Source organism: Astatotilapia calliptera, chromosome 10 (assembly GCF_964374335.1).
Source record: "Astatotilapia calliptera chromosome 10, fAstCal68.1, whole genome shotgun sequence".
NCBI lineage: Eukaryota > Metazoa > Chordata > Actinopteri > Cichliformes > Cichlidae > Astatotilapia > Astatotilapia calliptera.
In genome coordinates, this window is record NC_137431.1 from 17,233,951 (window position 1) to 17,378,129 (window position 144,179).

Below are 144,179 nucleotides of genomic sequence, written 5' to 3' on the forward strand. Positions count from 1 at the left end.
GTTGTTTTTCATCCTAACTGTACCATTAATTACAATGCTTATGTCGAGACTCCCATAAGTGTGTCCTCTGCCATGATGGGACCAGTACATACTGTGCAATTTATTATCCAGACAATAAGAGCTAGCGCTGCCTTTAAATTAGAAACGAGGAGAAGCTCTCACATCACATTTTCTGCTGTTTATTGAAAGTGTAGAAGCAAAGAAGCAATCTGGGCGATTAATATTTTCCATTTTCTGCCTAATCTGCAACTTTAGAAAGATCAAACTACTTCCCTTTTTTTGTATTTTGCTCTGAAATGAAACATCTGTTTGTTTGAACAAAAGGACACTGCCATCAATTATAACTTTCCCCCCATCCAATACAATTCCTGTGCCCCCTGGTGCAAGTACCCATCTCAGTGCTTTTAAGGTCTGCTTGACATGCTCTTCACCAGCTCCACAGTGAATCGACTCTTCATGGACCACCTGCTATCACTGGCTGGAGGCATTTTTCTTTCCTTCACAATCACATCCTTCTTTGACATGAATGAATGTATTACCATTTTTATACTTACTTTGAATATTTCTTCAACACTGTTTGAATGTCTAATAGGAGTGTTGCCGTGTCTGTGTATGCTACCATCTCTGGCTATCATAAAGGTTGGTGTCCAGGCAAATGTCAGCTTTGTTCTGTTGATATTGATCCTCGTTAGTATATAAAACAATGAATGTGTGTTTGACTGTTGAGTTTCATATTTCACAAACACAAATAGATTGTAATTGAAATAATAAATCAGATTGATTTCTGTAATTAATCCATTTATATCAATTGGTGTTAACATTGTGATTTTTGTAATCCATCTTACTCCACAAGGAGACATTTTCGTTGGTGCCAAATTCATAATGCAGATGACAGCTACCCCATATGGGTTAGAGAGCTATCTTGGGTGACAAGAAAAACAAGAAGTCGAGCAGCAGATGTTATGACCCCCCCAGAGCTCTGTTCTTAACATCAAGTTAGTTTAGGATTACCTGAAAAGACAGTCTACATCCATGGGGGCAACGAAAGGTTGGAAAACTAAGTGAAACAGCTAAAAAGAAACAGCTGGAGAAACACTTTGCAAGTAATTGGTTTAATTGGCAACAGGTCAGAAATCACTGACATCTCAAACATAGTACTACTACTGTGTGTCATGGCTGGACGAGCCAGTGTGTTTGAGGTGTGGACCAAAAATGCAGGCACGGGAGAAAAACGGAGTATAACAAAAAGCGAGCTGTTTATTTGGGCCGAAAAACATGAATACAAAATAAGGCAAAAATGAACAATTGTTATAACTAAAACCTAAACTGGGAAAAATTAGACTGTGATGACTTTGAAAAAGATATGAACATGATTCAGAGCAGGAGCATGCAGGAACCGTGCCATGAAGGGAGGAAAACAGACCACCTGACAAAGACTGAATGAAAACACACAGACTAAATACACACAGGAGGTGATCGGGGAAGTGGAAACACATGGGGAAACAGCTGACACAAATGAACATAAAGGCGTAACAGGGCAAGAGTAAAACTAAACACACTGAACAAAGAAACACAAGACTTTCAAAATAAAACAGGAAACACTGAGAGATGTAGACATGACACACAAGCTTGAAAACATGAAACACGCAGGCGGGAAACACAGGACACAGAAAACAAGAACAGAATCACACAAGGGGACATAGATGAAAACCTAAACTAGAGTAAAATTCAACTAAATCCTAACTAATAATACCAACACCAGTAGAACTTGACATTTAATATAAGAAATCAAAAACTACAAAATAAACTGAAAATGCTGGGTCACAGAACCAGCCCCTGACAACTGTGCATCTCCACATCTCCACCAGACTCAGGAGGAGAGAGATCTCTGGCTTGTTATCAGCATTCAGTTCAGTCACCCTCATCTCTTATGGTTTGGGGGTGCATCAGTGACTATGGAATTGGCAGCTTGCACATTGGAAAAGTACCATCATTGTTGAAAGGCATATATACAGGTTGTAGAGCAACACACGCGCAGCATTTGCAACATCCAGACAATGTCTTTTTTGGGCAAAGCTTAACATATTTTAACAAGAAAATGATAAACTGCAGGATGCTGAAATGGCCTGCCTGGAGTCCAGATCTTCCACTAACTCAAAGAATATGGTGCAAGACTCTGACAAGACTCAGAACTATCAAGCAGGTCCTGTATCAGACATGACTGGGACAATATTGCTCTCCCAACATTTACATACAGTATATATAGAATAGGGGATGTTACACATTACCCTGCCTGAAATGTTTTGAGACGTGTCATCAAATTCAAAACCAGCGTATTATGTATAATGGTACATTTTCTCAGCTGTTTTCTATTTTCCACTGTGAATCAAATATGCATTTATATGATTTGCAAATCATTATATTTAGTTTACATTTTACAGTCACAACTTTTTCAGACTTAGGATTGTAGCAGAGTTTTTGGACAATGTCATTTTCTCTAAATTTGCCACTTTACACCTCCATGATTGATTCAAAACAAGTGCAGACTTTCGGCTTTAATTCAAAGACTAAAAGTATTGTTATAACTGTTTTGAAATTACAGCCATTTTTAAACCTATTTTCCAATTTTCAGAGGCTCAAAACAAATTAGAGAAATTAAGCTGATTTTAAATAGAAGACTTTCAGGGAGTTTTATTTTAAATGAAAATTACAGTTAATGACTGCCTGAAGTCTGGAACCCATGAAAATCTCCAAATGCTCTTTCCAAATGCTGTTTTAAACGAACTAACTAATTACTGAGATGTGTGCTTTGCCTTATGAAACCCTTGGGTTGCTTTTACAATAGGCTTTGGGTCATTATCCATTTTCACTGTGAAGCGCTGTCCAGTCAGTTTTGTGCATTTGGCTGAATTAAGGCTGACAGTATGGCCACTTCATCCTGCTAGTCCTATCAGCAGTCACATCATCAATAAACTCTAGTGACCCTGGTTCCTCTGGCTGCCATAACATTGCCTCCACCATGTCTGATAGATGATACGATATGCTATCATGATCATGAGCAGTTCCTTTCCTTGCAACTAAATATATTGTATATCAACAAAATTACGTTGCTACACTACTCGAGGTGAAATATATTTAAATAGATAATTAATCAGATGCCTTGATAGGTAACTATAGCCAAATAGCCAATGGCATGCTTCTGGCAAGTTTTTATGCATGTATAATGTGACAAGATGTTGACATGAACTGGAGACACACACATGCAATCTATTTTGCAGGGGATACAGATGAAACAGATTCCTTTATGATCTTACCAAAGAAACAGGTGGTTCAAATGTTTTTTCTTTTCCCTTCATTTACAGAATACAAAATACAAAATCTGTGTGCCCCAGATCACACCTGATCTTCTTTATATAACAAAACACCTTTTTCCCCATCAAACTGAAAATTTTGTTCATTTTGAAATGTTATTTTATCAGTGGTTCTTCACTTGTATCTGTGTATTTATTATTTCTCATTCTCATTCAGCCATTTCCAATCCAATTTTATTTATTTGCTATCTGTTTATCTGATGGACAAAACAGATAAACAATATTGTTTCAAGAGTTACATCTGATATAAATTAAACTTGAATCACAAAACCCACTTGGCTTACAGCTTTCATAGTTCTGACTTGTACTCAGCCAAAAAGCCAAAGAAGGGTAAGGATCCAATCTGGGTTTTACTGTTTAATAATATCCTCATATATATGAAACTTTGCAGTTTTCATCCATTCTCCAAATCCCGTCTGAGTTCTGTCTGACATTTAAAAATATCCAACCTGTCCTTCATCTCAACGTGACCTTGAGTTTTTGACCGTTCTTTGTCCAAACTACACCCACAGCTCTATACCAGATGATTTCAGTACCCATCATACACTGTCACGTTGAACACGATGCATTATGTGGTCAAAACCCTTTTATGTCCACTCTTTGTTTAGCCACTGTGTTTACTGGTCATGCATTCCTTTTTCCCAGTGAGTGCACTTGCAAATACATGAAACAAGCAGTAACATATGCTGAAGTTTTTGTGCTCAACATTCTGTGCACGAAATGTTCCTTTCATAATGTTTATACCCAACATTCTCTGCACAGAATGTTCGTGCGCAATATTCTGTGCACAGAATATTCGGGCACATCAATTTCTTATTGGAAGAATAAATATCGTAATAATCCTGTTCTAAATATTAGTAGTAATAAGTTAGTAATAAGTAATATTTTTATTTAGATAAAAAATAAACTTGCAAAAATAAAGAGAATCGTTGATAATAAATGAACATCTATATTTACATGCCATTTATTTGATTTTGTATCACTTTCAGTGAGACGTTTTTGTCTTTATGGAGGATCAACTATATACACACTGTTTGTACGGTAAACATGGTCACATAAAGGAAAGCCAACAGAGCAATCTAAGGCTGATAGACACTTATAAATGCAATTATCTTAAGAGGCAGTGTCAGTGTATTGAAATGTGCCCTGCTTACAAAGGACTTCTAAGGGATGGAAATAAAAAATGGGGGAGGTTAGCTCTAATTTTTTTGCAGTTCTCAAATTGGATTGCTCATTGGATTGCAGAGAGTATTCTTGCTGGCCTGAATGTCCTCTGTTGTTTTGGTTGTTGGAAAGTATCCTCTTATGATTTAGTGCAGCTAGGTCCAGAGCCAATCAGATGAATAATAGAGCCCTCCTCCCTCTCTGAGCCAGTCAAACAAACTCAAAGCCCCGAGTCTTTTCTGGCACAAAAGCTACGATTAGCCAGAGCTAATCTGCAGTAAGTCACTGTGGTTACTGAGGCTACTGTCTTCTTAGAGAAACGTGTGTCTTCCTACAGAGCAAAGCAAAAACAGGCTCATATTCTTTTTAGAAACAAAAAAAAATCCCAACCTCATTCTCAATTCTAATTACATTTTCTGCATTATCAACAAAAATCTTTGACTGTAATTTATTATTCTGAAATGTCTTTTCTGTCAGAACACACCCAAACTCAGCCTTCATTTTTATGTTAACCAAACACTTGTAAAGCAACGCTGACTGATCTTGAAGAGTTTAAATTAAAATGCCTGTCTCTTTACTTCAGGTAGAATATCTGACAGATTTTGGCAGGCAGATTTTTGTCAACTAAATAGTGGGCCAAGCTCCAGGATGAGTGTCTTGTTGGAATTGACTGGTGTCATGGTTGGTGTGATATCTCGGCAGGTGACCAAGGAGCAAGCATCTGTTTTCACTCATTCATCGGGTTCAAGGAGTACAAGGCTGGCAAAGAGCATGCAGTGAGAGCCAGTGGACCATTTGGCAGGGTTTGGGCTGTGTGTGCTGCGTACGCCTCTTTGCCGGCAGCACAGTGATGGACTTGTGTACCAGATCTGTTTGGGTTTGTTTTTTTTTTACATTTGTGAGTTAGTTGTCTTTGGAGGAAGCCATGTTTTCCTACTGTTACTCCTAAACATAACATGCAATTCTTATTGTGCTTAAGCCATTTTAGTACCTCTACAGTTTTCAAAGGCTCTCTCCTTCTGTTCAATTTGCATAACTCTCATACATATTTCCATTTTATCAGACAAGCTTTAATGAACAGATCTCAGATTACTGTTTTATGTCGCCTTTAATCCATCCAGTCAGGTAACACCTTCTGGATTGCCTCTGCTGAGCAGATTTGGATCAGGAGACCCTGGACTGCCTGCCAATCAGCACAGCGAGCGTTCAGCATGTGAACATTGACTGAAATGCACTCAGGAAATAACCAATTAACCAAACACATTTATCTGTAAAGCAGCACGAGATGCAGTTTTGTTACTATGAAGCTGATTGCCATTTGCAATCAGTTTCATAAAATGTGAACGCTGTGACTTTGATCATATTTTCAATTGACATAATCTCACAATTCCTATACTGTATATCACCAACCGAATGAAGACATTGTTCAACACACAAGTATTTTCAGTGCTGGCTATTCAGGTGTTAAGGTTGTTCCGCACATCTGCACACATACTGAAGGTATCACATGTCTGCAGGTAGTTAATGTGTACTGAATAATTAGCACAGCATAGAGCTGGGCGATAGAACGATAACGATATGTATCGCGATATAACTTTTACTCGATAGAGAAATTAAGCTATCGCGATAGACCTCGCCGCTCTTGTCCTCTTAAAAAAAAAAAAAAAAAAAAAAAGGTCAGCCGATCCAAATTCAGTAGCGCAGAGCCGAACCAATCACAGCCGCAGCATCACGTCGCGTGACTTGGTACGTACAGCACAAGTGCCAAGCCACACGTGTGTTTGTTTGGGAAGCAGCCAGCGGGTAATGGAGCCAGCGCGTAATGGAGGAAATGAGTGTGCCGACTAGAAAAATCAACCGAGCGTGACCGAAGAGAAAACAGATGATGGTTCCAATGCCGGAGAGATTGTCGAACGGAAGAGCCATAGAAGTTCCGTAGTGTGAAGGTATTTCGGCTATTTCAAGTCTGACAAAAAAACAGAGTAGCGTGCACTGTAAATTGTGCCGAAAGCAAGTCTGGAAATACAGTAAACTGGTGCATGCGTCACACTGTGCACCACGTTATTGTTTCGGTGAAATGAATTTCTACAATACTGTTAATTCTACTCTCTGCAGTGTTTAAATGCTTACATATACACACAGTTACTGTCCCTCCACACATACGACTCGGTTCTGCTTCTATGCCCCAGCTTTGTTTACTTTTTCCCACCGAGGCTTCTAGACTTCTGATTGGCCAACATTTCTGCACGGTTAGGAATTTAGCGCCACCTGCTGCTTTGGCATGTTCATAGCAGCGTTTTCCTTCATTTCTGCCTTTATGTGTGGACGGGATTATTTTTTAAAACGAAAGCGGAAAATCTCCGTTTTCAAAAATACCCGTGTACGTGTGGACGTAGCCTCAGTCTCTGACTGGAAGCGCTAATTCGTCATTCGGCTTTTGTCAGACTAAAGTAACTGTTAAAACTGTTTGAAAAGCTCAGCTATACAACAAGGAGAGATTGAGAATTTCCTTTTAGTTCTCAGTTTATTTGATACTGACAAAAGTTAGTCAGTTTTGTCTGTTCTTCTGTAAAACAAACTAAGATTTATTTTTAGAATTAATACTTTGTTTCTAAGTGGAATTGACAATTTAGTCTGTTTCGTTTGTTCTATTTTGAAACTTAAACGCTTTAGTGGCTGCCTTTTGTGTAGTTTGCAATATTTGCCTTTATTTATCTGAAAAAGTCTCATGTTCCTTAAGTACATCTACCCTGTTGAACTTATTATGGGAAATAAATATTTAAATAAAAACAAGCTGCTGATTATTTCACATTTTACTTGTGAGCAACGGCACATTTAAATCTTACAAATATAGTTATTTGGCTTATATCGTGATAGATATTGTTATCGCCTGAAATGAAAAAAACATATCGTGATATGAAAAAAATCTCATATCGCCCAGCTCTAGCACAGCATAAGCAATCGTTTGAGAGTGTACTGTAACCATTTAAAAAAGATTTAAAAAATAATCATTTATATATCCCCAAAAGTTGTATCTGTTCATCTGGGCGTAGCGTTTCCAGATGAACAGAATCAACTTTTGGGGATTTACTTACTTGGATGATTGAGCATGCATTAAAATATCATTTATGTAAATTTGTTCTTTCGAAATAAGTGTTAAAAAAGTATAAAGGAAACACACCTTTAATAAAGTTATGTAACTGTTACATTATTTATTGTGAAATATGAATCAGCAACGATTAATGCATAAACTAGCCATCAAAGCATTTACAAAGCTTTTTACTGAAATTAATTTTCTGACTACATGAAGCTACATGGATGTATCTTCAAGTTGTTATCAAAGTCAGACATGATTTTATGGTGGAAATCATTACATGGGCAAAAAACAATTTGTTACTGCATCCCTAAAAGCAAACCTCTATAATGCAAAGAAAAAAAAAACAAAATCCAAAGACAGCTGCACCTGCCTTCTCTGCACCTGAGCTCATTTAAAATGCACACAGGCAAAGTGTTCTGATCAATAACAATTTAAAATTCCTTTTGGAAGTAATGGATGCTATGAGGAGAGAAGCCAGGCAAATTTAAATATCCATGAAGCACTACAAGGTTTTGGAGTTTGTTGCTTGCAGCGTACATGCTAAGTGTCCGTCTTTGAAAAACACGTCTGTCATAATCTCGTCAGCTGTGATTTCTCCCAGGTGTGTTCCCCTCCTGTCTCTCATCCCTTGATTACTGCCATCTGTGTATTTAAGCCCTGTGTTTCTCTGTGTCAGTGTTGCGTCGTACCCTCAACTTGCTGTGTGTTTGTAATGTCCTGGCCTCCAGCACCTCGGTTTAGAGTTTTGTTTTTTGTAAGTTTTATTTCGTGAATCATTCCTCCAGCAATAAAGCTGCGTTTTCAGTTTATTCCCATCTCCAAGAGTCCTGCAATTTTGGGTCCACCACTTCTGCTTGCCTGCCACACAGCCAACCATGACAGAACGCCGCGACCAGTACATGGACCCAGCGGACTCATCCCGGGAGCGCGATCTCGCCCGCGTCATGGCCCTAATGAAGCGGATTTCCCACACAAAGGATACGAAGGCGATGGCGATCGGATTAAACGCTATCGGAACAATCCTCGAGGGGAATCCACATCTCTGCCAACTCAAGGGATTCATGAGCTTAATTGACGAGATGCACGAAGCCCAGGAGGTTCTTCAGGCTCGGGAGCTAGCAGCCTTTGCTCGTTCGCAGTACTCCACTCTGAGGCCTTCGCAGCAACAGCAGCAGCGGACGGAGCGCGCCGCGAAGCAGCGTAAGCTCCCTGCAACACAGCAGCAGCCGAACACGGAGCCTTCTGCGACACCACAGCGATCGGCGCGGCAGGATATCAACCCCTTGCCACTGCCACCGAGTGAACTACCGACTCCGGTCTGCTCCGACTGTCGCTCGCCAGCCTCTTTCCTTGCGGCCATGTGGGCGCAGGATGAGGAGTCGGCCTCTCCGCCATCGCCATTCTCCTCTGCAGTTTCCACTCCCACTTCCAGGAGGAAACGGCACCGGCGCCATCACCATTCCTCGCTACAGCCGCACTCCAGCCCCTTCCCAGAGCAATCAGCAGCTGTGAGTAACCACGACAGTTTTTCCCGCACTCCTTCTGGGAATGTCAATAAAAAGGACTATGTTTCTTCTGCTCCATCTGACCCTGTTAACCCCGTATCAGCTAAAGCTGCGGCTTCGACCCCGGAGACAATTAACCTCAGCTCTGAGAACATTGAGACTGTTTTATTCTCTGAACTGCCACCTCAAGAGACTGTTCAGTGTGTGCCCGAATGTTTTGTTTCTTGGGCTACTGACACTCATTTAAAGACTTCACGTAGTAATGTTGTAGATATTGACACAATCTCCAGGGCCTCCCCAGAGTCTGCGTTTCCTCCCTCAGCAGACTCTGGACCGCTAGAGGCTGAAGAGCCAGAATTTCCCGAGTCTTTTAAAAACTCCACTGAGGTAGTGCAGTCAGCTGCCCAGCAGTCATCACACTTCGCAGTCCAGCAGCCCTCAGTTTGCTTAGCTGCCCAGCCAGAAGCTCACTTAGCTGCCCAGCGGTCCCCAGTTCAGTCCTCTGCAGCTCAGTCTCCTCCTGTTCTCCAGTCACTCGCAGCTCAGTCGACCTCAGTGCACTCTCTTGTATTTCCAGCGCCTCAGCCTTTAGCACGGCCTGCACCTCAGCCGCCAACTCCACCGTCTATTCAGCCACCATCTCCACCCACTCGTTTTCAGGAGGAGGATGCCCCCACACAGACTTTCGTTGCTCCTCAAGACCTGGCTAAATTTGAGACTTTTACTCTCTCCGGGCCTCCCCAGAGGTTAAATATCAGCATTCAGTTAACTCTGGACCCCTGGACATAAAGAAGCCAGCGCAACCTGTTTCGTCCCTGCCAGAGGCCCGCGTGCCTGCTGGTTCTGTTTTGCTCCTGCCAGAGGCCCATGGGCCTGCTGGTTCCGATCTGTCCCTGCCAGAGGTCCCCGCGCCTGCTGGTTTTGTCCTGTGTGTTCCAGGGGCCCCTGTGCCCACTGGTCCTGAGACTGTTTTCGCTGGAGGGCCCGAGGAGCCCGTCCAGCCTCCTGCTTCGCCAGCTGGAGGGCCCAAGGAGCCCGTCCAGCCTCCTGCTTCGCCAGCTGGGGGGCCCGAGGAGCCCGTCCAGCCACCTTCCTCGTCAGCTGGGGGGCCCGAGGAGCCCGTCCAGCCACCTTCCTCGTCAGCTGGGGGGCCTGAGAAGCCCGTCCAGCCACCAGCTGCTCCACCAGCAGCCTCATCCACTCCTGCAGCAGCAGCCACATCCACAGTTTCGTCCACGCCGCCGCCTGCTGCAGCGCCTCCGTCTCCGGCTGACACGCCGCCACCAGCTGCAGCCTCTGTGTCTTCATCCTCGCCAGCTGCAGCCTCTGTGTCTTCATCCTCGCCAGCTGCAGCCTCTGTGTCTTCATCCTCGCCAGCTGCAGCCTCTGTGTCTTCATCCTCGCCCTCGCCTGGTCCAGCTCCAGCTTCATCCTCGCCTGGTCCAGCTCCAGCTTCATCCTCGCCTGGTCCAGCTCCAGCTTCATCCTCGCCTGGTCCAGCTCCGGCTTCATCCTCGCCTGGTCCAGCCTCGCTTTCATCCTCGCCTGGTCCAGCTCCGGCTTCAGCCTCGCCTGGTCCAGCCTCGCCTTCAGCCGCCTTAGCCTCGTCTGGTCCAGCCGCAGTGGCTTCTTCCACGCCAGGTCCTGCCTCGTCTGGTCCTGCCTCGTCTAGTCCTGCGGTTGCCACACCATCATCAGTTCCAGCTCATCCTGTTCCATCTCGTCTCTGCCGGCCGCTTTCCTGGCCTCTAGTTGGGAGTCGTCGCCGCTGTGGACGACCTCCTGAACGCCGCCACTGCCTTCCACATGGCCGGCCCCCGGACTTGCTCTGTTGCCACCGCTGCCATGCGCACGGTCGGCCCCCAGAACTGTTTGCCCGTCACCGCCGTTGCCGTCCGCACAGCCGACCTCTGAACCTGCCCCGCTGCCGCTGCCTTTCACACGGTCGGCCTCCCGAAATGAACTGTGCTGGCCTTCTGACCTACGTTTTGGACTCTGCTCCCCTGTGTGGTTTTTGGACTTTTTTTTTGGTTTTCTGGGGGGGCTCTTCTTTTGTTCTGTTCTGGGCCCTCGGTCCTGTGCCTCCCGCCACCCACCCTGGCTTGGTGGTCTGTTTGTCTTTTAGGGCTGTCGGGGGCCAGCCCTTGAGGGGGGGGTACGGTCATGGTCCTGGGTCGGTGACCCAGCGCTTTAAGTTTATTATTATTATCATTTTCCAATTTATTATCATGATTATTATTATTGTTTGAGTTCTACGTGTTATAATCATTCCTCCAGCAATAAAGCTGCGTTTTCAGTTTATTCCCATCTCCAAGAGTCCTGCAATTTTGGGTCCACCACTTCTGCTTGCCTGCCACACAGCCAACCATGACAGGATATGCTGCAGTCAGTTAATTTATTGACCATTACACTAGCCAATGCTGCGGTAGTAATGTTATCACATTCCAGTTAAATTGCACCAAGCTGCTGGTCAAAACACACATAAATTTCTCTCCTCAAATCCTCTTTAAAAATACTGTTACAAACAGCAAAAGCCAGAAAAGCAAAGAGAGAAAATAAATGAAGGAAAAACAGATTCAGAACCACTTTTTCATCCTTGGTAAAAGTAATTTAAATTCAATGAAGAAGAGACTGCTAAAAGGCACTAATGATAATTTACTGACATTTTGACATGATACTAAATTAAAAAATTCTTAACACATAATTATGTACTTTACTCTGAACAAACAAGCTAAGTCATACTAAATGTCCTTCATGCATGCAGCTTCAAAAGCTTCACCTTTGTGTTCATTCTGAAAAGAGTGCAGAGGGCAAAAAGCCAGGGTCTAAATGAAAGTCTGCTTAGCCAGTCATGTGCTTCTATTAAAGATAAAGGACATAACCTAGGCTTAAAAAACACAAACTTCCTTAATTAATTCAACACATAAAACATCTTAAAGGTAAGTCACATATTAGCAAACGTATAATAACTTGTATGGCATACTGTATTGTATTCAAATATTATTCTGCATAAATAATTACAATAAACAATTGCTTAAAGAGCATTAAATTCACAGAAGAATAGTTTCTGTGTTTGCATTTTTCAAGTGCTCCATATCTATGTCTCACATAAGGTCAGTCTTTGCTTTTCACTTAAACAACTAATTTAATTCACAGCCAAATACAATGTGTTTGCAAAAGAGACACAATGTTGGATGACAGTGTGTACTGTAAAGTATTCCTGTGACCTTTTAAAGAATTCTCCAATACTAAAAAAAATTGTAATCAAAACTATAGGAGTGCATGCTAGAATTAGAAGAGGATAATATAGGGCTTGAGAAGAGATATTTAGAAAGTACGATGGTGTGTGAAGTGATTTTTAGAAAGACGAGGCAAAGTGAAGTGAGTCCCTTAGCTGAATTTGCATTTGTTTTTACTGGGCACCAATTGAATATTTTTAACATTTAAACAACAATAACATATTTGCATTGTGTGAGAGATTCAAGCGGATTAATAGCGGAGTGTTGGCTAGTAGCTTGTCCTTTTTGTTTTCATATGGAACAACCCATTTATTCTTTTCCTGTTCAGGGACACATTTGGGCAAGAGTGTATCCCACCTCTCAACCATTTTGACCATGGTTTACGCTCTATCTCAAACAAACACATTCATGCTCATAATAACACGTGTCATTCAGAGCTCCCATTTCACCTGACCTGCATGTCACTGGGCTGAGGGATTGAAATGGTGCACCTAGTAGAAACCCATTCATAGTGAACATACAAACAGAAACAGTGCAGGCTACTCTGCCACAATTTATACCATAATCACTGTCTGTTGCTCAAATTTATTTAAATCTTGTTACACTACTTCTGTGTTAATTGTGGCTGCATATTAGAACAAATCCTTGTCCCTTTCTTTAAATCAATAATACCACAAAGCCGAGAGCAAACCCAGTCCAAAGAGGACTGCGCAGAAAAAATATAGTGACAGCATTTCTGCTGTAGAAAAGGGCAGTATTCCAACAATGAACAAGCCTGTTCATCACAGCTTTTAGTACTTGTTGAAAAATGAAACATTGGCTGCATGGTTGGGTAGAATATATTCTGCTTTAACATAAGTAGATAGTCATTTCCACAGTTTGTATTTTACTCTCTAGACTTTTTGTCAATAAATTTAAAGTGATATATATGTCACTAGTATATCACAGAGGACACAGAGGAGTATTTTCTATATTTGTCGTTTGACAAATGTTGCACACAACAGGAGAAAATACTCTTCATTACTGAAACTACTCTGCTTTAGGCAAGAGTGAGACTTGATTAAACTGTCAGGAGGCAGTACACACGACATGTACTTTCTTGCTGTCAGTCCACTGGGCAATTACTATACTGACCCAATTCACACATGAGTGCAAAAAAAGCCTGAAAAAGTTCAGGTTTTCAGTGCATGTGCTGAAACTAGGGTTTGAGAAGAACAACATGATGAGTTAATGAAGTCTGGAAATTGTATTTAAAAGTGAACATCAGCACTGGAAGGCAAAAACAGCTGTCAACCAAATGTAAGATGCACTGCCTTCTTAGAATGGATCCTATTTGCATGAGTCATTATCAGTGAAGTAGTGTATAGATTGGCAATGAGCTAATCAAACCAAATAAAATAAAAACTAGATGCAATCATTAGATGCAATCAAAGTCCCCCTTTACACATTAAATGTTAATCATAAAATAAATATTTAAAAAAAAAAATACAAAAGAACCCACCAACAAGTACAGTTAAAGAGTAAACTGAAAATTATATTTCAGTGAGGCAAATATGGCTTTCCAAGCAGAAAACTCTCCAGTTGACTTCAAAGAGATCCAAGTGTGTCCAGGAGAAGCCTAAACTGACAGCATTTGATGGCAGCTGACCATTCACTGACTTTGAATATCATTCAGTGATAAAACAGACTGAAAAGAAAATGAAAAGTGGAATACCTAATCTCAACTGCTGAAGTCTGCCCAGTCAGATTCAGAAGAGCATGACAGTTTGGCTGCTTTACAGTTTTGGTTTGTTTAGGGCTGTTTATTTTATTACAGAGAAAGGTTGGTGTCTGCAGTGTCTGTTGCCATGACAACCATCGGGCACTGCTTAAGGTCTCAGCAGTTATCAACTGTCTTCAGGCTCCCGTGGTCCTCAGCAAAGACCAGGGAACCAACTCCTGCAGCACCAATTCAGTGGACTTCTAGCAGTTACAAAGTACAGTAGTTAAAAGTGTATTGAAATGGAACAGTAATGTGACCATAATTGTTGTTCTTCAGCAGTACAAGAGGAGCATGCTTTGGCAATAGGACACATGCTGTAATCTGGCTAGAGCAATTCAGACTCAGTAGCTTTTGAGGCATTTTTCTGTTGGCCATGCTTTTGAATGAAATCTTGCTCCAAGAAAATATTTAAACAATAGCTGTTAAGACTTGCAAAGTCAGCAGGCAAGGATTATCAGAGTAAGTCATTTCTGCATAGGACAGTTTCACAGCAATTAACATCATTGGATGCTGTTGTAGATAAAAATCACATCTCTTTATTATTACAGGTCTCTGGAGCAAATGTTTCTGCTTAATGTTCATATTCACAAAAAAGCTCTATGTATATATGTTTTATTCATTATGAAACACTATGCCCTTTTCCATTAATATATGAATGTGGATTGTCATATGCCTCATATATGAATTTGTCATTGAATGTAATCATATCATGCTTGATTGGATGAGATTCTGGGTGGGTGTATTGGAGTCTGCTTTGGAGGGGTTCTTTTTGTATATTTCAAAATCATCTTTTTCTGTAGCTGCTTCTGGTCCTCTTCCATTTCTTTTGTCAGCGGTGTACCGCAGGGTTCTGTGTACCGCAGGGTTCATTATTGTTTTTCCGTGTTTTTGCTTCTTCCTCAGTTTTGTATCACCACTATGCAGATGGAATAAAACTCTAGGTCCTCTTGCCACGTCAGTGTCACAATCTGGTAGAAGGAACTCAAGTGCAGAGCGGTAGGCATCTCCAAAAAACAGGGGCCTGGAAGGAGGGCACAACGGGCTGGAGAGCACTGGCTTGACCTGAGACACATGAAAGACATTGTGAATGCGCATGTTGCGCGGCAGTTTGAGGCGGACAGACACAGGGTTCACAATGGTGTCGATGGGGAAGGGGCCAATAAACGGAGGAGACAGCTTTTTAGACTCAGTCCGTAGTGGCACAAAGCCGGAACAGGTGAGAGGTGAGGAGCCGGGCCGTCTCCAAGGCAGAGGGGAGCTTCGGGAGGGCGACAAAGTGTGCAGCTTTAGAGAAACGATCAATAATGGTAAGTATAGTGGTGTTACCTGCAGAGGGCGGCAGACCCGTGATGAAGTCCAAAGAAAGTGGGACCATGGTTGGGTTGGTGTAGGGAGAGGCTGCAGAAGACCCGGTGGAGGGTGGTTCGAAGACTTGTTCCGGGCGGAGGTCGAACGGGCTGACACATACTCCTTGGCATCCTTAGCCATAGCGGGCCACCAGAAGTAGCGTCGGAGGAAGGATAAGGTGCGAAGGACCCCAGGATGGCATGAAAAACGGGCGGTGTGAGCCCACTGGAGAACCTGAGAGCGGACGGCTGAAGGAACGAAGAGGCTTCCAGGATCCGGTTCGGTCTCCTGTGGTCGCCTGTAGGTGATAGTGAAGTCAAAACGAGCAAAAAACAGCGCCCACTTGGCACCCGGGATTTGAGACGTCTAGCCGAGCGCAGGTACTCCAGATTCTTGTAATCCATCCAGACGATGAATGATTGTGCTGCTCCCTCCAACCAATGTCTCCACTCCTCCAGGGCCAGCTTGACGGCCAGAAGCTCCCGGTCCCCGATGTCATAGTTACATTCTGCTGGAGAGAGACAGTGGTGAATCTCTCCTTGAGCAGGGCGAAGGCTCGCTGAGCAGCAGGATCCCACTGGAAGGGGACTTTGGGAGAGGTGAGTTTAGTAAGAGGGAGAGCGATCCTGCTGAAATCGCGAATGAACCGTCTGTAAAAGTTAGCGAATCCCAAAAAAACGTTGCAATTGGCAGCGATCAGGAGGAGTAGGCCATTCCACCACTGCCCGCACCTTCTACGGATCAGTCCCCCTTCTCGATGTTGCGGCACAAAAAACTACTGAAGTCACGTGAAAGTCACACTTCTCCCCCTTCACAAAGAGCCGGTTTTCCAGGAGGCGTAGCAGGACCTGCCGTACGTGGACTTGGTGCTCCTCGAGAACCTTAGAAAAGATCAGGATGTCATCTAAGTACACAAACACACAACGGTTAACAAAATCACGAAGGACATCATTAACCATCGCCTGAAACACTGCGGGGGCGTTGGTCAGCCCAAACGGCATCACAAGATACTCAAAGTGTCCCTGATGCGTATTGAACGCGGTCTTCCACTCATCCCCCTCTCTGATGAGGTCCGGGGTGTCGGACGATGAGGCCGTGGGCGGAACGGGTGAAGCCGCAGCCCGGAGGCAGTTCATGTGGCAGTTCACGCTCCAACCCAGTATGTCACCTTTCTCCCAGTCAATATGTGGGTTGTGGAGAACAAGCCAGGGGTGACCCAGAACCAGCGGAGTGAGAGGAGCTTTAAATGAAAAAACAACAACAAATCCTTTCTGTGTGACTGCCTGAGAGGGATAATGAAAGGAATTCAGAAACATGAGTGATGTCGTGCAGGCGCTGACCTGATGAACGCAGAGAGGGCGTGACAGAGGCTCCAAGGCGATGTTTAGTTTGCCGGCGAGCGAGGTGTCAATAAAGTTCTGCTCAGCCCCAGAGTCAATGAGCACAGAGAGAGAGTGAAAAACAGTCTGATAGCGTAGTTTAGCCAGTAAGAGAAGTCTGGGGAGAGGGCTTTCACTCGACAGATCGCCCACCAGCACCCTCTCGATCACTGGTGCCAGTGCCGGGCAGGAAGAGACAGAGTGGCCTTTACGGCTGCAATAAACGCACTCACCGGCAGCAAGGCGGTGCTGGTGCTCTGCGGGCGACAGCTGTGAGCGCCCAAGCTGCATGGGTTCTTCCTCATTCCGGGTGTCGGCGTCATGCGGCCCATGGGCTGCAGTAGAGGTCCCACAAAAATTCAGCGGTTCATGCCCTGAACGTGTGCGTGCACTCCCGTGTGCGCGCACTTGGTCGTCCATCCAAATACACAGAGCCAAAAGCGCATCTAGGGAGGAAGGTAGTTCACGAAGCATCAGTTCATTCTGTATTTCCTCATTAACGTTAGTAAGTAACGCACTCTTAAGGGCCTCTTCTCCCCATTCCGTCTGTTTGGCCAAAGTAGAAAAATCAATAGAAAAATCAGCCATGCTTCGTTTACCTTGTTTGAGCGCAAGCAAGCGCTGGCCGGCGGTGGCAGTTATGGCCTTTCTGTCAAACACACCTTTAAACTTAACAAGAAAGTCAGTAAAAGTGATGACCGGATCTGCTTGAAGCACAGCTTGTGCCCAGGTCAGAGCACGATCTTGGAGTAACTGGACAATATAAGCAATTTCGCACCATCAATAGAAAAGGCTTGTGGTTGCTGGCGAAACTGAAGGGCACATTGAGTAAGGTAACCAGCGCATTTATCAATTTCTCCAGTGAAAGCTTTTGGTGTAGGAAGAAATCTGTCATAGTGAACAGGTGAGGGAGCAGGTGGTGTGGCACTTACTGCTGGAGCTAGCGCCTCCTGCGGAGGAGCGGCGACAGGTGGAGCTGTCGGTAGCGGTGTTAACCGGGCCACGGCCTGAGTGAGGTTTGCAAGCTCTGCTCGAAGGTGAACAAACATTTGCTCATGACGCTCCAGCAGCGCGGCCAAAGTGGCGAGGGTGGGGTTTGAGATCGTCAAATCTGCTGAGTCCATTTCCGTGGCTGGATGATTCTGTCACAATCTGGTAGTAGGAACTCAAGCGCAGAGCGGTAGGCGTCTCCAAAAACAGTTTATTTACAGCACCAGTGCACAATATATATACAGTGAAGGGGAATCCAAACTCCAGGGAATCACAGGGAAGCTCTCTCACACTCACTCACGTCTTCTTGCCCAAACTCACACACGTTCACACGACTGGGGGGGGGGGGGGGGGGGGTCACAGGTACGGGGAGGAAAGTCTGTCGCAGAAGAGAGGGAAGTCACACACAAATCACAAATCACAGGCTCACAAGAGCTGGGCGAAACACTAACGTCTCTAGTACAATCATCCAGCGACGAGAGGATCTGTGTTCCAGCCTCAAATAGTGCTCCTGGGTGATGACCGCTGATTGTTGACAGGTGTGTGGGCCAAGGGCGGGAGCCCACAGTGAGCTCCGCCCAGGCAGAGAGGGAGAGGGAGAGGGAGAGAGAGAGGGAGAGAGAAAACCAAAAAAACACATGTAGCCTTGTGAGGCCGGCCGGGCAGGCACGGAGACCATGACAGTCAGTCTTATTAGGAACCTTGAGGTGATTTTGACCCAGCCTTTACTTTGCATGCTCATGTTAAATCTCACACTTTGTTTATTAAATATTGCCAAGATAAATTCCATTGTGTCACACTCTGTTTTGGAAATTGTTATTCGTGCCTTTTCATTCATTCTTCACTTGTGTTAACAGAGCTTCCTTGGAATGACTGCAGGTTGTTCATAATGGCTCTGTCTGGCTTGTGGCTAATTCTTCAAAGTAATTAGCTGTCACACCATTGTTAATTCAGTTGCACTGACGCTGTTATCTGTTTTGAAAAGGAAACTTTGTTTTTAGCATTTTGTTATGAAGCACGTTGTAATATGGCAGCTATGTGAATACAGTCCCAATGCAGTGGTGTAATATGAAACATGAAGGCTTAGCTTAGAATATTTGATTTTGAGTAATCCTCATATGACCTGACTAAAAAGCTTAAACAAGCTGGGAAAAAAATATCATACTTTCACCTTAAAATGATTAAAAAAAAGAAGACTAATCTGAAGTGATGTGCAGCAGGTTCTTTTAAGGTCAAGGTTTCCCTTAAGGTGCTAACACATCACAGAAAATCAAGAATTATGAAATAATACTGTTTTCAAGACATTAAAGTCCGTTTCATCAGTGTATATAAATGTATTATTACAGATCATGAAAAACCACGAGTGCTTTGAAGTTTCCTTTTTTAAAACCTGCTGAGTTCTTCTCAACAGGAGAGTATCTGGCATGCTGTTTCTGTCTTAAATGTGAAAGGGTCCTTGTGTTAAAAGGGCACACAGGTTTAGAGCACATGTTTTCTAAATCTCAGAATTGTGGCATTTTGCTCCCTTTTTACTCTACATATATGTGTTGCCAGTACAAAAGATTTCCCAAGAAACCCTCTTCAATTAAAAGTAAATCAAGCGATCTACATAAAGCTCCGGCCACACAGTATTTACCTCATATTTGCATACCTAATCTGTGATGATGATATGTAATTTCAGAAAACAGTGCTCTCTAATTTCATTTCATTTTAAACCTTAGGAGTTTTAAAATGAAATGAAATTGCATATTGTTGTTTCTGACTAAAATGAATACATGGATTAATCTAATGCATGGATTATCTTTGTTAATCCATGCATTAGATGCAATCAAAGTCCCCCTTTACACATTAAATGTTAATCAGAATTACTGAAGGCAATTGCATTCAGTGAGTTGAGCTTTGGTCTACAGCAGGCAGAGACGTCAGCTTTAAATATGACTTTAAAGTCTTTGCTGATCTTTTAAACTTTTGATATTCACTGTAGCCACTTAACAACAAATACTGAGGAGGATATATCTTTTCTGAGCTGAGCAGGGTGGTAATAATTACAGTAAAGGGGAACACAATAATTACACTTGTCATATTAATCACATTGATATAAAACCAGCCTACCTAATCAGTAGGTTGCTGTTATAAAGGGCCAAGTTTCTGTCTGTAGAGTATTATATACACTTAAGTTTCACCTAGTTAAGTTTTGAAATCTCATCACATCATATCCCCAGAAATTGCCATGTTGAATTTACAAAGTATTTCATGTGGAGAGAGTGTTTTATGAGGTGATATTACATGCTGTGTAGCTTCTATTGGAGCAGCTGATTTGTCTTTTTCCACTAATATCCCATTATAGTAGTGATGTGTGCACTGCGTTTGATAATGAGAGTGAGTAGACTACCATCTGGATATCAGCGCCTGCAATTATTCATCATGAGCAAGGAGAAGTTTCTCTAAACCACACCCTCATTTCTTAATCGTAATCTTTGCCTCCGGTGCTGAATCACCTCCAGCTACTCATCCCACGGTCTGTTGCAATCTAATCTGCTTTGACTTGACTAACAGCCACCCTTTTAGACAGTTCTTTCCACTTATATTTACTCTGCACAGCTATGTAAAAAAATATGTGTTTATTCTATTAAAGTGATTTAATTGAGAGCTCAAGAATCTAAATATAGGTTTGATAAATGGACTTAACTCTTAATTGCCCCTTGGAGATAAATAAAGTCTTTCTGATTCTGATTAAGTATACATTTTTTAATGTTTTTATCTCTCTGTGGCAATGTGAAGCAACTTTGCAGTCCCCCAAATTTAGATCTTCACCTTTCCCAGTCTAACATTCAGTGCGAGTGCAAAGCGGCATAGTCTAATGGCAGGGAGTTCAGGGAGTTCAAAAGTATGCACCACAAGCTGGCAAAAGCTTTCCAGCCCCAGGTCAGTCATAATTCTAAACCTTAGGAGAGTAAGAGGGTGTCTCATAAAAAGAAAAATGACCCTTAAAAAGTTCATAATCACACATCTACACAGAGATGAGTCATTTTTTAGTCAATTCAGGCTTTTAAGAAACCTTTTTAGCTGCATGCTGAAATATTATATGGAACAAGAGGCAACTTTTGTTGTGATTTGGTGCTATATAAATAAAATAAAATTGAATTGAATTGAACAAAGTGCTGGGAAGCACTTTTCTAAAATATGCCGATTTAAAAAAAATAAATAACAACACATCAATGACTAAATCCAACAAAGCATGATATATGAATTTTATTTTCCATAACATTGTGTTTTAGGAGAATTGTACATATAATTCATGGGTTGTTTTTTTTTTTCTTTTTACACACAGTTCATTTTAAGCAGACTCAGTATCACAACATTGTCTTTTTTTTTTTTTCCTTTTTCTTTTTTTTTTTGTGATGAAATTTTAAATTTCGTTACATTCCACAGATTTCCCTTTGGTTACTCAGACTCAGACCTCTGGGCATCCTGCCCCCATTTGTGAATTCATGCCAATTAGTGTCAGTCATAAATAACATCAGACAAGCATGCACATTCACACAGCCTCTGGAACAGAAAACATTTATCATGACACAAGTAGTCAAGTGGCTACACACCTGAAATGTAACATAACAACTGTCCTGCTTAATCTGGTGGCGTTTCACACCAAAAAAAAGTAATAAAGCATTTTAAAAAAATTTCACAAAAGCCATTTAGGACATTAAGATACACAGTCAGTTGCCACATTTAAATAGTTACAAACTGTTTATAAATTCTCCATCTTTTGCAGCACCTGGTCAGCATGAGCACAACTTCTTTTGTAAGACTGAAAAGATTTAGATGATTGAGTTCATCACTGCAGGCAGCAGACAAACGAAAAGTGTCTAATGAGCTGCAGACGATTAAGTGGCCACTGAGCGTAAAAGTTAATCAGTTGAAAAGCACTTGTGCTTTGCAAATATTTAATTATTGTTGTCGTAGTCACAGTTGTAAATGACACATATAGGGTTTCTTATATGTAAACAGTACAAAAGGTGCATACACAAGGTTTTTTCTCTCTCCCTTTCTGTGGTTTGATTTTTTTATGTCCTTTACAGGATACTGTAAGTGCATTCAGTTATGTTCCCAAGGCCTATCATTTTATTTTCCTCTTCGAGAAAGTGCTTTGCTTGTAATTTGAGCAGTCTTTCATCCTTTTCGGCTGGTGTTGTCATGCTCTTAAATAATCTATTAGTGACACACAGACACGCACTCACACACATGCAAAACCGAATGCTGTGAAATTTGTGCAGATCAAAATAAAAGACAGGAACAGTGACATCTCAGGGTTAACGTGTTCATCATGTGCCAATATCCCTCAATCAATAAAAACTTTATATGAGGCATAATGTGTCATGTAGGCTTGTAGCTCAGATTTCGTGGATACCTTTTTTAATATTTGCTTGCCAGCCTGCTGCACAGCAGTCATTAAAAGGCTATGAAGGCTTAACGAGTAACGGCTTTAATAAGTGTATTCACCATATGAGTGTTTCTCTCTGATTCATTTAATTTTATGAAATTTTGACTTCATCAAGTTATAATTTGGGAATATCTTGTGATCTGTGTAGTAGCCTGTAATTTGGAAACCCATCTGTTGAAAGATGTAAAGCGAATGAATGATGAATGTGTTTACACTGCCAAATGGGTATTCGCTTTTTCAAATGCAAACTGGCACCTGGGCTCATGCTACAGATCACAATGTGGAAATGATCATTTAAAATGATTAGGACATTCCTCTTTTACTAGAAAGTCAATAGTGCGTTAATATTGCGTACAGTATTTGGGGAAGGTGTGAGAGAGACTCCAACACCATACTGACAGACAGACAGTGTGTGTCATCTCATTTAGCACTGCACTCAAAGTGATTAGTTGCACACAGAAACCTTGGCTTTAATCTTCCAATGAAAAACAGAGTGACGATCTTCACTGTTTACTTTGCGTCTTCACTTTTTGAGGTAAAATTGTATGTAAATCATTCATAAGTAAGCCGAAAATAGCTTTTTCAATTCCAAAGTTGTGTGACTCAGAATTTAAAATGTTGTTTTGATTCATCTACAATTACACGTAGCACAATCGCACTGATAACTTCTGCTGGAACGCACCAATTTATCCCTTTGCTGCAGCATCTCACCTGGTGCAAACACAGTCCAGCATGGTGATCAAAAAGTAGGATGCCTTTAATATAAGGACCTCTAGGAATAGCTGTGCATTCAAGATAGTTATCTGTTACCATGCCAATGTAAAAACTCATCTTACAATTTACATGATTTAAGAGGATTGATGAATCACCTTGCTGCCATGTGGTAAAGCCCGATGAGAAACTGCAGTATGGTGGCTGGTTTTAAAAGTAAAGCTGGTGAGGGTGTGCTGTAGGTGATGGAAAACAGCATTTTAATTACAGCAAACCATTAATTTATCAAGGAATGTGTAATATTTGGTGGCATGGAGAAATAGGCCCACACTGCGAGCGCAGGGAACATAAATGAACAAAGCTACATAATTTTGCCCTAGTGTATACAAGACAAAGACACAAAGGAAAAAAAAAAAAGATAACACTTGTTCTTGTGTTTCAGCAATTTAGTCTCCTGCCTGAGGTCTGCATATGAACTTATGTGCAATGCTGCAGAGAAAACGTTCTAAAGACAGCTGTCCTGAATACATAAAAAGAAGCAGTATGGAGGCAAACCAGGTTTGCTGAATGGGTTCATTATTAATAGACACTATGGCACTTGCCGTATAATATTTAAAAGTTTGACACGATTGTATTAACTATAAGGCAGTAGTTTTAAATTGAAGAAAAAACAAAAAGAAAAACTTTAGGGACTGAAGGTATTCTAAAAATGTCCCCCAGCAACATCATGATAAAGTGTATGTGCACATAACCCCCTTCACCTACATCCATTTCTTTGGTTTGAACTGAAGTCTTTAGCTCCCTCCAAGTGCATCTAAAACACTCTCCAGATTAGTTTTCTCTGTCAATACCAGCATCGCCTTTCTAGTTGTTGTTTTTACAACTTTCTCTTCCCTCCAGTGACCTGGGCACCACTTCTGCTTCCCTGATGGGGAAGTGACCTTCCCAATTCCTCTGTTCCCAAAGAAGCCGCACAGTCCCTCCATATGTTTTCCTTTCAAACACAAAATAATAAACCACTACTATTCTTCCCCGCCTTCCCTTTTCTGCACCACATATTTCAGTGTTTGCTTTGAAATATTCCCTCTCTGTCTGTTAGGTTTACACTTCTGTCTTTGTGGTATAACTTTGAGCTCGGCATCTGTGAGCGTCTGGCTTTGCACACGTCAGCCTGTATAGGAACACATGAATGTGCACCAACAGTGCATTTAAATGTCAGAGAAAAGCAGAAAAACAAATCTGTTACATTTTAATGCACATCTTATTTCACCATTCTTAGAATTTTTTAGTGATGCAATGTTCGTGTCAGTTACCTTAGAGGTTGTTTTAGATGCACTATAATGGGGTTAATGGGAAGAGATGATAAAAGTAATCCAATAATATAGTTATTATATGGGGTTGTTGAGTTTCAAATATACATAAAAAACACATTTTAATACATCTCTGATAACATCATAGCACAGGTAAAAACAACACTAACACTAATTTACAAAATATCCCTTTGAAATGTCTTCGGACTCCCTCGTAAGGTAGCTAATGAACTGCAAATGTTTTGGACAACAAAACATATCACAAGAAAAATGTTCAGTAGGCACCCTGAGATGGGAAAACGGATATGAACAGAACTTACTCGGACATCTACGATGTATAAAACACTGTTTACTGATAAGAGGCAATGAGTGTCATCCTCCTGTCAAATTTAATACAAGCAAGTGACCCGCTCCTTACATTTCACTAATGTACTCTCATTGCTTCTCTTTGTTTTACTTTCCACAATGAAAGCATCGACGTGTATCCATGGTGAATTCAGCTTTTTTTTTTTAAATAAAAAATTATCACGAACAGCATTAATAAACAAAGATACTAAATTACCTATTAAATGAAAAGCTAAAGCTTTGCATAAGTATTTCAGCATAAATAAACATATCACCACTACATCGTACTGCACAGCATATGATGTAGGAGGCAGAGGAACCTGAGCCCAGTCTAAACTGCTTGCTGCATTCGCAGGGCTTTAGCAGTGAAAGGAGAACAGCTTCATGAACTTGTTGTGTGTCTCAGTCTTTTTGTTATTATGCGGTCTAGAGAGCAGCAGTGCGGCAAATCAGAAATATACCATGACATCTTCTTGAAATATGGACGTGCTAAGGTTAGGAACTAGCTGAGTTAACTTAATACTGTTTTCAGATGCAACTTATGTTGGAGAACTTGGATTGGAGCGCACAGTGTGTTTTGAATTGCATAGGAAAGTGTCCACAGGGAACTGTCCATTTGCTGCACTTGGATATTTGATGAAACTGAATAAGTTATTGCATTGCACTTTTATTTCTGTAGATTCAGATGGATTTAATGCTGTGTGTACCGAGTTTCTACCTTAGCAAAAGTACAAAAGGTTCACTATAACATAATACCTGTAGTATCAAAACTGATTATGATGCAAAATGACCATTTCTGGTCACCTTATGTAATTTTTTTAAATAAGTTTTATTTCACATTTATAGAACTTATAGAAATTTCTCTAATTTACAAGTATATGTTTGGGTCTTTTCTTCGGTATTACAAGAAGCCTAGATAGCCATATCACACCAACTATAGCAGATATGAAGCATAGCTTATTTGTTGAGTGACTGATTGGTTGAGCAGCATCAGCAGACACACAGGTATCCTCCACAAGCTACATCATGTGCACTAAAATAAAACAGATATGTCAATTAGCACATATTACATGGTTTGATGCTAGTTTTTCTCTCAACTTGTTTTGTGCCATCCATCACCTGAATTAATTTGTCATGTTTATTACTAAGATTTTGTTTCCTGTTGTTCGCAGTGCAAGAAGGTCAAACCAGGCAGTATTAAGTATTATGCTACTGCAGCATTTAGGCTTAGCACTTTCACCATATAAAACTCTATCAAACTGATATTATACTGTATATTATCAACAGTGAGACATCATTTCCTCTTGTACTAATCTGACGTTCAGGTGAGGCGAGTTTTACGATTTGAGGCTTCTGAAGTTACTAAAGACAAGTGTGTGGTTACCATTGCCACCCAGTTTGGTGAATTATGTCTTAAAGTCTACAGCAGCAGACATTAAAGGATATCACATTTTAGTAATGTGTCATTCAGATTGTTAGAGTAATAACAACATGAAACTGCAATACATGGCTTAGCTGTCAGATATAATCTCTAAAGGGTTTGCTCCATTGACGCAAATCACAGTTATTAAAACCTATCACTGGTAAAAACTCTGAGTTTAAATGATAGAATTCTTCATATCTTGATAAACTACAAGAAAACAAAGCCATGTCTTTCAGTTTCATTCATTACTTAATACTCTTTAGCTGCACAACTACCTGGATGTAACACAAAACAGGAATTAGCATTTAATAGGCTCATGAATTCAGACTTCATTCTTTGTTTGTGCGATCTCTGACTGACTCGTTGTTATTGAGCGGCGGAGGCGGCGATTGCTTGCTCCTCATGCTCCTTCCGTCCGTGACGGCTCGTGAAGTCTCCGTCACGAAGAGCCGAGTCACCCAGACGGAGGTGACAATGCGTTTGTACTCATTCCTGAAATTTCGGTTCAGTAAGCCATAGATTATGGCGTTCAGACAGCTGTTGAAGTAGGCCATAAAGTAGCTGACTACAAAAAGCCACTCAGGGATACGAGGAGCCACGCGGGACGGATCAATCGCCACCGCCAAGCCAATCAGGTTAAGTGGAGCCCAGCAAATGGCAAACAACACAAATACCACAAACATGGTGATGAAATTCCGCAAGTCACTCGGTCTCAGGCGAGGGCTTTCTTCTGTCTTCACTTTACGACGCACCTGGACATGAAGAAAACATATTGGACGTAATTGTAAATGATGTGAATGAAAAATTCTTTGCTGAGAATGCATTTTTATGAAGTGAGCTTTTTGAAGTGCAGACTTCCAGCTTTTATTCAAAGGGCTGTAACAAAAATATTGCATTAACAGATTAGTATTTACAGCCAATTTTATACAAGGTACCCCATTTTCAGAGGCTCAAAAGTAACTGGACAAACTAACATGATCTTAAAAGGAAGGATTATTTTTATTGCTCTATTGGGCTGAGATCAGGTGACCGACTTGGCCACTTAGAATATGCAATTTCTTTGCCAGACATCTCTATACCATACTGTGGTATGTTTCAGGTCATGAGCGCTTCCTTTCCTTCTCAATAGTATACATCTTATTATTATTCTGGCACAAGTTAACCTTTCTATGCAGATGTTTTGTGGCCGTCTAATCTAGCATTCTTGTTCTGGAGTGTAATAAGTAGTTTGCATTTTGCTGTAAACCCTCCGTATTTACATTTATGACAGTGTATTTTGATCACGGTTTGGAAGTGCTGCATCAAACTCTTTCTTGAGTCGGTTAGATATTATGAAGTTCTTCAATCATTCTATTTAAGTATGTGTCACATTGTTAATTTTTAACTGGTTTATTTATTTATTTTTATTTATTTATTTATTTTTTGGGGGGGGACTACAAAAATGGCTATGATTCATAAATAGTTGATGCAGTCCTTTTGTTAAACTATTTTGAATTCAAGCTGAAGGTCACATTTCAATCATATTTTGACTGTTTGATTTAAAGTCTAATGCAGTGGTTTACAGCAACAAAATTACAAAAATTTCGGCGCAGTACTTTTATTGACTGTACATTCACTAACCCACACAGAAACACAAATACGCACTAACCTTGTTTTTTGTAGCTTTAATTTAAAAAAAAAAAAAAAATTGCTCTAATCATTAATTGAAATTTAAATGTCAACCAAGGATTTTATGGACTGTGATGAGTCTTTCAGTACATGAAACTATTTATAATGTACACTCAGCAAGTAATGGGTCAATTATCCAGGGTTTAAACATAAAATCATCACATTTTTCTATTCTACTCTTGGTGTTTCTGTATTATTTACAGCTGGTATTGTATTTACTGGTTTTGTTGGTGGTATTGCTTTGTTCTAAAAGCTTTAATATAATTTTTGAGACTGTAAATATTAATGTAGAGAGCCTGGAAACTCACCTGAATAACAAGTACCCAAATGCGTAAATAACAAAAGGTAACCACAGCAATGGGAACCAGAAAGTGAACCACCACTACTGCCACTGTGTAGGAACTGCTGACATTCTGGGCGAAGGTGCAGGAGTAAACTCGCGGGTCATAACGCAGGGAACCAACGAAGAAATTCGGGACAATGGCCACTACGGTGAGCAGCCAAATTAAGGCAACAAACATCAAAGTGTTGCGATAGCTGTATAGCCGACTGTATGCGAATGAGTGGCAGATATAGCAGTATCTGTTCACCGCAATTCCAGTGATGTTGAAAATGGAACCGATGACACTGAGCCCCATAAGGAAACCACTGACCTGAACAGAAAGAAAGAGAGTGAAGTGTTTTTGTCAGACTGTGCTGGGAGTATGCTTATTGCTGCTGTAGTGGTGGTAAACTGAAACAAGCTGAAAGCTCTGTGGTCTTACCATGCATTGTGTGTTTCCCAGAGCCCATCCATCATGGAAAAGAGCGTAGAGAACCAGAGGGTAGGGGTAGAAGGCTACCACAAGGTCAGCAAATGCCAGACTCACCACAAACACATTACCTGTAGAGGAAGATATAAGGAGACGCTGTCATTTCTATGATATACATTTGCAGAAATGTGCTCTCCGATCATGTGTTGACTCGCATCACAAACACCATAACTGCTGCTCTCTTAGCACTAGCCTGACCCTCAAATGTGAGCATGATGAATTCAGCTGTCATCTTCTCTTTCTAAACGTTTGCCTGCAAATGCTCAGTCTTTAGTGTCAGTCACTGTACTGACAACTCTGCAGTACATCTAGAAAATGGAATAAAACCATTACCAAAACTATATATATCCTCATTTCCATTGTTGTCACTAGTCACTTAGGATGATCACCATGCAAAAGGACCCTTGTTGAAACTATTTTAATAATGGAGTTTTGTCTTGCACTGAACATTGTCCACCTTGACCAGTTACTGACTACTACATGGGATGCACTTTTCAGTGAACTAGGACCCTATCTCAGCAGGTCCAGCATGGTGTGCTTGTTGGCTGTGAAGACAGAGATTACAAACGGTTTCTACCCTCTGCCCACAGCTGATTGCCTCATCCCAGACAAAGTTTTATCACAAATGGCAGAGTCACTGTTTTGACAGAGTAGAAGGGCAGGAGTGTGGACACAGCTCTTGGGGCATCCAAGTCTTTTTTTGGCTTTTTTCTGGCTAGTCCCCTGCCCAATTCAAAGAATGGTACGGTCGCTATATCTCAATGATATAGCTACAGCCAGATTGGCGTCTCAGAATAGGTTGTGTGGTTAATTCTAAGTCAAATATCTTTTGCTTGAAACAAAACATAAACAAACAAAAAGGAGAAAATGGCAACGATGAGAAAAATTGAAGAAGATTTGGAGGAGATGAAGGAGGAGGAGGTCTGGTGGAGATGAGCCCCCGGTGGAGGAGCAACAAACATTAGACCGTCAGGTAGTGGAGTTTTTTGCGAATAAAAAACTTCCCCTGCATAGCAACAACATCGCGGCGTGTTATACCCTCCCCAGAAAGAATGCCAGCGCACCTCCAGCAATAGTAGTAAAATTTGTGAATCGAAAACACAAAATTGAGCTACTGAGGCAGTCTAGACAACTGAAAGAGAGTGGACATCTCACAAAAAAGAACGCCGATATTGCCAGACAAGCCCGTATCATGCGTAAAGAAAAAAAAATCCAAGCAACATGGACAAGAAATTGCAAAGTGATGATAAAGCTCAACGGAACACCAGAAGAAGCCAAGGTTGTAATGATCAGGGATCTTCATGATTTGGACAACTACGGGGGATGATTACACTGTTGCAGTCGGACAGCAGAAGGTCTGTTATGATGTGTTTGCTAACAACTAGCCGAACGTATTCAATAAAAGACACTATTTCCAACTGTCAGAGGGGGAAAATGGCAAGGTATGAGACAGTAGACTGGAAGAGTATTAGTGTGAAGCTGCAGGTGGATATGGAACTGGGATTGATTATGCGTTGTGAAATACATGTTATGTCATAAGGATTACAGACATTTAAAGAATACCCAATCACAATGACTGAAGATTCGGATTACAAATTACATGATTTTGAAAATAATATAGATCCAGAAAGGAATGTGCTTAATGCAATTAATGTTACATGCGAGTATTATGAGAATCGATTTAGGGATAATGTTGACTTGGGTAATACATTTTCATTAATTCATTTCAACTGTAGAAGCCTCTATAAAAGTTTTGTTCTGATCAGTGATTTTTTGAATAATCTGAAAGGCAAGTTTAAAGTGATAGCACTATCAGAAACATGGGTAGATGAGGAACGGGGTTGGGACTTTCACATTGATGGGTATGAATTATATCATATAAATAGATCTAATAAGAAGGCAGGAGGTTTGGCACTTTTTGTTGATAGTGATTTGAAATGTAAACATGTTGAATATATGTCTGTGGAGTGTGTGACAGTAGAAATAGAAATGGAAAGAAAGAGTAATATAATTGTTACTTGTATGTATAGGAGGCCTGGGACACTGATAGAAACATTCACAGATGTAGTAGAAGATTTATTGAGCAAGGTAAAGGGAAATAAGACATTCTGTATTTGCAGGGATTATAATATTGTTTTTTTTTTATGTCCAATCATAAGACATCATCAGATTGAGTTATTATTTGGAAGAGGGTTCTACCCTCTGATTACTAAACCTAGTAGAATAACTGAAGAGTCAGCTACTTCAATTGATCACATTTTCATTAATTGCTTGGAAAGCAACATTATAAGTGGTCTTGTCATAAATGACATAAGTGATCATTTACCTATTTTTGTTACTTTCGATTATAAAATGACACGAAAGGAGGAAGTGTGTGCGGACAGATATATAAGAATTAGAAATGATGATGCAATAAATGAGTTCAGGCAAGATCTTATGAAAGAAGATTGGAATGAGGTTTATGTAAATGACGTCAATGCTGCATACGAGACATTCTTAAATACTTATCTGGTTTTGTATGAAAATCACTGTCCACTGGTATTATATAAGCAAAAGAAAAAGAAAACTACTGGTAAACCATGGATAACAAAAGGATTAGAAAATGCATGTAAAAAGAAAAATAAACTGTATAGAGATTATATAAAACTTAGAACAAAGCCTGCTGAAATGAAATATAAAGTTTATAAAAAATAAGTTAGTATTAATGATCAGAAAGGCTAAGAAAAAGTATTATAATAAATTATTTTACAAAAACAAAAATAATGTTAAGGGTACGCGAAATATCTTAAAAACATATTGGGTAATAAATATACATCTTTAGATTTACCTTTAATAAGAAAAATAAGGTCATAAGTGATATGAATTAAGTGGTAAATTAATTTAATTCTTTTTTGTAAATATTTGGCCTAACCTGGCAAACGTAATTAGAAAACAGGATGATTCAGAATGGAGTGACGAATGGAAAGGAGATAGCAGAGTGGTACAGTCTATGTTTTTAGGGGAAATCACTGAAAAAGAAATCATAGCTATTGTAGCAAAATCTAAAAACAAGACATCGAGAGACTGTGATGGGTTAGATATGGTCATCGGAAAAAAGACTTTGGATTGTATAATCAAACCTCTCTGTTAAATTTTTAATCTCTCATTTTATACGGGTGTATTTCCTGACCGAATGAAAGTGGCAAAAGTTACTCCCCTTTATAAATCAGGAGACAGTCATAGTTTTAATAATTATAGACCAGTATCATTGCTATCACAGTTTTCTAAAGTGCTTGAAAAACTCTTTGCACAAAGATTTGATAGTTTCATTGAAAAACATCAACTGTTAAGCGAAAGTCAGTACGGATTTCGACGGAACAGATCAACAGCAATAGGATTAGTGAATACTATTGAAGACATTTCATCAGCAGCACATAATAATAAATATTCTATAGGGGTATTCATTGATTGAAAAAAAGCTTTTGACACTCTGCAACACTCCATGTTGATTTCTAAGTTAAGCAGTTATTTAGATAATAGGTTTCAGTATGTGCAGTGTTTAGGCAATTCATCTGATAGAATGAAAACAGAATGTGGGGTCCCTCAAGGTTCTGTTTTAGGACCAAAACTTTTTAATTTATATATAAATGACATTTGTGATGTGTCAAAAATGTTACATTTTGTTTTGTTTGCAGACGATACAAATTTTTATTGTTCCGGAGAAAACTTGAAAGAATTGGTTAAAATTATGGTTACTGAAATGAAAAAAATAAAAAAAATGGTTTGATGTAAATAAGTTATCGCTGAAAGTTTATGATATTCGGAAACTGTGTAAAGGAGGAAAAGTATTAATTGAAAGAGTGACAGAATTCTGTTTTCTGGGTGTAATAGTGGATGACAAGTTAACATGGAAACCTCATATTGAACATAAAAAAAAATTTGCTAAAAGTATTTATATCCTGGGTAATGTAAGATATATATTAGATTACAAGACAATGAGAATAATATATTTTTCATTGTTTCTACCCTATCTGAGTTATTGTGTTGAAGTATGGGGGAATACATACGTGACTAATATGAAACTATTATATTTATTACAGAAGAGAGCACTTCGAATTATGCATAATGTTAAATATAGAGAACACACTAATAGTTTGTTCATAAAATCGAAATTATTAAAACTAGAAGATATAGTGAAATTACAGACATTAATTATTATGTTTAGTGCAAAAAATAAAACAGTACCTCTTAAGTTACAAAGTTTATTTGTATTGTGTTCAGAAAATGGGGACGGCAGAAGGAAGTTTTATTTTAAGCATCGGTTTGCTCAAACCACACAAAGGCAAATGTGTCCAACAGTCATAGGCATAAGAAACTGGAATTCTCTCAATGATCATCTTAAGTGTTGTACAAATGTTTCTCAATTTAAAATCTGCTATAAGAATAAAATGATAAACCAGTATGAAGAAGTTGAAAATAATAGAATTTAATTGTAGAAAAAATGATCCTTTTAGTTTGATATTTAGTGGTATTGCTCATTGTTGAGTATATTGTTCTGTTGGTTTTGTTTTGTTATGTGCAGAATATTCTCAGAGTGTAATTTTGGTTGCCTACTTGTATTGTCACAGATAAGGGGCAGGTGTCAATAAGAATTTATTCTTCTTACTGCTCCTTTTCATGCATGGAAAGTGTTACTTTAATTGAAAGGAAGGTTGTGTATGGGAAATGAATTACTGCTGTACCATGTGTGAAGCAAAATAAATAAATGAAATGAAATGATGCACAAGAAAAAGACAATGCATTGATGTTACCCCAGCTGCTGATTTGAATTGTTTTCATCCATGTTTTTAGCTGGAAAGTTGTTGGGACATTCTTTGGCAGAAATATCTGCAAACAGATGTGAAACTGAATCTCAGCCCATGCGTGCAATCAGATCTAAATTAAATGTTAAAATAGTCTCTAAATCTGTAGTGGATTTGCTATTCAGAGCAGGGAATGTGTCAACACAGGCCCCTTTCAGTTGGAGGTCTTTTTACACGTAATTTTTTTGCTACGCTTTTAGAGTTGTGCCACGGTAGATTTGCAAACACCTGTGGCGATTTGCAAATGTGTGCTGAGATATTTTTTTTTCTCTTTTTTAAATCAGGGTTTTGTTTGCCCTGAGCTCAGACTCACAGGCTCCCGCTGTCAGACGGTGTACTGCTCTGCCTGCACATATCTAATCTAAAATGCAGTTCATTCCATACTATTCTCCATTTTGCGCTAAGCTTTAGGTATTGTTGATTATACTAAGTCTCCATGTTCATGTATGCATGTTAAGTTGGGATTAGTTCTCTCAACAGAATCCTCACTGCTGGATTCTTTAACAGCTCACTTAAAGTGCAGAGTTGTTTCATGCAAGCTCAACTTAATAACCATTTTCCATGAATAATCATCAGTTATACAAAAAGTGGGAACCAAAGACACTAGTAGGTGCATTACTTGGAGATGTTGTACTTATTTCAAAGACGTTTGCCCCCCAAAAAGAAACGAAAACAACACAAATGTCCAGATAAACATGGCAGAGCTTCACCAGGTCTTACTGTCTTTCACCTTCTACTTTTCATATTTTTGGCTCACCCAGTATTTCATCTGCTGACACCTACAGAGGTGATTTGAAAGACAACTTTTGTGCTCATGAGGTGAAACAACTACTGATCATTCCCATTCCTTGTCAGTGGTGATGACAAAGGACAAAGGCCTCTTGCGTGGCAAATTCGCAGACATATCTCAAAGGGATTGTGGGAGCTTACTGTGTCTCATATAACTGTCAAACCATGTCAAAAGTACACGATGCACAGCACACCAGAAATGTATTTCTAGCTAAACCATGTACACATGGATTCTTTTGTGCGCTCCCATGTGGCTTCGGTGTGTGTCCATCAGCCCAGCGCTGTCACTGTGCACTTCAACTGACAAGGAGAAATAAGTTATTCAGCTTGGATGGACATCAATCATTTTGATATTCCAGTTATATCCCAACCAGCCCCGTGTGACCAGATTGTCACAGATGGCTTATAGACTTCAAATGTAAATGTCAATGATGAACACCACTTTTCTAAACATGCCGGGGATGTTTTCTTGCACAAAATGTCATCATCTTATAATTGAGATCACTTACCAGTGTTCCAGTCTGGGGTTGTTTTTATATTTGGACTTTAAATCGATTTTATATTACTTGAAAGATTAGCTGCAAATTAATATTAGTTTTAATTCAAGGAGTGCACAACAGAAACACAGATTGTTATACACTGATTTTCACCAGGGAATTCCACAGTCACTGTAATCATTTCAGTCATTTAACAGGATTAACACTTGTAACTGTTGTGTGTGCTGTGCGTATGTGACAGCATACATCAGTCACGAACCACAAATATAAGAAAAATGTCTATGGACAGCAAGATTTTTGTGGCAAATGCAGCATGACATCTTCAATTATGGACTGATAAGATTTTGTAATCTAATACTGTTCATTTCTTCTAGTGGATATAAATATAAATTGGATGTGCATATGTGTGACTCTTTTGTACAGTTCCCCAATGTTCTGACAAAGCACAAATTATCTGTGGATAGATTAATGTTCATTACTGACAGTTGTGTTTGTATAGGCGCGCATTTCCCACATTAACAGTTAAATTAGGCACTGCAGAGTGATGCATAGAGCATTGATAAGCATGCACACAGAGATTTACACTGATCAGGTCCAACATTAAAATCACTGACAGGTGAAATGAATACCATTTATCATTTCATTACTATGCAATATTCTGCCGGTAAACCTTTGGTCCTGCAATTGCTTTACTGTGATTGATTGTTGAAGTCCAACAGAAAAAGGCTCTCGTCAGTGGCCGTTATTGGCATGACAAAGCAAAAAGGAGATTTCAAGTTTCTTTCTGATGGAACTTCCTTTTTATGAGAAGCCATAGTGTCTAAAATCCCTGTAAACTAAGTTCTTTTTACTTTGGGTACATGCAAACATGACAGTTTTTCAACTTCAGAAAGGTCATGCATGCCTTATTTTATCTACTCTTTACTGTTGTAACAGTCTTTATTCAGCTGTCAGCCTGTCATTGATCGGTTCACTGCAGCTGGTCCAAAATATCGCAGCTCAGCTCTTAACTGGCACATGCAAGTGAGACGACACGTTCCTCCTCTCAGCTTCCATACAACTGGCTACCAGTCTGTTTTAGACCTGATTTTAAGATTTCAGTGTTTGTTTTTAAGATGCTGCATGGGTTGGCATCTTTTTGCATCTCTGATCTTTTTACTTTGCACACTCTCTGTAGATCACTGAGGTCTACAAAGCAAAAATTCGCAGTTGTCCCAATTTCAGATTAAACATAGGCATGATTGGGAAGTTTGCAGGAACTGCCGCTGAACTGTGGAATAAACTGCCTACTCATGCCAGGACCCCCTAAACATTGGACCCTTTTAAAACCCATTTCATTTGGTTTTTAAACCAGAATGAGTTCTCATGCCTTTTTATTACCTCCACCCAGGAGGTTATGTATTTGGTAGCGTGTGATAGGGTGAAAGGTTTTGAATGAATTCTAATAAAACTTTGTAGTTGTGTAGAGTGGGGTCTTTTTAACAATCCATCTAAAATTTTGGCATACACCCAATAAGGCATTCAAGGTCAACTTAAAATAACATGTAGCATTTGACCTTTGACCTCACCTTCAAGGTTAACAGAGTGATCTGAAGGTGAAAGAACTAATAATGCTCTATAGAGCTATTTATTATGGCAATGGGTTTTTAGACTGACATGTTGGCATGGGATACGTTTTAAATTTACTTTACTTTAATTTTGTTGTCATTTTGTTATGTACATGACAGTAACAGGTTATAAATGCATAACAATATGAATATATTGTAAAGTGTTCCTGAATTAAATAGGAACTAAACAACGAAATGAATGCTACACATGCACTATATCCATATAAATTAAAAAAATTAAATTGTACCAAAAATTATGTCAAGTAATTAAAAGGTGCAAATAACAAAAGTCTGCAGTTTGCACCACAAACCTCTTGTTTATGCTGCTTTATTTGATTATTTATGCTTAAAAAAAATCTGTATTTTGTTTTATTGCATTCTTTTTGCTATACAATATTTCACCTACTGTTTATAATTGTCTTTATGAATCTTGAAACTTACTTTACAATTTGTGTTATTTCTACTCGGTCGTTGTTAATTTCCCTGCTACATATGTAACTGTCTGCCCCTCCTTCGTTAGCACCTGCTATCTGTCTGCTACAACTGTTCTCAGTCAGCCAGCATATATATAGCACACCTGTGGGATTGTCTTGAAAATCAAACCTTAGCAGTACTAGTGTTCCTTTGTGGTTTCCTTTGTGTTGCCATTTAATCTTCTCATGTAATAACTTTTGGAACTGTTTTATGAACTTTGACCCTGGTGTGCTCCTCACCTGTTTTGTTTGCCATGCTACCTGCACCTGCTCAACCACTGTTTTTGGAATAATGTTTTACATTTTAGACTATATCCAGGGCTCATGCGTCTTGTGTTTGGGTCCTCTCTCGTGTGAAACCATTTAAGATACTTAGGAATGGCCAAAGCCTGTGTTCATGAACTAATGGAACAAGTGAAATATATGTCTTATTAAGAATTACTAAAAATTCTTTATGCAACACTTGGAGTACCAAGTAAATGTACTCATTTTAATCACACTCATTATGACAACAGAATGTCAAACATTTAGTGGCCTATAAGTGTTTGAGGAAAAGTAATGAACCATCAAGTAATCAAGATTCAACCAAGTAGAAGTAGAAATAAAGCTGACTTTTTGCTAAATGTTTTTAAAGAAGTGTCTTTTCATATGGCTCGTCATTATTTCGAAGTTATCATCTTGTCCTCAAACATCAAACGTGCATTTTTGCAAGGTTTTTATTGCAGTCAGACATATACAGTGGGGCAAAAAAGTATTTAGTCAGCCACCGATTGTGCAAGTTCCCCCACTTAAAATGATGACAGAGGTCAGTAATTTGCACCAGAGGTACACTTCAACTGTGAGAGACAGAATGTGAAAAAAAAAATCCATGAATTCACATGGTAGGATTTGTAAAGAATTTATTGGTAAATCAGGGTGGAAAATAAGTATTTGGTCACCTCAAACAAGGAAAATCTCTGGCTCTCACAGACCTGTAACGTCCTCTGTAAGAAGCTTTTCTGTCCCCCACTCGTTACCTGTATGAATGGCACCTGTTTGAACTCATCATCTGTATAAAAGACACCTGTCCACAGCCTCAAACAGTCAGACTCCAAACTCCGCCATGGCCAAGACCAAAGAGCTTTCAAAGGACACCAGGAAAAGTATTGTAGACCTGCACCAGACTGGGAAGAGTGAATCTACAATAGGCAAGCAGCTTGGTGTGAAAAAATCAACTGTGGGAGCAATCATCAGAAAATGGAAGACATACAAGACCACTGATAATCTCCCTCGATCTGGGGCTCCACGCAAGATCTCATCCCGTGGAGTCAAAATGATCATGAGAACGGTGAGCAAAGATCCCAGAACCACACGGGGGGACCTGGTGAATGACCTGCAGAGAGCTGGGACCAAAGTAACAAAGGTCACCATCAGTAACACACTACAACGGCAGGGAATCAAATCCCGCAGTGCCAGACGTGTTCCGCTGCTGAAGCCAGTGCATGTCCAGGCCCGTCTGAAGTTTGCCAGAGAGCACATGGATGATACAGCAGAGGATTGGGAGAATGTCATGTGGTCAGATGAAACCAAAGTAGAACTTTTTGGTATAAACTCAACTCGTCGTGTTTGGAGGAAGAAGAATACTGAGTTGCATCCCAAGAACACCATACCTACTGTGAAGCATGGGGGTGGAAACATCATGCTATGGGGCTGTTTTTCTGCCAAGGGGACAGGACGACTGATCCGTGTTAAGGACAGAATGAATGGGGCCATGTATCGTGAGATTTGGAGCCAAAACCTCCTTCCATCAGTGAGAACTTTGAAGATGAAACGAGGCTGGGTCTTCCAACATGACAATGATCCAAAACACACCGCCCGGGCAACAAAGGAGTGGCTCCGTAAGAAGCATTTGAAAGTCCTGGAGTGGCCTAGCCTGTCTCCAGACCTCAACCCCATAGAAAATCTGTGGCGGGAGTTGAAAGTCCGTGTTGCTCGGCGACAGCCCCAAAACATCACTGCTCTCGAGAAGATCTGCATGGAGGAATGGGCCAAAATACCAGCTACTGTGTGTGCAAACCTGGTAAAGACCTATAGTAAACGTTTGAAATCTGTTATTGCCAACAAAGGTTATGTTACAAAGTATTGAGTCAGAGGTGTGGACTCGAGTCACATGACTTGGACTCGAGTCAGACTCGAGTCATTAATTTTATGACTTTAGACTTGACTTGAAAAAATGTTCTAAGACTTGTGACTTGACTTGGACTTTTACACCAATGACTTGGGACTTGAATTGGACTTGAACCGGTTTACTTGAAAAGACTTGATATTTTACCCCAAATATAAAATTTAACATGCATATTATATAGAGATTGAAAATGTGACGTCATTCACGGGTAGAACCGCAAAGGATTCTGGGAACTCGTGGCAAGCGGTACTAGCGCACGCAGGCTTTCAATTGAAATCAGTCACACAGTGATAAAAAGAAACACAAAAATGTCAAGAAGCCGTTGTATTATTAACTGCAATAGCCGGTCGCATGACAGCCACGGGAAGCCGACGGGTAAAGAGATCGGTTGTTATCGGATTACGTCGTTGAAGAGAAATTGTTCAAGCCATGTTTCCGAAGTAACAAAGACAAGACGGATGGTCTGGATTGCAGCCATTCAAAGATCAAATATAACGTCCCAGAACCCTCCAGCTCACAGGTTAGTCTGCTCCAAGCATTTACACGAAGGTCAGCCTGCTGTTGTAGTTAATGCGTCATTTTCATAACATAATTGGTGATATAGGTTACAAGCAAGTCTGGCGCTGAACAGAAATGGTCGCGCTATGCTCCTTTGTTTATTGTGCATAAATAGTGAATTGTCCTGACACAATATTGCGTTTCGCTTCTGTTATTATGGTACATTGACAAAAACATATACTTTTATTCACAGGATAAAACAGGTTTTTTGTATCACTAATTGCCCAGTACGATTACAGCATACAGTATTATTGTCACTGCTACATTTCTGTGATGGGTACCAGAAATTATTTCCACTGCTAATTAATTACCGTTGAGCTCAAAGGTCCTATTAATAAACTGTTAAGGAATGTGTATTTATGAAGACAATTTGTGAGACTGGTAAACTTATGATACGTACGATGGTCTTTCGTTCTACACGGTGCATTTCAAGGTCCTGCACCCATCCGTCGGTAAACTGTACCTGGGCTTGTTGCAGTGACCGGAAGTTACTAAACTTCATGAGTGTGTGCACTCACTCCAAGAACCGTATGATTATAAATATGCATATAAATATGCTACGATGAGATAGCTGACTTCATCTAACTAGCAAATGTTGTCCAGGCTACGTTGGTGATGCAGTTTTTTTTAATGTGTATGATATTTTTGTCATGCGATTTTAAAGCCGGTCCTACAACCGCATCCAAGAATAACATGCAGCTTATCTCAGAACTGTCGGTGAAAATTATTCTTGGAGCTAGGTTTAATTGAGCTGCATTTTAAAGAGGTGCAATTTCACAATTTGTGTATATTTTCTAAGTTCACTATTTTGTCATGTGTTGAGAAAAACACAGATTAAAAAATTACATGGTCTAATATTTACATTTAGCATAACTGCAACATTATTTTTTCGTTTTTTTTTTAAAGACTCGAAAGGACTTGAAATTCAAAGTTTCAGACTTGTGACTTGACTCGGACTTTTACACCAGTGACTTGAGACTCGACTCTGACTTGCCTGACATTACTTGAGACTTGACTTGAGACTTGAGGATAAAGACTTGAGACTTACTTGAGACTTGCAAAACAATGACTTGGTCCCACCTCTGTATTGAGTTGTATTTTTGTTATTGACCAAATACTTATTTTCCACCCTGATTTACGAATAAATTCTTTACAAATCCTACCATGTGGATTCATGGATTTTTTTTTCACATTCTGTCTCTCACAGTTGAAGTGTACCTCTGGTGCAAATTACTGACCTCTGTCATCATTTTAGGTGGGGGAACTTGCACAATCGGTGGCTGACTAAATACTTTTTTGCCCCACTGTAAATACATTTTATGATTAGTGTGGGAATTTCATTTTCAGTTTACTGTTGGACTGAATCACATCCAATACAGAAAATAGTTTTTATTTTGAATAGTGGTAGTTCAGCAACAATATGAATATGAACAATATGAATGCTTGAAATCGCAGTACGATTTCAAGCATTCATATTATTTTAATAAACGAGTTACATCATGGGACTGTTATGCTGAATGAAAAACATAGTTATTTAAGTATGTTAACAACAGAAATGAATGTACTAGTTTGTTTCTTTTATACATACAGTAGCTAGCTCCTCTAAGACTAGATAAACAGCCACATGCTACGTGAGCACTGTGTTGGCATGGACATAGAAATTTGGATTTGGTTTTGTGAGAGAGCTGGCTGCTTCATTTCCTCTGTCATCAGATAGCAGCAACAAAGCAGCAAACAAGTGTCCCACATGTGTGAGCACACATGCTGAGAAGCCTGGGGGAATTTGTGAGAACCATCTGGTTGCTAAGCTATAGATTATGATGATGATCACATTTCATCATTATTCACTGAAGAAACTCGCACTTAACTTGGTTTTCCTGTTTTGTGGTTTAGTGCAATGTAAAGAGCAATTACATTACACTAGGGCAATTCTTCAAATTTTAATATTGATCATGTATTTGTGTCCCCACAATTATATGAGCATGATTGAGCCATATTTGAAATGCATGCTCTCCCAGTTAAAACAGAAAGCAAAAGCAAACTGAGCGTTCTCTAAATCAGTGCCTCGCCAGATGCCTGCATACAACAGTCACAGCTGTTCCCTGCACACGGCAGCAGGAAGTTTTCTGGACTAGTACTGTACTATACTGCATATTTTGGTATCAATCCAATACCATGTAAACACAAGGCCAGTGGTGCTGATGACAATATCGTTACCAATACTTTTTACTTGTAAAGGCAGCTTATTTCTATTGTCCCTTATCTGTGTTTTTGCTGGGGTGAACCTGTAAAGCACTTAAATGTACTATACAAATAAAGTTGAAGTAATTTATGATATGAATCATCATCAATTTGAACATTTGTAATGACTATTAATCACTGTGATTTTTAATTTCCACGATAATCAGCGCAACAAAACACACCTTTCAGTTTTTCATGTGTTTTAAAGCAGGACTTTTTGGAGACCCTGAAATTTAATATGTCTGTCTCTGAAGCACTTTGGGTCATCTTGTGTTGTTTATATATAAAATGGACCTGGCAGTCAACACAAAAAGGTTCAGACATTTTTCTTTCTGCATGTTTGAGGTATATTTTTTTCATTTCCAAAAATTGATTTATTTAATACAATTCAGTGGGCTACATATTAAACGTAGAGAATAAAAACAGTATTGAAGTATCAATCCTATGTGCTATGTGCCAGTAGCGATCTGATACCAATACCAAAGTTGGTATCGAGACTATCGATATTTAGCTCGCACCACAAGAATCAAACATAGCAGAGGGTTAAAAACAAAAAACTACACAACAAAACTAACTTATTCAACTGCCTGGAAAAACACCACAAAACACAGTATTATGAATGCAAGAAGGCTTCGAAAAACAGAACAATGGTGGCTAACATGAAACGTCCAACATCAACTCAGACATCCATGAAAGCAAGCCTTTGTGCGTGTCAGTGTATCCATCCAGCTCACAAAGACACACTGAAATCATCAGCGCAATCACATTCCATTTGGCCAGAGATGCATGTCCATTAAACACGGTGAGTAAAATGGTCAACTTACTGGACAAAAGATGCGTTATCCCCCCAAGCAATTATTTTTCCAAACTGGCAAAACCTGTGCTGTATTCAAAACACTGAAGGGGAAATAGAGGGCTCTCACAGCTGTTTGAACACTTTGTTGTGAGTTTTAGTCACATCCATCATGCAGGTAGAATGAATGGAGGGAAAGATTTTATACAGTTTGTCTGCAAAGATTAATCTATGAGGATTCATTTACAATGCCCCTGTGATTTCATTTTGTGTCAGGCTTTGGTGCAAAATATACAAATATTTTTCATAATTCTTAGATTTCTACAGATGTGAATGTGTTACATCAGTGTCCTTTTTACACGACTGTTAGATTTGTATTGTTTATTGTCATTTATGCTTAAAAATATTTAACCATATATGCTTAGAGGTGTATAATTGATTGTGTAGTGATAGGATGTGTGATCCTTAATAGTCTGCAAAGGCTTTGTGTGCATTCCAGAGTGTTCTGGCATTCACACCTACATCCTGGGAGCATGGGAAGAGGTCGTACCTTGTCTTATTGTTTTATGGTAGGATAAACGTAGCTATGTCAGTTTTAGGCTAAGAGCCTTTTGTTTAGATGGACCCTGTGAAGACTCCTGGCACCAGCTTTGGGGAGTCTTCACAGGGTCACATCTTGACTTACGCAACGCACAGGCAAGGTACTCTTTGTGTGTATGAAGACGTCATATGTTAATGAACCTATGTATATTCATGTGAGCTCAATAAAAGGAGTGCTATGGGGAACCTGGCTGAGAGTCTGACGGAGGTCAAGTGGGTGGAACGACACTTGGCTCAAGACAGGTCTCCCTCATGCATGAGTAACACGAAGAAGTTTGCCTACTTGGTGTTCAATGCTTTTGCTGTGTAATTAAATTATCCTGAACGTTCCAGCGAATAGGTTTAAGCTACAAACCTATCAACGACGGTGCAATAAAAACATTTTTTGTTTCTAAAATTAATGAATGATCATGACAAACAATCGTGACCTCAGTATAGGACTGTATTTGTGATTAGCATTTTTGCCATAATCATTGCATTACATTACATCGTCATTGGATTTTTCACATTTCCACAAGAAACACATATACACAGTCCGAAGTCATTATGATATATATGCACTGAAGAGGAAACACACAAGCATAAACATGTCAAAGAATTATTCTTATTATTACTTTGCTTTTTTAAATTTTTCTAATTTTTATGCTTAATGAGTGGAAAATATGTTGCTAAATTTAAATTTTCGGCCACACATGTGCATAATTACATATTGAGCTGTTGACAGAAATGTGATGCTCTTTGATAAAAAGAAATCATGAGCCTTAAATGACTATAACAAACAATATAGAATCAAAAATCATTTCATGCATTTTTCCTTAACGACTATATAAGAAATGCCTTTTGGAAGGAAATTGCAATGATTTTTTTTCTTTCATTTATCCTTTTTCCACATCATTCCTGTGGGAGGACATGCAAGGCTGTTTTGCCTTTTTTGCATTTAAATTTGTTTTTAGTGAAGGAATGGGGACAAGGAATAGATGCCAATAGAAAGATGAGAGAATTGGAGGCTGAGTCCAGAAGGGAGTGATGTGGAAGCCGAAGTGGTCAGGTGTGATAAAAATTGCATTTTCATGAGGAAATGCTAAAAGTAAAAAGTGAGAAGTCAGCAAAGGTGGGTAAATAATGTAATTCCCACATGACGTGGACGTGTACCATCAGGTGCCCTGGTAAATCATATGTGAAAATTATGCAAGAGGAATAAGTATATTCTCTCGCTAAGTCTGCAGAGATGAATGAATAAATCGATTAGCAGAAAACATAAAATTAGGAAGATAGGAAAACATGAAAGAAAAATAAAGGTCACCAGAGAATAATATTGTTAGCAGTGAAGGGACCTAATTCGTTTTTATATTTATCTAATTATTCATTATTAGTTGTGTAAAATTACTGTGCCGTTTAATGTTTTAACAGACCAACCAGAAGCTGCCCTCCTAATTTCGTATTTTGCACAGTGCAATGTCAATAAAGCCTTTTTATTCTTCTTTTCCGAGGTAAAGACACGTTCACTAGGCCCTTTACCTTACGTAGTACTGGACTGGACACCATTCTTTACTTCACACACATTCAACAAGGTGTTGGAAACATGTCTCGCAGATGTTGGACCATATTGACATGATAGTGTCACACAGTTGCTTGAGATTTGTGGACATGATTTTCACTCATCCTACTAGATCCCAAAGGATGGTACACTGTTGCAATAAATGGATGAGCATGGTCAGCAACAATACTGTGGCATTTAAATGGTTTAAACAATTTATTTGCCTTTTCTTTTGCTTCTTCCTCTTCTATAAAAACACTCATGTAGAGGCTTTTTTTTGTCAGTGGTGACACCTATTGTTGAGGAGAAAACCGCAGCAGTTATGTGCACCATTACAGCAATGTGGCTGTGTAGTAACGTATATCGGCTGTGCACGGAGCAGCGGGTATACACCACCACCACTACCACTAGCCTGAACCACTGATATGCGGCAGGAAGGATCCATGTTTTAATGCTGTTTACGTCAGACAGGGGCGTAATTTTCCAGGGGGGTTATGACCCCCCTCCAATAACCAGACCCAACCAATATAACCCCCCCCCCCAACAAAATTATGAATTATCTTGCATAAATAGGCTGTTGATTTTCTTTACTCATTTCAGTTATTAGCAGCAAAATAGTTGCATGTTTAATCATCTGGGAATTTACCCAGATTTATTTATTTATTTAGACAGAGATCTTAACACCCCCAATGTTCAGCACAGTTTCGCCAATAACGCCAGACCCTAAAATTCTGATGTTGTAGCAAAAATTTAAACACGCCAGACCAAGCAACTTTCTTCCAATCTTGTGTGGTAGCCCCACTATTTAGGTGTAGTTACCAGCCACACTTCTAACCTTAACAATCTTTCACTTTGTAACCAGCTTTTGCTGTTTAAAACTGCTAGTCCAATGGAAGCTAACAAGCTATTGCTGGTTACGTGGTGGAAAAATTGTGCTAATATCAACTCGCTATGCTGTACGGTAAAGTGAGTGGAACCACGCTAATGTGGTCCTCTGAACATACTGTATCATAACCTTCTAACCAAGATTAGTGCCGAAGGGGTGTCAAATTTTTAGCAATTTTGCAATGTAACAAGTTTTTTTTAAGAAGCATTATAGAGCTGTGTGGGTTATTCATACAACTTTTTATAATACCACTCTGGGGAGAGTTGCTGAAACAGTGCACAAGATGGATGAGTAATACCAGTTTTCTCATAATTTTATAGGCACGTTGTAGGCAAGCAATAAACAATCTTGTCATCACTACCATACATCATGCATCATCAGCGCATGTCTGTCCATGCTGGCAGTTCTCTGTGCCAGAAGCTTAATCACTCTACTACTCTGCCTACTGCCTGGTCATACATATCAATTGCAGTCTGGATCCTTTTCTGTCACTCCTCCACTGTCTGCTCTTTATTTTATTAATTCACTTTGCTGCTCTTCGAATTTCTCAGCTAGCGAGTGTTACTTTTGAACGAAGTGACCCATTAATCATCTTTCATCGCTCTCAAGTAATCCTGGTTTTTATACCTTAAAAACGTGTTTTTCTCTGAGCTGAAGAAAAAACACACTTTAATTTCAACACACTCTCAAGGGAGCCAACAAAGTCTGGAATATCCCTGGATTATCAGAATCCCCACTTTCATCATGGCCACACGAAGGCAACTCAAAGGCTCCACAAAACTTCACACAGTCTATGATTCTAGACAGAATGTGCTGGTTTTTTGTCACCTCTTTGCTTTCTTTTGCCAATTCAATTGCCTTCATCCAGCTGTTCTACTTTGCAAAGCCTGCCAAAACAGCTTGTCCAGCTACTTGGACATGATATTGTCCAAGTAGCTACAATTACTATTGTGTCTTCTGCACTCTTCTTTTAAGTGTGATACACCTGTGGTGGTCCACCACAACTTTTCCGTAGGTCCGTGCATACGCTCTCCCATGATCTGTGGACTGCTGCTGAATATTATGGACGGTCGGGTCAGTGATGCACAAATTGTGGCCAGAGGGGTGAAATCCAAGCTCCAGTTGAAACTCTGCCTCAGACCCTCATGAGTGCAAAACTTTGGGTCTGTCCATAGACTCCCATTCGGCTGACATCCATACAAGGAAGATGATACATAATTATATTCTGCGTAAGAACTTAACGCATTATGTAATTATAATGTAAAAGTTTGACCACAAAATGGATCCTGGAAGGCACGTAGGCTGTATTAGCAAACTGTTCTCATTTGCAATGTGTGTCGCAGTTTTGTAGTTAATTGTATGTGAAGGATTTTTTTCAATCGATATACATACACACTCAAACACAAAGAGATACAGGATTGTGTCAGCCATGTCACAAGTCTAAAGTCGATTTAAAGCCAGTCTGAATACTACAATATAATGAAAATAACCCTAGAAGTGCCCTTTAAACACTTGGAATATTATTTATATTGCATAACTTCACAGACGACACACAAAGCTTGACTCTTTGACTCTGCCACCAAAGTTTAAATTACAGATGCCATGCATGAATACTGGTGATCACCTAAAGTTAGTTAAACTCTCAGAAGCTTACTGCAGCAGCAAGGACAAACACAGCCTACAGTACAATTCCTATTTTATCTGTGGCTTACCAAGTTTTCTACTCACATTTGGCTTGAGACACACGCACACACTTATTTGACCCTGCAGTTATTTCTGTCAAAAGTCAGCCTGCTTAAGTTAATTGGTATAAACATCCCTGAGGTCATATTTTAATTAGAAATGTGCAGCAATTTAACCAGTAAGATGTGACAAGTCCTCTTGATTTGACTATCCAAATTCACCTGGAAATTACTAGTGGACTCAAACACATCAAAGAGCAACACGCATATTTGGATGGGCAGTAGATCTATTAAAAAAAAAATATATATATATATATATATATATAAATAAAGGGGAATGCCGCATTATTTAAAACACCAAGCACAAAGATTAAAGTGTAAAAACCAGCGTACTTTTTAAAGACAAAGTCAAGCATTTAGGGGTTCAAAATCATCAGTCAGTGATGATGTCCTTCCCTGTCATTAGGGGACATGATGAAAAGTGTAGTCACTCGGGGATTTTACTGTGCAATTACATCACACTGCATCTGCCTGACTAATAAAATGCAAGTGGCTACTTTGGTGGAGAGGTCTGTAGTTTCAATTACAGATAATAAAATGGTCCAGAAAGCCTAATTTTAATAGGAGATTCATAAGTTGGAAGCTTTACAGACAGTAAAAAACAGCACAGCACAGAAGTTTATAATTTTTTGAGACAGGATTATGTAACTCTGGAAAGTAATCATGATGACAGTTCTGCATAAGCAGCTCCTTGCTGGATAATGCCACTTTATGGTCCAGCCAGGGGTGAGCCTTTTAATTTTATTTATTAATTTTTTTACTTAGCAGCAGCCAGCTGGCATCCCAGTTGCACTGAGCAGGTGGCAAGTAGTTACTCTCATCACCACGAGAGGTTGCATATACTGTAAGGTAAATGTAAACATTTAAACAACGGTCATATAAAGCTTGCAGAGGACAACCTGAGTTCACATGTCTGCCTCCATCTTAAAAGAACAAGCTGAAATGCAGTTTCAGGCACTTGCACCTCTGATCCCCCACCCTGCCACAACATCACGTGGGCTCCACCACCTCTAGCTCAGCTACATTAGTGCTGCACTTCAAGCCTTTGGAGGTCAGCAAATATTCTTAAGCTGGTGTTAAGTTACTGTGAGAGCTGCAAAGTTGAAAACACTCACTTGTGGAAAGTGTGTAGGAACTGGCTACTGAATGTTTCAGTGAATATGATTCAGCTGCTGGTCGGCTGCTGCTTTGAACCCAGGTTTCCAAAGAAGCTCTGCTTTTAGCTGCCGCCCTCAGGTCTCTCTCTGTTTGCCTTTGTCGCCTCCTTTTAAATTGCACCAACGCGGATTGTTTATAGTGTAAACAATGTGCGACACTCAATACAAAGCCTCTTCAGAAAAATACATTAACCTTAAGTAACCACAGGCAATCATTGTTATGGTACAGAGTTAAGAAAGTAGCGGAGCGATAGCTAATGCAACATGATGTAATAAGTAATACACAGCTTTCACAGTGGTGCATAAATAATTCTCAAAAACACTATGAAAAATGCCCAAATCTGAGAGCACATCACAAAAATCTGCATTTTTTTCAAGTTGTTCCAGCTGGAGATATTCTGAGAATTCTGCTCCCCTATAGAAAGGTTCATCTGAACAGTATGGCCATTTTTTTTCTTCTGGAAAAGCCAGTGATGTGACATCCCTTTGCTTTTGCTTTTATGCCGTGTTTATGAATAACAAAATAATACAATGAATGCAAAACCAAACAAAACCCTCATACATTACACTAATTAAATGAGAAGCAATTAAATGCCTCGTAGCGCAACCCTGGTTTCGGGCAAACCACTACAACTGCTGAGTAAATCACCTTCATAATAATGAAGAACAACTTAAATCATGCTCAGTCAGGCACAAAGAAAGAAAGAAGGCACAGAGGGGAAAGGGTACTGAAAGAAATGAAATGCAATGATTATGTACGTTGACAAAATCGCTCATTAAAGAGGGGCTTGCTCACAGTTGTAGAATAACAGCAACAGCAGTGACATTGGTAATAGGAGTGGATTAAGTCTAACAGTGTGCAACATTTCAATAAAGCGATACTTTATCGTGAAAAATGTGAGCAGTGTTTTCTAAACATTTTTGTAGTGCAAATGTATGATCTGTTTGCCTGAGCCCACAGATAATTTACATATTAAACTAGAATCAATAGTTCTACACAGGGTCACGGGGGGGTCACTCTTCTGGCCTTTCTGCTGTCATATAAGTTAGCAAATAACCAAACTTCTCCAAGTCATTCATCCTCTCAAGTGAGCATCAATACATGCAGCTGCACATTCATCAGAATACCACTCTTACATGTTGTTCCAGTGGACCTTATGGTGTGCATTAGCACACCTGTATAAACTGCTTAGACATGAGGAAATTGTACCTTTAGAATGCATACAATGAATTATTCAGTATGTCATCTGCTATCTGGTGTGTGGGGGGAAAGAGACACTTCTCTGGTATTAGGCTGTAACCAACTGGGATGTTTCTCCACACGCAACAGAAAATTGACGGAGCTATTCCCTGTAATAGAAAAGGTAGATGACCAAAGAGCTTATTCCAAAGTTCCTGCTCAATTATTATGACCACGCTGAAAAGAAATTCCACAGTATGATACATGTGATACACAACCCAGTAGTTTATACTATATTATATTGGCTGTGCTGAAGTTAGGAAGCAAAAGTACAGCAATTTCAATACGATGAAAGATGTCAGCGAGAGAATAATATGTGTAGCTGTAGCATATGGAACTGGTCAGCCAATAAGGAAAACCAAACACTTACAGGAAGGAGGCTCTATTCACACAATTTGTAAAAATTAATCAGAAAAGACTTAAATCTGATAGACTACAACTACAATGACTTTTTTTCAGTCTATGCAGCAAACATTATCCAGTTATCATGTGACAACTGAAAAACATGGCTCGCTTCCCGTACATGAAGTCATGGAATTACAAAGTAAAACCTCTCGGTTTTGAGGTCTGCACTGTATTATATTTATCAAATCAAATATCTCAGTGGCAAATATCACAGCACTGAACTGCTCCCCCGTCTGCAAGCACAATAATGAGAGTGAGTATACTAAATAGTGTCTGGCCTTTGCAAATAATTAGTGCTGCCAAGTGCATATGGCTGTTTTGTGTTCAGGCACGTGTTTTGAGCAGGTCTAGGCTTTGCCACCGCAGCGCTCGTGCTGCAAGAGACTTACCATATGGACAGCATTTGGGTTATGAGGTAATACAAAACATGTCAGGTGGAGGGATGAGTTATGGGATGAGATTTAGAGCTGGTGGTTGTATTTCACGCTCGGATATTCAAAACTTCCAAGACCTTTCATGCAATGTATTTATTTGTGATTGTGTGTCATCATTGCACTCTGTGAATAGGTTTCTTGTGCATGAAACATTTAACTCAGCTTGACTTCTTGTTGCCCATTGCCTTGTTAAAAAATTCAATATTAGAGGTAGAAAGCCATGAACTCTGACCTTGGTTAAAAGCAAACTGCGTTTACATCACTGTTAAATTAAACAACATGAATTATTCCTTAACAGCATGATAAAGGACCTGCATATATGTGGTTTGTGACATATACATGTGTGTCATAGGTTATTGGATCAAGGGAAGAAACAAACACTGCTGTGTCACGGATGGATCACATGACATGAACTGTAAAGCAAAGATGCAATAATCGCTGTGCAGTTGTACTACCCTGTGTTACCCAGTGAATGCAATGTCTTTTGTCACATATTGTTAATGCCCTTTATGAGAGAAGGGGGGGGGGGGGGTCGCCACAACAGAGCACCACCTTAAAAGTACAGAAATCTGGTGAATAATATAAATAACAGTGCAGTTCTGTAGGTTTTCATTTGCTTTGAAAATATCCACAACTGTGCAGAAAGTTGGTTACTTGAATTACTCAGTTTTCGAAGACTAAAGAATGTAAATGCCTTTCTTAAGTCTCATGCTAAACATCATTTCCCCAAAGAGATAGTCCTTATAGAAACAGCATGTTGCACAGTCACTAAGAATAACCAGAAAAGCTGCTGAATGTTGTGCCTTTGTTTAAAAAAAATAAAAAATAACATGAACTATAAAAAAATACATTGTTGTAACAGAAATTGATGGACAGAAACTGAGACGATGCTTTGCCTGAACTGCTTAAGAGCAGGATAACGGCACGCGGACATTTAACACTGGTGAGACATATAGCCAGTAACCTGGTCGCAAACTAATAATCTGGAATTTAACTGGACACTGTGAAAGACAGAGAGCGAGGAGCAGAGCGAGAGAGGGAAATTAGAATTTCTTCTTTTAAAAAATGTGTGAAATCCAGCAGTTGAGATTTCGTATTGATCAGTCGCTGAAGGAACATCAGAAGTTTCAAGGACTTGGCACTGGAAAGTTTAAGTTCATCGATTACACAAGTCATGCACACCAACTTGCAAGGAAGGAAGCTGAAGTTTATCACTAGCTCACTCTAAAATCTCCACACTACTCTTACCTTTGTGATGTAGTGAAGGAGACCTGCACTTAGTTAGCATCAATCTGAGACTGAAGCAGGTCTTTGAGGCTCACCATGAATGTGAAATAAGAGGGTGCTTAAACGTACACTTAGACAAGCATCTTAAAAGCATCAGTATTTCACGACACACCTTTGTCCGTTTTTATTTGGTAATAGGAAGAGTGAACAAAGGTCTACATAAAATCTGTTCAAAATCCATATGAATTTGTTTGACTTCATTTTACTTTATGTAATGCATCATAAAAATGACTGCTGCTCCAAATGAGTCTGTTCTCACTAGGTGTGTATAATATAATTTAGGATTGGTCTTTTTTAGAAGTTAAGGTCAATTTTAAACTCCTTTGTTTACAAAAAGCAATTCAATTCTGTTCAAATCAAGTCAAATACTTATACTTTACTTATATAGCACTTATATATATCACAACAACAGTCACCCCAAGCAACTTATATTGTAATGTAAAGAACCTATAATAATACAGTCAGTTACAACTTATGTCACAAGTTTGTGTCTAATGTGTCTAAAAAATAGTTTTTAAGTATTTATCTTTCGTGATGTTGCACTGACCGGAGACATCTTTCAATTTCATTGTACTTGTGACAATGACAATAAAGAATATTCTATTCTAATTCACCTTACTGAACTGGACAAATAGTTAAAATGGCCCTAATCCTAACCCCTTATCTACTTTGGGGTTGCAGTGGGGCTGCAACCTAACCCAGCTGTGGTAGTGCAAGAGGCCTAGTACATCCAAAAATGATATTCTTTAGTATTTTGTTGGCTCAAGAAAACAAAATGACTGTGATTTTCTGGTAAGCTGTCTTTTTGGAGAAAGATAAATGACTAAGCCAGGTTTAAGAAACATATTACCAGTTACCCAGTAGAATAAATCCAACTTATAGGAGAATCATTTTTTACTTTTTCTAGTTAGAGAGCTCCCGGCTGCAAATACATGCAGCATAGGTGTGATAAAGGGTATAAGGATGCTGAATTAATAGCAAATACAATATATACAGAGGGAAGCATTAAATTATTTTTTTTGTAGGTAAAAGACTACTTAAGGCTCTCACACTGGAAGAAGATAAATGTGCTTCCATTCCAGTGGGGCTTTTGCCCAGGACTAGGAAGTGTACTGTATCCGATAAGACAAGAAAGCCCCGAGGAGGAGCCATATTTTCAGCAGCTGTAAGTGTGAGCTCATATTGTTTCTACCTACTGAATAAAAGTGTTTCTGGTTGACTTCTTTAGCACTTGACACTTATTTATTCTCTCAGTCTATTTTTTTCAGCAAAGTTTCAAAGCCTCCACGGTCTAACATTTTGATGCTTTTCTCTTTGTGCTTAGATTCGTGCATAGTCCAAAAAGAATTACAGGTCATGGTGAAATTCAAAGCAACACAGGTGATCTACATTATGTTTACTTGGGAACGGTAAATACTGCCAGTGAGCTCTGCCTGCTGGTTCCCGAACGTTCAGTCCTCATCAATTTTGCTGAAGGCCCTTCAGGCCCCCCAACAGCTAGGCTGCTATCTAAATCCAAGCTGCAGTATTATCAGCTGCATGCTTCTCCACCCCCACCCCCCCTATGTTGAATTATTTTTGCAGGAGTGTTATGGAAAGCGTATTACACTAAACAAAAACTACACCAACATAGAGTTCAAAGTTGACTTTAGTAAGAAAAAAGAAAATGCCTGTTAATTTTAGATGCTTTAAATGGAAACGTTGAGTCGATTCACTAGAATACGTCTGAGAAGCACTGTGTTTTGTGGTCTTAAAGAAAGTCTGACCCAGCTATATTTAAAGTAAAGGGATCCCCAAGAACTTACTTACTCTATTAATATTTTGATCTTCTAAAAGTTCTTCTTCATACGTTTGATGTTTCCTCCCTCAGATATACAGGGAGTGCAGAATTATTAGGCAAATGAGTATTTTGTCCACATCATCCTCTTCATGCATGTTGTCTTACTCCAAGCTGTATAGGCTCGAAAGCCTACTACCAATTAACCATATTAGGTGATGTGCATCTCTGTAATGAGAAGGGGTGTGGTCTAATGACATCAACACCCTATATCAGGTGTGCATAATTATTAGGCAACGTCCTTTCCTTTGGCAAAATGGGTCAAAAGAAGGACTTGACAGGCTCAGAAAAGTCAAAAATAGTGAGATATCTTGCAGAGGGATGCAGCAGTCTCAAAATTGCAAAGCTTCTGAAGTGTGATCACCGAACAATCAAGCGTTTCATTCAAAATAGTCAACAGGGTCGCAAGAAGCGTGTGGAAAAACCAAGGCGCAAAATAACTGCCCATGAACTGAGAAAAGTCAAGCGTGCAGCTGCCAAGATGCCACTTGCCACCAGTTTGGCCATATTTCAGAGCTGCAACATCACTGGAGTGCCCAAAAGCACAAGGTGTGCAATACTCAGAGACATGGCCAAGGTAAGAAACGCTGAAAGACGACCACCACTGAACAAGACACACAAGCTGAAACGTCAAGACTGGGCCAAGAAATATCTCAAGACTGATTTTTCTGAGGTTTTATGGACTGATGAAATGAGAGTGAGTCTTGATGGGCCAGATGGATGGGCCCGTGGCTGGATTGGTAAAGGGCAGAGAGCCCCAGTCGGACTCAGACGCCAGCAAGGTGGAGGTGGAGTACTGGTTTGGGCTGGTATCATCAAAGATGAGCTTGTGGGGCCTTTTCGGGTTGAGGATGGAGTCAAGCTCAACTCCCAGTCCTACTGCCAGTTTCTGGAAGACACCTTCTTCAAGCAGTGGTACAGGAAGAAGTCTGCATCCTTCAAGAAAAACATGATTTTCATGCAGGACAATGCTCCATCACACGCGTCCAAGTACTCCACAGCGTGGCTGGCAAGAAAGGGTATAAAAGAAGAAAATCTAATGACATGGCCTCCTTGTTCACCTGATCTGAACCCCATTGAGAACCTGTGGTCCATCATCAAATGTGAGATTTACAAGGAGGGAAAACAGTACACCTCTCTGAACAGTGTCTGGGAGGCTGTGGTTGCTGCTGCACGCAATGTTGATGGTGAACAGATCAAAACACTGACAGAATCCATGGATGGCAGGCTTTTGAGTGTCCTTGCAAAGAAAGGTGGCTATATTGGTCGCTGATTTGTTTTTGTTTTGTTTTTGAATGTCAGAAATGTATATTTGTGAATGTGGAGATGTTATATTGGTTTCACTGGTAAAAATAAATAATTGAAATGGGTATATATTTGTTTTTTGTTAAGTTGCCTAATAATTATGCACAGTAATAGTCACCTGCACACACAGATATCCCCCTAAAATAGCTAAAACTAAAAACTACTTCCAAAAACATTCAGCTTTGATATTAATGAGTTTTTTGGGTTCATTGAGAACATGGTTGTTGTTCAATAATAAAATTATTCCTCAAAAATACAACTTGCCTAATAATTCTGCACTCCATATACAGTAACTATTTACCATTTTGCAAATGCAACATCTATTTTTAATCCTACCCCTAATGGGTAACAGCCAAAATGATGTAAGGTTGGTGTATAATACTTTTGACTTTAAACATGTTACATTTTCTTTCAGCTTAGTTGGAGGCTGCAGAATGTGTGTGTAAATACAAATTGACATATTATGCAGTGAAGGGGAATTCATTACCAGCTATTTACCATGTCCACATACTTGACCAGCAGTTACAAAGAAATATCACTGTGGCACAAACATGCAATGTTCCCTGCTTTCAGCTCTTTTTTGGTCTCTACCAGCTCACCACTGTGATTCCCAGTTGCTGTGTTCCTTGACTTTTTTAAAATCTGCTGACTTAAAGTAAAGCTGAAAGCTGGAGCACCGGGGGCACCTAGACCCGGTTTGTAGAGTACGCTTGGGGAGTGTGATCGTGTGTACAACGTCTCTTTATGTCTGTCTCCACGTTGGTTGAGTGTGGAGTAAGTGCATATGAGAGCATGAGGGTGGGAATGGATGTTTGTATCTGTGTGTGCCTGTATGTCTGTGTCTATATGTCAGGTTGGGTGTCAGGCGCCACCTCTCTGGGGACATCTCAGGCCCTCCAAGGTTTGGAGGCCTATCTCCCCCTACCACCACTTCCCCTGCCAGTGGCGGACCCCCTCAGACATCGGTGCGTTGGTGGTTCTTTGTGTCCGGGGATGGGCGTCCAGGTACACACCGGCTCACTCCTTGGCGGCCGCTTATCGGGGCCTGGAGCCTGGGGCTCGCTCGGGCCACTTCGGAGGTGGGGTGCCCCCGGCCTCTCGGCCTGGGTCTCGGTCACTCAGGCGCAGCTGGCTGCCGGCGGAGCTCACGGGCGCGTCACTGCAACTCCCCCTGGCTTCTGCTCCGCGGCTGCTGAGTGAGCCCTCATCTGGGACTCTCCTCAGCTCTTTCCGGGACAGTGGCGCGGCTGCCCCTCTGTTGGTCTTCCTTGGTCTCTTGTGTTCTGGGGGCCTCTGGATGTCTGGAGTTTTGATCTCCTCCACACCTGCTTCACGCCCTGGAGGACGGGGCTGTGGCCCCCCCACACCCTCTAGCAGATTATTACATGAAGGAACCTTTTAAAAAACAAAAAACAAGTGCGTCCATGCTCACAGGTGTACACACGGGTGATCACACCCACAAACTACACCCTTTTTGGCTCCTACCTCAAAGCACACTGTGTTCTGTTGATCTTATGTGCTGCACAATAATGTTTAATATTTAGTATTTACTGTCATATTCCCATATATCATTGTGATGTTGTTTATTCTATTACTCTTGTTCTCTTCTGCTTGTTTTCTTTTTTCTTTCTCAGCAGGTGATCCAGGTGATTGATATATGCATTTTTTTTTCTCTGCCCGTTCTGTTGGTTTTTGTCTTTTGCCCTTCTCCCCCGTCCCTCTTCTCAGCTGTTTCTCTTTCCCTCTTTCTTTCTCCCCTTCTTTCCCCCAGTCAAGTCTGTCCCGTATTCAGTAAGTGAAAATAAAATAAACAATAAAAGGTGAATCAAATGGACCATTACGGCAAGGCTGGGATGGTCAGTTTGGTAAAGTAAATCCGTTGGGCATCTTTCTTTGCCTTTAGACAACAATTCTGATGGCAAAAGAGCCAAACGGGACAGGCCAAAAAAAAAAAAAAAAAGCTGAAAGCTGGAAAACCAAAAACAGCAAGCTTAATATTAACCAAGGTTATTTCTATTGCCTCCACCTTCCGCTGCTGCTGTCAAATGAAAGTATAATCCAACCCCTCCTGTAACACTTTGTCACCATGATGAAAGTATCCAACAAAAAATTTCAACAGCATTAGACACACTGCCAACACATCACTGGTCTCCTTACACCTCCAACCTCACCTCTTACACCTCAGCAACAGAGCGTCATGCACTTACCGTTGCGCTTTACACCTCCTCAATCACCCCTTTAGTAACTTCCGTTTAGTGAGCAACACAGTACTTTTAAAGTCTAGTATGACACAATAGCCCTACACAAGTTATGTGTGTACGTAAGTGCTTATGTGATTTTGTTGTTTTTTGTGCTCTTCCCCTGTGTATGCTTCTTCTTTGCTTCCTGTCAGACATATCCAGTGTTTTCTGAATTACTTTAACAGTCTCTCACATCGCTGTGGAGGAATTCTGCCCAATTTTGTTTTCCAACAATGTTTCAGTTCATTGAGGTTTGCAGACATTCATTTATGCAGAGCTCTCTTAAAGTCCCGCCACAGCATCTTAATCAGTTTGCAGTCTGGACTTTGACTGGGCCACTGACACGTTGATTCTTTTCTTTTTCAGTCATTCTGTGTGTAAATTTGCTGTTGTGCTTGGGATCGTTGTTCTTTTGTATTACCCAATTTCTGCCATGTTGTCAGACAGATGGTTTCACATCTCTCTCTAGAATACTTAGTTCCAGGTGCTGTGGCTCAAGAAAAGTCCAAATCATCACCACACCACTAATTTGTTTAACAACTGCTAAGAGGGGCCCAAACCACTTCACTTTGGTCTTGTCTAACCAAAGGACACTATTACAAATTTCTTATGGTTTCCAGGAAACCCCCCAAAATGGTTTACTGTCCTGAACTTTCACATTTAGCATCTTAACTGAGCCTCAGTCTCTTCCATGTAGTTATTGAGATTTCTCTGTGCATGCATGGTCGAACCATTGGATGAATTTACTAGGACCTCCACCTCCCAGAAGACTGGCATCTGTCTTGAATGTTTTCCACTTTTGAAAATTTGTTTTTACAGTAGAATAAATCTACATTGATTGCTTCTTTAAGGCCATTGCTGATGTTGTTCCTCTTTGCCCTTGTGTTAACACACAAAAGACCTACAAACCACCAAAACCTATGTTTTTATATAGGTGCTCACACTTGCTGATGATCAGTTAATCAAGTGGTTTTGATAAGCAGAAACTCACTGCCACTTACCCTCTTAACTACTACAGAAGCAGTAACAATGTCCTTCACAGGATTGTACACGCAAATGTTTTGGGACACCAAGGTCTATCAAGCACAGACCATGTATCTTTGTAATTGGTGCAAAAAGAGAAAAACATGCTGTAAATCATAAAAAAAATAATATCCCATTTGAATGTTTGTTTGTTTTGTTTTTTTGAGAAATGTTGCTAGCTAAATAGTTGAAAAACAATTTTTTTTTCTTTTTTATGCTCTCTGTGGCCCCGTGGTTGCTTTGGTACCATAAGCAGCCACTTAGTTCAGTCATGCCTCAGGCTAACTGAAACTGTCGACATTAAAATGTGTCACCACTCTGAGTAATATGGGAACAATGTGGAAAAGATTAAAGGTTCATGTTTTGATATCAACATCCCACTTCATTACAATCTTAATAGGGGGTTTGACGCCTCCTTTATTCTTATGGACCTTAAAGTGTTAAGTTTTCCACCAAGTGTAACTGAAAAGTATAATCAGGCGTTAATCTGCTAGTCATATCAGCATTTCTTTTCCTTCCTGTTCGAACATCTTCAAGCATCAAAATTTTAATATGCAGCATGAATGGTTTATGTCTTTTTTTCCACTTCATTGTCAGTGACTTTCAATTTGTAACTTTTGTACCTTTCATGCATGCCACATTAGTGATGCTACTCTGGTTTCTAGACTGACCTTAAGTTAGAGTGAAGCAAAATAAGTTTTCAAAAATGTATACATTTTTTTCATGGACAATAATTCCCCTTAACATGCCATTTATATAAATGAAAAATTATATATAAAATATAGAAGTGTATCTCATTTCAAACATTAATAAAATCCACTTTAGGAGGAAGAATTCAAGGGATTTACACAAATACCACTGGAGTGTGAATCCCACAAGAAACTTTCAGTATAAAATTGCAGTAATTTTATATTGAAATTGTTTACATAGAATTTCTATTAAGTATGTTTAATACATGTTAAACAGCTCAGCTGTCTTAGCGCTGGTCTAAAAAAATATTGACTCCAGAAAACTTGAACTGACTGTCAGAAGAAAAAGGAAAATTGATGTCCACATACACAACAAACAAATCTCATTCTGTGACTAATTCACAAATTGTCTTGAGACCAACACAAAAAGATCTGTCAGTACACTCTATTGCTGGATTTCTTAGTACAAGTTTTTTTTTCTCACCTATAATTACTTTTCTTGCTTCCCCAACATGCACAAGTGTCACATATAGTTATGCATGTGCTTAGTGGGAGCCGGCATCTTTTTGTTGTAATTGATGTATTCTGAAACAGAACAACAGACCCCTGAGCTGAAGCTTCAGTCTGGTTCAGCAAGTGCTTTGATGGGCCTGGTTGTACTTCCCATTACTTTCATGAGACAAACAGGCGACACTACACAGAATATAAAGCACTATAACATTAGAAAACACATTTGCACTCACTGGCTACTCTTATGGATGCACCTCTTCAACTGCATTTGCCAATCATATGGCAGCATTTCAGTTCATTTAGGCATCTAGACATGGTTAGGACAGCCTGTTAAGTTCAAATCAAGCATCAAAATAGGAAGGAAAGGTGATGTAAGTGACTTTGAACATGATATGGGTGTTGGTCCCAGACGGCATTACAGAAACTGCTGACCTACTGGGATTTTCTCACACAACAACAATCTCTAGGACTTACAGGGAATGGTCAGATAAAAGAGAAAATATCCAGTAAGTGTGAAATCGCTGAGTGCTAGAGCTCAGAAGACAATAGCCACACTGCTTCAAGCTGATAGGAATGCAACAGCAATTTAAATAACCACTCTTTATAACCAAGATAGTCAGAAAGGCATCTATGAATGCACAACACATCAAAATTTGACCACACTGAGAGTTACTCCTGTCATCTAAGAAGAAAAGCCTAAAGCTACATTTCAAATGGATTCACCAAAACTGGACTATAGTAGATTACAAAAATGCTTTGTATGATGTATCTCAATTTCTGCTGCAAAATTCGAATGGTAGGGTCAGAATTCTGCAGAATAACATGAAAGCATCAATTCACCCTACCACGTATCAGCAGTTCAGGCTGGTGGTTGTGTAGTAGTGTTGGGAATATTTTCTTGGCACACTTTGGTCCCGTTAGTACCACCTGAGGATCATTTAAATACCACAGCTTGTTCCTGACCATGCCCATGACCCTTTATACCCACAGTGTACCCCTGTTCCAGTGGGTACTTCCACCAGGATAACGTGCCATGTCACAAAGGTCAAACGGATTTCTTGAACATGACAATGAGTTCATTGTACTAAACTGTTTCAACAGTCAACAGATCTCAGTACAACAGAGAACTGTTTGGATGTGGTGGAACTGGAGATTCACACCATGGATGTGCAGATGATGCATCTGCAGCAAAATTGGTGATGGCATCATGTCAATAAGAACCAAAGTCCCTTTTTTTAATCTGTGCCATGAAGCAAAAGGAGGTCCAATCCATTACTGCCAAGGTTTATCTAGAAAAGAAGTTGCCAGTGACCGTATTAAGAATTTAATGATCTTAGCAGGGTTGAAAAAAAAAACATTTTCCCACTGCGCAAAGTGGCACCAGAGTGCCGTCTTTTATATGTATATTTGTGGACGTCCAATTTTGGTCCACTGAAAAGGTTGTTTTGTAATGCCAGATGACGTTTTGTTACATCTATCAATAGACCTCCATGTCTATTTATAGTCCAAATGTAGTCGTCTTTCAACGTCAAATTTAGACTCACTTCTGTGGTACCAATTTTTCCAGAGGGTGGAGGATGTGTTTTCTATATGCTACCAGTTAATTTTTCTGTAGCTATGTTTTTCACCTTTGTATGCATTTCCAGTTATCATTTGATAAAATGACATTATTAGAAAATGATCTGGAACAGTATCCCACCTTCTGATATGGGACTAAATAATAAGAGTTGCGTGTGAAGGAATGTAAAGTGATCAGCAGACAACTCCAAGTTTGCAAAATGCGCACAATGACAAAGGCTGTCAAGCAGATAGTCGAGTTCATACATACGCATTTGCACAAACTTCTCGTACTTTCCGTTGCAACTTCTCTCAGTCCAGCTACTGATCACAACCACACGTCGTCTTACAATCATGAGCTCGTCACACTAAAACAGGATACTAGTAAAGCTGAACACATATCATGCAAATGCTCTTTTAAACTTATTAAACCCATTGCACTCCTATCAAAATACTTTAACCATTATTATTTACATTTTATCATGGATTTCAATGTTTTAAATATTTCAATACATTTTAATTAGTGACCGTTTTAAACTTGTTACTTCAAATAAGTTGATTAACTGGAATAAATAAACCAGTTAAAGAAAAACCAGAAAATCAACCTTTATTAATCATGTAAATTCCCTGCACCTGTCATTAGATGTCCACATCATGTCCAAAAGAATTACCCAGTCCAAAGTTCAAATGTTGAACATCATATAATGTCATGGCTGGACACCCAAATTGTGGACCTAGTTTGGACGTCGTATAGATGTGCAGAATTGGTCATGGACTGATGGATTCATTATAGACACTAGAGATGGACCGATCCGATATTACGTATCGGTATCGGTCCGATACTGACCTAAATTACTGGATCGGATATCGGAGAAAAATAAAAAATGTAATCCGATCCATTAAATATCACGAAAGCACCTCACAAAACTTGCAATACACCGTAACTCACCTCAGAACGTTAGCACGTTGGAGCAGTATGTATCACGTGATAGAGCGGCTGTGGCATGCGGGACCTGTCGGTGGTCTGGATAGCATTTGGAGCTTCGCTAGCAACCCGGCATTTCATCTCCGACAAAGTTATCCCGAGAGAAGTAAAGCAAGTGTGTAAGTCCATCTCTGAATGTTTGTAAAGCATTCCTGCGTTAAGCTTAACAAACGATATATGGAGCGACTGCCTCTTCTTGCTGCTACTTCAATCATGAAACTGCTTAACGATCAGCTGATCAGCTTTTCTGTCGTGAGTCCATGTCTCTAGTTTGCTTTTGGCCCACTTTGCACCAGAAAGAGGAAACCAGCGGCTGAACAACAGAAGCACGTTTAAGCTTGATCAGCTGTTGTTAGAATTTATTTAATATTACTTTCTACTTGAGGATCTTTTTCTACATAGCTGACGGCTGGTAACTGTGCAGGGGCGGATCTAGCAAAGTTTAGCCAGGGGGGCCGATAGGGCATTAACAGGGAAAAGGGGGCACAAAGACATACTTTTCTTTCTTATTCTCATTTAAAATGTCAAGCTTTTAATAAATAATTATCTGACACCCAAAGTTTTAATTTGATGCAAAATGAATAGAAGTCCATTACTGTATATAGTAACTATTAAGTCTAATATATATACCCTAGTAAGCTATAGTACTTTTTCCTTTGGGAAGGTACCATCTGTGCAGTCTGCAATTCTGTTGAAGAAAGATGTTGAATCTATTTAATATTTCTTGAAAAATAATTGATTTCTGTGCATTTTTTTCACACTGCATCAAATTAAGGTTGATTACGTTGATTAAGCATCATGAGGTGGAGCGTGAGGGGTGGTTCCCTATTTTTTATTTATTTATTTTTGTTGTTGCTGGGAGTTGGAACCCTATTAGTTAGGTTGCTTAATATTTATGCTAAGTACTCTTTAAAATACCAGAATAGGGAGGATGGTGTAGGTTTAAGTTTATTAGATTGATCAGTATTGCTGAACTATGAAACATTTTTTTTGCATACAGGTATAACAGAATAGCTTTAGTGTAGTTGTTGTTTTAAACTTGAGTATGAACTTATACAAAATGCAGCAAGATATTTAAAAAACAGTTTTGTTGATTAAAAAACACTATATCGGATTCATATCGGTATCGGCAGATATCCAAATTTATGATATCGGTATCGGTATCGGACATAAAAAAAGTGGTATCGTGCCATCTCTAAAGACACAACCTGCACGTCTAACCAACGTCCAGTGTTAAGTAGGTAACTATTACTGTTTACTATGTGACTGCCACTTCAAATATTACATTTTCAAAATATTCAACATATTGGTTGTTTCTATTTATTAATCGTATTGCAACTTTTCCTGTCCCGGAAACCAAATCTGAAGAGCTTAGTTAGAACTACTACTGTTGTTTATTCACAGACATGACAGAGACATGTTTCAGTAAGTATTGCTGGCTATTAGTCTCCTCTATAAAGAAAAAAATATATGACGTAAAAAACAGAACATGTAACATGTCAGAGGCTAGGGGAGCAGAAATGTAGCTGCCAACTGTTTTGCAAAACCGTCAATCCAGCTCAAGGCAGATAAAATCTTACTGTTAAGTTGTACAGTGAATGGCATATGAAGAACTCATAGCACATGTCCCAAGCCTACAAATAATGTGTGTATTAGATAGTTTTTGCTATCCATTGGTAAGCTTTTGTTTGAATGTGGAGATGAACTCAGATCAGGACAATTCACATTCAATATGCACTTTGCGGACGTTTTGCCTCAGGCAAACCAAACCCTTCTTACCTCCTACCCCCTGCATTTCAAATGCACAACACAGACCCTCGTCCATTCCTCCCTCTATTCCTTCACATTAAAAATGCTGCTGTGCTCGGTCTAGTGGCACATGCTGCCAGGCTTGCCGTGCAGTGAGGTTTAACAGCAAATACACTTCACTCTTCCACTAAATTCATGCGGCGTTTGCAATAGTTTATTGTAGAGTTTGGAAATCAACAATGGAGGCAGTGGGATGGGAAAAATCTTCAAATTAGACTGTTATATAGGATTATACTTATATGTATCACAAACACAAAGCTACGGTGGGGGAAAAAAGCATTTACCTTCCAGAAGAGTAGATTCTAAGTACAACACTATACCTGTGATTTAGTACATTTACATAGTGGACCCACATATTGCTGCGATTCTGTGGCTTAGTGGCTTTTCTCCTGAGTCCAGCACACAGACATTAAGTCTGGTTAGTCCTAGCAGATTGACCTTTGAAGTGCACATTGAACTGTAAAGCAAAGCAGATGATTAAATCAGAAAGCTGTCTTAGCTTATCATTATAACAGTGAACACAGAGAAAATAAAAATCAGGATTACCGCTGCACTGCACACATGGAGAAATGCCTATTGACATTATTGATTATGAAACCACAAAAGAGAGTCTTTAAGGCACAGCCTCTTTCATTATGTAAAATATTGCCTTTGTCTCTTCACATCATTACTTACAGGATTACATCCAGTTGACTGACTGTAGCCTTTGAAGGGCTTTAATTTCTCTGGGCACTTTTGTGTTTGATCAGAAAACTTGGCATTTTGGATACCCAGCATCTGAGTACTCGAACTGTCTTGTAGCAGCTGCCAAGACATACCCGAGCTGCGAACATACTCTGATCATAAATTGTGGAATGGAGGGGGGGTAAACACGAGAGGACATGAAAAGCGATGCTTGTTGTTGTTTCAAATAATGGCTTAAAATACCCTTGATGCTCAACTGTGGCCGTAATGTGATTTAAGTGAGATGCAAAAGGCCTGAGGACAGCCTGACGTGCCCTGGCAAATACATGTTTGAAACTTGTTTAAGTGGACACAATAGAACAACAATTACCTGAGTGAACAAATGTCTTGTTCGCTCAAGCTCTCGAGTCCATTCAGCTGCAAATGTGAAAAGTACAAAGGAGAAAGTTGAACAACTTTAAAAAGGTGAACATGACGAAAAATGAATTTATGTATGAAATGAGATATTCACATTATAACTCTGGAACCTTGAGAATCTTTAACTAGAGTTTGAAAAAGACTAAACTATGCATGAGTTAAAATCAATGAGTTTTGATTTAGTATTCAATTCTCGGTATTTGAAATCAATCAGAAACAGTTTCAGCTTTCTTTACACATACCTCTTTAATCAGTGCTTTCTTTCAGGAAGAGGCTGATTATATGACCTCCTCTAACAAGATATATCAGAACCGCCGCACTGTATTAAACATGACTTCAGGGTTTAACGAAGAGAAAACGGGTTAAATAAAAAACACTTTTCCTTTTAAAATTTTGTTTGTAGCAAAGCACTCTGTATCATAAATACCAGCACCGGGGTTTACTGCTTTGGAAACGGGTAGATGTAATACATTTTAATTTGTGCATTTTGCTATGATACAAGTTGTGCTATTAGGGATTTTAGTTATTTTTTAATTTAAAAAAATTACCACTTTTATATGGACACAAACTCTTGTATTCATGTGATATTAGATAAAAGCTCTCCTGGATGAGTGTGCAAGGATACACAGAAGCCTTGGTGTGTCCTGCAGCGGTCTGGGCTTGATTCTGCCTCAGGCCCCTTGCTGTATGCCACCTCCCCTCTCTGTCCACCTACCTTTTCGCATGTCTCTGCTGGCTTTGTCAAACAAAGACTCAAAAGGCTTCCCAGCCACATTTAAAGACAGTATCGTGTTTTTCACACTTGGCCTTTTAAGCTTTTATGTACACTGACCATGTTTATCTTATTCTCTGTAGGGCTGCTTCGACGTGCGGATTAGAAAGAGGCGTCAGTCCCCCTCCACTGTCTCCTTTGCTGCCACAAACAAACATTTTGCCTGTCTTGTTTTGAAGTTGCTTGCATGAATACAGTTCTGCACATCCCTGTAACACCTCCCTCTTTTATCCTATTCTCATTTTCTCATCCTAGATTGCCCTTGATTTTTCAGGGCTTCTCTGTTTCACCTCCCTCCTCTTTTCGCTTCCTTTCTCCTCCTTCTCTTGCAGCAAATCCCTTGCTTCTTCCACCTCTTCACCCACTGCTGCCTGAAGGTTTTGAGAAATTGTTACATAATGCACTTCAAATTATCACAATGCATGCATTATGGATACGGGTGGGGTGGGGGGTAGTGATACGGCAGACACTACAGGATTTGATAAGGAGTAAAGCAATGAAATTACCAATCACTTGCTTTGCAGATTAAATGGGTCAATCTATCATGTTCATGGTTATTGAGATTAAAGGAGATTGTTCTGTCAGTTGCTGCGTGCGCGTGCGCGCGTTCATGCAAACTACTGAATCATCCCCCATCTCAGCACCAAAGTACTGATAACAGCTGGGTGATTCTGATGACACATGACAGTAGTTCTTACATTGTCTTGGCTGCGCCTGTGAAACACAACATCACTCTCCTACTTTCCATAGCAAGGGATTTCAGTCCTGTTTGTCTCTTATATAAACACTGGGCTGTCTTTCTGTATTTCATAGTCCGTGTCCTTATAATTTTTCTGTTTTTGAGCTCTTTCTAAACCGCTCTTTCCTTTCGCATCTCACTCTCTTGCTTTCTGTCTGCTTGCTGCTCTCCATCTAGATGGTCTGAGGTCCTCCTGTTTCCTTTATCCAGCTGTCTGCGTTCAAGGGAATTATGGAATTCATGCTTCACCCAAAAGAGACAGGACAGTGCCTGGGCACAGCTCTGGCAGAAGTAGATTCCCAGAGCACTTAATGCTGCAGAAAACATCCCCAGCAGTCATGTCCAACCTTCACTTCTGCCTAAATACTCACTGAGTCGGACAAAAAAAAAGAGAAACAGAGAATCCGAATGATGAAAGAATTATATGCCAAAGCCCAGCACACATACAGAAAATCCCCCGAAGCCCCATAGGCACTCTTTTTCTGTGCATTATAGATCAGTGGTAACTCAGCTCCCCTATGGATTCTACTTGAAATTACATGAGGAACTAGGCTTAGTGGCTAATATTTGTCACAATGGGATGTAAGATGCATGTTTCCAAATAAGTTAATATAAAATAAACAAATTGTTGCAAATAAAACTAGCAACAGGGCTTTGCACCTAAAATCTTCCTTTAATCATTTTGAGCTACAGTTTAACATTGCCCCATTTTCATCTCTGTTATCGCTACCTCTCTGCCTGTTTTTCACCATCTCCTCTGTTGTACAGGTTCCATTAGGGTGGTTGGGAAAATGCTATGAATCTACCTTCATCTGTCTGCCTTTTCAGAACTTTCTTTTTTTCTTTTTTTTCTTCTTTTTTTTAAATCTGTACTCCAGAAAGCTGAGAAAGCTTTTCAGGATTAAACAAAATCTGACTGAACTGACAACCTGTTCAGCTTGCTTATCTCCTGTTTTGATTTTAATGAATTAAAATCAAACACCCAAGTGCCCCCATGGCAAAAAACCTTGGTTGGATGCATAAATTATGAGAGGAACGAAAATGAACCAAGGATCTAAAGATGCCTACTGGGTCTTGTTGGAAAAGATGGGCCTAACTACTGTATTTTTTTAAAGCAACGAATGGAATATTAAAATCTATATAATCTAACAAGAGATGAGATGCTGGACCAGAGTAAGGGAAGTTTTAAGTAGCTAAAATTTTAGGATAGAAGTTAAACTGCATACTTTTGTACGTTTGCTATTTCCCTGGAGTGTAACTTGACCATCAGGCTTTTATATTATTGTTGCACTTTATATTACAGCTTGGTAATGATGTGGTAGTAGTGGAAGCAATATTTGTTATAATATTTGTAAGTTATTACCACTTAAATACCAATATATATAATAACCAAATAATGACAAAGTAATAGTAAGTCTAGTTTAACATGGTGAGCATTTTGTGGCTAACTGAATCTTTTAAGCTGGAGGAAGGAAGAATTGTTTATGTAATTAGCAGAAAATTAACCATATATACATTCACAGATGCTTAAATTCAATTTATCACTCAGTAACACTTATATTATGTACCCTGATTACTTTTAGAGGGAGACTGCACATTTACAATGTTAGTTTTCTACCAAAGGTCTTCCAGGTAACAAGCTTCATGGTAATAAGCCACAGCATTAATTATAATATTTAAACTGTTATGCTCAAATTGAAAGGTTACTGGGGACAAAATGCAGTATTAATTTCAACATTAAAATGTGGTAACACAATACAATTTTTTAATCATCGATTATTACTTTGATATTACAACTTTATTACATACATAAATTCTAACTGACATCGCTCTTTATTGCTTTATTAAATAAACATACATTTGTTTCAACATTATTTCTCTAGGTTCTGACCCTGTATCACTCAATTAAATAATCTTCTATGTAATATTATTCTATTAAAACCATTTTTGTTATAACTTATTTCCATGTTATTACCTTCTTGTTTCCACCTTATAACCCCACTAATAGCACATCATTGCTGGGCTGTAACAGAAAGTGTTACCTATCTATGGGTGACATTATACATTGTTACCTTGGCCTTAATAGCTGAGTTAGTTATTATATGTGATCAGAGGCATCACAAGTTCAAAATGGCAAACATTTCAGTTCATTACCAAAAAGCTTGCTGTGTGTGAGGTGAGACCTCTACCATGTCCAAGTTTCCACTCTACACAAGTAAGAATGTACATAGTGTTCTTCACAAAAGTCTGCTAACATGAGTGTGGAAGCAGTAGGTTATGGTTAAGAAACAAATGAAGCAGGAAATAAGGGTTATAATGAAGGGTCAAGCAAGTGTGTGTGTGTGTGTGTGTGCGTGTGTGTGTGTGTGTGTGTGTGTGTGTGTGTGTGCGTGTGTGTGTGTGTGTGTGTGTGTGTGTGTGTGTGTGTGCGTGTGTGTGTGCCTGCAGTTATTCAAAAATGGTTATATTACATTTTCATATCTATTCTAAGTTGGATGATTTATTTTGAAAATAACTGAATGCGTCACTGTGTGTTCATATATCTTAGCCTAATTCTCAGCATTTATCAAACAAATCACTTGTGAATGCATAATGGAACTCTTTTACTTTCTTCTTTGTACAAAAAGGAGGGATGTCAGTCTCAGTTCTCTTAAAATCACCGTATGCCATAGCTGTTAATAGCCTATTGCTCAGATTGACATTAAATGCTCATCTGGTAACAATTACCAGTATAGACAGGACAGCAGGACAGAGTTAATATTCAGAGAGATTGTCTGCAATAGTCTGCCAACAGCTGTATGTCCTGTCAAAATGTCTTTGCACAAGACAAAGAAATCCCCCATACTTATTCAGTGGGACACACTCTGGATTAAAGTGTCAGCTGAATGCCTAAAAATGTAAAGATGTGGAGTGTAGACTTGGGAACTGTCCAATAAATTAAAAAGCTGAGGTTGTCCATTAGCAGCTTAACAGAAGTTCTCTCTCTGTCTCTCATCTCATTTCCTACGTCATTCATGCAGACCTATTTGCAAACTTCTCGGACAACTCATAATCACTACATAGAGCATCTGCGCACCCATTTGTAGCCAAGTCCCTAACCATGGCCACAAAAACCGGTCAGCTCCAATGTCAGGAAGACATTTGCCTTTGCAATCAAATTGTCTTAAGAAGTGTCTGAGCTTTCAAAAGTATCTCACAAGAGTAATTGTAAATTTACAGGCTTGACATTTCTCTCTCTCTCTGTTAAAGTCATTCCTTAATCATCTTTTTCATGTCTTATCACTGTGAAAACAGCCAAAGCTATGACAGAGAAGTAGTATAATTAAGAATAAGAGTAGATCCAACACAGACAAACAGAAAGGCATAGAGTATATTGAGAGGTGGTTTGAATGCTTTAGCACCATTAAGAGCGGAGGGGACCAAAAGACCCAAGGCCATTCTCAGTATGGTGTATGCCAAGTTCAGACTGGCATTCTTGGAACTTCAAGCTTGATGAGTTCAGCTTGGGAGTCCAGACTCCCAACAACATAGTGGTGAAGTACTCTATATGCAGTTGGAACAGCAGTGCTCTCGCTGACATTTCTGGCTCAGATGGGAGGCACTAGACTGCACTGCACAATTTGTTCCCAAGCTTTCATCCTTTTATTTCCTTAATATTATTTACATCTGGGTTTTTATTTCAGTAAAAATTCTATTCTTCATGGCCACGGATCAACCTTGCATAAATCTGTAGATTTGTTTCCGCACATAATATTTTTCAGCTCTCATTAAAATCAGGAGACATACTTGGCCAGCTCACAGTTTTTTCATGTGTGGTACAGTGTTTGAAATCATTGTAATGTTGGAAAATGTTTTCTTATTTCAGGATTTGTAGTTCATCTTCATTCATTCAGTATTCAGGTATACAAACTTGCAAACCACAGTGCCATTTATAAATGTAATTGCACATATAGCCTTTGTATTCATGCATCCCTTAGCAGCACGCCCGAACTTCCCTGTTTCACCATCAGCATTATGCAGTCACTGTGGTAGTCCTGGCCAGACCCATGCCAGAAATCCTGCACAATTCATTTTGGTTTCATATTGCCAAAAGTGTGTTGCCAATATTCATCAGGCTTCCTTTTATGTGCCCTTTGTGCCATTTTGTAAACAATGGCTTTCTTCTTGGGCACTGAGTATAGAGGTTGACTTCACACAGTGTCGACAAAATACCAATTCCCACAGTCCGAAGCACCTGCCCATGAATTTTTTGGATTCAGGGTTGTGTAAGCAGCAAATTGTGTGTGACAGCATTTTTAGTGAACAGCCTCGGCACCTTCTGGTAGCATGGCTGTTCTGGCTTCTGGTATCTGGCTCCCTGATAAGTCACCTTAGGTGACTGTGGATCTCAGGAGCTGTCCAACCATTGGCAGAGGCAACCATGATGTGATGTTGGAAAATCTCTAATTTTTTCACGACTAATATTCCATCTTAATTTTATTCAGTATTCAGGTATACAAACCCGTATACCACAGTGTCACTGAAAAATGGAATTGCATGCATGTCACACATGGACAAAACATCCTCACACTTTGCTGATGCATTTATTATTTTTAAAGCCATTATCATATGAGCTACTAATTCAGTGATACAGTAAATATGTGGAATCAAATTGCAACATTTATAAGCTGTACTTACAGAATAGCAGGCTCCATATTAGTTCATTCTTTCATATGTAACACATGTTAATGTATGAGTTATGAGTATGCTGTGACCATAGCAGACAACTTTCCTTTTCAGCATCTGATTTACTGTTTATAATTCTGCTTTTTCAAAAAGCATCTAGACTGCTGTCATGCTGTCTGTACTCTTACTTGACTGCTGTGCAAAGGTCAATAAAACTCATAAAGGTAACCTGCCTGTGTTCACCTACATTCATTTCAGATTTCCACAGCAGCCATTAGTTTATAGTGGGATACCTGTCTACTCTGGGTACGGAGGTTTTAATCTAACCTGGATACAGCTGCAAAATAAGAGCACCTCATTCATACATTGATTTGGACTGTACTTACATGTGCACACTTTTAAATGGACACTGAAAAAAGTTCACAGGAGCACAATTTCAGACAAAAACACAGATTTAGACAGAATACAACTGGTTTTCACAGTTCGCTTCAATGTTTAGAGGTAGACTGAAAGCAAATTGTGTAAAACTTCACTGGGTAAAGGGTGTTTTCTTCCCCCAAGTATTAACTAAGGAATACTTAAGCATTATATTTGTGCAAGCAGTGAGTTTTAGAACGTAGCAAGAGAGGGAATGAGAGAAGCAGGAGGAGATATGATGTAAATAAAGTCTCTTTGAAGAGAGTCTCTGTAATGTGTGATCCTGTCTAACACTCTTTGAAGGCTTGCAACACCTAAGTGCCTTCAAAGACAAATCTCAGGCGACAAAAGCCTCTGCCCCACACAAGTACAGCAGGCGCTTTTCCGTGCAAACACACACATTCCTACAAAACTGCACAATATTACAGTTGCATTTCTAGTTAACTGTATTTTCCTGAACAAGTGATTTCATATGAATAAAAACTTTTGTTTTACTGGCTTGTGATTGTGTGCCTGTGGCACCTGCTTGTCCATACACAATAGCCAATGATGAGAGGGAGAAACTTTAACATGGAGGTGCCTGAACAGACAAGACACAGAGATAATTGACAGGAAAGAAGTTAATGTGCAATCACTTCGCATTCCACACACGGACTGGTTGCATGAACAATGTGCTTCCAAGTTCTGATTTGTATGAATAGCCGATATCTTGATGCCTTTTCAGCCAAAGAATAATGAGTCTCTACTATTCAATTTTCTATGGGGATGCATACATCATATACGTGGGTTGGTGAGAGCTAGTCGTCAATCATCAACCAAGCATCTTATGAAAAATTACTCTCAGCTGTCAGTATACTTTGTTCACTGCCACAGGGGAGACTTATGCAAAGCCATGACAACAATGGTGAGCAATCGTGCGCTACCCTCCTGCTCCTGCTGTGGCTGTGAATATACCACTGTTAGGTCAGGTGTTTTCCCATCTAAACTGTCGAGTGGGTTATTTCAATCTACAGGAGCCATCCTTCGAGTTCACCATCGTGGGTTCAGTGTGGTTTTTGAACTGCTGAGTGGGCTGTCTCAGTTGAGAGAGATCAGCTTTAAGGCAGAAATATGCACATGCGAGTGGCCAAAAAGAAGAAGAAAACAAAAATATATGGGAAGACTAACCCCTACCATCCAAGTACATCTTGAATAGAAATTAGAGATGGCACGATACCACTTTTTTATGTCCGATACCGATACCATAAATTTGGATATCTGCTGATACCGATATGAATCCGATATAGTGTATTTTTTAATCAATAAAACAGTTTTTTTAATATCTTGCTGCTTTTTGTATAAGTTCATACTCAAGTTAAAAAACAAACAAACACTAAAGCTATTCTGTTATACCCAGTGTTGGTCAAGTTACTTGAAAAAAGTAATCAGTAACTAATTACTGATTACTTCCCCAAAAAAGTAATCCCATTACTTTACTGATTACTTATTTTCAAAAGTAATTAATTACTTAGTTACTTAGTTACTTTTTAAAAACACGATTTACAACCTGAAGAGGTGATAAAGCGATAGATCTTTCAGCCCAATTCTACTTTTTCTGCATAATCCATCATACAAAATGTAATCAAATGGAAAAGTGTATTTTTTTAACTTGTTTTATTAGTTTTAATCTTTTAACTTTATGCATCAAGCAAAAATTTAATTATATGCAACATTCTCTGACTTGAATAAATTAGTTTAACATTTAAACCTATTTTCTACACATTCCAGCACATAAAATAAAATATTTTTTGTGTTTACACTCACTCTTTCAAATAGATGCAAGTAAAACACAGCAGAAAATAAATAAAGTCAAAGACTCAGCGGTCCTGTTGCTCTATTTTCACCTGTAAAGCAGGACTTCGGTAGGCGGAGGTTTACCCTGGTGCAGGTGTGCCGCGGTCAGTTGAAGAATCCGCGAGTTTCTCTGTGAGTTTCCCATTACGTCGTTGCGCTCTTGGTGCTTGCTTGGAAGTTTAGGGGGTTTTTTTCGCTGTAAAAAGAAGTTTTCTTCCCACGCACGATGGACACTAATGTTTTTGTCACTTTTTATGGAATCAAACTCAAAGTAAGGTCAGTACTTCCACGCTTTAAATGCTGCACGCTCATACTCTCTCCCACAATCGATATGTGATCCACTGTTGATCTGCACACAGCTGTTGTCACTAACGGCGCACTCGCTTACGTCACTGTCATGAGACATTCTCGCAAAAAATCACGGTTTTAGTAACGCAGTAACGCAGCATTACTACGGGAAAGTAACGGTAATCTAATTACCGTTTTTGCAATAGTAATCCCTTACTTTACTCGTTACTTGAAAAAAGTAATCAGATTACAGTAACGCGTTACTGCCCATCTCTGGTTATACCTGTATGCAAAAAATACACTGCACCCAAAATATTTCATAGTTCAGCAATACTGATCAATCTAATAAACTTAAACCTACACCATCCTCCCTATTCTGGTATTTTAAAGAGTACTTAGCAGAAATATTAAGCAACCTAACTAATAGGGTTCTAAAACTCCCAGCAAAAAAAATAAAAAATAGGGAACCACCCACCCTCCACCTCATGATGCTTAATTGACGTAATCAACTATAATTTGATGCAGTGTGGAAAAAAAAATACACAGAAATCAGTTATTTTTCAAGAATAATTAAATAGATTCAACATCTTTCTTCAACAGAATTGTAGATTGAACAAATGGTATCTTCCCAAAGGAAATAGTACTATAGCTTACTAGGGTATATTGGACTTAATAGTTACTATATACAGTAATAGACTTCTATACATTTTACATCAGATTAAAACTTTGGGTGTAAGATTCGGATAATTATTTATTAAAAGCTAGACATTTTAAATGAGAATAAGAAAGAAAAGTATGTCTTTGTGCCCCCCTTTTCCCAGTTAATGCCCTATCGGCCCCCCTGGCTAAACTTTGCTAGATCCGCCCCTGCACAGTTACCAGCCGTCAGCTACATAGAAAAGGATCCTGGTCTAGAAAGTAATAATAAATAGATTCTAACAACAGCTTATCAAGCTTAAACGTGCTGCTGTTGTTCAGTCGCTGGTTTCCTCTTTCTGGCGCGAAGTGAGCAATAAACAAACAAGAGAGACGGACTCGTGACAGAAAAGCCGATCAGCTGATCATTGATCAGTTTCGATTGAAGTAGCAGCCGGAGAGGGAGGGAGGGAGAGAAGAGGCAGTTGCTCCATATATGGGTTGTTAAGCTTAACGCTGGAATGCTTTACAAACATTCAGAGATGAACTTACACACTTGCTTTACTTCTCTCTGGGATCACTTCCTTGGAGATGAAATGCCGGATTGCTAGCGAGGCTACAAATACACACAGCCGCTCTATCACGTGACCCGTACTGCTGCGATGTGCTACGGTTATGAGCCGAGTTACGCCATGTCGCAAGTTTTGTGAGGTGCTTTTTTGATATTTAATGGATCGATTACATTTTTTTATTTTTCTCCGATATCCGATCCAGTAATTTACGTCAGTATCGGACCGATACCGATACGTAACATTGGATCGGTCCATCTCTAATAGAAATTAAGCAATTTTTAATCAAGCGTTTGATATATTGTCTTATGCTAATGGGTGTATATGGGGAAATTGCTGGCATGTGATTAATCACAAGATGTGCTGATTGTCCTTGTACAAGCAGTTGTTGTTGTTGGAATTGTAGATGCGCATTTTATACAATTAAAAATTGATCCATTTGGTGGGATCATGCCTCCTAATCCCCCTTTTCCAGAAGATCCAAGCCATTTGAAAGCCTATATGAGAGATTTCCACTGGACAAATGACAGTTAATGTTTTATTCTCACTGGGGGCACTTGACTGCATGCACTCACTGCAGATTTTCTCCTAAGTGTACACCAAAGACTGATCATGCTTTATATTCAAAAGGGTTCCATCAAAGTAATGCCTGAGTCACTGTGGGAAAACAGCAGAGATGAAGATATCCAACGTTTTCTGTGGTTACAGCAGCAGCCAACCTTTTCTTTAATAGGCTATAATCTCTGTTTTATTCTCTCAACAAGTGGGAAGCCTTCTTTTTGATTATCTAAATCCTCTGAATGCTGCTGTCACTGTGTGTAAAGTTTAATAACATAATGATTATGAGGATATCTATAGGTCATGTCTTGCTAAAAGAAATGATTCATGCTGGCACCCGACTTGTTACTTCTTAATTTTCTGAATTCTGCTTCTTGATAGCTTCAATAAATAAATAACCTTGATTAGATTTAGCGCTATGAATCCAATGAACCTAACCTAAACCTCTATTTAAAAAAATTGAACCTGAAGACAGGGTTGCATTCAAATGCTCCAGTGATCACTGTGTATATCTGAGTGAAAGAGAATACACCCAAATGGAATAAAAAACGTCTTCATGAGAAGCCCTCATATCCACTCGTGGATGTGAGGGCAACTTCATTACGTGCTTCAATGAAAGTTTGTAGTTGCTTTGATAAATCCTAAGGGTTTTTTTCCTATTGACTAATAAGGGGGAAATGAGTCCTGGTTGCTTCCTACTGGCTGAAAAATAGTTGCTGATTTACAGATTATGCAAATAAATGCATACTTCCTGCCCTAATTGTTGCCTGATAAAGCACAAAATAGCCAGTCAGCACTGTGTGGCAGACTTCACTGCATAAAATATCCATCTTGGCAAGTTTTTAATCTCAGTCTCGTTCTTAAGCATTTTTTAAAATTTCCATTAGAATAAAATATTAGTTTTCAGTTCACAAAAGAAGCATCTCAAGCTTGTAATAAATATGGAGAATTAGGGAGAAACCCAGTCACATTAAAAGTTTGAATGAGTCACTAAAAATTTGTAGTTATTCATTTCATTTATAATTGGATGAATTAGAGGTCCAAGAGTACTTTTGTCCTGCATGCAGAGGCGCCTACATTCACAACAAAATAAGTTCATCAACACCATTATAGCAAGCTTTTCAGAGGGACTCCTCTGCTTATTAACCAGCCCTTTCATAGTAAGTGTGACTCAGAGTGCCGGTGAACTTTACTAGTAGAGCGTGTAAGTGTGGGAAAAGTGGGATGCCAGACTGTCAGAGTAGCTTTAACAGTGCAAGCTATCAATAAGAGCTCCAGTGGCAGCTTAATTCATCTTACACGACATTTACTTGAACACACTATTCCCTAACTTGAAGCACAGGTGAAATCTGTGCCTGTATCATTTCTGTGCCCATCTGCACCTACTGTAAGCATCCTGTCCATGTGCCTGGCAGCTTTTAATCAGCATCAATGTATTAACTGAGCTTTACCAAGATGTTTAATTTGAAATCAAGTTAAAAATCCAAAAGAATCAGGTTAAATTGGACAGTACCTAATGTGAGTTCAGTTTAGTCACTGATTTTTTATATTTTTCCTCAAGGTAAGGCACATAAAATGCACAGTTTACTAGAGTAATTTCTTTTGTTGTTGCTCTGATGACAGTGGCACGGAAAGGCTAAGTGCGCTCTGAGGTCAATAGGTTAAAGAAATGCGCAGAAGTAGCCCGAGATTAAGAAACGTGCGGGGTGAAACAAAAACAAGATTTTATATAACCAGTGTTCACCCCCGAGCAGATGTCACACTCAGCATTGCCTACGTAACCTACATCATTATGCAAACTCTCGCTAGACTCCAGTAAGTTGTATCTTTTCCATCTGGGTTAATGGCGAAGTATTGTTAGTTCTGTGATCACTGATCATGTGGTTTGACTTTGTCCGACCTTTGCGTCCTTTCAGACTATCGGAATTGGGGGAAAAACTCCTACCCGCGTTCCTCAGCTTGCGGTTCCTGAACACCGAGATGATCACCAGCAGGTTCCCCAGCACGTCAACCACCGTGGTGAAGATCAAAACACTGGCCAGGATTGCAATGACCCAGGCGGGGCGGGCGGTCCCCTCTGTGGCCAGGGTGCGATCTAGCTGCCCCAGCCGTGGCTCTGTCCGGTTCTTTACAAGTGTTAATGTGTCCGGCATCACTGGCCCACAGCCCGAGCTGCTTTTGAATCGCCGCTGTAAATTTATGTCCCGCAGGTACCGTCGGTACCGGCGTGTCCTAAACGAAACATTAAGCGCACCCTTTCGAGTTCCACAAGAGCCCAACGAGAGTCTGCCACTTAAAGGCGATGGGAATGAATTGCCGGGCTATTGTGCGGGAATCACGTGTGGCATATAAAGTTACACGTACTCTCGGCTCTTTCTTATGTTCGCACAAAAGTCATCCATCCACGTGCCACGGGCAGCTCGGACACGCGGCGGTTGCCACACCTTCTCTCTGGCAATGAATGCAAATTATTTGTCGTTCAGAAAATAGTCCTCCAGATAAGGTCCAGTCCATTCATATTTTAAATCTCCATCCTCGTCAAGTGTCCCCGGGTTGCTGGCTGGCATCTCCAAGTCTCCTCCTGCATGTGCCCACGCGGGAAAGAAGAAGGCTATTTCTTCAGATAGATAGATATATATATATATTTTTTAAAAAAATGCCAAATCATCGCACCGCCGGCGGAAACCTCATTTAATTTGCTGTTCTGGGAACACACGCGTGAACAAATTGCCTTCCCTGACCGTTTGTGTTGTCCTTGCCATGCTCTGAACTACGACGCAAACCGCGCTGTCCGTGGCGAGGCGGCACTGTGGCAAAACATCAAATCCACAGACTGAGCACGAGGAAGACACGGCTTCACGGCTTCACAAACAACGTTTGTGCCTTCCACTGGGCTTTATGCGCATCTCCATTTCTCACACCTCTTGCCGTCTTTGACTTTCACTCTTCATCTCCTAACCTACTTTGCCGAGGCATGCGTGCAAACAAAGATTTTCCCTCATTTTCCCCTCTGCCTATCCCCAGCGTGACATCCCAGAATCTGTCTTTGATCTCAGCACAAAGCTTGGTTATGCTCTAAGTGTACACACAGCGGTGGGTCGGCATGGGAAGTCCAGTCAGCACACACAGACTTGTGTGAGGCATGCGTCGTAGGCAAACGACAAATTTGAAAATGTAATGATTGTTTTTTCTTTGTCCGAAGTTATTCGTGTGCAAGTACAAATATGCTGTTGGCTTTTGAGGTATTACAATTAGCATTTCCATGCAGCTGGAGCCAGGCTATATAATTGAAGCCTTTCATTTGCAAATACGGTGCACTATTGATTGAACCAATGTCCTTTAGTAGTGTCTCTACTGAGTGCCACTTATGGACTAAGCTATAATTCACTTTGTGCACAGTGCAGTAACAGTAAATGGAGGTTGCAGGCTAAACCCATTCATCCTTAATAACACGGGTAACAGTGCAGTCAGTCTCTCCATCAGATCTGGTGGATTCATATGTCATCAATACTTGTGGTGACACATTGAGGACAGTGCCATTCCACTTGTTTAACTCTTCACTGCTGGGCGAATGGATGACCCTGATGTCCTCAAGCACAGCAGCAGGAACAGATTAGAGCAGCCCAGTGTCATCCTCAAAGCAGTATGATGAGTTCCACATGAGCCTGATGTGATGACCAGGAGACAGACAGCTCTGGCAAGTGAGGTCAGGGCACACAATCATACGCTTTGAGTATGTGAATAAACTCGATAGAAGGGACAGTGACTGAATGAATTTATAATATTACTCACACCAGGAAAAGAAAATCTATAGTCTTGATGGTACAGACCACAAAACATCTAAATCTGCTAATTGAAACTGCAAATCCCCGATAAGACTGCGCTGACTGTGCTTCACAGACTTCAGAATCTCAAGCTAATGTATTACAGTGCTCGTCTGCTTTGAAGGAACTTTTGATAATCTTAAGCACTTAAAAAATAATAATAAAAAAAAACTTCAAGGCATTCTTAATTACAAGGAAATCTCCTTTATCAGCACAGCACGGTGATGTGTAACCTTAAACCTCTGAGTTTTGTCATATAAGCCTTTGAGTAAAGAAAACACTAAGAAAGGCTTTTAAGGTAAAAATAAAAATAATAAATCCAGGATTATTAAAGAAGCAAGAAAGAAAGAAAAAAATGCAAGTACCCTACAATTTATAACCCTATCTGAATCCATAAATGGTCCTATTTTGATATATACTCTTTAGAAAAAAAAGATTTTTAGCACTTACTTATGGCAGTGTACCCTAATGTTATGGGAATAAGCGCAGAAATGAGGATGTAGATGAATAATGTACTGAGAATCTCATCAAAGAAAGTGGGTTTTAGCATAGCCCTCTAGAAGAGCCAGTAACATACAGTAGCGTCTCCATATGGCTGTGTTCTTTGTGCTGTACTCTACATGACAACATGGCTTATTAATATTGATAACGCAGTCTTTGCTAACACAAGCCACTGTTCCGCAGAGAGTTTTCTGGAAATTACCAGATGGTGCCATGAAAACAAGTGTCGGAGGTACCAGGTGTAAAGAAAAGAAAAGGCATAGAGTCTATACTTTATGTTGTTTTGAGAGTTATTTAAATAAATATAACAAGCGTAACCATAATTGGATTGTATTCATGAGTATAAACAATCTAATCTTTGAGTAACACAACTGACAACAGGTTTGCAGGAAGCGCTGCTACATTCATTTAACAACAGAAAACCAAAAATATATACACCAATATATATATATGGTTGTGTGTGAACGTGAACAAATGCAAAAGAAAAATGGAACATCACATTTTCATTTGCAGGGTTATGATGAAATGAACGTAATATACATGAAAATCAAGTGAAGAGAGATATATAATAAATCTCAATAATAAATCTTTAAAAAAACGCAAACGCATAGTGAATTGCTGTATGTGTGACAAAGTTCTTGCAAAGTTTCATTGGCCCAAACAGTTCGGGTACATACAGATACTGAGCATACAAACATGTCATCATTATATTAGGATGGGACTGAAAGCTTTTTGTTGTTTCCAAAACATTTAAAGATGTGGGAACATAAAAATAGCCAAACTAGTCTTCAGTGTTTTTGAGAACAGATTTGGAGATCTAAAATTTTGGACTCACACCTGTGGTCCCAGAGGATGAATTTCATCGATTTTGCAAAAAAAATTCGATTGGAATTTTCACTAATTTTTGACAATTATTAAATGCATAAATTAAATTTTAAGTTTTCACCTATCACTGAATTTGGTACAGGCAGTAATGGTCATTAAAAAAGACAAATATTCACAGGTGTGGCTGGTTATTATTATTATTTGTATTTTTCAACTATAATTCATAGGAAAGATCCCTCCAAAGACCTTTTAAAAAAAGAGCTATGGGCTCATAAGCTTAAAAATCCTGTATGAAATTTAGTGGAAACGGCTCCTGAGCCAAATAACACGTAAAGAGATTTTGGTACAATCTGGATTTGGAATTTATGCTGTTAGATTATCATTTTAAACCACAGCTTGAAAACTGGAACTGAGGCAAAGGTTAAACTGGAAGAGGTTGACGTTTTTACTTCACCATTATTAATAAGGTGTTAGCTCGCCTTTTGTCTTCTACACATGTTTCTGTGTTTATCTTATTGTGTTTTTATTGTTCTTACATTTGAATTGTCAGATGGACTGTAAAGGTTCCTAGCAAAGGCATTTCACGCTTTCATCGTTTAACAAGGGCCTAATAAAAGTCTTAAAGTTGCAGCAAAATCAGCAAATCTTGATGCTTATTCTGCTGGCATAAATAAAAACCCTGATGATCAAAGAACAACACAAGCCAGCCCTTTTTCTTAGCTAAATCAGATCTCAGCAATCTTAAAGGTGACAGCGTACCAATTCCTTAGAGCCAGAGAAGATAACAAGCTGAGCTCTGAAGCCCATGATGCAGCCATATTTCTCAGCAGTTGTTGATCCATCATTCTGTCTCACCTCTCTTTAAGGCAGCAGTTTTTTACAAGATCAGAACAAACTGAGAAGTGTTGTAATGCAGTCCAACAGCTTAACACTGAAGGCCCCTGCATATCAGCATATTAGGGCTCGAGCAAAGATGAATGAAGGGTAAAAAAAATATATCCCGGAAAATGGGATTCAGCTTTTTCTGTGGTCTTTGTGTAGTTTGCAGTAAGTGGCCAAGAGAGGGAAATCTTCCCTGCCAAAGAAATGTCCCAAAGTTTGAGGCAATTACTGTATTTTAATGTTGTGTAAATGTGACATAATCCGATGGTCTTTATACACTTTCATCACATAAGGAAATCCAATAAAGGACATGAAGCGCATGGTTAACATCCCTGTCTCGCACATAGCAGTTTTGCAGGCATATGCCAGCGGATTGCCTTAGTAATAATCTCTTAAAACAGCAGGGGGAGGGCAGTGATGGGATAGAGCTGGTAAACAGCTTCCTACACGGCCGAGAGCGGCTTTCTGATGTGAATTCGTATCCCCGCACATGTGCATAGACGTCACCTAGTCCCACTCCATTTCCCCTCTTTCCCTTGTTGCCTTGTTTTAAGCGTGCAGGCATGTTCTGTCAGATCATACTCATATTATTAAAGTATATAAAATACATGAGATGAAATTGCTCCAGACACTGACTGCGTTTGTAATCACTGTGGTCACGGATGGGTTTGCGTGCAGGTATGTGTCTGCATGCTGGTGTGCACACGTGTGTGTGTGTTGGTGCATGCGCAAGTGTGTTTGTGTCTCATCAGAGGCAGATGTTAGGCACATAGATTAGGTCTGGCCGGGTGTGTAATCCCGGTGTTACTGAGAAACAGCGTGGATTTATAATCACCCACACAGCTACCCCTCAATAAGCAAGAACTGGGGAATGGTAATCTCTCGTATTTTTCCCACTCCTCTACTCATCTCTTGCCTTTCTTACACGGTCTATCTTTCAATCCCTTTCTCCTTTATGTAACATCATTTAATCCTTCTGTCCATTTCTTCTCTTCCCTGCTGTGTCCAGAAAGATCATGAAGAAATTCATTGTTAAAAGAAAAGGAGCAGAAAGGAAAGGGAAGAAAAATAGGAAATGTTGGAGTAGAAAGCGGTTTTAAGTGGCTTAGCTGACTTTGTGGTATAAATGCCAGCTGGTCCAATGAAAAGCCAGCAGAGCTAAAGGGACTGGCAGGTCCTCATCAGTGTCCCCTGATGCACGATGAATAAACACAACAGTCACTTTTTGTTTATTTTTCTATGTCTTGTTTCCCTCACACCCACTCATGTTTGCCTTTAGTTTGACCCCGTGCCTGTCACCAGCGTGCTTGGAATACGCTAAACAAGTGGGATGGTTATCAAACAAGTTTGTCAGAGAGACAGTGTAAGTTATTGGAACATGTTGCACAATCCTTTGTCACCATAATTTAATGAGCTCTAAATCTGGACGAATAAACTGCTTGCACTGTTTCGCCTCTCTTTTACCACAGCGCAGGGACATTTGTGGTGTGTGTTTATATTCCTGTTGTTTATTCTCAGTACCTCATACTGAGCGAGAGGCAGCAGTAATGTTGTGCAAGGTTATGCACATCAGGGTAATGTCCTGTGGGTAATCACCCCTAAATTTTTTCTTCTTCCAGTAAAGACCTAAATTGAAAACAGGAAATAATTCAGAAAAAGCTGACGTACCACTGCCCCTTTTTAGAGACACCTGGCTTTCTCACCTGAGAAATGTTTAGCATATTATGCTAATTGACAAAATCTTATTTTCTGTTTTGCCTTGTTACGACAGGCAGGGGTAATAGAGGAAACATAAATTCAGGTGTTGTGATCACATTAGGGAGCAAAACAGGCTGATTATTTTTAGGCTGTAAAGTTGGTAATAGAAGTTTTAGAATGTCTCCCACAGTGACAAGTTTCATCAAGTTTTATGAACACACTGTAGCGCATAAATTTTTCCTGGGCTGAAGAAAATAGAGATTTGTCTCCCTTGAGTTCTGCCTTGTACCTGTTTGAGTCTTTTGTGGTTCATGGTTCCTGCAGGGAGAAAAAACAGAGCTGGAACAAACCAGGCAGCATTTAACTATGAGCTATTTCCATCTATTGCACTGACACAAACTGGCATTCACTAAAAGATATATGAATCGTTTCACTCAAAAATGATATTCTCAGTAAAATAAAAAAAAAACACTGGCAAAATGACTGCCTTCATGGAAACACTGCTATAGCTCTATATAGTAAAATGCACATGTTGCAAATACTCTTTCAAAGAAAACAATTTTAAGATACTCTTTCTTATTCTTCCAAACCTAAAGCACGCAGACATGCAGTCTTCCCAGATATTGTGCATAAAAGATGAATGTAGCTTTTGGGTCTGAAAAGTGAAGCCAGTGCGGAAGTGCCTTAAGCCTGCATTCTTTCTGTTAGCCAACACAGGGCTGGTTGTAAAAACTGAACGTCTTTTCCTAGCTCACAATGGGCCTTCGGTAGATGAGCATGCACAGCAATAAACATAACTGCATAAATTCTGCATGATAAAACACAGTGAGCAGTTGACCATCAGTGGAAATTGTATGTGATACATGGATTATAAGGTAAAACTTAAATTAACAATAAATAAAACAGCTGTACAATTTGATTAAATGTTAGAGTTATTTCACCAGGGACATCTGGCATCTGGTAAAACTGCCCTTAATGGGCTTATATTTATCTGGGGGGAAATATGTTTGCATTATTTAATGTACAAAACACACTGTTTTTCCCCCTCTGCATTGATGCAAGGATGTCCTTTCACCTTTATCCCTGAGTGGGCATTTAACATGTGAATCTTGCAAAATTCACACATCAGCCAAGACTTAAAGTGGTGTGAACGTTAATTTTGTCTGACAACTTAAATGTTGTAAAATCAGAACTTTAGCAGAAATGAGAAACTGACTGATATAAAAGTAAAGACATTTGTGGATCCCGTTTGTGTCACTCTTTCATGCCTGCACAGTCTAATGACAAGCAGAACAGGAAACTGTGTAATTGAGCACACAGTATAGGAGTTAAACAAACAGATGTTAACATTAGCTAGATTAGCTATGGTTGATACCTATGCTAAGCACATATTGGTGTCTTGGATGATGGGAGTGCTGAAATTGGACCTCTGCTGGTGCTGAGCTTAACATGATAAAATGCAGTGTATCACTTGGTTAAACAAATGAAATCCAGTCTAGGAGAGTCTACATGATAACTGAGAGTTTCCTTCAGAGCAATCAGACCATGCATTTGTGGTCAGAAGGTTAAATACACTGATGATGGACATGAATATTATGAAAAATGTTTAACTTTTAATGATTAATTTGAACTGTTCTTTTTCCAGGGTGGAATATGTCTACAGCATACATCTTTAGTGACTGTAAAAAGCATTTGCATTACTGATGTGCGGATCGATACTGAAATATCTATTCCTCCGATACCAGTCATTTATGTTCTAGAATTGATTCTCACATTAAAATATCGATATTTTAGTAATGTAGAGTAAATTTGTAGCTTATCATTAACAGGAACAGAGTGGAAAGAAACTATATCATTTGGATTGTCTACATTGGAAGGAACTACTTCATCTTCCGCCTTTAATAGTCATGTGCGAAATACGGCTGTATAAATGTGTCTCAGCCCCTTGGCGTGCACACTCACAACAATGGCTGGGCGTAAATGGAGTCATGTGCGGATGTATTTTACCTCCACAAACAGCCAAGATGCGGTTTGTGATACATGTGGCAAGAAAGTGAGGTGTTGTGGCGACACCATTTACCTCGTCAAACACCTCAGAGTAAATCATATCACAGAATATGACAAGCGTATGTTGAGGCGAACTAAAGACGAGGAGGGGGACAGGTGCTGCTAGGGCGAGACAAACGACTCTCGAGGAGTCCTTTAGTGCTGCAGGCAGGCAACATGCTCAAATGGCGCACAACTTCAGTTTTCTGTATGATAATTCTGCATTATTAAGTGATAAGAACAAGTAATCTGACGTCCTGTAATCATTATGAAGCTATAATTTGAGGTACAATAAAAGATACAGTAAAAAAAAAGGTTTTGTACAAAGTATCGGTATCAGATCAGTATCGCCGATGCCACCCTGAATTATACTTGGTATCGGACCGTAAAGCAAATCAGTGGTGTCGCACATCACTAATTTGCACTCATTTCATTGACCAATATTCAGAACAATTGGAAAATCAAAACTCACTGAAGTGAATCCAAGAAGAATAGCAGACTGAACCAGTGGTCAAATTCTCTGAATTCTTCAGCTTCACCTCAAACTTCATTCACCATGTCTTTATACAACAATTTGCATTCAAGCATGAGTTATTAATAATCTCCGGCCCTCTTCCACGGTGTGTCTTTTGTCCTCTCCTAATCTTGTATTTCTCTTCTCATCAGGGTGCCTGATGCCTCCTCAACACCTGACACGAACCTTGTTGATCACTTAGCATGGGTCTAGCCTACTCTAGCCCTACCCTAGCCTACCCTTAGGACCCTTACTGGACAGACACCGAACTTGCAATCCTCTGCTCCAAAGGCGTGTAGTCTAACCACTACTCTAGTCTCTACACTTCTCCTCTCCTTATCCCCAACCAGTCATGGCAAATGGCTGCCCCTCCTTGAGCCTGGTTCTGCTGAAGGTTTCTTCCTGTTAAAAGGAAGTTTTTCCTTCCTACTCAACACGTTCTCACTCCCTAAGTTCCTCGGGAACGCTGCTGGACGTGACAAAACGTCAGTATACTACGCCCCGGGAGTGAGAACGGGCTGTCCTACTGTTGTCAAGTGGTTGCTTATGGGGGTGTTGGGGGGTTGGGGTTTTGATTGTTGGGGTTTTCTATGTATTATTGTAAACCTTACAGTATAAAGCACTTTGATGCGACTGTTGTAATTAGGCACTATATAAATACAACTGAATTAAATTGAATCAACCACTGGACAGTTGAAACTTGGACACAACTGAGTGTCCCAACAAGACAATGATCTCAAACAAAATCTGCTCTAGGATTGGATAAAGTAGGTTAACATTAAGCTTCTGGAATGGCCTTCCTCAAGCTCCGACCTCAATCCTATTTCATTCCAGGGTTAAAAGCTGTGTAGGTGCCAGGAAACAGACTTATTTAAATATCCAGCCAGAATTATGCCAGAAGCCTATTGATGGTTGCCAAAAGCATCTGGTGGAGATATAACTTTCTAAGGGATATTTAAACAAGTTTTAGTTATCATGTATGCATACATCTGAGCCTGTATGAATAGTTTTGACCCTGTAAAGATTGGAGAAAATCCCAAATTATTCCAAAATTGACTGATTGGTAAACATCAAAGACACCAAATTTTAAAGATCTTAATAAATAATTGGTATGGTATATTTAATTTTTAAGTTTAAGTGTTGCTGATTCAGCTGTTGTTTATATGTTAAACATGTTCACAGAGTGCTTGATTTGCTTTTTCCGCCTCAGTTACCATTTTGGCACTTGTAATGTTCCTACTATTTTCACGTATTAACATTAATTTAACTTTATAAATTCTGGTCTCCATGATAGTCACACAGGATGATAAAGCAGGGCAGGTTTTAGGCAATCCTCCCTTATGATTAACAACTGCAGTGTCCCTCAGTTTCTCAGTCAGATCGACCTCCACTCATCGTGTCTAATTTGCAAATACCAAGATGGTGACAGCCATAATTTTTTAGCTTGAGACTTGTAAATAGGACTTCACTAACCTGTGGGTGGCATCCATCTTTTATATACAGTCTGTGATGCTCCCTTTGTAACTTCACATTATCTCAGTGCATGCATACATAGCACCTACATATATATCTGTCACACATGAGTGGGTGAGTGGATAATCTTTTACTAAACAACTCTCTCCTGCGTGGCACTGCATCTAAAAATAAAAACATGCTATTTTTTTTGAGGTCATGTATATTGTGTTGAGCGACATGCAGGGGAAAAACATGCATTAATACTACAAAAAAAATGCACAGACACACATCCACAACCCTTAATTGGCCAAAATGTGTTGTATGTGCCAGAGAAAATAAAACACAATCGGGGGAATGCCTGGTTGCCATGGGAATGCTTTCTGGCAGGTAGTCAGCTTGGTGATGTTTATACGAGGAGGCTTGGATGGCAACAAGGAGAAAGTCTGTGTATCAACTCCGCGGGGGGTCGGGAGGATAATCAAAAACCGCAAAGATTCCTTTGTGTGTGTCCTTGTTAGTTAGGGCCACAGACTGGCTGCCTTCAACCTTTTTGTCAACAATCAAGAATTAATTTCTTACCTTTTAGTGATGCAATTAAAGCTACTAAGAAATGCCACTCTACTCAACAGTAGGAGACCTTGTGACATTAAAGTCGCACTAATTTGGATCTTGTGCAGATGTGCATGCCCAAATACCCGAGGCTCTTGATGTTTCCACGTGTCCAAACCTTGTTTACCTTGCACTGGGGCTTGGTAGAGCTCTCAGTTCATTCTCAACCTGAAACAACCTGCACTTTAGCTCCCTTTCCTCCAGCTGAGTGCCCCTAAAAACAAAAGGGTTGAAAACTCTAAATGAGCATTTGAGCAGTCTGAGACCTGAGATTACGGTTTACTTACACATAACCACACTTCATTATCCAAAACTTTGTTTTTCTGTGGCAACTCTGTAACAGTATCAAAACTAGGGGAAAGGGTAATAGGTCTTTTAGGTGTTTCCCCGATTGCAAATGCCAGATGTTCATATTTGATAAAGGTTTTCATAAAAAACATACTTCATTTGCAGATGGTAACTGTAATATTACTATTTTTAAGTGCACAGTAAAATTTTAAAATATACCCTTGCAACAATTCCCTGGCTCTTGTGCAGTGCCACTTTTCATGTAATACCACCTGCATTAGTGCACAAGGAACTGCACAGAAGCCTGAAAATTGTGCCTAATATTTTCTGGGCGCATTTTTCAATGCCCGAGGAACAGGACTTAAAAAATCTCCATGCAGACAGCCAAAGGATTATCTAATCACAGATACATGCCTTTTAGAGATGCACCGTCTGCATAATTTCATCATCGCAATGGGTCAGAATGGAAATAAACTCCCAGGAACAAAGAGTACCACACAATAAGCTGGATCCATTTATTCAAGTCAGCAAATAATTCAGTTCCTGAGGTAAACAAAAAGGCATAATGCGAAGATTATGCTGAAATCTGCTCAACTGTTGACAGCGTATAGAGGCAAGGGAATCTAAGCCAAGATCCTAACAGCCTTTTCAAATCACCTCTGATGATTTCAGAATGAAATTTATTGTTTAACTGATCAAACACGTTGTGCACTTTACATTTTCAGGGGACATTATTATGCCTTCATGTCTTCCCAGGACATTGACAACTTTAAGCTCCGCTAAATGAATCTGCCAGATTCCGGTGGGGAGGGAAAGAAAAACATAAGAGGCATGACAAGACTGACTTGATAGGATTAAATATTTTATGGGGATTATTTATCTCACATAGTCTAGGTTGAGATCTAGCTAACCTGCTATAACACACCCATTACACATTCGCCCCGAGGACAAATGCCGTTCTCGTTCTCTCATTCTCGATAAAACGTGAATCTCCTTGATTGGGGAACATTCTTCAAGTCTTGTTAATGCGCAGCCACTCAAACACCCATGCAGCGCTGCGCTTCAGCATGTGAGTGACCTGAAATAACTTATGATCCTGTAGGAATGAATGGTAGTTTGCGAGATGATTCAACTGCAGTGGATGGCAATAAAGAATAAAAAGATGACAGCAAAGATGTCTCAGTTGCTGGCAGCGTTGATTCACAGCACTGAGGTTCTGGGTTGCAAACCTCTGCCTGTGGAAGCTGTTGTATTGAGTTTGAATGCTCTCACGGTATTCCTGTGGGTTTCCTTTAGGTGCCTCAGCTTTCTTCCACAGTCTGCAGACATGCAGGCCCGGTGAACTGGAAACTGTAAAGTGCCCACAGGTGTGAATGTGTTTATCCATGTTGTAGTCTGACCTGTCCGGTATGTTTCTTTGTGCAAGCTGTGGCACGCTTCAGCCCCCCAAATACAGAGTACATCTGAATAGGAATTGGATAGAGAGGATGAATAGATGGACGATGCTATTATAAGACACAAAATACATTAGGTGAAACTAAACCTGATCACAATAAGACATGTCAACTGGTATGTGTCTGTTACTGCTGGATGTTACGGTATTTCCAAAGAGTCCATCGGCACAGTATCTTTCAACTCTGTCAATGAAAACCACTTTTGCAACAACAAATGCGCTAATTTAACACAAAAGTGCGGCCTTGGATTCTCACTACATACTTAGAGACATAGACGGCTTGTATTTACTTTGTAGCACCTACTCTGTCTTTCAATTTGATGTACATATATTGTTTGCTGAGCATTTTCTCAAAGGCATGTTTACCAGATGAGATGATGAGCGTAGTAACTGTGACATGAAGGTGGCTTTTAGTTCTGACATGAGCCAGATGCATAAAAGTTTATGCAAATTTACGAGTGAATCTGTATTCCTCTACTCATATTTGGAAACCCGTGCCTACGCATGGTGCTCTTTTATAAATCTCAATCAAAGCGAAACTTTACACATGTGCATGATTTCCACTTAGAGCTTTCATAATGAATGATGTAAATCCTCCCTTATTCCTCATTTGCATATAAATCAAGCAGTGATTAGACATGACAATGATAAAAAAAAAAAACACAGCAAAGAAGAAGTGCAATTTCCTCAAATCTGAGACTGAGACACTAATATGAGTCGTGGACTAATTAAAATGTGTATTTGGTGATCTCAGTTCTGGAATCACGAACATAAGAGAAACTAGTGATGGGAGAAAAAAAGCTTTCACCTCTGGAAGTTCAGGGCAGAGGATCCTGGCAGAAGTAAAAACAAAATAAGACAGAAAAAAAAAAACGGAGACTGCAAACAAGAGGCAACAAGTACATCAGATCACAGGAGGAAAGCAGGCCATCATATACAGCTAGCACCCACAATTATTACACCGAAAAAAATAACAATAATAAGAGGAAGATGATGAAGAAGATGAGAAAGAACAAGCAGAACATGGAAAGGTCTGATCAAGTTGAAATTTGTAAATGGTACATATACAGTTACTGTAGGTTCATAAGTATTTGGACATTGTTTCACTGTTTGCTTCTGTACACCATCACAGTGACTCTTTGAAGATCTGACAGAACATCTTCAGGGAGATAAAAGATCTAGAACTGAAAGCTGCTCGTGTTTCTTTTTTTACCTCCTTAATTTATAATAAAATGAACAGGAAACAGGTCTCATCTGGTCATAAAACTGCTTGTCAGTCAACCACCCAACTATATAGGCGATTGTCTATTAAAATGGCAGTAATTCCTAAACAATATTAATGGGACACTTTTGTTAAATCCCTTGAACTAAAGCTTAAAGTCTGCACTTCAATCACAGGTTGACTGGTTGATTTAAAATCCACTGTGGTGGTGTGCAGAGGCTAAGTTATTGATGATGCGTTTATGAGCTGGAAATATATATATTGATAACAGGGAATGCAAGCTAAGCCAAACTGGCTGTTTTTCTTCACTTCTGTCTCGGTTCATTTTTCATCTTCTCTCCATTCTGTCGGGCTTGCCTCACGATGGTCTGTCACGGTCTGGAGTACGAACACGGTCCACACATTCTTCCTTTACAAATACCAGTTTGTGCATGCGAAGAGGTGTGTGTATTTTTGTGCACACGGTGTGTCTTTTTAAAAAAAATCCACAAATGACCCGAACAGCTACCATGAATATGTTTATCTTTAATTACTCCTAGCCAACTAGGAGTCAACTAGGAATATTCTCAGAGAACAGCGCTGTTTCGAAGCTTCGTTACGTGGAGTTTATTTTCATTTGCATTCCCTTTGTTGTGTGTGAACTGGGAATGCAGCAGCATTTACACTGCGTTATCAGCGAGCCAACCATGAGCACATGTCCTGGGTGAGTGATTCTGTACTTCACGGTTGCATGTCCACACAATTCTCTAAGCCGTTCTGCACATAATGCCCCGAAATTCATTTCACATATTAACACCAGGTGTAAAGCGGGCTTCAGTCTGCCTGAAGCACTGCTAAAGCTTCAATATATTCAAATTACATTATGTACATATTGATTAAATTAATGTGTTTTAATAAGTAGCTCTGTGTCCTTCTACTCACTTAGAATAGCCGATTCAGTAAATAAAAAAATATATCCTTAGTCCTGTATTTAATCATATCTACACAGGCCAGGTAACTATAACACATGTGCTCATGAAGAGACTCATAAGCAAAGCTACAAATATGAATAAATAAATAAATCCACAAAGGAAAATTAAATGATTGTGTAAAATCAACCTCAGGTAATCTTAATACTCTCAGTGTCTGTGTGGGATGTGAGCGAAAAGCTCCCTGCAAAACAAACCTGAGTGCGCGTCAGTAAAAAATAATAAATGCATTAAGTATTGCACGGCTGAGTTAACAAAATAATTGTCTGCCAGTACATGTGCGATCCGACACAGCGATGAACGAAATACATGATTTGAAAATTTGCACATACAGGGGTACGCGATCTAAAACAAGCTCCAAATGTTCTTCTTCAGTGACTCTAAATAATACATGTAAAAGCACTGATTCAGAGCCAATGGCAGCCAAGGTGTAGCTGTGACGAGACACATATATTTCCTCTTATTCCTCCCGCTTACAAATGAGCCAGGGGATTGGTGGTGGATTAGTGCTTGTTTACACAAGGATAATAATGTCGGATAATAAAAGTGTGTATGTTAACATTCTTGTCCAATTATTTTTTTTTAGGTGGTGGACCAGTGTTCGAGTAGATTATAAATGTGAACCGTAACCAGAGAGGATCACCGCCACTCTGTGATTTGCAAAGGAACAGAAAATCTTTTTGTTTTGAGCGTGAGCTCATTTCAGCCCATCCCAGCCTGCTGCAGGTTCAGATCTGGTAGAGGCTCTGTTTATTCGTGTGGCTCTCCTGGCTCTCAGTGACACCAGGTTCAGTAGTCTTTCTAACTCATCCCCAGAACCTGCCAGACTATTAGAGCCAAGCCCTCCATGGTCTTCCCGTGATCCCCTCCATTCCTCTGTCTGTAAGTCCCAGGCCCTGAGGGGGGGCATAAGTTGAGCTGGGTGCAGGTTTAGCCCTGGGGGACTGGACGGATATCCTTCATAGGCTCGCCGAGTTGGGGGTAGAATATCATAAAGGCTCTCCGTGTCTTCATTTTGTTCCGGATCATGTCTGGACTCTTGGTACTCTTCATACACGGGCGAGGAGCTGTCGTCACAGCTGTCTTGGTCCTGCAGCTGCTGATCTCCGTGGTCCTGGTGTCCCTCCATGTCCTTGGTCCTAATGTTCATATTCCTTCCTTCCTCTTTGTACCTTCTCTTTTCTTTTCTGTCCGGGGTGTGTTTTCTCTCCCACTCTCCAGACTGATTCCTCTCCCACTGAAAGGTCCTCCTCCCAGTTTCCTGTGTCCTCTCACGGCTTTTGTCCGCGTTGTAGCCCATCACCCTGTAGTCCAGCTGCAGAGAGTGCGTGCTGCCTCCGCGTCTGATGTTCTGCTGGGTGTCATTAAGCTCATAATGGGATCCTAACTCAGGTGGACGCAGTCGTGATGGCGACACCCAGCTTGAAGTCTGACAGGAAGACTCCCAGCGGTATGCTGAAAATACAGTTTGGCATAGTTTCAGTAATAAACAGCATGGATTTAAGGACAATCTAAGAAAGGAATGGAACTTAACATGGTGTAATAGCAACATATGTCTTTTTCCATGGAAAAATCTTTGCTTCTAAATCACTGGAAGCATATAGTTTTACTGTAGTGGTGGTGTCCCACCGGTGGGACACAGATCTACTGCAGTAAAATATGATTTATGTAGGAAAAGCACAGCGATGCTATCACGCAGACCTCATTCAGCTTGTATCATTTATTGTTGCTATTAACTGATAAAAAATCTGGAGCATGAACTTTTTTCAGCTGTTGCATACAAGTTAAAGAACCACAGTGTTACAGCACAGTGTGATGAAGACTCAGATCTAATCAGTCTAATAGGATCAGCCGGCGAAAGGTGTCCATCGGTAAATAAACTCCTCGTCTAAAACAGCAGTATCGCTGCAATCTTATCTCCAGCAGGTAGAGAGTGGTGACACCAGTAACTACACTTCTGTGCATCTGTTATAGGAGGACTGTTGTGATTCTTACAGCTGCACACACATTTCATTGTGTGTGCATCTGTTATAGGAGGACTGTTGTGATTCTTACAGCTGCACACACATTTCATTGTCACTTACGCTTCTACCGCTGCCCTTGTAAAAACAAAAAAAAAACTAAAGACAAATAAAATAAATAAAATGAATGAAAAAAGCTTTCTCAAGGTGTAAAACCACCAACATCTGGAAAAAAGTTGCCAATTTTATTATCAATTTTGAACCCATTTCCGAATAGCTTGCATATTATCTGGCTTGTCGTGTTTATTTTGCTTCTCCCCTTAAATTGTCCCCATGCTTATTATCTCTACCTTTGATTGGGTTTATTTTTGCACAAGAAATGAAGCACGCATGATAGTGTGTGCATGTGTGCATGTGTGCGCTGCATGTTTGAGAGGTGTAGCAGGAGACCCACAAAGTGCCAGTAAGTGGGGCTTTCTGTTTGTTCCGTGGGATTTCTCCAGCGTGTTTGCTTCGTGTAATCGCTCCAGTTCTCATTTACTTTTTTATTAATGTGCAAATAAAATTAGTCGACATTTTATTTATTTATTTATTTTAGATTTCAGTTCATGCTGCTAAATGGACTGACACAGAACTCCCCGCTAATCCACAACTTCCTACAAACTACAGCATGCAGGTTGCATAATTCATGGTTAGGTTAATGAGCTGTGAGGGGAAAAAATATCATATTGATGAAGTGAGAGGAGGCAGAGGGGTCACCCTGTGTGTGGGACAGAGAGTACACTTAATTACTGTGCTTGTGCCAGCCACTACTATATAATTCATGACACATGTGTGGACACAGATATCTAACGGACTGCCATGCCAACGAGATCTTACTGCCATGCCATGCTTGCCTCAAATATCTGTCTCTGGTTAAAAAATGTTCTAACGAAGGGTTAAGGGAGGGGGGAAAAAAGAATGCTCTTACAATCCACAATGTACTCTTTGATGAACTCTACGCAAATCTCATCTTTGCTCTGCAGGTGATGACTCGCTGTCAGTAAAATGGGAAACAAAACAAATATCTCATGGGACGGCGAACCTTTGATGATGAAATTCTCGGTGAATGCAAAAGGAGACGGCGAATTATGACACAGAAGAAAGCACGCTTCGACAACAAGAGAGGGAAGCTGGCAGAGAGCCATTTAGCACACCGCTTATACCCACAAACACAATTCATAATAGATAATACATGCACACAATCATGCTGCAACTGTATACAAAAACAGAAAATGGAAAAATACCACGATATATCAGATTCGCTTTTTTCACATTTCTTCTTGCTGTGCTTGAAAATAAACTTGTGAGATTGAAAACTTTATTAAAAAAATGTTTTGTGCAAAAACAGAAAATTCTGAATCCAAAGGATGTCTTCAAAAAAAACCCACTGGACAAACATCATTTAATTATCTTTGTCTGAAATGAAGCTGCGTGTGCTTCAGCAGGCTGGCAGTGACTGAGGCATAAACACACTCTTGCTCTGGGTTGGAAACGAAATGCTTTGTAGACCTAGTAAATTACATGCAACCGAGAACAAACAGACTTGGTAACTATGAGCCAATTAATATTGATTGCAAGAGTGTAGCACAAGCAACTGACAGCGGAGTAGGGATCTTAAAGGATAGGTGCAACTGGATTGTGACGGCCCCGGTGTTTGTTTAAGGAAAGCCATGCATTCGCTAAGAGCAGAAAGTCAGTGTTCAGACTGTAGATGATTCCCCCCCCAAAAAAATGTTGAAAAAGAAAGTGTTTGAAGCTGCCTTCTCCTCTGCTGTTCTGGGCGGATGTGAGGCTTAGCTCAAAGTGCCCCTAATCCTCTGAGACCCTCTGCAAGGCCGGGGTGAAAGCTTTGCTTTGCTTGGAGCTAGGACTGCTGCGCCCAATTTAGCAGTCATCAGAATTCAAAATTTCTTAATTAACTATGAAGCAGAATACGTTTTAAAAGTATCTCTGGACATAATATTTTTATTTCATCAAAGAGCTGCCTGAATGTTGTACCTGAAAGCCCTACACTGTTTGCTACACACAGGGCAACAGAAACTGACTCACATTCCAGTTATTTTTCCCGACCTCCGAGGTCAGAAAACATAATCGGAAACTGGAAGCCTGCATTGACATTCAAAGAGTGGATAGAGTCGGCATAAATAGACATAGTAATCTGTACTATTGGGCTCTGATGAAAGTATTCAGAGACAATACTGCAAAGGATGCAAAAAGTCAGGTTGTGGGTTCTCACCCCTGACAAATAAAGTCAAAGAAATGGCAAATTAATAAGATGTTTTTCCATTGCGTTGCATCTCACTCACCAGGGCTGCTACGCCGCTGTTCTTTGTCCATGTTTGACACTACAAAGGCAGAGAGAAAGGGAAAGTCAGAGACAGAGCGAGACAAACAACCCAGAAACCAAAGGGGAAAAACTGAAACACAGAGAAATCCGGTGTCAGAAACTGACAACAAATATTAGAAATCTAAGCAGGATGTTTAATTCGTAATAAGAACGGGGGCTGAATGGCAGCGGCTCGGCTGCATTCAGTAAATCTTTTTGCTCTGCCGCTGAACAAATATGTTGGCGTCGGAATGACAGACACAAAGAAGACAGGGGAGTTAACAGAGGATTTTCCTTCATACCTTCACTTTCAATGTTATCAACAGTATCATTGACGAGACGTATCACTGTCACTATGGAGGCTAGGCAGAAGACAGAAAGAGAGAAGAAGAAATGGAAATAATCTCAGTGCATTCATGAACAGGGCAAGGTTTTATACAGTGGAGGTGACTCAGAGGTGCTGAGAACACGGAGGAAGCATGTTGCAAACGTGTCTATATACATGTGGTGTCTGTGCGTGCGCGTGTGTGTGTGGGTGTCCTGTAAGAAAGCGAGGACTCTTTGCAGCTACACTAATTAGACAGGAAATAAAGCACTGACATAGATTTCCTATGTAAAGAACAAAACCACACACACACACATCAGCATCATTACGGTGCTTGACTTCCACCCTCTTATAGTTAGCCAGTGGAAAATCAATGCTATCGAGTTATCTGGGAATTGTAGCTTTGAAAAAAAGATGCACAGGCAACCTGTGCATATTGGTTGCATTAAAGCATTTCCACTTCTCTAATATCACCCTGCTTTTCAATAATTACTACAGGCCCAGCATTTGATTTTACACTAACCTTCATTTAACCAGGCAATTCATTAGGAACTAATTCCTATTCACAGTGACAGCCCTGCGAAAGGCGAACCCTCTCAAGGGAACTAAGAAAGAAATGTCAGATGCTTAAAAGACGGCGGCACACATTCAGAAACCATTTAAAACACTCCCTGCTTGAATACAGTCACAAGACGTAATAACACGTGGCAGCAAGCAACACATAATTGGCAGTCTATCTAACGGACAACAGCATCAGGCAACCAAGAGCAAAGCAAGAACAGCACGCACAAACAGCGAGCAAAGACAACAGCAGCAGCAAGACAACAAGGTTAGAAGGATATGCATGCAGAACATGAAGCAGCGGACAGACTGAAGATGGAAGACACTGGTAAACCGAGAAACAATTACATGTTTCAGTGAGAATGCTTGACAAATCTGTCCACTTTTAGGACTTTTTTCTGCAGAAAGTTCCAGGCTTTAGTTGAAGGAGTTTAAAATGATGGTGGGACAAAGAAGGTACTGGTGTGGGGAACATTACCTACAAACTTCTGGCAATTAAAATGCGCTTAAGTTAATTTGAGTATCAGAGTCTTACCGTTGTCATCGAAGGACTCTGAAGTGTAGGAGCTAAGTGAGTGCTCCTCGGAGGTGGAGTCCGAGAGACACCCCAGCCCGTCCGCCAGCTCCGACACGTCTAATGTAAAAACACAAAACAACACTCATTCACATCAGCAACTTTCACTCATGGTAAATTAAATGTAGGTTCAGAATTGAAAGACGTGTTCAGATATCCGAACCGTTCAGATCTGAAAAGCTCAGTAACGCTTGTGCTGTATTTACATTTAAAAGCTTAACTTCGGCTAATAAGAAGCTTCTAAAGTCTGAGCTAAAATAACCTCGCATCAGCTTTGAGTTGGATTTCTATCAGGGTGAAAAGAAGAAAGGATCAGAGTGACCGAAAACTCTCTACTTTGTTCATTCAGTGCACTCATGGGGAAAAAATGTGTCCACAGATCCGTCACTCCGCCTGTCCATTCATTTTCTTTCTAGCTGGCTGTGTTCAGTTAGAAGAGCGAGGCTAAATCTGCTATTCATCTACTTTTGACTCAGATAGAGCATATTTAAAAAACATATTTGACCTGCAGAATGATTTTTTTTTCCCATAAAGGCTTCCTCGCTGCTTTGATGTACAGCATTTTCCACAAATCCCAGTACACCTACTGCAAATCCAGGTCTGTCCATTTAATGCTGTCAGCACTATCATGGAGGGGGTGAAGACCACCGAGTTACTGGTGGTTATGTAACTGCTGAATAACTGCTTAAAGAAAAAAAGCAAAATAGAGCAAATTGCATGACAACGTCACTGCGCTACAGGGTAGGGTGGCAAGTAGGTTTCTGTTTTGGGTCAAGCTTTTCATACTGTGGTAATCAAAGGTCTTCTTTTATGTTACAACCCTGCAATTTTGTCTGCGCACACAAATCAAATTAAATTTTGTTTGGAGAAATCTACCAGGCCTAATATCTCCAGTTTTCCTTAACCTTTACGTCTGCAGAGGCATCATTTCAAATAAACTGGCGATTACAAGTCAGTGTGGTCTTTTTTCGTGCCTTTGCCGAGCTGTTATTTGAAGGTTTGTTTCCTTCAAATCACTCCAAGTGTCCTCTGAGTGATTGTCAAACAACTGCCCGGAGGTCCGTAGCAGGTACTTATGACTTCAGATAAGCTGTAAAGACTGTTTACAACACAGCCAGAGGCAGGTGAATTTCTCTACCAGGTGCCCCTTATGTAGAAGCAATGAAGTCTTTTTTTTTTCTTCATTTTTGCTCAAATTGGGAAAGAAATACAGAGGACCAGCAGAGTGGAAAGGCTGAGCTGTGAGATCAATTGTTTGTGCAAAATAAAACTGCATGCAAAGAGCCAGTTTTGCTGATGTGATTAAAAGTAACTTTTAGCAAACTTTTGGGAAAACTAAATAGGCTTTTATTTAGTAGATGGAACAAACAGAGAGGAAAAAAAGAGAGAAATAGAAAATAGAAAGCTATTTAAATCCATTTTACTGCCTTGCTGCTATGTAGCGATGGATCTTAATGTGAGAATCATTGATTGGCAATAAATGGTCTGGGTTCTGAATATTTCCTCATGAGCATCTTTTCAGATGAATTCTTCTCCAGATGCTTGTATTGAGTCACAGTAAACAAAGATGCACTAACAAATTATATGGCATCAAGTCAAAAAAGTAAATCAAAAGTCTTTTTATTCAGCTCATTTTGGAGCAAAGATGCCAGTGTCACATTAACGCAACGTCTCAAGAAAAATACATTTTTCAAGAAGACTATACAAATATTTTATGTCATGCAATTGCTTCCCGCAGTTCCAGCTGTACCTTAATACATCCCAGCACACAGTTGTTCCTGTGGGTGGGTGGGTGTAAATTCATAATAACAACAGAGATTTTGTGATAGCGTTTTGAATCTCACACCTCTACACAACAGTTTACCCTTGTCTGACAGGTGTGACAGAATTTCAAATCTTCAAAAATCTTGTTTTTCACTTCACGTTTGGTAAGCAAGCATTCAGGGCTCGGCCCATCTTGTGACCAAATCCGTACTCTGCAACCGTGTCCGCGAGGGCCGGGATGTCTGGACATCAACCTCAGCTTTCTGAGCTCAAGCTACGTAGTCATGGTTCAATGCATATGGAAGAAGCGAAACGCTCCTGTGGGAATGTGATCAGTAAGGCAGTACCATCAATCAAACTAAACAAGAAAGACAGTGCAGCAGCCACAGGTCTAATTCAGGATGCAGGCAAGGGGACACTTAATATAATCAGGTTTTGGAAAAAGCAAAAATGTTTTACCCTTTCTTTCTTTCTTTCTTTCTTTCTTTCTTTCTTTCTTTCTTTCTTTCTTTCTTTCTTTCTTTCTTTCTTTCTTTCTTTCTTTCTTTCTTTCTGTTTTTTTTCTTACAAGTTCCTATAATTAAGACCCACCCAAACTACTTTCTTTGCCGAGCCAGTTCAGTAAAATATAATGTTACGCTGATTTAAGTGATACAGTCTACAATTTGGCTCCCTTCTTATTTTATGTTTTTTTCCAGACAAGTTTTCAGCATTTCGGTTTGAAACACTAACAATTACCAAGCAAAACAGAGCCAATCCAACAGTTTCAACTCAAAGTCATTTTCAGCAAAATCAAACATAAATGTCAGTCAAAGCGGCCGCGCTCCTAACTCCAGATGGATGAGTTTAAAAAAAACTCTCAGAGTTGAAACACTCCATAGAAGCCAGACTGTAAACATGCTGTAAAGTTGGACATTTTAAGCATATGGGGAATAGCTCTCTCTTGAAGCCAGCCTATTGTGACAGCTAGAGGAACTGCAGTTTGTGGCACATCTGCACTGGCTTCAATATTCACCTCCAGAGGTCACGCCTCGATCAGTTCACTCTGAAACACCCAACTTTAGAGCAGAAATGACCATTTTTAGAACCAGGTTTTAATCTCTGTGGCATGTTGTCCTCCTGTGAACATGCTAAAAGTCTTGAGTCTGCCTTCACTTTTTAGTATTTTGCAAGTAACCTAAGAAATAGGTGCAAAAGTTTACCGTAACAAGTGCAAACATACATGGAAAAAGAGTATTTAAGGGGAAAACAGAGTTTGTACAGTTCAAACCTTTTTTTTTCAATGTCAGTCTTCAGAAATGACTTCCTGTGAGTGAAACAGTTCATAGTTAGTGTTTAAAATACTCCTCCATGAAGAAGACATCCTGAAGAGTTACCAACAGTTACCAAAAAAACTCCAAACTATAGAGTTCAGTATGAGGCCTGATTTGTTCAAAGAGTATTTTCCAAGTATTTAATTATTCATCCCATTTTATTTATTTATGATCGAACGGGTAGTAACAGAAAATAACCATAGTTACTAACAGGGATGTTCCCTGGTTAGTAACTATTTCATGTTTTGACCTGTGGCCTTGTTATTGAAATACACATTATTGCACTTGCTTGTGGCTGTCGTGGTGTAAATAACTTACAAAACTCATTTGCAATTGATTAGTTAACCTGGCAGTTAACACTGCAGTCATTAACACAGTAATCTTGAGGTCAGTTTTCTATAAGGTTTATCATCATTAAATTAATAGACTGGTGGTGTAAATGTGAGTAGGTGGTGCTGGTTCTTTTTTTTCTTTTTTCTACAGACACTCAGCGGGGGACCAAATAAATAAAATAACCTATTTCCCATTCCTACAGGAAAAAATCAATAATTAACAGCCAGGAAGTTCCCACCGCAAGCTGTATTATTCACACAACAGGCTGGACAAAGGATCGAAATATCTGACGCCTACCTGCGCACTGAAATGCAACGTGGTTATTTCATCGACAGAGAACAGACTGGGAAGAGTGTTGGCAGCTAAAATATCAGACGGATGCTGAATTACAATGACATTCTTCTCTCCTTCGGTTTGGTGCCTGTACGGCTGACAAAGGTAGGTGTGAAGCAAATTTAAGGAAAAATAAAAAGAGGGAAACTTGACAGAGAAGTTGGGTGACTTTGTGTGGGAGTGTTCCAACTACTTTGATTTTAACTGAACTTTATTTTTTATTTTTTCTTTCTTGCTTTTTTTTTTTTTTTTTTGCAAAAGTAGGACAAGAACATAGGACATCAGTTCTGGCTGATTACCCTGACCATTCAAACAGAAGTGCCCACAAGATCCAAGAGAGTTATCCTGATACAAGTGGACATAATTGCCAATTTCAGCAGTGTAACAGAAAGTTCTATTACCCATTATTGCTCCTAGGAAATAAATAAGAAAACTGAAATGATAGCAAAATAGAAAATATTACTTTTTAAGCACTCTTGCTTACTCTGGGCCATTTTCTTTGATGTGTGTGATCAAAAGGCATAGAGCACTGTGAAATGAGCTCTCTCAGTGAAGATGGTGGTATTGGTGTAACACAATGTGTTCATGGCCTGTGTACTCTTTGCCTTTTTGATCAGGTTAGAAGCTGTGTGCGCACATGCGTGTGTGTGTGTGTGTGTGTGTTTGCAGGCAGACTGTTGCAGTCTTACCCTGTGGACTGTTATCTCTCTGTGTTCTCTCCAGCTCAAAAGCTCTCTGCCCCCACTCCTCCTCTCTCTCATCTCTAGCCCTCTCCAGCTCTTTCTCCCTCATTTCTTCGCCTTCCCAGGACACTTTGTGGGCCGGGCTATGCTCTGAGCGGCAAGCAGATGCTGAAGGGAGATTGGGTGCCACACTGCACACTGCGACGCCCCGCCTATTGGCCATACCTCGGACATTAGACATGTCTGAGAGGAAGCTGCTAATCTGCAGAGACACAAGAAAATACCCAGAAAGTTCGGGTAAGGGCAAGCCAGGTAGTTACTATTCAGAAACTCGAAATGCAAACAAATTTATACAGGATTTCATGCGTTATTAGAAAACAAATCATTATTTCATTCTTTGTGCAATTACACGCACAATCAGAAACATACATAAATTATCAAATGATTGCTTTTTGTAAAAACAATACAATATTGTACGACCTTTCTGTTTTATATTTCCAACAATTCCAATTGATTTTCTGATACCATTAATTGTTTTTCTTAATTATTGCCATGAAAGAAGAACTGGGTCATCGCCCTATCTGAAGGGCCACACACATGATGAAGTCGCTGCTGTGAAGCTTATTTTAGCTCATCACATGCAGAATTGACTACAAAGAAGACATGAACATGATTATTAAATGTGAGCAGACTTTCTGTATCCTGTAAGCTGATTATCTACATAATGTGCTGGGAACATTACTACTTTTTAATCTACCTATATCGTCCTTGTGTTATATTTGATATCAAAACCTAGTTCCTGCCATAAAAACACAGTTTTTATAGTTGAGCTGTGTGTGGAGCCCATGTATTCTTTCTCCAGCACACTGTGGCTGTTTTTAAAAAATAGGACTAATATAAGAAATAATATTCTTTCTTTTAAATTATAATATAAATTCAGATAAATTAAGGAAGTGCAGCATCGTCAAAAGGGACTGATGAGCTGGGAGATATGATGCTCCACAAATATTGAAATTGTCATACAAAGTGGATATTACTTTGGATGCTCATTGTTATAGTTTGATATTAAAACTTAAATACTCTTATTTTAAAGCATATCATTCCTGCTTAGCAACCATATTATTCATGTGTTTTCCTAAATGGTCTGACCAACTATTTTTTTTAGATATTAGCAGTATGAACATATTCAGTTATTTAACTTTGTCACAATTTTGTCTGTTCCGCAGCATTTACTATAAAGCAGACACATAAATATCATAATTCAAACAAGCTATGCACACCTGACTGCCTTCACTGGAAGTGGTCCTGTCACCACTGAGTCCTCCTGGTAGAGGGGAGTGGGCAGTTGGGCGCACCATGACCTGGGGAGGGCCCACACTGCTGCCTCCCACCTCACCATAGGTGCTTGTGGTTGCTGGTGAGCCTGATACACGAACGGCTTTAAACTCAATCCCTTCTGCTCCCATGCCAGTCTTGTGCAGCATGTAGCTAGTTTCTGTGGAGATAGCCGAGATGCCCATCCCAGTCTGAACACCGGGGCCTGGATCTGAGTCTTTCCTGAATTTGATTTTTTTCCTAAAGACGATGAAGAGTATGAGGAGGAAAATGATGACAAACGCAAGGACTCCAATGCCAATTATCTCTCCTGGTCCAACGTAAGACAGAGGCTCAGCCTGCACAACAAGAAAAGTAAAATGATTAAAACATTATAATATTATAATAATTTTTTCTAGTTGAATAACAAACAGTTAAGTGTCAGAAAAACTCTAAGGTCATCAGTAAATACACAGATAAAAAGTTGAAAGAAGAACAAGCTTAGAAATAATTCACTTCATAAAAAAGGTCTTTGTTGTCAGATGATTAACATGAACATGAAGTGCTTTTTTTTTCTTAAGCCACTTAACACTCACCTGTGAATCATTCAAGCATAAAAAAGACACCTTAATCAAAGGATGAACTAGTGCCGTGCCCACATATAACAGAAAACCTAGCAAAGAATCAATTTGCAATTAAATTTTAGGCATTTTTTACTAGCACCCTATTATAAAAACACATCGTTTGTTCCCAGTCGTTCAGTCCAACAACAGAAAATGTAACAAAGTTTGACAGATATAAAATTCTGTTTTTGCACCAAAAAGCAGATTCCCAGAGAGCTATTAGCCAAAAAATAGGCATATCTTGGCATGGTGTATATATATTTGAGGAAGCTGGACAAGTGAATGACAAAAGAATAAATATCTACAACAGTATCTGAAAGTCATGTCCTTAAGAAATAGGAAAAATTCACAGGACCTGAGAGGAACATAGTGAAGTTAGTTTACCCCCAAAATGTTTAATACTATCAAAGGGGGCTCATATTAAACCCCCAAACAATTTCTAAATGTTTGTTATTACTCTAAACATGAGATTAATAAGAATCTCATCGCTACATCTGAGACGCTAATTAGCAAAGTTTTGAAACACAAAGCATCTTTTGAGTATTGAAGTAAATGAAATGTTGGTATTGGGAAAATTCATCATCTAAAGCTGGGTATATTTACAACCCTTATCCACTCACTACTCCAAAAGATTATGAGCACATTTTATGGTCTTCCAATTTGGAGGGAGTGATTGAGCTCACAGCTTTTTTGTTTTAATGCAATGCGTGATGAATAAGTTTTGGCAATAAAATTATACATTCTCTCTAATGCAAGCACTCAATTAAAAAGAAAAACAAACAAACAAAGAACAAAGTTAACATACATTAGTTGTAAAAGAAGCTTACTAGATTTTGTCAACTCTGCTGCAGTCCTCCAGGGATTAATGAAGGTACCTTCCTTCTTATAATGTGCCACATTAATTGGGTTTGCAGTCTCAGTATAAGGTATATGGCACAATAAATTCAAGAGCATAGCAACTTCAAATAGAAACAGCAATTTAGGCATTACTACACTCTCATTTATCTGCTGTGGGAACAAAGATACCAAGTTGGTGAATAAGCCTTCAAGGGGGCTGCTGTAAACTCAAAATTCTCAATTTCACTGTGTATGCCAAGTCCAATTAGGTGCGAGCTGAATGCACAAAAAAACAATTCGAGGAGTTTTCTCGATTATTTTTTCATTTATTCTGTAACATCTACAAAAATCCAATTCCAAGCGTCGCTCATACGCTACCTGTGTGTCATCCCCAGGATCACCAGGCGTCAGATCATCGCACAGCTGACCCTCATACCCTTCTGAACAGTTACAGTAGAATGACCCGAATGTGTTCACGCACTCTCCTCCATTTCCGCACGCTTCCTGGTCACACTCGTTGACGTCGTCGTCACATCTGTGGCAGCAAAAACGAGTAAGTAAAGCCGCTATGGGGGGCCGCAATATGATGTTATCAAAGTTAAGAAAAAGGAAGAATGCAAAGGTGAGAGTGAGCTAAAACATTTAAAACTTTTCCCAAATGCTGGGAATTTTCCCCATTATTTACATTTAGACGGTTCTGATTTAAAGAATTATGCATGAATGCAAAAAACATGAACACACACTCCCACTGAAGAAGCAAATTCCAGCTGAACATCATAAAAGTAATTTTACTGCAGACACATACATGCTCATCTCAGCTTGTCATTTCAAGCATGGTGTCCTGCTGTGCAGCGGATGGAAGATACATGCAATTCTCTTTTCAATTATTTTCTCTTTGATGGGATTTTCAAAACATTTTGCAAATCTGACGGAAGAATTTTGCAGAAAGCTTCATGACAGAACTTTCCAAAGTTTTGCTTTTAAATGATAAAAGTGCAGGTCACAGCTTAGTCATTAATTATACACACAATACTCATTAAGGTCTGGATGTGCTGGCCAGTGATATCCTCTCATTATTATTTTAAACGATGAATACTTTATCCCATAATTAAAAAAGTTAATGAAGTTGTCTCACATTAGTTTTATTAACCTATGAAATAGATGAGTAATAATGAGAAAATGTCAAGTTTTCTGGCTTTTTCCATAACAAAATTCTATATTGTATTTTTTTATTGTAATGCATACATTTTAGTGCTGGAAGAAAAAAAACAACAACAACTTTAACATTAATTATTAATGATATAAACAATCTGGTGCCTGAAAAAACAATAAATTTTTATTCCATGGTTTTATTAGTGTAAGGATAATTGAATTGAAATTAATCAAATGAATTTTTAAATCCAAGTCAAAAGCATAAAAAAGCCAAAAACAAAACAAAAAAATTCCTCTGTGGGGGAAAAGTGCCCTCTGCTGGTGGCTCTGTGGAACAGCCGCATGAGCAGAGAGGTTATTTCAAAGGCAATTACTAAGCTGTAATTAAGAAGACAGCTAGAGAATGATTATGGGCTTTTCAACTAAAATTATGCAGAATTAAATTAGAACCACTAACCCCCCCCCCCCCCCCAATAACAACTAATGTGGGCTAATGAATGGGATTTTGAGTCCAGCACATGCTCTTTCATGTTTTCACTGAGAGGGAGGGAGATACAGACATTGAGTATCTTAATAATCAGCACCGTACGGCTCTCATTGTTTACATACTTTCTAAACAGGACACAGCATTTGTCAACACTGCTGTTACAGCCGGTTATTAAGGCTAGAAAGTGTGAGCGATTCCAGGCTATTATATCTTACATAAGTCCCCCGAGTCCAGTAGGGCAGCCACAGAGGAATGCGCTGCCTACAAGCTTGCAGTCTCCACCATTCTGGCAGGGGTTTGGCATGCAGGATGTCAGTTCAATTTCACAGCGCCCCCCAGTGAATCCAACACTGCAAGTGCACATAAAACCTGTGGAAGAGATATTTTATGTCTGAAAATTATAATTAATATCAACTATTGTGCATAATTCTAATAAATGATAATGATCAATGATACAACAACAAGTTATCAAAATAAAATGATTAAAAACTGAAAAAACAGAGTAAAAACAAAGTAATGAATGTGTCCCACAGCAAGGCACATACACATGATCATGTTTTTTGTATATATACACACACCTCCAGAGGGAAGGCTACTACAGATTGCTCCGTTGAGGCAGGGCTGACTGACGCATGGATCTGGATAAAGCACGCAGCCCAGTTTGATCTCGCTGAGCCCTGCTATCTCAGCATAACGGCTCCTTTTATTCTGGAGCGGCAGCTCATTTCCGTTCAGCATCAGCGAGCCCAGGCACCCCTGGAAGCCGTCCTGAGCTCTCGGAGGGCCCCTTACGCCACGCTCTGCAAGCCCTGGCCCTCCCTGGCTCCTCCCTGACCCAGGGCCTGGCCTCTCACCTTGCCCATTTAGTGGCCTGACTTGGGCCCCAAAGAAAAATGATGAATCTGGTGCCAAAGGCCAAAGACGAACCGGGGCTCTGGCTGCCCGGCGACGTTCCACATAGCTGTCATCCAATGACAGGAGAGTGTAGTTCATAGTCAGCTCCAAAGTGACTGCATGCCACAGGCCATCATTTATCGGTCTGCCAGAGATACCCATAATGCCAAGGGTGTTGTCACAGTCCAACTGAAACCAGAGTCGACCGCCTTCAATCTGTAGAAGGAAAGAAAAGTGTTGGAACTAAATAATTTGCAGTGCCTCAATAATGCTATGCTTCTTATTAATAATAACTGTTATAAAGTTATATAGTGTAGTATTAAGTGGACACAGCCCTGAAAAATAAAGGCATGAGACCACGTGTCCTTGGGGAGTAGAAAGCTGTAGACTCTCACTCACGCTTGCCTGGGAAAGTGTAGATAAGAGGCGACCATCTCTAGTGGAAGTTACTGAGACACTGTTGTTTAGATTAGAGTTAAAAAGCTTCTGTAATAAAACTGTTAGTGGCACAACACCAATTTGAGATCCGCAGCAGCGTGTCATGCAGGACGCATCTCCCTTCTAGAAATAATAAAGTGTTAAATGGTCTACTGAGCAGTGTTTTGTCTTCCATCGGATGCCTCTGAGGAATCAAAAGAACTCGGTGAAGTGTGATATTATATAACAAAAAGTTATATCTTCTGAATAATACCTGATGATGTTTTCTAAAAAACATATACTGAGAAACATGTTTCCTTCTAACAGGAAATGAGCAGCCAGTGTTTTGCATGACCCCCAAAAAAGCATAGCCCTGTAACCTGTACCTTAAGCATGGTGCAGGGGTTAACCCGTGTGAACATAATGACTCCTCTTCTCTGAAGTGTTCTGATCCTGAGGCCGAGCTTCATCTCTCCGCTCTGGCCACTCGCTGTCACTCTGTACTTGATGTAGCTGTTTCCAGAGAAACTCAGCGAGGTCTGGCCTGCACATTTGTAACACACAGAGAAGCGGGAAAAGTTTCAGGTTACACTAAACCTCATCAAACTAAATCAGAAAGACAGAAGTTATACAAACTGCAGGCATGCCAAAACACACCTGCACAGTCATCTAGTCTCTCGGGCTGACACTGGCAGACAGATGGCGCAGTAGGACCAGAACGCACACACTGCATATCAGCTGGACAGGACTGACCTTCACAGAGCTCCACAGGGGTGGGGCATGTCCCTCCTGTTTGAAAAGGGGTAGAAATATAAATATTATTTGTCATCATGTGAAAAGCCTTCAGATTTACATTATTCTTTCATTAATTTATTTATATTTACATGCATAATATATGCCTCTGTAGTTTTTGTATTTTCTTTTTTATAGAATGCAAAATGTATACTACATAAGCAAAAATTCTGCATGTTTTCATTCAGATATTTCAGGATTTTACTGATTTTTACATGAAAACTATCAAACAATGCCGTTCATGAACTGATGATACGTGTTTGTGACACTGACTCTGTGAAGGTTCAAAAATGAGTGTAGTACAAACCGGGACAGGTGCAGGTCTCTTTGCGGCTGAACGTAGGCGACACCAAGCTGACCCTCTCTGTGCTGTAGGTGACAGGCGAGCTCCCGTCCATCACAAGTGTGTTTTCACACACTCTATCCCCACACTCCAGCTCGCCAGAACAAGTGCTGCTCACCACCACAGCCCCAGCTAGCACACCTCGAATCTGACCCTGCGCTGCCACCTCCTCCAGCTTTGCAGACAGCTCTTGCTGGGAGTAGAACACAGCCATGCGTCCACTGCCCGGCGTCTCTGGCCTCTCCATGGCTAGAAGCAGGTCCACATCCGATGTCCCCATCACTGGCTGTACACTGAGTATGTGAAGAGGATCCTGCTGCCCTGGTGACCACTTCCATCCACCTAGTCCCCGTAACGTTAGCTTAATTTGGCTAAGGTAGCGACTAAGTAAGTCTTCTGGAGACAGCAAGTTGAAACGTAGGGTCAGAGCGCTACGCAGCATGACATCTGTCACTTGTTCGACCTGGATGGAAACGTCAGCTATCACAGCAAAACGTCCATCGCTCACTGTAGCGTTCATCTGGTACCTGAGAAAAGGCAAGAAAAGATATTGAATTGTTACACCAAAAAGTTTTCTTTTTTCCATATCAGTGTTTTGTTTTCCTGTGTGTTTGTGTGGTCTAGCGTTCACCTGCCAGGTTCCAGGCCTGGCAGCGCTACAATGCTGCCATCCTGTCTGTTGACCTTAAACATGCTCTTGGGCTGAGGCTTCTGGGTAAATGACAAAACGTCACTCAGGTCACGGTCAGTTGCAGAGATCCGACCGATCGGGCCACCTGGAAAGGTATCCGTGACCATGACGATGAAGATCTCCAGAGGGGAGACAGTCGGCTTGTACTGACTGTTCCCAATGACCCTCAGAAATACCCAGGAAGAGGAGGAGAGACTAGGCTTGCCAGAATCAGTTGCCTGAGAGAGACAAAGTTATAAAAAAAGTTATAATGACACTTAACAGCAAAGAAAGTTCTACAGTAATAATAAGGTCTTGCTTTAGTGGGTTGAATTTACACTGGTGTTAAAGTTCTCCATAAAAGAAAAGTCTTCATATTAAATAGGATACTTTTTAAAACCGTAAAGTTCCTAACCTGGATTTCAAGAGTGAATTCTCTGGGGGCTTCAGGGCCAAACACACGGTTAGACCTCAGAGTCCCAGTCTGGTCCAAGGAGAAGAAGTTTCCCTCATTTCCTGACTTGATCCGAAACTCAAAGGGTGGACCATTCTTAGGGGAGTCTTTGTCGCTGACTGATAACTGGAGCAGGGTGGTGCCAGCAGCTTGGTTTAGCTGGAAGTAAGAAAGTGAAGTTGAGACAACATTGAACTAATAATATAAATATAGACAGCAAACACGCACAAATGTACCTGTATGACCACCGTGGAATTGGGAGGATTGAAAACTGGGGGGTTATCGTTAACGTCAGAGATATCGATGTTGATTGTGACTGTGGAGGACATCGCAGGAGAGCCACTGTCAAACGCCTGTACCGACAAAGAGTACCTGGACACCTAGGCGGTGAAGAAGAGAATGTGATTGCCATATCTGTATGTACATCAGGCAGTGTGGCAAGCACTCTTATGCTCGCATAATGTGATATTTCATTGAGCGTTGACCTTGATGGGACCTGGTATTTTCTGTCCTGACTGTGCTCATGAACCAGAAAATTACAATTGATTGTTTATGAGATTTTGTACTTAAACATGCATCCTTACAAGTTCTCTGTCAAGCTTCTTGTTGACTTTGAGAAGTCCTGCTACAGGGTCAATCCAGAAGTGGTTGTTTCGGTCACCTTTCAGGATAGAGTAGGTGATGCGCCCATTCACTTGGCTATCCAGATCTTCAGCCACTACCTAAAAAACAGACACCCGGAGGGAAAGAAAGTGGCCTGATTTCCTTGGGGTCAAATACAAACTGGCTAAAGACCAAAGAGAACGAAGGGATGACAACATTGACTTTAAACCTGAAAATAGTCAGGATTAGATTGACATCAACATGATCAATGTATTAGCATTAATAAAAAAACGAAATAAAGTCGAATAAAGTTTTCCATCTATCCATTCTCTTCCACTCATCCAATTCAGGGTTTTTTACACTCAAATTAGTTTCAGGAGCACGGACAGCACATGAGGTTGCCACGCCCTAACACTTAACTGTTTTTAGTGGCGGATATACAGAAACTCAGCAGTGTGCACTTTGACAATACGTGAGATATAGATCACAGATACACAAGATTAATCCACAAAATCGAAAATACGGTGGTACTGGAGTTGAAGAGCATAGAAATTTGATTTTCAGATTTCCCCTTGAAGTTATTTAAGTTGTCTTAATACAAGAATGCTATAGAAGGTGATGTCAAAATGTTGTCACACAATTTACAGTCCTACATCAGAGCCTATCAATTACTAAAGCCTGTTTTAAATATAACTAGTCTCTATTGGAGTGATAGGCTATTTTGCCCCATTTAGTAAATCTGGCCTTAAATCTTACCCTTGTAACTGTCTGCCCAACAGATGCATCCTCGCTGACCAGCAAATTGTAGATGTCCTGACTGAAAGCTGGAGCGTTGTCATTGACATCCATAAGTTCAATGGTTACCATTGTAGCTGTGCTAAGAGGAGGGTTGCCATTGTCCCAGGCCTCGATGGTGAGATAATAGTCCTTACACACCTCAAAGTCCAAATCATCAGCCACTGAAATAGAACCTTAACACACATATCAGTAGATATTCATTTTTTTTTAATTCCCTGCTTTTAAATTTCACAATAACATGGCACAAGCCACACACAGAGATATCTACTCACCCCATTTCCTGTCTATGGTGAACTTTCCTAACTCATTACCCGACCGGATGTTGTATGTGATCTCAGCATTAGGTCCGATGTCAGCGCTTGTTGCCAGGACTCGCACCACCTCGGTTCCCACGGCTACATCCTCGGGGACAGTTACAGCATAGTCTCTTCTCTGGAAGACTGGAGCATTGTCATTCACATCCAGCACTAAAATGGTCAAATAAACCTGAGGAAGACACACAAGACTGTAAAACAGCACCTAACCACTTTACTGCACTGCTTTCAGTGCCGTTTCACCACAAGGCAGAAGGGACCACAAGCGCATACAGAAGTTGTACAGAAAAATATGCTTTAGTAATAAAATAGGAAGCTGAGGCAAAAACCAACTAAAATCTGTGCCTGCTATAGGGTGAGAGAGTTTGGTGGCTACTAGATGAATGCTATTTTGACTCTATAGAATATAGAGTCACAAGTTCCACCTACTTAATACAGGACGCCACTAATCCTATTACTGTAGTTTTGCTTTTATATCATTGTGGCTATGACAATCATCTACTACAAGTAACAGAACAACAACTACTCCTCTCTATATTTGTAATGAAAGTGACACCTACTCCTAAAAATAATGCCATTCCCAGCATTTATGGTCAGTGAATGAGCAAAATTAAAGTTTACTTTTAAATAGCCGCTGTGAGACACAACACAGTTTCAGATTTGCCACATATCTGTTTTCCACCTTTTCTGCACCACTTCTCTCTGTAACTGCGTCATTTTTTCTGTTCCACACGGTTCACATGACTACGAGCTATCTTAATTAAAATCTAATTGGGGATTTACCTAATCTCTTCAAGGATCATGTGTTATTCACTTGATTTTTTTCAGAAAAACAAGATTATGTTACCCAAAAAACATAAATGCTGCAAAACACTGTTATAAATGTCAGTTTTGTTCAAAAGTGCATTTTTATTATTTATTATTTTATTTAGTCTTTCAATTATTCATTCATTTCAGAACAAGTGGCTTTTTTGTATCAGGAGCATCAGGCGTAAATATTTCCTACAGTAATGTTTGGTAGACTTAACATTGATTGTAGACACAATCAATACTGAATCTGGGTCACTTGGACTACCCACCAACCTGTGAGGAGAGCGCCCCCTGTTGTCCAGCTCGATCAGTGGCCTCCACACGAACACGATAGGAGTCCTGGCTCTCTCTGTCCAAAGACTTCTCCAGAACTACTACTCCAGTTACCGGGTCGATGGAGAAGAACCCATTCACTGAGTCCACCAGAGAATACAGCACTGTACGGTTGAGACCTGGAAAAAACACATTCATACTAACTGTTCACAATATATTACATCTTGGCTCATAATCTTGCTCGGACACTCAAACAGCACATTATTTTTAAATAATTTAAAGCTTAAAACTTTCTGAATTCATCATCGCTGCCTGACATTACTTATCTAACAGCAGCTTACCTTCATCTGGGTCGCTGGCTTGTAGACGGGTGAGCAAAGCCTTAGGCGAAGCATTCTCGTACACGCTCGCCAGGTAATGAGTGGATGAGAAGAGGGGGGCATTGTCATTGACATCTAACACTTTGAGAAAAATATCAGAGCGACAGAACAGGCCTCCCCCGTCAGTTGCCTGGGCGATGAGTTTGTAGCTGGGGGCCAATTCCCGGTCCATCACAATGGCTGTACGCAACTCACCTAAGGGCATAAATGGGGAGGTATAAAAAGAGATTTTGTTTGTTTGTTTTTGCTACAAGCCCTTGAAATGAAATATTTAAATGTACCGGTGTTTGCATCCATGTAGAAATCTTCAACCCCAATGCCAAACAGTGAATACTGGATCTCAGCACTGGAGCCTGAGTCAGCATCTGTTGCACCCACTCTTAGAATGCCCTTGTTAATGGGAATGTCCTCAGGAAAAGAGGTGCTATACACGGCCTGTGATAACACAAAAGCATATGCAGAAATTAAAGTGCACAGTAATAGTAACACTAACCATTCTAGTTAAAAAATGCATCTGTCTAATACATTAAAAAGACATCCAACTACTGGGCACTTGATCCATTATTCCAGCTAATAGAAGTTCCCTTTTATCACCCGGTGTCCATTTCTGCCAGTGACTGACTGGAGAAATGGAGCTTAGTGGCCTCACAATTTCATCAAACACGGACCAGCAGCGGCAACGGCATTTTAGCACACCCCACCCTGCTCTGTTGGCTCTGCTGAATCTTCTAACGTTCAGATTTAAAATATATAAAGGTGAAACACCTAGTAACCAGTCAAAGGTTTGAAAAATGCCAAGAATTTGTTTTATATCATCTTTGCATTTTTGTTTGTTGAACAAAATAAAAATTCAAAGCATTAAATTGGGGATTTTCTAATATTTATATCCTGATTAATCACTTAATAAAAAAAAACAAGAAAGGAGCAAGCACCAGCTAAGAGTTTGAAATCGTTACTACTAGAAAAACGCCATTACTATTACTACTACTACTAATCTTCCTATGAAAAAAAACCATTAGAAAAGATGCCCAAACAGCAGTTAGAGTTCATTCTGTGGCAATGCGAGTGTCATTTTGATCCAGTTGCTGCTGTCGCCATGTAACGTCAGACTAATCACTTTGTAGTTATAGTGTTGGCTCGTGCGAGAAGGGAAAAAAAGACTATCAGAGGAGAACAGGGAGCATTTCAAGGAGTTTAGAGTTTTGAGGGAAAAAGAAAGTTTCTCAACTAATTATGTGAAACTGAAGAACTGCAGAATTTTACTAAATGAAAGGAGAGCCCCCAGAAGACTTCACAGTCCAATTATTCTCTCATTTCATAAAGATTTTCCTCTCCTAGATTGTCTTTTTGAGACTAACTCTAAATGTAGGGTGAATGTTGGCGTTGGAAGGTAGGAAATAGCACAAGGGACTCAACTTAATTGGCTTTATCATGATTACTGTCTTTTATTTGTGTAAATTCTCAAACTTGTGTAATTCATCGGTTTAGTACGTTATTAGATTAAGACTGCATTATGCACTCCATAAAAGCACTATGGAAAAGTCAGTTTATACATAAATTACAACACTTGGCCCGAAATATAAAACAAAGACAATTTGGCTGAATTCATTTGCAGCGAGTTAGAACTTCGATGCACTTTAGAACAAAGTATCAATATTTGAAGTGAGCAAATCCAGTTTTACTCGTGAAGCCACAGACTTTTCTTTACTAAGTCATGAATATGCAGATTTGAACATTATTCAACGCAGCTGAATTTTCAGAGCTAAGCCAGCGTTAAGATTACCCAAAAGAAAGTTCATCATTGGGGGAACTGGGAATCTCCACTACTCTTGACGCTCTCATTGGGATTGAAAAAGAAAACAATTTAAATGAGACATAAAATGATTAAAAATTCCTTCTTTGATAAACAGCTTTTGTTTTCCCCATTCAGTCCACAAACACAATGCCCTAACTTATCTTTTCAATAACAAGCATACATGACTGCATGCATGGTCACAAGCAATGCATTCTCTCTGTTTATAGACAGAAAATTAACTGGAATATGGAGACAAACAGCAGATAGAGCCATTTACTCTGCAATGCTCTATACATTCCACAAGCTCCTCTTGGTTTGTTTACTTTGCATATTTTCATTTTGCACACTTTCCATTTGTCTTTATCCCTGACCTGGTTGCAGATGGGTCTGTTGTCATTTGCATCCATGACTGTAACCTCCACTGCGGTGTGAGCGACATAAAGGCCATCGCTGGCAGTGATGTTGAGCAGGTACCAGTCCTGCTGCTCGCGATCCAGCAGACCACTCACATAAACCTTCCACTCCCCCTGCACAAGGGCCAGGCCAAACACTCCTCGTGGATTTCCCCCTGGAGGTCATACAGATGAGAATTAAAGCGCTGACACTAAAAAGTGAAGAAAGGAGTGAAGATGTATTATATTAAATGTAAACAAACTGCGAGTCATTACTCATTCGCAAGATGAATGAGAACAAGATTCTCTCCAACCGCACATAAAAAATGATGCAGGCACCTTTTGGTGCAATCAATAACCATCTTCATAATGTAAACCAGACGGGTAGGGCAGCGGCCGTGGCCCTTCAAAGTTTAAAAGTTTGACCTTTTATGACACTTTCACTCGGCCGATCTGTATTTTTTAAATGCCAGAAAACAAGGACAAAATACATCATCCGCAATCATTAACACACAGTGTGTTGTGAATGGACGTGCTCTTACTCATTATCAAGGTCAGAGTTTTTCTGGAGAGGCCAAGCAATGCTCTTTATTATTTTCATTTTTTTTTTTAAAGCGCGAACGCATAAAGTAATAGCTAAGGTTGTGAACGAGAATGATCAATTCATCAAGTGCATTTCATTAGAAGCACCTGCCTGATAATTCTATCCATCAGCCACGAGCCCGTCCCAGCTGTCATAGTGCAAAAACTTATTTTTTCTTCACATGAGTGTAGATTAAGGTTTTCTACAAAGCATTTTTGTTTCATAGTATAATGGGCACTTTGTAATATTAAAATGAAAAAAAAAAATACAAGTTAAAGGAAAGCTGTTTTTGGCATATCAGTTCAAATTAATTTATAACTTGACCTTTGGAGCAGAAACCATGTTAGACCAATAAATGATTTTGATGCAGCACAGTCTCATCTCATTGCAAGATGAAGAGTTACTGCAGCACAGAGTGCGCGGGACAGCATTCTGTTAGTTGTCTCAGTGTCCTCACCAGTGATGCAAAAGCTGACGAGGTGGTTTTGATCCGTGCCATCTCGATCTTTGGTTTTCAGAACGGCCACCACTTCACCGAGGGGATCGCTCTCCTTTACGGCACCTCGGTACAGCTCCCTCTCAAACAGTGGCGGGTTGTCATTGACGTCTGACACAGTGATGGTCACCACTGTGGTGGAGGAGAGAGGCAGTAACTCGGCCAGATCAGACGCTACTACTTCAAAGCTGTAGCTGGAGCAGGCCTCGTGGTCCATCTGACTCACTGTGGTGATCCAACCTGTTTTACTGTCAATGGCAAAGACAGAAGTGGTAGACACAGGCCCGGAGAAGAAGCTGGCATCCCTTGTCAAGTCTAGATTGTAGGTGAGCAGAGGACCGAGGCTGTAGGTCACCTGCAATTCAAATAAAGGATGCATAGCAGCGCCTGTAGCTCTCTGAATTTAGAAAAATGCTTGTTTTAAAGATTCACAAACATATGATTCACAGTTTAACCTGACTGTCACACACCTGCCCATTAGAGCCCCAGTCTGGATCAAGAGCACGCACTTGGACCACTCTGGTCCCCACAGGCATCCCCTCCATCACCGTGGCTACATAGGTGCTGGTCTCAAACAGCGGCTTGTTGTCATTGACGTCCAGAATCTATAAAACAATAAATCTGCTTCAGCTGAACAAAGTCTAAATGAAAAGACAGCACAATTACCCCCTTCTTACTATTTTAATTAATTTATCACATAAATCTGCAATTATTTCATAAAATCCATAATTGCATATGCACATTTCCCTATTCAACTGAAAAACAGAAAGCAAATGCTATCCTTCTGCAGTGCATTGTGGTACCAACCTTAACCTCCAGATCTACAGTGGAGACTGACTCAATCAGGTCTCGTCTTGTTGTTGCTGCAACTTTAAAGCGGAAGATGCTGACCTCTTCATAGTCTAGCGGTTTCACCAGACGGATGAGACCAGTCTCCTTCTCCACCAGGAAGGTCCCCTCCTGGTTGCTGTCAAGCGTCTCCCCTGCGATTGCACTAAAGAACCCGGTCTGTCCAGCACCCATGTACACAGACCCCAGGGCGGTTCCTACCGCTGTGTCCTCAGGGATGGTGAAGGAGTACTGAGGCTGGCTGAACGAGGGAACGAATGCATCTGGAGGGACTACGTGGATGAAGGCGGACACCAGGGAGTGCTTAGCCGGAGAACCACCATCTGTGGCTTTGACAAAGAAGGACAGCACAGTGCCCTGGAGGTGGTCCACTGTGCTTTTAGTCATCATCCAGCCACTGTCTGGCTCCACCTGAACACCAGCAAAATCACAAGGCTATTTAAATCAGCTTTTGGGAGTTTTTTTTTTTTTAAACTGTTGACATTTGTAGTTATGTGTTTAATTCCAAACCACGAAAGTTGTTGCTATTTTTATATCATTTTGATTAACATTAATAAAATACAAGGAGAACGTCACGGTTTTATGCGCACAAACTGAACCGCAATGCCCTTCAAGCTTCACCGCGACATACAGTGTTTATAAGTTGCAGCTATATTCCTTTAATCCCATGGTGTTTCGATTCATTTATAGCCCACATTTATTTAAATTTAATTGTATTTTCAAAATTGACCAAAGCATCAACCCTAATGCAACATCATTTTGATTAGATGATTAAAAATACATAATCTACAGCAAACAGATGGCTTTTAATCCCCTGAAGTGGGAACGGAGGGTCATGTGAAAACATTCCTTAATTGAAAATCAAGTTTACCGCTAAAAGAGTTTGTGCTTTAATGAGTTTTAAATCAATTTGTTGCAGATTGCATGTGGTTGCATTTTTATGTGATTTTATGTGTTGCATAGATATTAATTTTCTTTTTACAAAGGGCAGTCAAAAAGAAGTTGAAAAGCAACATGCACTGACCTCCAGAACATCGACCAGAGATAGGCGTGCCTCACTGTAAAGTGAGTATGTGATCCTTCCATTAGACCCAGCATCTGGGTCAGTGGCCTGGATCTGAGTGACAAGAGAACCTTTGGCAACATTTGCTTTAATGCTCATACGATACTCCACTGCTCTGAACCGGGGGGCGTTGTCATTCTCATCTGCAAGAACCACCCGTACCGTGCAAAATGATGCACGGCCTGGAAAATAAAAACACACATACATTTAATATGCACAAATGATACAGATTAGCGCTGGGTATTATCACTGATTTCTATAGCTGATTTAATTCTGATTCACAAGGTCCCAATTCAATTTGATTTGATTTGATTCAATTTTGACTCAGACAGTCAGAAGTATTAAAATATTCTGCAGTAGTTTAAAAAACGAACATTACAGTTACAGAGGTTTTATTAGAGACATTTAAGTGTTTTCCAATTTGGCAAAAAAAATTTAAATTTCTTCAATATTGAACAGCAAAAATGAGGCTTTCTTGTCGGAGGTCATTTTTGAAAAAACAAAACAAAACACAACAACAACAAAAAAACAGCGTGCGACAGCGCTGAACACAATGGTAGACTGGTGTGCAATAAGCAAGCAAATAATGCAGAAAACAGAGATTTAAGATGGGGAAACTGTTCTTGAAGTACACCGAGAGAGTGAAAGAGCTCTGCAGGAAGTGTGATTTCATCAAAACTGCCAAAGCAAGAGGGAATTCATGACGATGTTTATCAAATGTGAAGTGTAGTTGTGATCTTCTTTTGCTACTGGTTCAATGTATTTTGCTCGGAGAGTGAGGAAACCCTCAGCTTCGGAACCTGTGAGATGTCGGCTTTCAGTAGTTTCTGTTTACATCTTTTTGCGGTATCCGTTTACTTGCTCTCATTTGTTGTTTTAACTGTTTGGCGGTTGTTGGAATAGTTCATATATATTTAAAAATCGATTTAGGATTAATGAATCGATGCACAACAGGAAAAAAGTCTATGCACCTTCAACGCAACATGCTAACGCATGGTTAGTATGGACGTTCCCGAAAGTGAATGATGGCATTTCGTTTACCAAAGTAAACTGCAGGGGCAGCCCCGCAAAGAAAAAGCTAATGAAGGAAATTGTATGAGCAATAGAAGCATCAATGCAGTTACCAGGAAAGTTGTGAAGACAAGTGAAAAAGAGGAAAGGGTTGATGTATGTAACCAACTTTTGTTATATAAATCTATTGCACCTGCTTTTTTTTGGTGAAGGCCAAGTAAAGGTGGGTGTACAGCAGCTCAATTTCAGTCAGTTTTTTATAACTCTTTCCAGCAGCAGAGTTCTTTATTTTCAGTTATTTCATCGAGAGCAGTTTGGGGTGAAACTGTAAAGTTAAATAACTTAGATAAACTTTTTAAACTTAAAAATATTTTGTGTTGAAGAAAAGTTGATTTTTATTTTTATATGCTCTCAGTTATTTTTATTAGAAAGAAAATTTGGTCATGCGGAGAAATAAAACAGGAAAATGAAATTTGCCAAGAAAATTGCAATCGGAGAATCTCTACTTATATTAGCTGATTTGAAGATGGCTTTTTAGGGAAACAGTTACCTCCACCATCCAGGGCCATCACAGTTAGCACCATGTCCTTGTTGAAAGGGTTTTCTCGGTCTAATTTCTGAACAGTGGAAATGACCCCATCTGCATCAATGGTGAACTGAGTTTTCCCCAGGTCGTTGATGAACGAGTAGGTGATCTGTCCGTACAGTCCAGAGTCCTCATCTGTTGCGCGGACCTGTATGTCCACACAGAAATTCATCAATATTCCTCATTGTGTTATTTTGTATTCATTAATTCAGTGCACTGAAAAAGTGAAATTACCTGAATGACCTTTGACCCTTCCGGTGCATTTTCCTGGACCTCAGCCAAGTAGAACCTCTGGCTAAATACTGGGCTGTACAGGTTAGCTCCCAGGACACGTACAATCACCTGTGAATCACCATCGCAACATCACTCCATCATCATTATCCTCACTGTCTGCTGACATGCTGCTGTTGCCATCCCAACAAACATCACCGGCTGATTTGTCAAACACGATCAAATCAAAAAGGCAAAGCAGTAGTAAGAACACCAGGGTTACTGATTTGAATTACACACGGATTACACACAGATACTGACACCTCCGTGAAGAACTGCTGCACATATATTTCATGCATGTCAGAAGAAGAACTTTAAGAATGGGGTGATGTGTTATTGCAACAGAAATGTGTGATATATGACCCAACCCCCCCTCAAATCTCCCATTTGTAATTACCACTAAGAGACAGATGTGAGTATTTTTTCCAGCTGGCAGCTTATCCTCAAAGTAAATCTGATATGGCGAGACATTAACCTCCCACTGTGGAGCTGGCAGTTGTGAGAAACAGCAGTTACACTGAGCAGCAGCGAAGGTTGGTAATAATTTTGACAGGCCGGTGAAGAAGGTCAGCCCATTTTCTGTGTATAAGGACTACTGAGACTTAAAAAAAGACCAAATCAGCTGACAGAACGAATACGTAACTGCCAAAAGTTGTCTCACCTGAGCAGTGCTGGTGAAGACTCCATCCGACACGGACACATTGAGTTGATAGGAGAGTTTCATGCCTTGTCTCCTCTTGTTAGACAGACGAAGCACCCCCGTATCTGGCTCCATCATAAAAGTCATTTTCTCATTTCCTGAGAGAATACTGTACCTGAAGGCGGAGGAAGAAGAGAGAGCTTGTGTTGCTTACGGTCTACAAAGTTATTTTGCTCAAGAGGTGCTGCAAATTACAAGTGTCTACTTGTCTTGAGGGGGTGCTGAGCCAAAACTGCTTGAGAAAAATCTAAATAAAGCCTCGTGTGAAACTGAACCAGGATTACTGGGATTTTAGCAAACCAAAACACTGCACTGTGCTTTTCAAGAGGTGACAATCTGAAAAATTCTTAAAGAGGATTTGCATCTAGGTTCAAAGGTAAATCAAGTCTACAGAGAAAACACAGAATCGGTAAGTTCTCAAAGCGTCTTTTTCCTTACCTCAGCCTACTGGCATCACAGATGTCAGCATCTGATGCCTGAACACAAGTCACAAAGTGTCCTCTGGGAGCCAGCTCGCTGACAAAGGCCTCGTACAGCATTTGGCTGAAATTAGGTGGGTTGTCATTGGTGTCAGTTACAGTCACAGAGACAGTAACATCGCTGCTAAGGGCAGGGTCTCCGCTGTCCGTCGCCCTGACAATGAAGTTGTGGCGCTGGATGAGCTCATAGTCGAGCAGACGTGCCGTGTATATCAGCCCGCTGTTACTGTCGATGCTGAAGTAGTCGGTGCTGTTGTAGATGTCAGATAGGATCTGGTAACTCACCACGCCGTTCTTTTCTGTGTCCTGGTCTTGGGCAAACACCTACACGGAGAGTTACATTCAATTGTGTCCTGCCTCATGCATTATTCAAGATAAGGGCTGATTTGCTTACCCCACACATACTCTGTGGGTACAACACCACCACTGCAGCCAATTGAAAAAGTAAATAACGTTCCAGATTTTACTGAGAATAGGATAGAAAGACATGTAAAACCTTGTCAAAGCATTTGTTTAACATTCAGCGTGAACATTTGCTGAGATACAACTACATTTACAGAAATAAAGTAATAAAATATAAAAATATTAAAAGTTGTGATATAATGTTAAAGAAGGAGGTGGAACAATCATATGGAAGCCAAACAGAAAATCTGATTAGTCGGTCATAGCGCTCCAAGTGTTTTTACTTCTGTCGGAGTCTGTGCAGCTCTTTTAAACAAATATAAAAGGTTTTGAAATTTGGTCCCCTGTTTTTTATATCTGTGATTTGAGTAATGTAATGCCACAATTGGGTCAAAGTTGGAAGTGAGTTTGTGCAGTTAACTTTTAAAACATATGCATGATTTTCAAATATATGAAGGCCAGCTGTACCTATAATAAATAGATATCGAGAAACTGATATTTTGATATTGAGAAACTACAAAAAACACAGCACATAACCACTAGAGGTCACTGAAATAAGCAAAAATATATTTTGGCATTTTGGTTTCTTAGACTTAAACAAACAATTATTTTGTCTTGTAAAACAATGAGAGGCCGCACTGTTTCACCAGGCTGCGCCAGTCAGATCTCCTACTTGTTCATCAACGACCTGGGGAAAACTCAGTTCACCAAGCTTATGTTAATTTAATTTGCGTTAATTTAACTGATGTGGTTGCCGTACTGATGCCGTACATTTATAGACCAAACATTTCTCCCCAATTTTCACTAAAGTTGAAAAAGCTGACCTTCATACCAAGGAGGACCACCAAGATTTTTAATTTATCAACGTTATCTTTATATTTTGCCCATTATAGCCATCCAGAGCTAATAAACAGAAACTTAGGTCATCTCTTAGCGACTGTTTCATGTACTGATACCAAACCATTTGGCATCCCTTCTTGGATGTCCAGAAATCTGTTATTTGACTGCTGAGGCAGAGATGTGCTTTTGATCAGGTTAAATACAACCCACATGGTAAACAATACTGCAGTACCACAGAGCAAGAGCAAAGCATATTTTAAGGCTCAGTGATTATAAGCCTCTGTTCTTAAATCTGTTTCTTTTACACTTTAATGCTAGTAAAAAGGGACACGGGCCTACAGTATTTTGCTGACTGACTTAAAAAGATGTGAGAAAAATCCAAATTCAATCATATGATGTTCTCATCTTGTAAACAGAAATATGTTCCCGAATGAAAAAAGAGCACTATTGTATTAAAGGTCAAGCACTTCCACTGGGAAATTTCTAGGCAAATATCACACCATCTTCCCATGAATAAATGAGCCATCCGCAATGCTGCTGAAGTGACTCTTAAATGTAAACACTCATTCAGTTAGAGTACACACTGGACTAACTCAGCAAACACAGGCATGCGCACACGCACACACACACACACACCTGTAAGACGGGCGTTCCAATCATGGAGTTCTCAGAGAGCACAGCTGAGTATGAAGTGTTCAGGAACAGCGGTGGGTTATCGTTCACGTCCAGCATGACAATGTCCACATCAACCTCCGACTTAGCTCCGGTCAGTGTATCGGTAGCCTTCACCGTTAAACGGTAATACTGTGTGGTCTCATAGTCTAACGGGTAAATCACACGGATGATTCCTGTGTCGAAGCCAATGTCAAACTGGAGGGATGGGTCTCCATCTGTGATGGTGAAGATGACGCTCTGGCCCTCGGGACTACTGGCATTGATACACAAGACGGAGGTGGAGACATCCAAATCCTCTTTGACGGTGACACCATAAAAAGGCTTGTCAAATACTGGCATAGCTTTATTTGCTACACTAACAGGCAGCTCCACCTCACTGGACAGAGGAGGGAAGCCACCGTCAGTCGCCACGAGGATCAGTTTGTACTCTGCGTTAGATAAATCTGCCTCGAAGGCTCTCTTTAAGGTCAGCTCTCCTGTCACAGGGTGCACCTGCATGGGATTTATAGACATTAATCAGTCCAACTCATGAATTTGCACAATTATAACATTTTACAGCCTCCCATATAAAATAAGGGAAGATGTTTTACGTACTTGAAAGTTTCTGTGCTGCTCCTTAAGGCTGTACGTCACTTGTCCATTCCGACCGTAGTCTTTGTCAGTAGCTAAGACCCTGAAAACACTTGATCCTGGCTGTGCTTCTACCTGCACTACAGCGTAGTAGGGAAGGTTCACAAACTGTGGAGAGTTGTCGTTTACATCCTCCACCTAGAAGATTTGATTTTAAGAAAAACATAATGGGGTCATTTTAAAGCTCAGGAGGGTTAATGTTGTTCAGCAACACAAAATCTGCACCGCAATCTCTTGACCACTGCACCACTGTCCTACCAAATTAGTCTATAACAAAAACACATTCAAGCAACAATGTAAAACGTATTTAAAGCATTCTAAACCAAAAGAATTGAAAACACATGACTGCCCCAATACGCCCAAGTCTGCATTACTGTAAGTGTGAAGGATGGACAGAAAAAGCAACAACTAGAAGCATGCTTGCAGGCAGATGATTTCCATACCTACCTGTACTTGCACGATCACCCTAGCCACCCTCAATATTTCATCTTCCCTGCTGACCTCCACCACCAATTCATAACTGTCCTTCTCCTCTCTGTCAAAAGGCACACCGGTAGTGAACACTGCTCCACAAGTGGGCCAAATGCTGAAGCGCCCAACGGGGTTCAGCAGAGTGTACTTGAGTGGCTCGTTGAGGCGGTGACCAACTGTGCTCACCACAGTCGCTAAGGTGATATTGGGTATGTTCTCTGGGATGGAGGCAAAGTAAACTGGGAAGGTGAAGAGAATTCCGCTGTCTATAGCTTCTCGGACAAGCACCGTGACCAGTGTCATGCTGGAAAAACGTCCATCCCAAACCTTAAAGAAAGAAGATAAATGAGTCAGAATTAGCTATGGCAGAGAATGTAATGCTGGAGGTTTTTTTCTTAGCTCAATTTGACTGCCCTTATTTTCTTAATAAAAACAGTAAAATAATTCTGGATGTAATCCTGGGTCAGAAAATCCTGAGTCATGCAGATGATGTATCCCGTAACAAGTCACCACATAATTTTGGGCTCTATGTGCACAACTCTGCACTGACCCAGGAATCTGACCTTCTGGAGGAAATCATTATTATGTTTGCCCAGCTTAGTCCAGATAGCAGAATGATGAAAAGACTTTCAAATGGTATGTCATGTCCACTAAAGACCTACCTTCACATTGAAGCGATAACGGTCTTTATTGAGGCTCTGATTGATGACGGTCACAAGTCCAGTGTATGGCTCAACAGAAAAGAACTCCACATTGCTATCCACCAAAGAGTAAAGCAGCTGTGGTGTGATAGACTTGTCAGGGTTAAGTGTGGGGTCAGAGGTCATATCGGGGTCAAGAGCCTTAACCTTAAGAACCTCTACACCCATGTAGGTAGGCAACAAGAGGATTGTCTCGTAAGTGTCCTGGGAAAACTTAGGGGGCGAGTCATTGATGTTGATCACCTAAGACGTGGTACACAGGGAGTGAAAATAATGTTGAGAAATGACTACGATAACGCAGAACTCAAAGTGAGTCAAGAGTTGTTTATGAGACAATGAAAGCTGATTCATATGTTATTTGCTTACCTTTATAAGTACCTCTGCTGGGCTGTCAGCATCCCGTGGAGGCTGGCCACTATCTCTAACATGAACCCGAAAGACGAACTCAGAGAAGGTTTCATAGTCCAGACTGGCAATCGTTCTAAAAATCATTTAAACAAACCCATTATATATCAACTTATAAGGAAATTAATCAGATCAATAGTGATTCAACTTCTGCACAGCATTATCACCTACCGGATCGATCCAGTCCCAGAGTCCACGCTGAAGAACATCCGAGCAGTCTCACCTATGATCTCGAACACTAACAGGGCATTGTGGTTGCGATCCTTATCAGTTGCCTGGATGACCAAAGGGTTACCGTCCTCTGCCAGGACCACACTGTTGATTGGAGCAGCCTCGCTGACTACGCCGACATACCTGTTAGGAGAAAAAGGTAACGCTGATGTCAGTCAAATATTTCTTAGGTCGGTTGAGAAAATCACTTTTTAACACTCAACAACTGATACAACAACTAATACCTGATTTGTTGGAATACAGGTGGGCTGTCGTTCACATCTACTACTTGTATGATGACGGAGGTGCTGGCTTCCACTCCAGCCATGCTCAGGGCACGCACCACCAGAAAGTAAGATGTTGTTTGCTGGCAAAGCAAAGAAATCCAGTGAAATTGTTTAAAAAACTAATTCAATTTAGATCCGATGTAAAGCCAGCTTTTTTTTGCATAAAGAAGAACGTGACAGTGGCTTTAAAAATAATGCTATAAATCTTTGGAAATAGAAATTAAATCACATAAATATTTCATGTTACCATCCTTTCCCTTTCCAACAATACCTTGTCCTCAGGGTATATTCAAACAAGTGACTGAAATGACAGCTTGTTAGAAGCATCTTGGAGAACCTCTGCATATTTATGCACTCTCAGTTACTTTTTTCTCATCTAATCACAGTGAGTGATTAGATGTAATGCTGATTACGGCTCTGAGGGCCACACCATCTGTTCCAGGACTGCTTGTTTGCTGTTGCTTTTTTTGGCTGAATATAATTCTTTATGACTGACTATATATTTGGGTCAAAGGCACACCTACAAAATGCACTTGGGACAGAACGGAAGCCCCTCGTACCCACTGTTTGACTGCTAAGCATCTATACATCTAATATATAACCAAAAAATAAAAAACATTAACAAACCTCAAAGTCCAGCGGTTTGCGTGTAGTGATTACACCGGTATGGTGGTTAATAAAGAAGCAGCGCTCCTCGTTGCCTCTGGTGATGTCATAAATGAGTGCTGAGCGGCTGAGGGCGCTAACAGTGATCACGTAAGTTCCAGTTTTGCTGTTCTCCATAATCTATAAAGCCAAAGAGCAGAAATATACAGGTAGATTTTCAGAACTTGAGTGAGTTGTATAGACCATTTCCTGAAAAATACCGTTCTTACCTCCTGTATATCTGTCTAGACATTTAACCTCTATACACACATACCGCCTCCAAGCTGTCTTTATTCCTCCTATCTCTCCCACCCTCTCCAGCCTTCTCCCTTCAGACAGTAATTTATCTCTAACTTTATTTTTTATTTATTTATTTTTTTACCTCAGCCTGATACTCCTTCTGAGAGAATTTCGGTTTGGAGAAGTCTGAGAGGATCAAGGAAATGCGAACTGAAGCGGTGGCCATTAATGGGGGAAATCCACTGTCTGTGACGCGCACACTGAGGGTGTAAAAGCCTAAAGAAGTGAGGTCCAGTTCCTTGGCAATGAAGATAAGGCCTGTGGTATTATCAATGCCAAACACACCACCGGTGTTACCTGAAAGTAGCAGAAAGGTTACAGACACTATTAAAGGAGGATACAAAAAGAAATCACAGGTCACTACACTGTTTAAAACACAAGCACAGATACAAATCAAAAGGAGAATAATCTTCTTGCACATTGGACCGTACCTGCTTCTATAGTATAGGTGAGCTGCCCATTAATCCCATTGTCTTTGTCTAGAGCCGTCACCTGCACTACAGACGTGCCGACAGAAAAAGTCTCGTAGGCCGTAGCATCGTATACGGTGCTGGTGAAGTAGGGAATGTTATCATTGGAATCTTCCACTGCCACCAGGATACGAGCTAGGTCACGGTTAAATGGAAACTCCTGATCCTTGACCTAAAGCAGCAAACGAGAGATGAATATGGATAGAGCTGTACGAGGTGATAAAAGAACAAAATCAGCAAAAATTAAGTGAGGCAGACACAGTTGCCAAAACGGACATAATTTATTGGATAGCACAGTGGCGCATAGAGACTCACAGTAACATCCAAGCTCACACACACACACACACACACACACACACACACACACACACACACACACACACACACACACACACACACACACGAACAGATTGTCATCCATGCTTCCTTTCCCACCATAATAGTGAGGATGTGCTGTGTCCGGGCTTCATAGTCGAGCCTGTCTGCAGTATAGACAACTCCTGTGCCAGGATTGACCCTAAACAGCCTCATACTGGCTGGGTCTACGCTGCCATAGATGGAGAAGCTCAAACGGGCACGCTCATCAATGTCCGATGCTCTGACCCGCAGCAGCTCCATGTCAACTGGTATGTCCTCAGATACGCTGACATCATAAGCTGGTAGAGAAAAAACTGGAGGGTTGTCGTTGCTGTCCTGTATTCGAATGAACACCTGAATGATGAAGAGATAGGAAAGGGGAAATCTGCATAGTCAGCGTAGTGGCAAACAGTGATAGGAGACTTGGAGTCGAATTAGCTTCGGTAACTGACAATCCTCAATCCAATTGTAGAGTAAATGCAAGGCTCAGACACAACTGAACACTATTTGCATTAAGACAAGGCCCTATTAATGGCAGACTGGTAAGCCAGAGCGAGCGTTCTCCAAGAGGCATGAGGTTCTTTTTGTATCTTGACCTTTATTTGTCCAGAGTAATCCCATTAATTCTCTGATATCAAGGATTTCCCTTACAAGATATACCCAGTAGGGGAGCCCCGACAGCAGGAGCACAGGGAATGTCAAAGCAGGGCAACAAAAGCACATTTCATAGTCAGTATGAGATAATTTCAGAAAAACCGAGCGCAAGCAGAGGAAGCGAAGCTGAGCGTAAACAGTTCCCCGTGAAAAGAGGGAACAATAATTTAATTTGATGTGGGTCTGGGGCGTATGAGAGGCAGCGCCAGTGCATAACAAATCAAAACTCTGTGTACCTGTGCTGTGGCAAAGTTGGTCCCATCTGTCACCTGTACCGTCATGTTGTACACAGACTGCACCTCCGCATCAAGGGGCTTGGCCACGACTAGAGTCCCCACCCCCAGTTGGAGGTCAAACTGCATGTCAAAGCTCCCTGGAATAAATGAACACACACACACCCATCCCCCGTACACACACTTAGTGTCAGCCTTTTAGTATTCGCACTGCATATAAGACTCAGGTGCTCTAAGTTATTACTGTGTAATTGTTTTGGCCAGGTGCCTTCGTCTGGAGCTGGAGGGACTGTGAAATAAAATGAACTGAAATGCAATGTGATGTAGCACCAAACCCACTTGGCAGCCTGAGAGCTGTTAACAGCCACGCAAACATCTGTCTTATCACTCCAAAACACAACCCATCTCAGAGATCAAAAACCTGCAGCAGGGTCTTTTCCACGGGCGGCGAGTGTACAGTTTAAAGGCTTAATGTTTGATTAAAGTGAAGGAGGGGAGTGATATGTGTTAGGTATTCGGTACCATCCTTCCTCTCATTCCAGCTTCTCTCCCGAGATATCTGGGAGCCTGAGCACCCCTCAGCATATGAATACTGATTGGGCATTTTTCACACAACCACTGATGCGTGTTGAGTGGGAGCAAAATACAGGATCTCACATTGTTTATTTATTTTTTGTTCTACTTTTCATGGCAGAGCAGTGGGTCAATTCAACACTACGAGGGATCAGTCTCACAGCATTGAGAAAAAAGAAAATTACAGCATGTAATCACTAGTTTCTTTTCCTGTCAGGGTGGAATGATGCCTCAGAGTTCTGTTATTAATCCAGGAAGAGCACGCCCGATAAGAAAGCCGTATAAGAATCAAACTCTTCTGTCTATCTATATCACAAAATCACATTCAGTGCCATAAAAATGATTAAGAACAAATATTTCTCTAGTGTGATTCAAAAGAAATGCAGTACAAAAAAGCAATTATATGCAAAACTCTCAAACTGTACATAGCCCCTAACAAATGTAAGCAAAGTATCCCATATTTTCAGATCTGGCTTTGGTCTCCACCAGAGGAATACAATCTGCCTCTTTAGTTGCTAAACGCTCCAGTGCAGTTTCAGCTCCACAGTTGTTTGCAGTGGCTGACCAATGATGCACAAAGCAGTGAGAGTGATCCGAAATACTAATGCTGCCGGGCTTGACAGTAAAGCACTGGGCTAGAGCTCTGTGAAGTTTTGTAAATCTAAGGAGCATCTGAAAATGTGGGTGCTAAATCTCTGAAGGGTCATTTATACTGTAAGAGCAATTCCTCTCACATTTCTTAGTACTTGTTTTAGTCACTGTAAGGTTTATCCATAACTGCTAAAAAACAGTGAGGTGCATTTGAATTCAGCCTTAAGTGGAAACATTAAAATAGCCTGTTGTTTTATAAAAATACTGTATGGAGGCCTTATGGAAGGGGGAGCAGTATCATTACAGGCTGCTTCTATCAGAAATGCAGCAACTTTCCAAAGTAGCTACAATGTAGCTGAACTAATAGCACAAACCTGTCTTGTGTGGGCAGAGATAATGATACCGCATAGTATTAGTGGAGCTGTGTGAGATTACTATTCCAAACTCAGATCGATCACTTCTGCCTTTGGCTAAACAAGGTCATGGAACTGCGTGCTACATTTCCTTGATTTCCTTAATTTCTTCAAACCTGCAGCATTTGGGGGAAAAGGTGTGGCAAAATTAGCTTTGACCCGACCTGTGTCAAGCGAGCAGTTTCTTCCACATGCATTCTGAGGAATGTAGAACATTTCTCTGGCAGGGCGCCCGCCTTAAAGGTGAGAGAGAGGAAAGAAAAAAGAGAATATAAATATTCATGAAGTCTGGATATCCCTGTGATCAAAGGTTTGGATGATTTATATACAGCACTGCAAAGTTGACCTCTTGACGTTTTTACATATATATGTGTCACTAAGTGATACAAATTGACTTTTCATTAGAATACTTAAGCTAAGGGTGGGTGATAAGAGCTTACTTCTGGAAGTTTGAAATAAAATATCCCCAATGCTTTTATTTTTTAAAACTATCTGAAATATGAATAACCGTTTCTGTACGATTACTCATCTAACATTAACACTAAGAATGAACTGGGAAAAACATTTGCACATTGCATTTTCTCTGTCTATTAAAAAAAGAACAATTAAATATTAAACATATTTTCTTGATTTAACAGCTCTACATTTTTATTTAATGTTAACTATCAAATAAAAGTTAATATTCCTTAGTTGTTCTATTAAAAACCAGGGAGGAGATCTGTTTTTTTTTACCAGAGTCAAGACAATAATGATGAAAACTAGAACAATTTATTACTAACTCACTATCGAGAAACACTTTGTAACTTTTCATTAGTGTAACCAGGACACTTTTATGAGAAAATTCAGAGTATGTACTGTCCTTTGGCTCTCTGTTAGTTCAGTATCTTATATTAATTTTCTTACCAATGATAGTGAACCAGACAGGTGTGCTGGACTGGCTGATAGCCACGACTCCCACTGGCTGGGCAACAGTAGCTGTCTCCGAAATGGAGAAATTGTAGTACCGCTGGGTGAACAGTAGGGGCACTGGTGAGGGGGCAGGTTTACGAATCCACTCTACATGAAGTTTAACAGTAGACCATAATGGCGGATCGCCACCGTCCTCTGCTTTTATCTAAGAGAAGGAACAATATAGATAAATTAGTTTGGTAGCCCTGAGAGATCAAATGGACTGCAACTTATGAAACCACCAGCAAATAGAAAAATGACAATTTCAGTTGCCTCAGGGTGCTGAATGAAAAACAACAGAAATATAAAAAACAAACAAACAAATAACAAATCATGAAACAAAACAAGCTGTGAGAGTGACAGAAACCAAAACATGCGAAGGATTGCACTGAGACACACTCAAACGAAGCAGAGGGTTCATCGGTAATGTAAAGAAGAAAAAGCTGCATATCAATATGTGCATTAAAATCACATGATTCATATAATATTGTAGATACACGTTTGGTATTAGCCGTTTACTCTTTGCAGTAGTTCCACCACATTATTGTTTCCCTCTAGAAACACTTTTATTTCGTTTCATGATGTTTGCTTAATTTTCTTTCCATTTCTGTTGTGTTTTGTCTGATTTTACAGTGTTTTTCTATTTTCTGTTTTTTGAGTTGCAATGCATTTGACCTTTCAGGGCCACCATACCAACACAAGCAAATGGAGGACTTACCACTACTTGCTATTAGTATGCATGTATTCAGGCCAACCAAAAACTTTGAGTACATTAGAATTCTTTCCTCTCCACTTCATAGACCACGAAACCTACAATCATAATCTATACTGATCACCACTGCACTGACTGACTGCCCCTAGAGTGGATTAACTACATCTATAGCCTAGCAATAACATCCCATCCATACAAAAACTTTGATCCCAACAAATGCAGATTAATGAGATGAGCCTCACTACCTGGCTTTCAATAGCTTAGTCTGCCTTTTTCGCACCCAACACAAATACAATACTAGTTTGGCCAGTGTATAAATATGGATGCAAAAAATGCAATTTGTGTTTGTTTGTAATATTAGTCTGACCACAAGTACCCTTTCATGCTAGATCAACTAAGATCTATCATGCCACCTAGTATCCATCGACACCACTCCACCCCACAACCCCTCCACTCTGCTGCTGAATTTATTGGCAATAGAATAATGTGTGTGCTCCAGTACCTGGGCTTTTGCCTGATGAAACATGGCAAAGTTACTGCGTTTGCTTCTGCCAACTTTCCCTGAAAGCAGAGCCTTAGGAGCTAACAAGCGCACACTGGCTGTGATTAGTTTGTAAGAAACGGAATTGAAAACGCAGCACTCAAGACATGGAAAAAAAGCAGCACTGTGCCTTAAAGTCTTATCTCAAGGAAGGCCGTTTCAGCAATTTAGACTGTTGTTACTGAGTGCTGGCTTTTGTCTGCCATATCTCCCCACAGATTTCAAATACAGGCTTTCCTTTTAAAAACGAGGATAGCTTTTATATTTGATATGAGAGACTCACAGTGAGGATGTCATAGCTGCCTGCTGTCACCATCTTCTTTGACGACACCATAGCAGTCCTGGGGTCGATACTGAACTTTTCGTCCTCATTACCGCTAATGATGCTGTAGGTGATGTTGCTATTGGCGCCATAATCACGGTCGTAAGCGAAGACACGGTACACGGGTTCCCCGCGTTTGTTCCTGTCTCGCTCGGGCAAGCTGATGCGGTAGGTGACCTCTGGGAAGGTGGGCGGGTTGTCGTTCTCATCCTGGACGTGAACTATGACCCACACAGTAGATTGGCGTGTGGTCACCGGGCCATCTATTACTGTAATCTGGGAAAAACGTGAACACAAGCACACAAATGCATGGGATTTTACTAGGGAGCACATACATTTTATTGATATCGTAAATCTTGCTCATGCTGTGTGACGGCAGGGCCACGTGGAGCTGAGCTCACGGGAAATCTCTTTGTATTATTGATCCCCTGGAGGCGGTGGCAGAGGGCTGATCACGGATCAATTGGATCAGATAGGGGTGAACACCATTGCTGCCAGCCTGACTCTTCACTAGGCTATTAATTACAGACAGCATAAGCAGTCAGGCTGAGCAGTGGGTGGCATGCATGGGTGATATTCAGAACAATGTTTTAACAAAGACTTCTTTACTTGTTTCTTTCCAAGTTGGCCACAATAGTATATTTTCTTGGCAGTTTTCTCTCTACTGTTTCTTTCACTTTGTAGTGTGCTGCCATACATTTATTAAGTATGGGAGCTAAACAAGGCAGCATGAGTCTGGACAACTCAATTGGCAATTCGGGCATACAATAGAACACATAACAAAAGCGCACAGGTGCAATCGTGTGGGTCAACTGCAGGTTATTTCATTCCATTTTGTAGAAAGGCAAAGTGCTCGTGAATTCAATGGCATTTAATAAGTTGTAAGCGAAGTGTGGGGGAATAGAAGTTTGTTCATGTCCACAAAGTCAAGAATCTGTGATTATCAGGTTCATCTGTATGCAGAGCTGCAGGAGCAACAGAAATGGTAATCACCCAGCTATCTGTATGCCTAGTGTCTGCACTTATCAAATGCTGGGCAGACCAACTCCTCTCCTCCCTGTTCCCGTCCTGAGTGGAGAAGATAACCAATGATGAATGATTACATTTAGAAAATCCCAAACCTGGGGCCCAAAACTACAGCCATTCATCACAGTTTATGGAGCCTTGAGGGTCTGCCAGGGTTGTCCTCCACCCTGTCTTTGTTAATAGTAGGTTATGGCAAGTGGCAGGCCTGGATAAATAATATCAATATGAACCTATGAATACGGTTCAGGCTTTACTGTACCTCTAAAAAGTGTTCAGCTTGTTGTTCTCTGTCCAGTTTCCTCGCTGTTGTTGTGATCAGACCTAAAAATCATTTTAAAAAAAGAAAAAGAAAAGCAAAGTTGTATATAACAAATAAAAACTGCTTTTATTGCTTGCACTATACATTTACTGTACATGACAATATGCACTGGCTTTATAGAAAAAAAAAATATATCTGTCATTAGAGTCACTTTATTTATGCATGCGTAAGCCCGCATGCATGTAAGCATCACCAAAAAAACTACATACTACAACCCCAACTGAGCCATTCACATTCAGCACAAATGGTACTGGATAACTGAGGGTCATTTAGTTGGCTTTCAAGCCACCAGCACATAATAGCTTTGATCGATCAGCTTCATTCAGATGTTGGTTGGATGGTGTGACAAACTGTATCAGGCTTCACTGGAAATCAGACACAATGACAACTTCATACTCTCTTGATGCTATTTTTTTTCCCCTATTATTTGATTTAACTATTAACGTTCTTTCATTATACAACTAAAAAGCCCCCCCCCCCCCCCCCACACACACACACACACACACACACACACATATGCACATACAGCCATGTTTTCACTTAGTTCATAGTAGCTGAGGATTTTTCATAGTATGCTATATTGATTAGCTTTCAATTCCTGGAAACCTTTCCCACTGCTTATTCAAAACGCTGCCTGCCTAAATGATTTACAATGAGGCCACATGCTTTTTGTCCCTAATAGGAAGGTAAGCCCCAGCAAAGTAACTGAATTTTCTTAATAACTGCCAGATTCAGTCAGTAAAAACAAAAAGCTCCTCAGACATTACTCGTACAAACAAGGAAACTAAGGAAGAAACATAAGCATTGATCTATAAGCAGATTCGGGACATTAAGATACCGTAAGTCAACATTTGTCTTAGCCTGGAGCTATTTTACCCCAAGATGCACAAACAAATGCAAAAGGGAAAAAGTCACTGATGATTCTTGTTTCAGTAAAAAAAAAAAAATTCTCTTTGTTGTACTGCAGTATCCTTTTTTTCACTCACAGCAGGTGCTTATAATTAAAGAGTAACAGCATGTCTGTGCAACTAATGACATCCATATACACACAGCGCACACACACAATAACTAAAAAGTATATATTACAGAAATCCCTCTGCGTGCACTTTTATGTGAAGTTATTAGAGCAAGTGTGCTTGACTGGTGACTGGTGGTGCTTGAGTGTTTTTGTTTCGGTGTAATGAAGCGTTGCAGAGGGGTAGGATTAGTCTGGGTGCCTAAAATGCTGTGCAGTAAACGCTCAATGGGTAGACTAAAATCCTGGTGTGCGCACACATACACACCACACACTCTCACACACACACACATTCACAAGCTTGCACATATCACAGTGTCACCTTGAGCTTGTTATGCAGGCTAACTTCAATTAAGCAAATTAGGAGTAAATCTAAAGCAGCGGTCATGAGCTCTGGGAGACAGACTGGAAGGAGGAGGAGGGGCTTGTTCAGCAGAACACGGCGCGAATAACAACTCTGATAAAAATCAATGATCTACAGCTTGCAGCACATCTGCAGTCATACTACACTCAGTTTTAATTGGACAAAGAAGCAATAATTTGAAAATTCACCACCCATACTTTCACATGCACACACAAAAAGTGATGGTCCAGTGGTCTGTCTTAAATCATTATACAAACTTCAGTTCACCGCTTTCTTCTTACCCGCATAACACCTCATTTATTTTCTAATTCGAGCTACACTAAAAAAACTAATTTTTAATTTCAAGTTTGAAGTATTCATACTGGAACATCTTCCTTTTTTTTAATCCCTTTAAGATGTAGAAATCAAAATCAAACGATTCATTAGAAAGATTGTAATTTTCCCAAAGACAGTTTGATCCAATGACAAATTATGACTTTTTGTTTTTACATATTACACAAAACTGACAGGTTTTGCTTTATGTTATAAAATAAAAATCAACAAGGTTAACGTGATGGATACAACAGCAATACATTATTTAAGTGGCATTGGTTCCCTCTATTGTTTGATATTGGAACATAATGTGGAAAACGTGCTTTTTACACGTCCCTTTTTATTTAAAATTTTCTATCATTTGTTTAAATTTTGTTGCCAACTTTCTTGTCACGTGTCTGCTAATCAGGAAGAATTCAATGGGGAGAATTCATAAGTAGCATATTTACAGTGGGGGAAATAATTATTTGGTCCTCTGATAATTTTTTAAGTTGGTTCACTCACAAAGAAATGAACAACTTTTATGGTTCGTTTCATTTTAATAGAGAAAGACAAAAAACTAAAAATACTGAAGAAAAACTTTCAAATTCTAAAGTGATTTGAATGTCATTAAGTGAAATATGTATTTGTGAACTGGATACGGTGGACTGGCATGTCTATTACACATTTGTCGGTGATACTGCGTTGCTCAAGAGGGATTTTGGCTCATTCCTCTTTACAGACACTTTCTACAGACAATCCTATAGCTGACACTTGGCAACTCCAAGATTTCAGTTCCCTCCACAGATTTTTCTATAGAATTGAGGTCTGGAGAGTTGCTAGGCGAGACCTTAATGTACTTCCCCTTTAGCTACTCCTTTGTTACTTTGGTGGCCTGTTTTGAGTCAGTGTCATGTTGGAAGACCCATCCACAACCCATGTTCATCAGTGTTCTGGCTCAGGGAAGGTTCTCATCCGTGATTTTATGCTACGTGGTCCTGTCAATTGGCCCCTCAATGCAGAGAAGTTGTTCCATACCAGAAAAACAGTCCCAATGCATAATGTTTCCACCTCCATAAATGACTGAGGGGGTCTGTGTTTTTTGGGTCAGACTCAGCATTTCACATGATGTCAAAAAGGTTGATTCTGGTTTCTTCTGACCACAGCACTTTCTACCAAGCCTTCTCTGAATCATTTAAATGTCCACTGACAAACTGAGTTGGGCCTGTATCTGCCTTCATGAGCAGTGGAACCTTGTGGGCAATCCAAAATTACATACTGTGTTATGAGGGGTGTATTTCCCACTTAAAGAACATTAATAAGATTTAGGCTGATCCACAAACTTCCTCATGGTCGTCCTCACACCATAGGGCAAGACATACATATGGTCATTTTCAGGCTATATATATACATATATATACACATACACACACACACACACACACACACACACACACACACACACACACACACACATATATATATATATATATATATATATATATATATATATATATATATATATGTGTGTGTGTGTGTGTGTGTATATATATGTGTGTGTGTGTATATATATGTGTGTGTGTGTATATATATATGTATGTGTGTGTGTATATATATATGTATGTGTGTGTGTGTGTGTGTGTGTGTGTGTGTGTACCCAAGTGTCTGGCATAACAAAACCAATTCAATCGAACAGAAGGTTGTTTAAAAAAAAGGTCACACAGCCACCATGGCACTCTGCAAACATGCGTGTTTTTACAAGAAGCACTCCATCTAACACCCTGTGTCAACACTTATCTATTCTGTTTTCCTCCCCAAAGGAGGTAGGCTTCACTCACTCAGCCAGAGACAAACTGACAGCACTGTAAGCTGTCACAGCACATTTACACACTTTGCACTCATTCAAAGTTTGGCTTCAATACATTTTGGGAATTGTTGTGCTACCTCAAACCCATCAAAATGACACTTCCAGAGTAAACCTGAAAAATATATTACTTTGAAGCACCCCAAACCTAGTTTTGAAAAACAATCTAAAACTTCAAGAAGTTTTTCAGCAGTTCAGGTTCATAGTTTTTGCTGCCACTTGCATCCTGAAAGCAAATCAATCAGCTAGATTTTGTTTATCCAATGAAATCACTCTGGTACATGGAAAGTTTCTGACTGTGCAAACAGTGAGGATTGATTTAAACTGAATGCATCTCCCCATTCATGCATGTCTTATTACCAAACTAACACGGTGGCACTGTCACTCACAAAACAATAGAAATTATGGTAATGATGCATTCAAATTCAAACCTTGTGACTGTTTTCCTAAAGCTGCAGAGTCAAGTTTATCCACAAAAGAAAACATATTTTTTGTGTTATTTAATGGGATTTGGCAAGCTGGTGGAACCCAGTGTGTCTTTTGTAGTTCATTTATCACACTGGAAACAATACTGTCATCAATGAGTTTCTATGTATAAAATTAATGAGTAACAGATAACAGAATACTGTGGGTCTTTAGACAGAGACAGAAAACTGGGCTCAGATGGCTAGAAACTCTCCCCTGTGACATGCACACTGGCACAAAAGAAATACAGCTTACACACACACACACAGAAACGCACAATCATACACACAAAGGCAAATTATTTTTATACAGCTGTATGTTGCGGTTGTGGCGTCATCTCTATTGACTCACTGCAACAGACCCAACAAAGCTGTAACCAATTAATCCATTGATTAAATGACCACACAGAGTCTCTTTTCTCTCTGACACATACACACATTATTTGTAGATACAGCTCTTGCATGTGTATTGTAATCTGCTAAAAAGTAAATTAACTGAGTATAATTTTGAACCTGCACTGACAGCATTAACATCAGTGGTACTTTAAAACATTCACAATGACTCACTCTGACTCACTGTTACAGGTACACAACATTTTGCAGTCAAACAGTTAAGCTTCCCGAGTGAGGGAACTGACGCAGAAGTATCTCAGTTGAATTCTTGAAATATTAAGGGACGGTGCCTCAGTGCTTCCTTTATTACCTCCTTTAGTGTAGTATACACGTGGCTATCCTTTATGAAAGGAAAGAAGATAATTACATCACATACCCGTCCGACTGTTCGTGAAAAAGATCAATGAAACTGACAAAGTGATGCAGATCATTTAAATGTTATTTATAGATGCATTTTCCATTTCCATTAACTGTTTTGAATTTTCATCAGCAGCTGAACTATGAACATTGCACTGTGTAGCATGTAATGCTGCTTCTTATGCTTTTTGCATGAAAAACACAGATTTCTATGAGCTTTTGTGACCTATAATAATTGATCAAGGTGTGTCTAAGGTTTTCTGTTGTTTCGGGGTGGGGTTATATATATATATATATATATATATATATATATAAAATATTGCACTGCTTGTTTTCTTTTGTATGCAAATGAGGTTAGCAAAGAGGTTAAGTAAGATGCATATTTTGTAATCGATCTTCTGAACATTGTATTCAATATGGCATGTCTTATGTGTCTAGTGTACATGACATTTTCCACCAACATCAAAGGAAAATTGATTATGAAAAGGAGGGAAATTCTTTTGACTATTCGACCATACCTATGTTTGAGAATGCCTGTGTTGGATACAGTTTACATAGTAATGAGTTTTTGAGGATCAGCGTCTCGCTAATAGGATCAATATTAGTCCCCTCACCCTGTTTCAGCCCCCTCCATTTCCCTACATAATGTCAATATTATAGCCATAATGCATAGAGGAATATTCAGAGGATTAGAGGACGCCACATGGAAATTCCCCTAACATTTACAAACAAGGTGAACATGCAGCAGCATATTATTAGTGAAATCTTTCTATTATAATCTTGATCACTGAGATCCTGCTGCATTACCTATAGGCTCCTGGTTTCAGAACACTTTACTGACATTTCTTTGAATCTGAAAAGTTGTCCTTGTAACAGCTGAAATTTTCCTTTTGTTGTTTATTAGAACACTCACTACTTAATCTAGGGCAGAGATGGCAAAGACTTCACATTTTTTCCTACTAGATTTGAATAAAACATTTTACCTCTTCAATAATTCTTTAATATAAGCGTCAAGCAATGCTTGTACTGAGAATGCATGGGGACAAACTTGACAGCCAAAACTGAAATACATCAAACTTACCATTTATGTATTTATTTTTCTTTGATTATATTTGTATTCTTCAGAGACATTTGAGTGATTCTTCTAATTTTCAAATGTGTCCATTATATTAGTATAAATTGATCATTCATTTAAAAATAGATTGTCTGAATATTTACTATAGAGCATTTTTATACAGAAGCTCTGTGAAAAGTAAAGGGAGAGTTTGACAAGGATCTGCGAGCTGATATTCAGTTGTCAGGCTTCTTTTAAGAAATTCTTAAAAATGCATATGAAATTCAAATGTGTAAATGTTTAAATACGATTTTTTGCATATACAGACACACGTGTGTAAAAAGAAGTGCATAAAAAAGTTAAAAGGTTGCAATACAAATCTGAAAAAATGCAGAAAACTAAAGTTCCCGCATATTGCAACTTAGTCTATTTACAGATCTTCTACCAGATATGTGAAGAAATATATACAGCCTTCTGTGGCCTCAGGGGAGCTGTGATAAATTTGATAAATCGCCTGATAAATTTAAGGCAGTGACAGTTGGGACTCCAGACTAAGCCTGAAAATGACCAAATCTTTGATTACTAGACCACTGTGGCCCACTTCTCATTTTACTTGAGTCTCCAGGGGTTTGCCAGTTGCTGGTTCCAAAAGTCATGCATCCATTTTTCATAAAAACCTCAAGTCAAGGTTTGCTACAAATAACAGGTTTTGTCTTTATTCGTATTACTACTTTAAGCACAAAGAAATGTTTAATCACCAGAATGGTCACTTTTAGTCACAACTGCAGCGCTGTCTTGTTTAAACTCTAAAATATCTTGTCCTTTTCTTTGAAAGGACAAAATTAAACATTGACCTAACAAATATTTCATGTGCATTTTAGGAGCTATATGAAAATGTTAATTACATTCTTTGTTGATCAAATCATGCATTAAATGAACTTTGCATTGTGTATACCATTGTGCACACTCACAAAGTCTGATTAGTTTATAGAGTTTGGCTAATAGCATTGATAGCTGCAGTAGCCTTGCTTTTTTTTTCAATGCTAGCACCCAAATCCAGATGCAGAATATGGTACACCTAGCTTTTGTAATGTAATTATACTCCAGTTTATCCTGACAAAGCCTAACATACGGCAACTTTTTTTTCTTGTTGTATTAAAGTATTGCAGAACAGCACATTTAAAACAACTGTCATCTGTTTACAACTTTCTTGCACAAAGTAAGATAGAGAGATGGAGGCTCAACCATCAGCCCTGCTGACTGCCATTGTAGAATTAAAATTGTACACTTAATTAACTAGTATTTCTGGCACTGACTGGCAAGGATAGCAACATTTAAACCTTGAGTCAACCAGTTGCACACATCCCTAGTCAAAAATTTTTTGTTCTATGCTTATTTTTCCTGCTAGCCAAAACTAATAACCTATCTCACATCATAAAGAACTGTAGATTAATCTTGCTAACTAAGCTTGCTATTCATGGGTATCATTAGCTGATTCTCAACCTTTCCTTCACAAACCCCCCCCCCACAAAAAACGATGGCCACAATACTTCTTGGGTCCAAGACAGTAGCCAACAATCTAATGTTTGACAGCATGGTGGGGGTACGTCTGTCTTCTAGAAACAGCGTATGACTCAAGGCTATATAAGCGCCATTACCAAAACAAGATTGTTTTTTCTTGTTTCTATTTTGATTCTCTCTCAAAGCATCCATCACAACTCTGACATTATTTATAAGAGTTCAATGCCAAATTAGTGGCGCACCTTAAAAATGCACTCATCCCAATCCAATTAAACTGCATAAAAATGAAATATCTACTGACTGATACATAAATCAGCATGTTTTAACACGCAATTAGAATTTATCCCCGCACACAAACAGATATATTATAATATAACAGTATATTGGCATAGAAGTAAAATTATTCAATTAATCGCAGACAATATGCTTTCACAAAATATTTTATACACATTCACTGACTTTAATTTCTCATGCATTTCTAAGCAAATTTAATAAACAACAACAGGCTATCTGGGCATAATTTCATAAGCCCAGTATGTTTAAAACCCTCCACTGATCCAATATCTAATAGAGAGCTTATGGTGAACCTCTGTCAGGGTTGGTATTATCTCAATAAATCCTATTTCCAAATTGAAAGTAATACTCCTCAAACATTTAGCCAGCATCAGTTTTTTTTTAACTCTACACCTTTTCAGCTTAACATTTAAATACATATCATCAAAAACAATCAAATATAACTGCTGTGAATAGAACATGTGAATAGCTCAGAGGAGTATCAGGTAGAAGCTGCATGCTGTTACGCGAGATACAGTTCATTTCTTTGTTCTCTGTCATACAGCTCGTATCTGTGTAATATCTGTTGTTCTGTTTAATCCCAGCTTGTTAATGAAATGCCTGAAGCGCATTTATGAGGGGCCATTCTTTCTTTCATCATTCCTTTCCACTCCACTAGTACCACATCACACACTACCTCACCTGTTTTTGGATTAATAGAGAAGAAATTCTGCGGGTTGCCGGCAGTAATACGATAACTCAGACGACTGGGTATAGCAGTGAGATCGGGGTCTTGCGCCTGAATACGAATGACTGACACATCCTTTGGAGAGTTTTCCATGATAGTCGGGTGGTAGATAGGATCTGAGGTGAGGGGAGCATTATCATTGACATCTTCTACCTGAGCAGAGACAAAGAAGAAAAGAAGACATGAAACAACAAAGCAAAAAGAGGAGAAAAAGAGGAGAAAAAGGCAATAAATATTCATCATTTGAGTTGGATCTTTGAATGGCAACAAATACATGGATAGTAGCCCTCTGAATTTGCACGCACTGTAATATTGTTCTGTTGTGATTTTAGTATCTTTGTTAATCAGTCTGGGTCTGGGTTGATATGTTATCAATCACAAAATGGAAATATATTTGCCAGAAAATGTCAAAGATGTCACACTCCAAATTAATTTCCCTTCTAACAGCATAGATCTAGAATATTTATGGCAAGCAGTGGGTTGATTGAGCATTTGCTGGAAGGCACAGAGAGCCAAGACAGTTCAGCCGGTGAACAGAAGCACCTGTGCCTGATTAATCTCCCCATTTTTCCATGTGATGAATAGGCCGGGAGTAAAGCACCCACTCACATAACCACACGTGGATATCCTGAAGCCAGAAAAGGCTGCTTGTCTTTTTTTCCCTTTTATACACAGCTGAACTCTTCCCCAAAGGGGGAGCAGTGATGTAGCAACTATGTGTGTATTTGAGTGTTTAGACGGTGGAAAAACTTAAGGGCAAATAAATTAGAAAAAACTTGAAGCAGAGAATTCCCATACAGTGTATCTCTTGCTTACAGACTGAGTGCTGAGTACAGAAATCAAGAGAGTAACACACTCGTTTGGCATCATACTGTTTGGATGTAATGCTTTACAAGAATTTTATAGTATAAACATCAAAATTACCCTGGAGGGTAACGTTGACTGGCTGTAAACTTTTATCAGTGACTGCCATTGAAAAATAAGCTACTTTTACAGTTAAAAAAGCTGAAAAGTTTATAACCTGACATAATTTTAATGTAGTTAACGAGAAGTTACGCATAAAAAGTGCATAACTGTACCCTGCATAACTAAATATGATTTTTCCATGTACAATAAATACACAGATAAACTTGAAATGACCTAAAACTGGTATACTTTCAATTAAAATGCAATTGGATATGCTGGAAGTGAAATTAAGGGAGTAACACACTGGCAAACCATATTTTGAATATAAAACAATCTTACCCTGTAGACTTCTTGTCTACAGAAGCTCAGTAATGGCTAAGACTGCTGTACCAGTCATCTAATGGCACTTGGCATACAAAGATCACTTGAACTTTGTTTTTTTGTTTTGTATCTACACTCACTGGCCCTTTGTACATCTATTCAGCTGCTCATTAATGAAAATATCCAATCAGCCATGGCATAAACATGGCAGCAATTCAATGCATTAAGGCATGTAGACAAGGTCAAAATGATATGCTGACAGGAAGGCAACAGTAACTCAAATAACCACTCCATACAGCAAAGAAGGATACAAGAACATCTCTGAATGCACAACAGGTTGAACGCCGAAGCAGATTCTTTTCTAAATGTACTTGCATATTGTTCACATGTTGAAATAAATTACCAATCAATCAATCAATCAATCAATCAATCAGATGGACTACAGCAGCAGAAGACCACACTGGGGCCCTTCCAGCCATGTAAGAAACAGAAACTGAGGCTACAGTCCGTATGGCCTCACCAGGGTCAGAATTTGGCTTAAAAAACATGAAAGCATACGCCCCTGCTTTGTGTCAACAGCTTAGACTGCTGGTGTCACGGTTTGGAGATATTTCCTTTGTATATCTTGGGCCACAAACAGAGCATAGTTT

The 144,179-nt window shown here is 39.9% G+C and overlaps 2 protein-coding genes across 2 annotated transcripts in view; both read right to left on the minus strand.

Annotated features, from left to right (window-relative positions):
- Positions 1–21,091: 21,091 nt before the first annotated feature.
- Positions 21,092–80,461, minus strand: mtnr1bb (melatonin receptor 1Bb). The gene is made up of 4 exons (XM_026181530.2): positions 77,294–80,461; positions 28,517–28,635; positions 28,061–28,405; positions 21,092–26,836 (listed from the first exon to the last, which is right to left on the minus strand). The coding sequence occupies exons 1-4, from the start codon at positions 77,499–77,501 to the stop codon at positions 26,414–26,416; spliced, it is 1,095 nt and encodes a 364-aa protein (XP_026037315.1). The 5' UTR covers positions 77,502–80,461; the 3' UTR covers positions 21,092–26,413.
- An 8,020-nt stretch (positions 80,462–88,481) lies between these two features.
- Positions 88,482–144,179, minus strand: part of fat3b (FAT atypical cadherin 3b) — a 67,688-nt gene continuing 11,990 nt past the window's right edge. The window contains exons 5-52 of the mRNA XM_080307109.1: positions 142,257–142,455; positions 133,899–133,960; positions 132,575–132,889; positions 130,994–131,204; positions 130,255–130,326; positions 128,517–128,653; positions 127,705–127,980; positions 127,231–127,441; positions 126,882–127,096; positions 126,482–126,640; positions 125,813–125,934; positions 125,529–125,711; positions 125,319–125,433; positions 124,914–125,195; positions 124,228–124,578; positions 123,745–123,918; positions 123,112–123,642; positions 121,193–121,557; positions 120,716–120,869; positions 120,019–120,126; positions 119,749–119,932; positions 118,149–118,369; positions 117,083–117,535; positions 116,746–116,880; positions 116,237–116,630; positions 115,176–115,372; positions 113,291–113,444; positions 112,971–113,204; positions 112,630–112,808; positions 111,505–111,718; positions 111,191–111,405; positions 110,416–110,553; positions 110,068–110,211; positions 109,793–109,990; positions 109,339–109,616; positions 108,672–109,234; positions 108,230–108,361; positions 107,959–108,116; positions 106,840–107,371; positions 106,477–106,630; positions 105,001–105,157; positions 103,129–103,521; positions 101,855–102,110; positions 97,384–97,482; positions 96,265–96,324; positions 95,943–95,981; positions 94,565–94,630; positions 88,482–93,088 (exon numbers count right to left, since the gene is read on the minus strand). Coding sequence (XP_080163235.1) covers positions 92,331–93,088; positions 94,565–94,630; positions 95,943–95,981; positions 96,265–96,324; positions 97,384–97,482; positions 101,855–102,110; positions 103,129–103,521; positions 105,001–105,157; positions 106,477–106,630; positions 106,840–107,371; positions 107,959–108,116; positions 108,230–108,361; positions 108,672–109,234; positions 109,339–109,616; positions 109,793–109,990; positions 110,068–110,211; positions 110,416–110,553; positions 111,191–111,405; positions 111,505–111,718; positions 112,630–112,808; positions 112,971–113,204; positions 113,291–113,444; positions 115,176–115,372; positions 116,237–116,630; positions 116,746–116,880; positions 117,083–117,535; positions 118,149–118,369; positions 119,749–119,932; positions 120,019–120,126; positions 120,716–120,869; positions 121,193–121,557; positions 123,112–123,642; positions 123,745–123,918; positions 124,228–124,578; positions 124,914–125,195; positions 125,319–125,433; positions 125,529–125,711; positions 125,813–125,934; positions 126,482–126,640; positions 126,882–127,096; positions 127,231–127,441; positions 127,705–127,980; positions 128,517–128,653; positions 130,255–130,326; positions 130,994–131,204; positions 132,575–132,889; positions 133,899–133,960; positions 142,257–142,455 — 10,947 coding nt within the window. The 3' untranslated portion in view covers positions 88,482–92,330. The remainder of the gene's footprint in view (positions 93,089–94,564; positions 94,631–95,942; positions 95,982–96,264; positions 96,325–97,383; positions 97,483–101,854; positions 102,111–103,128; positions 103,522–105,000; positions 105,158–106,476; positions 106,631–106,839; positions 107,372–107,958; positions 108,117–108,229; positions 108,362–108,671; positions 109,235–109,338; positions 109,617–109,792; positions 109,991–110,067; positions 110,212–110,415; positions 110,554–111,190; positions 111,406–111,504; positions 111,719–112,629; positions 112,809–112,970; positions 113,205–113,290; positions 113,445–115,175; positions 115,373–116,236; positions 116,631–116,745; positions 116,881–117,082; positions 117,536–118,148; positions 118,370–119,748; positions 119,933–120,018; positions 120,127–120,715; positions 120,870–121,192; positions 121,558–123,111; positions 123,643–123,744; positions 123,919–124,227; positions 124,579–124,913; positions 125,196–125,318; positions 125,434–125,528; positions 125,712–125,812; positions 125,935–126,481; positions 126,641–126,881; positions 127,097–127,230; positions 127,442–127,704; positions 127,981–128,516; positions 128,654–130,254; positions 130,327–130,993; positions 131,205–132,574; positions 132,890–133,898; positions 133,961–142,256; positions 142,456–144,179) is intronic.

Excerpts from the sequence above, each read along its gene's own strand:
- mtnr1bb (XM_026181530.2), bottom strand. The coding sequence starts at position 77,501 with ATGCCGGACACATTAACACTTGTAAAGAACCGGACAGAGCCACGGCTG. Across the intron at positions 28,636-77,293 it reads CCGCAAGCTGAGGAACGCGG|GTAATGTGTTTGTGGTGAGT; the intron begins GTAGGAGTTTTT and ends CTTCCTCTACAG. Across the intron at positions 26,837-28,060 it reads TTTGGGTACTTGTTATTCAG|GTGCGTCGTAAAGTGAAGAC; the intron begins GTGAGTTTCCAG and ends CTTCATGTCCAG.